The following is a 144,179-nucleotide window of genomic DNA, read 5'->3' as shown; positions in this document are numbered from 1 at the left end:
AGCAATTTATTGAATGATAATATTTGTATATTACCATCTTTATTAGTATTTTTAAAATTGCATTATTATTTCAGATGTTGAAAATGAACAATTTCTAAAATCATAAATTGTGCAACTACTAAACATAATGTTTCCACTGCATTTTAACATAATGTTTCTTTCTTTTTTCACTAGGACAGAAGTGCTCAGTATGTTTGGAATAAAGAGCAGTTTAATGCAGTGAATGTGAACACTACAGACTGTCTGATGGGTAATGTTATTATAGTTTCATCCCCACACCATCATGTTTTGGATTGTATGTATTTATGTAGCTGTTTGTGCTGGACATTTAGTCTGATTAAATAATGAAAAGAGGTGTAATTAGCTAGCACATACAGAGTTTTCTAAGAATTCATTGCATCATTAACACATCTAGAATGATTTTCAAGTTTTATGGTGAAATATTCTAGACTTTTATACAGATGAGGTGTGTCTGATATTCTGTCTTTGCTATAGCCTGGCCAGCTAATTACGAAATTCTCTGAAATGGTTGTGTCTCACAGGGCTGTTTGAACCGAAGGACATGAGGTTTGAGGTGTTCAGGAACCGGACACGTGATCCCTCCATTGTGGACATGACGGAGAAAGCCATTCAGATCCTCAAGAAAAATCCAAATGGATTTTTCCTCTTTGTGGAAGATGAGTAGTTTTATATAAAATTATTCAAAATTATTACTGTCTCCAAAATACATTGTATTTAAATGCATTGTGTAAGCAAACCAATTACTAAATATTTTGTTATTTTTGAGAGTAATTATTTTGTTGATGGCAAAACTGTCACATAAATTTAAATGTGTAAGTTTTTATGTAAGTTTAAATATACTGATTATGACTTGTTTCATTTATCTGTAAGAGGCAGGATCGATCACGGCCACCATGCTGGTATCGCTAAACTGGCGCTTACCGAGACAGTGATGTTCGACCGAGCAGTACGTCGAGCATCTCAGCTCACTGAAGAGTCAGAAACCCTCACCATTGTCACAGCAGATCACTCACACGTCTTCACATTTGGTGGGAACACACTTCGGGGAAACCCTATTTTTGGTGCGTAGTTCATTCAATGCTGATGTTCATATTTGTAAGAAAAGGAAAGTTGTTGTGATCATGTGAGTTTTTGTGATTTTTTTTTGTAAGGTCTGGCACCGAAGAACGCAGATGACAGACTTCCATTTACTAGTATCCTGTATGCTAATGGCCCCGGATACGTGCATGTAAATGGGACAAGAGCGAACGTGTCGACAGTGGATTACTGTAAGTTTCTGTGTGAAATGCATTTCTAACATTAACACTGTTAACTGTTAACACTTAACACTGATAGAAAAAAATACAAATAAAAACTAACAATATGGGACTTTATACAAAGCCACATTGGAATAATAACCTTGCTAAGTTAGCTACATAGCATCCACTGGAAAAAGAAGCTGTTATAAAATGTATATAAAACCTAGCATGAGGATCAAAACATTAGCTTAAGAGCCTGAACTCTATTTGGATGGGATTCATTTCACAGGGATATAACTGAATTTTAATTTAATTATTATCCCCAATTTTATCTAATTTTATCCAGTCCAAATCTGCCATGACGACTCTATTATGTATTTTATGGAACAAAGTCTAAATTTCAAGAGTACATACAATTAATCAATATTAATCAATATGAGCCTAGATAATCAGTCTTAGAATCATTAGTCACTCAGAAAATGTGAGGAGTATTTCAACAGAATTTAGTTTTATGAAGATTACAGTTTATGGAAGGTTGATATACACTGTATGTTGGTGATCTGGTGCTAAAGATGAGTCAAGTCTAGTCAAATAAAGAAGAATTTTTTGTTTCTTGTTTTTTGCCTATGGAACTGTCACTTAGATTGTTCACATATATATTTGTATTAAAATACTTTGCATTGTGTACGTATAAATCAATTTAAAAACAATTGCTACAGGTTAGCTACAGATTAACTTTTTCCAATATACTGAAAGCCATAATGTGATAGCAGGTTTATAGGTTTATTGCAAGTGACAAGGTACGAGATGATGGCGATAAAATCTCGGTTCATTTCTCGGTTTAACACTACATGATATCAGTTATCATAGGATCGGCCTTGGATGGAATGTAGTCTGCTTTGGGGGAGTTGTCACATAATCACATTTCAAGATTTTGGTCCAAAATTTCTGACAACTTGTTTGGTTCAAAATGGCATCATTTAAATAAAGCAATCTGAGGCCAATTCTTTTTGCAACAGTTCTTATTATGACAATTCATGCAATAACATTAGTGTCTCTCCGTATTATGTGTATTTAACTTTCCTTAAAGGTTTAATTAAAGAGTCCCTTTTTATCATGATATCTTATCACTTCTCATTAATGTATGTGTGTTATTGTAACGGGCAGCAGAGAACCCAGCTGTCATTGACTCATTGACCCAAACAGCTCAGAGTTGATAAGATTTACTGGAAGCCCTTTGTCACATCATTGTACTGTGTGACTGTACATTGTACACTCAAGTCTGCATCAAGATCTGCATCAAGCTGCATCAAGCTGCATCAATACAATACACACCATTAAGATATGCAATAAAAACAAAAGAATCAGTTCCAAAATCATACAAAAAAGAAAATTATGGCTAGTAGAGACTATTCAAAGCTAAATGAGACTCTTTTTTTTATAAATTACATTTTTACATAAAAATAAAAATTACTTCACCTAAATTTGTGATCCCCAGCTTTAGGTTCCCATCAACCTTGTGTAGGATAAATGGTACAGAAAATGAATGGATGTAGGGAAATGAGAAGGAATGTGTTAGAAACACCCAGTGTAGGTTCTTCTTTTAAATAAAGTGTTAACAGCTGTGTAACTAAGCAGATGGTAGATTAGAGCAGTTTGGAAAATGAATCCCATTCATATAGTACCTAAATTAAAGCTTTTATAACAAGGTTTCTAAATCACAATATTGTCATAACAAAATTATTGTTATTTCATTATCAAGTTCTGATTGTCTTGCATAGGTGTGAGATTTATGTTAAGAGACCAGTTAGTAGTGTGTGTAACATCAATTTTGTTTTTTTCTCTGTAGTTGATGAGAAATACATGCAGCAGGCTGCTGTGCCATTAGATGCCGAGACTCATGGAGGCGAAGATGTGGCAATTTACGCTAAAGGCCCAATGGCTCATCTCCTCCATGGAGTCAAAGAGCAACATTACATCGCACATGTGATGGCATATGCCGCTTGCCTCCATCCGTACAAAGAATGCCCCCCCTGAATCTAACTCAACCCCTCATCTCTCTCTTTCTCTGTCCCTCAGTTTTTCATGTGCAGTGATATGGTTCAGTTCTAGATGACGGTGTTAATCTACGCCTGTCCTCCAAGGAAGGCTATAATGCACCCTCTTCCACTTCCACTCGCTAAAGTCATTTTAGAGGTTTTACCTGCAATGAGAAGATGAGGTTGAAACTTGATTATGTGATATTCCTTCAGATCAACATGAAATACACCATAAAATACTGGTTTCAATTATACCATATGCTACCTAACAATATTAGCTGCCTAAATACAACACTGACCAAATGTTAGCCAGCTAACTAGATAGCTTAGATAATAATCCTTGCTATCTATGATGTTAAGTAAACTATCAAAATGTGTAATTAAAACCAGAAGCTAGCATGGATTTGCAAGCATGTTAGCTACACACAATCAGAGTTCTGAGCATTTGTTGAGGGCTTTATTTGAAACTCAGGGATGGATTGTAACAAATTCCCTTTTTTACATAAATATTGTTTTTGCAGTTTTACAATCATTTCAACCGCACATACATAAAGAAAATGCCTTTAAAAAGATTACTGTGTCTCTGTAATAATTGTTACTTGTTTTGTTTGTTTGAATCAATCAAATTTTCTATGGAGAACTTTTATATGCATTTTCTAAAGTAGGAGTTTTCTGTAGAATTTATATTTACAGTACTGTATAATGTACACTGAAGCAAAATTTTTAAATAAAATTTTTATCTATTTTGAATATTTCTTGGAATTTCTAGTGTGTGTGTGTGTGTGTGTGTGTGTGTGTGTGTGTGTGTGTGTGTGTGTGTGTGTGTGTGTGTGACAGTTTATCAATTGTAGCAGGACTGAGATCAGTGATTCACCCACAGCTTTGTTTAACCACTGTATACCGGGACAAGATGTGCTGTTTTGAAAATGCTCTGATTCAGTCATCTAGCCATCTTAGTTGCTCAGATCCTTACACAAGTTTTCCTGCTTCAAACACATCATCTTCAATAACTGACTAATCACATGTGTAAGTTGTTGCTTCCAAGAACCACTTTATTCCACTGGATCCAGGGTCTATCCTGGGGACATTTGTTGTATTAACTCACATTTGTTGTTTAAACTCATATGAACACAGATGGAACATGCAGAGCTCAACATAAACAGTAAACAGTAAATTCTGCTTTGATGAATTGGAATTGATGCACTGAACTAAACCATAAATTAAACCATGCAGGAATTAATTCTGCTGATGCACAGCGTACAGTTAATAGCTGGAAGAAATATGACGGGAATGTAATTTGAAGAGAAAAATAGAAATCTATGAAGCAAAGTATATAAAGTAACAAAGTTCAGTTACACATGTACTTTAATACTCCTGAGCAAAGTGCAGTAATGCTATGAATATGTAAGTGCAGGTTAATATTATTATAATGGCCATGGCCACTACACACTATCGCTATCACACACTATCAGTAGCTTTCATGTTAAATATTTTGCATCATTATAAAAATCTTATTGATCTTCCTAATACATAAACAACTCATGTGGAATGTGTGTGTGTCTGTGAGTGTGCTATAAAACTGCAATGCACACAATTGTGCATTTATATTAGCAAAGCCTTGTGCACAAACTCTGTTGTTATTCTGAAACTCTGCTCAGTTAATCTTGAATTTCTCATATTTAAATGTACACCCTTTTATATGCCAAGGGAGTTTACCTCCACTGTTGTTACCAGTATATGTCCCCCCAAATGCTAATGCCAAGAACAAACTTTATGCAGCCATTAGCAAACAACTGACTGCTCAGCTGGAGGCTGCCTATATACAGTAGTAGCAGCTGATTTTAATCACTCAAACTTAAAGACAGTGCTCCCTAGATTTCCTGCAATACAAGAGGAAACAAGGAGCTGTTCTATACTGCAGTCATTGAATCTGTCCTGTGCACATCCATCACCATCTGGTTTGGAGCAGCACCAAAACAGGACAGAAACAGACTGCACAGCACAGTAAAAACAGCAGAAAAAATAATTGGTGCCCCCCTGCCAACTTCACAGGACTTGTACCATACAAGAACCAGAAACCGGGCCGGAAAAATCACTACTGACCCTTCACACGCTGGACACAACCTCTTTCAGCTCCTTCCTTCTGGCAGGAGCTACAGAGCTTTGATTACCAAAATTGACAGGCACAGGAAGGGTTTCTTTCCCCAGGCCCCTTATCATGCTGATTAACAACTCACCATAATTATATTCCATGCTTCATATCTGCAAGTACACATCATCCGTACAGGTTACACACTACTGCTGCTGCATATTGCACAAAAGCATAATATTGCACAATATTTTTATTTGCACTACCATGCACTTCTCACACTTTATGTACATAACTGATCAGTCATATATTCTGTATTCATATTTAATACTCATACTGTCTATATTGTATCACATCGTCTGCATTGTCTTGTAAAGTCTGTATTATCTTGTCTTGTTTAGTATAGTGTTATTTATGTCTGTACTTTTGAGAGTCACAAACAGCTGGAACCAAATTCCTTGTGTGTGTCAACACACTTGGCCATTAAACCTGATTCTGATTTTGATTCTGAACAACACTTTGGACCATGTTTACACAAACATTACTGGAGCTTACACCACAAAACCCTCCCCCACCTGGGACAGTCAGACCACCTTTCTTTGTTTCTCACACCTAAGTACTCACCACTCATCCAACGTTTGAAGCCAAAAATGACGACTATCAAAGTGTGGCCAGCGAGGGTACAATCTGTACTTCAGATACAAAAAGACAGTACACAAAAGACAGTAAACAAAAAACAGTGAAAAACAGCGCAGACCAACCAGTGTCAATACTGTTTGTAAATACTGTAAGTTCAGACAATATTGCGTGCAGTAATACTAGAATGAACACAGTTTCTTAGCAGCAGGTCCCTGAGATAGTGTATAAGATTGTGCAAAAACAGCAACAACTGAAATATGTGCAAACAGAATGAGCAAAATGACTGAAAAGTTAGACAGTGTGTGCAAAGAGCAAAAAAGTAAAAGAGGATGCAGTCTCCTCAACGCTGCACTCTTTGCTCACACATCTGGACAATAACCACACAAAAATGCATGAATGCTGTTTGTGTACTTTAGCTCAGCATTTAATACTGTAATCCCTTCCAAGTTAATAACCAAACTTGGGGATCTAGGCATTAACACCTCCCTATGTCACTGGATTATGGACTTTCTGACCAACAGACCCCAGCATGTCAGCTCAGGCCACATCCGACAAAACAAAGGAGCTCATCATGGAGTTCAGGAGGGACAGAAGAGGCACGCACACCACATCCACATCAACAATCAGCCTGTTGAACATGTCTCCAGCTTCAAGTACCTGGGGATCCACATATCAGAGGACCTGTCATGGTCCACCAACACCACCAGCCTGGTCAAGAAAGCTCACCAGCACCTGTTCTTCCTGATGACACTGAAGAAACATCACCTGTCTTCAGCCATCCTGGTGAACTTTTATCACTGTGTGATTGAGAGCTTCCTGACAAAGGATGTAACAGTCTGTTATGGAAACTCCACAGCCGAAGACCGCAAGGCATCGGGTGGTGAAAACTACCCAGCGCATCACAGGAACTCTACTTCCAGCTATTGAGGAAAGACTTCTCTCACGCAACTCATAGACTGTTTGTCCCCCTTCCCTTAAATCCTTTTAATCCTCTTAAGACTCTAAAGCAGGAAGTGGAAGAGTACATGATAGAGCATGATCTGAATCATTTTTATAATTAAAAGTTAAAAACATATAGAGACAAGTTACCTGTTGGGAAAAAATATGTCTTTCTTATTGTTTGTGGACAACATTGTTTAGTTTTCCTTCTTTTTTTAAACGAAGGTTAATGATAAATTCAGTATCTTCCCGCATTGGGTATCATGGATGACCTTTGGTCTACAATGAGGCTATAAACAGACAGACCTATGTATGTGTGTGTGTGTGTGTGTGTATGTGTGTATGTTCCTTCATCCTCTAATTAACACCATGGATCTACAACACACCCTTACATCTGGAATATTAATTTCATGTTTGATTAGTGCCTGTTTTTCTGCTGTCCCAGGTCAGTTTCCTTTTTCACTTTTTAAATATTAGATTCTTTTTTTGACTTACATATTTATTACAAATGTAATACGTGGCATTATTTTTCTATTCCTACTTATTATTTACTTAGCATCAGATAATTGTGTGTAGATTTAACCACAGAAAGTGAGACACCACATGAATGAATTCATAAAGTTGTCCATTTTAACTCAGTTAATAAATAGAATTAACAAAATTGTATTTTAGGATTTTAGAATGAACAAAATATACAATTTAAATTGTAATATAAATGGAACTTAAATGTATTTAGGAATAAATATATGATGGATCCCTTTTAAAATGAATGTAACATTGTAAAAGCAATAGTTTTATTCTAAGCTACCATTTTCCATTTTAAATATTATCTTTAATAACATCAAATGGTCAAATATATTTATCATAAAATATGTGTGTGTGCATGTGTGTGTGTGTGTTTGTGTGATTTGGTTTATAGTGGAAGAAGAAGATCCGAGGTTTTGGAACATTAAGGGGAAGGAAGCTCTCATCTCAGCTTTGTCTCTAAAAGCAAATGTTTTTCGAGCCAAAAATCTCATCCTTTTTCTCGGAGATGGTGAGGCACATGATTTTTTTATGAGAAATAAATAAAAATTAAACAAAACTGTATTCAGTACATTGTGTTCTTTATAGAAAGAAACAAACAAACAAACAAACAAACAAAAACAAACAAACAAAGAAAAAGGTAGACAGACAAACGGTCTGACAGACAGATGGACAGACTGATAAATACGTAAATGCATGAATAAATAAATGCGTAAATAAATGTGCATTTAACATAGTTAATGTTATTTCATTATGACAAATTTACAAATTTAGTCAATCATCCTGTCCTGAGCACATCAGAAGAATTGTTTCACTGAGATTTTGGTAATCTCATCATATCTCACACACTCTTTATCTCTGTTACAGACACACACTCTGTCTCTGTTCTGTTCTGTTTTCAGCTCTACACTAGATAAGATAAGGAAATGGAGTGTGTGTGTGTGTGTGTGTGTGTGTGTGTGTGTGTGTGTGTTACACACAAACACTAATCTTTACTTCCTGTTTTAGTGTTACAGTATCTCTGTAAGAATTCTCAGTTCTGTTCAGGGCAGTGATGATGTTATTGATATGAAAACATCTCAGTTTATAAATAATACACTGCTTTAACACTTATCATAAAATAAATGAGTATGTATATGTTTAAGTATGTAGACAGTGGTAGAACAGATTATATTGTAAATAAGATACATTTTAATTTCATTTAAATATTGCAATTTTAATTCTTAAATATATAACAGTTTAAAGGTGTTTCAGAACTTAGGTGTGTGTGTGTGTGTGTGTGTGTGTGTGTGTGTGTGTGTGTGTAGGTATGGGAGTTCCGACAGTGACAGCTGCTCGGATTCTGAAAGGGCAGCTTGCTGGTAAAAATGGAGAGGAGACCATGTTAACCATGGACATGTTCCCTTACCTGGCTTTATCCAAGGTTCACACCTCACACCAATTTAATTCAATTCAATCAGTATAGTTCATTTCACTAAATCAGTTCAGGTCAGTAAATCAGTTCAGGTCAGTGAATCATTTCATTTCAGAAATTCAGTTCCATTAAGTGAATCAGTTTATTTTAGTTCAGTAGATCAATTAAGCTCAGTTCAGTAATTTTATTTCAATTTTCTCAGTTAGATTTCAGTTTCGGAGATTTCTTATTCGTGTTACTGCAATTAATGTTGTTTCTGTGTATAATTTTGTCTATACACTAACACCCTGTTCATCAGATTAAGTGAATTGATTTGAATCATTGATTTTATTTCAATTTAAATTCATTCAGATCAATTTCATAATTCAGTTTATTTCAGTTTACATGTTCAGCTCTGTGGTTATTTGATTTTGGATACTTGTGTCTGCAGACCTATAATGTGGATCAGCAGATGCCAGACAGTGCTGGTACGGCCACAGCGTATCTGTGTGGTGTTAAAGCCAATTACGGAACACTAGGTCTCAGTGCTGCGGCTCGGAGGGGTCAGTGTAACACCACCTTGGGCAACGAGGTCAAATCAGTCCTCCACCGTGCCAAAGCAGCAGGTATTGTGCATAGGCTTACACTCTGATAATAATCTGCTACACACTTGGGGTTATCGCTGTAACATAAAGTTTTTCTGCCATCTTGTGGTGATGTCAAGTCCATGTTCCTATAAGTTACCACATGATCCATGAACGAAAATACAGCTGCATCTCAAAGGCTTATTTTATAGAAATATTTTTGCCAAAATCCATGTAACTGCTGTTGACTGAAATTACAAAAAAAAAATACAACACCTTTTTTTAATCTTCTTTATGTAATTGATTATAAAATCTTATTATTGTTTTTTTTTTCTTTATTTGCGGCTCCACCATTATACTTTTTTGAATTATTAACAAAATGTTTAAATACACTGAACATTTAAGTCTATTAAACTGTTAAAGCATGTTTAAAAAGAGAAGAAGAAGAAGAAGAAGAAGAAGAAGAAGAAGAAGAAGAGGAAGACGTGTTTCTATACACCAAAAATGTAAAGATATTGCTGAAAATCATGTATTATTTTAGTATAATTTTAGTGCATTTTTAGTTTCATTTTTATTCTTTAGTTTTTTATTATTATTTTTTTTTTTTACTATAGCTTATTTTTTAGTATTTATACTAGTCATACATTTTATTTTGTTGAAACTATATTTTGTCTCGGGGGTTTCCTCCGGATACTCCGGTTTCCTCCCCTGGTCCAAAGACATGCATGGTAGGTTGATTGGCATCTCTGGAAAATTGTCCGTAGTGTGTGATTGCATGAGTGAATGAGAGTGTGTGTGTGCCCTGTGATGGGTTGGCACTCCATCCAGGGTGTATCCTGCCTTGATGCCCGATGACGCCTGAGATAAGCACAGGCTCCCCGTGACCCGAGAATATATTTTGTCTTTATTTTTCTCCAGGGAAGTCTGTGGGTGTTGTGACAACCACACGAGTTCAACATGCATCCCCAGCAGCAAATTATGCCCATGTAGCTGATAGAGACTGGTACGGTGATGCTGAGCTGCCTGCTAGCGCAGTGAGTCAAGGCTGCAAAGACATTGCCTACCAGCTCGTCCACAACACTGACATCAATGTAAGAATTATACACTTGCATATTACAAACCGAATATTCTTTTACATGTGTAACTCTATAAACTCTGTTAAATGTATGAGACATGTTGTGATAAATGTTTCAAAAATCTAAATATTTGCTAGGAACCCAAACATTATGGTCATGATTAAGACATGTTTAATTGTGCTGACATAACAGAAAAGTTTTTATTTGTTCTTTAGGTGATTTTAGGTGGAGGGAGACTGTACATGCTCCCTGTAGAGACTCAAGATCCTGAATATCCTAAAACCACAGGTAGCAGAAAGGACAACACAAACCTGATCAATGAGTGGCTCAAAAACAAAAAGGTAACTTCTTCTGTCCTTGGTCAAATTATGCATTCGAAATTTTTTCTGAATCATTCCACAGTCGCTCTTATTTACCAAAAGCCAAGCTGTCACTGTTGGACCCTTGAGCCCCCTGGGGCACTGTATCATGGCAGATCCTGTGCTCTGACCTCAACATGGCAGATCCTGTGCTCTGACCTTAAAGTTGGGATATGCAAAGAAACAATTTCACTGTGCTGTAATGTACATGTGACAAATAAAAAACGTCTTCTATTAAAAAAAAAAATCACACAATTTCATACATCAGATTCAGATGTCAGACATGTTCATAGACAATATTCAGATGACTGAGACAGTTTTATGAATCATATGTAGATGAATTGCATGCAAATGTGTCAGAGTTTCATGATTCAGAGTCAGAAAAATATCAGATAGATTCAGTAACTTTTGACTTTTTCATTAATCATTTTAAAATGAATCATAGGCAGATAAAGACACAGTTAGATCTAAGTTTCGTGACTTTCATTCATCGTATGCAGATGAAACTTAAGTTATGTGAATCAAATGCAGAAGAATCAGACAATTTAGTGAATTCTACAGTTTAATGAATCAGATGCAGAGGAATCAGATGCAGGTGAATCAAAGTTTTATTAATCAGATAAAGATGAACCTTTTATGAATATGAGCAAATTTGTGAAAATTTGAGTTTACCTAATAAACTAAAAAAATATTCATCTTAATAATAATGGAGATGAAGCAAAGATTAAAATAAATGTACCGGTTGGCATAAAAAAGCTTAATATGCAGAATGCATAGGGGAATCTAATCTGTGCTGTCTGTGTGCTTATACATTTACATGTACAAGTTTCTGTACATATCCTTTAACTGTTTTACTTTTTTCCTGCAGAATGCCCATTATGTGTGGAATAAAAGTCAGCTCAATGCTGTGGATGAGAGAAACACTGATTATTTAATGGGTAATATAAAGGTTTTTTTTAGCACAAGAAAGTTTCCACAGCTCATGTTCTAACCTTGCTTTACTACCAAAACAAAACTGAAATTAGTGAATCATTTCAAGACCAAGATTTGCTCTTCTCTCCTTTAGAGAGTCAGTATCTAAATCAATGATTTATTATTTCATGAGCGAGATTTGCTTCTCCCTTCTTCAGTGGGTCTTGATACTCTTAATTGAGATTCAGCACCTCCCTCGTTCAGCAGGTTAGTCATGACTGCGATTCTCTCTGTGTGTTCAGGTCTTTTTGAGCCAAAGGACACCAGGTATGAGCTGGAAAGGAATCCAGAAACAGATCCGTCACTCACAGAGATGATGGAAAAAGCCATCAAGATCCTCAGCAAGAACCCCAATGGATTTTACCTCTTTGTGGAAGATATGTGTCCATGCTGTGTGTGATGATGTTTACATGGGCAGCTCAGGGGAGAATATTATCATAATCTAATTGTGCCTGACTAACACTGATAAAAACAGACTGGGTGTGTCTTTGAGTGGTAGAAATTGGGTTTGTCTTTAATGGGATAAATGGGGTGTGATTTTGTGAGACGAATAAGCATGTCTGAGTGAAACAGGTTTAGGGTGTCTTTTGGTGGCACAGACTGGGTGACTTTAAGTGGGCCATTGCATGAGTCTGTGCACCAGATAAATGGACATGTCTTTAAGTAATTATTGTGTGCGTTTCTGCTCTGTAAGTGGTAGAATAGATCATGGCCACCATGCAAGTCAAGCTAAACTTGCACTTTATGAAGCAGTGGAGTTCGACCGTGCCATCGCCCGAGCAGCCGAGCTGACCAGCGAATTAGACACTATGACTGTGGCCACCGCTGATCATTCACATGTGTTCTCTTTTGGTGGAAACTCTGCCAGGGGCAGTCCAGTAATGGGTACAGTATCAAATTATCTGACATCATAAACACATTCACTCATCACAGGACATGTTTGTGAGCAGAAGTTAATGTATTTCCCTTTCACATGACCATATACTCCATGAATAATCTCAAAATAGATGTACTTTTAGTGTCTGTTCATTAACTCTATAAAATTTGCTGTTTATTCAAATTAGTATGATCCCATTTTATGCAAATTAGTACAAACCCAATAATATGCAAATTATGAAATCAGTTCCAGCTATCTCCCATCTGCAGGTCTTCTCTGTTTAATTCTTATAGTGGTTTTATCTCCTACTGAGATTTACTACATTATTTAAATTCTTTCACACAACAATAGATTGTATATCCTTTGGTTATTACGATTTCTTATTTTTTTGACTTAGCTGGATAGGCTAAGTCCACAAAAGAAAAACTAGAAGCTTGTGAAAAAATGTGATTATATATTTTTTAATTATTTTATAAGATTTCACCTTTATTCTCAAACTCAAGTCTATTAAAGTATGTAGATGTGTCTGATCAATCAATACATTAGAATGGATAATGTGTTTGTGTGTCTTTCAGGACTTTCTACCAAAATTGGCAAAGATATGAAACCCTTCACCACCGCTCTGTATGGGAATGGACCAGGACACATTGCTGGAGGAGCACGACCAGACCTTAACTATACAATTACAAGTAAGATTAGTGAACTTGAGTAACTTTAGTAATTGTCAGGTCTAACTTTTGCTGTCTATCTATCTATCTATCTATCTATCTATCTATCTATCTATCTATCTATCTATCTATCTATCTATCTAGCTAGCTAGCTAGCTAGCTAGCTCTGTATTAACCTAGATAGCTATCTAGGTTAATACATAGTTATGACCACTGTAATCTCCCTAAATATGCCTTTGTATACACGGATAAATGGATATTTACAGTCTCTCCACCCCACCCTCTCTCTCAGACAATACAGACTACATCCAGCAGTCTGCTGTTCCGCTGTCATCTGAAACTCATGGTTCTGAAGATGTGGCTATTTTTGCGAAAGGCCCGATGTCTCATCTTTTCCACGGTGTTCAGGAACAGAGTTATATCGCCCATGCTATGGCCTTCGCTGCCTGCATTGAGCCCTACACTGAATGTTACTTACAGCCTGCTCCCAAACCAGACCCAGATCATGCTGTATCCATCTGGCTCAGCGTCTACATCATGTTGCTTAGCCTCCTCATTTCTTTCATCCATTTCCTATGAAGGAACTGATTTTGTACTGAACACTTAATCCCTCTACAGATTGTGTAACATAGTATTATTTTTCCCATGTAAACCCAATGTAAACCCATTGTCCTGGGCATATTATATAAATATAATAATAAAATAAATGTATATGAAAATTGCTATAAATCACACACCCTTAATAGATTAAATCTACCAGAAATGATAGCTGTAAAACTCTATTAAAGAAACTCTATTAAAGACTTTATAGTAAGATAGTTTGGCACAGACATTTTCTGCTATGCCCATGAGAAAAAAAAGTGTAAAAGATTATACTTTAGATTAATATTGAAATATTTTTCATGTACAAAATGCACCATGTTTTCAGAGGTTTTATTCCACAAGAAAAGGTGTTTAAATTATGTCAAAAAGATGTTTACGAAACATTAGCATCATCTACAACAAAATATAAGTTCTGCTCAAACACTGAAGTTCATATCCTTACTAGAACATTAGCCTTTGTATAAAGCACTAAACAGAAGAACAGCAAGTAATGAATAATTGATGTTAGAGTTGTCTTGTGGTGTGTTATGGGTGAGTGGTGACGTCATGTTAATGGTTTGTGAATGAAAGGTGAGTGTGTAACAAAATAGTTTAGGATGAACTCTAAAACAGAGCTGAAGTGTCTGGGGATTAAATGTTTATTTCTTTTATCAAAGCGTTGGCACCAAATATTAATTTAGGAAATATCAAGGCAACATGTCATAACTTTTGTTAGATATCATAGCAATATGACAAACCCAGGGCTGTCAAGTGTCATGCATTGAGTGTGACAGTCACTCATTTCGGTATTTTGTCACGCTCTCCTGCCACAGATTGTATTTGTCATGCAGAAAAACATACTATTTATCATATATTTAATATGCCGCAGCGCCCAAAATGTATCAGTCCCCACCACTGTCTCTATGGAACCGGGCAGGAATCAAGCGCATCTCTGGACGGGACATTGTCCTCAATCATAACCTAAAAATGTCTGGGCTTGTGCCGAACTGTTTTAAATGGGAGCAACATTACAAATGATAAAGCAGTCCAAAAAGGCTACAAAAACTTACAATAAACAACATTCATAATCTCTCTCTCTCTCTCTCTCTCTCTCTCTCTCACACACACACACACACACGCACACACACATTAATAAATGGAAATTGAATAAATACTTTGTATTTGGTTAAACTGTGCTCAGTGATTCAAGGAAAACACCCCCAGTGTTTCTTTCCTTTTTTTTTTTTTTTTTTTTATTAGGGTTGGGGCAAACACTCTTGCCTGTCTTCAAAACTTAAGAGCCCTGCAAACCTCAACCCACACACACGTGTGTACACCAGTTAGTCATTTCTGAACCTCAACTTTTTTGTTTATTTTTCTGAATTGTTTCTGTAGACACAAGAACGATCTGAAAAGATGCATTACATCAACGATAGTTGAAATCTAACAAAAATAACATCTATAGTGTCAACCGTCTCTACAAATTAGCACCATGCTAAATTATTGTCAAAGCTACTTCCGGCAACACAGTTCCGGTTCCGAACTTCCGGCCGCCGTAAGGCTGCACTTGAAAACCCTGCGAACGGAGTGTGTGACGGAGAAGTCTGGTAACTGCGTCAAGTCTGACGGTCCGGTTTAAGATTAAATCAAAGACGCTATCTTTTTTTCTTTTGGGTTTCCAGGTTTCTTAAACAAAGCTAAGTGACAGCCGACAACATCAGGCAGGGCGTTTAAAGGGCTTTCTGAGCGGCATTAAAGGGGTGTGAGAGGGAATGGCAGCTCCGCGGCCCATTAAAGGCATTTTAAAAAATAAAAGCACCACCAAACCGTGTCCTGAAGTTCTGTTTGAGAGCTCAGAGCCGACGGGATCCGACTTTACCGAGGACGATCAACAGTAAGTAAACCATAACCTGTCAAAAAACCGAGGCCAAATCACAAATGTACCGCTTTTTTTTAGCATAGATCACTATGTTGCTCGCATTCCTTACGCTTGGTGTAGTCCGCCTATGTAGGGAGTGAACAGTGATTTGGGATGGAACCATAGTAAAGTGCCGCCTAGCAACGGCTAACTGATGTGGCTCTGTCTTAGCTGACTCGTGTTTGTGTTGATTTGTTTGGTTTTAGATTATTTTCTACAGATTCTGGGTGATGTAAAGAAGCTAAATGGCTAATTTTGAGTGTTTGGAAGCAGCTCGGAAACCACAAATTAGCAAGCAAGCGCGCGCGCGCGTGTGTGTGTGTGTGGCTAGTTAGTTAGCTAGCCTAGCTAAAGTGATTTGAATTGTATCGAATTACTTTATTGACTAAATCATTTTTAATGTAGGAGTTGAAATGACAATTGTCACTGGCAATGTAAAGCAAATAAACCATAAAAACGTTTAAATATGCAACCATTTGAACAGGCCAATAGTATTTTCAGAAGAAGCTGAGAAGAAGAAACCAGGACTGGGCGGTGTGATCATACGATACTTATACCGACATCAATTGACTTAAACAGTTTCAGATTGTGTTGGATTTTTGTGGATTTATGTTGCTGTCTATTATAAGTTGTGAGAAAAGGAAGTTCAGGGTTCATTGGATAATTGAATGTTCTTTGCATTCAAGCATAGGGTTCTAGGTCATTTGGGAACCCTTTTCTGATTATGATCAGAGTTTACACTGAGTTCATTTTTTTTAAATGTCAGATGCTGTCTCTGATGTGACCGAGAGAATCAATCAATGTTTCACTGACAGGCAGATGAGAAAATCTTGGTTGTGATCTAAAGATTCACAGTTTTCAATATTCCTTGAATGACGGAGAACTTAATTTTTGACCAAAATTTTTGTCACTGATTCAGCCGGTGATTCTTAATTATGTACAAAATATTAATTGATGTACTTAATGTGGTTTTACTGATTCACATATTAATTGACTGAACAAGTTTTAATTGTGACTGAATGATTCACTAAATAAGAGAACAGCTGTTACAAATGATTAACTTTATTCAAATACTGATTGTGATCGAAAGATTCGGTTTTTCATTAGCAATTAGTGATTGCAAATTTTTTTACATACATAAATAAATACAAGTGAATCTGTGTTTATTGCCTATGATATTTTATGTGGGTTATTGTGATAGCAATATAGATACTTCCTCCTCTTTCATCTTTCTCTTTCTGATGGTACATCGTTCCTACATCAGTCTCTTCTATGCGAAGAAAACTAGGGCATACTGCCTGTCAATGTGTTTCAGTCTCAGGAGATGGAGCAGACTTCTGTATCCATACCAGAATAGTTTGAACATAAAACGAGAGAAAAAAAAAATCTTCAGGTCCTTTTTGTTGAGCCAAGCAGCAGATCTTCCAAGGACAAGGATGTGGTTGATTTATGTTGGTTATTTTTAATCCTTTGGAGAAATAAAAAAAAAGCGGGTATTAAACCTTCCTACTCAATGCATCTCATCCTAACACCACTGCTGGTTTTGATCTTTTATAATGAGTCTAGTCCCAAACCGCTGACTACTGTGTATCATAATAGTACAGCAGTGTATATTTCCCTTGGTACACCATTTGTTCAGTTTGTAACACAGACATAGGGAGAGACTGGAACACATCCTTTTTCTTTGTCATTTCTCTCTGTTCATACTTATGATAGTTCAGCATTGAAATTGTGGAGACTTTTCAAGTGACTTGAGTCTTGTGACTCTGTTTAGTTAAACGATTTGTTCAATGATTGCGATTGTGCAGCCTGATCATGGACAAACATGAGCTGTGTAATATAGCTAAAATGTCAAAGCTTATAATATGCCTCTATATATGTTATTAGAAATTATTTTTATAAAAATATTAAAAAGCCCAGCATTTTAAAACAATTGAAAATATGGAAAACTCCAGCTCAGACCAAATACACTTAAAACAGGACTTATTAATCTTGCTTACTGATTTGATGAACCAGACAGGTGTGAATCTTGCTTGTGACTGAGGAAATGAGTGTTTGAATCTCTGATTCTTTCAAATATGTCAAATCCATGCCATGACTGAAAGATTCACTGGTTCAATCACTGATTCACTGAATGACAGAGGAGCAAATAATTGTGTCCAAAAGGTTTTCTGATTCAACTGATGAATCAGTGAAAGACTGGTTAAAAATGATCTGAATCATTTAGGAAACAAAACTTGTCAACTGTGCTAAAATTGTCCTGAGTTTCTCGTGAACTGGTGTTTTGTGATTAAATAAGCATCCTACTGTAAATAGAACATAATGGGCTATTATTGTCTTCCAAGCTTAATTGTGACTTGAACAGCGTTTCAAGTCACAATGAGTTTTAAAGTGGGACAGAGTGCTTGTCTCTCAGGGGGAATGTTCTGTTTGCATCAGTGTTAATGGTTTTGCCTTATTCGGACACATTATTCTACATGTTTCAGGAAGAAGTCACAGAAATGGGACGAGATGAACATCCTGGCCACGTATCACCCAGCTGATAAAGATTACGGTCTGATGAAAATCGATGAACCAAGTACACCATATAACCGGTGAGCATCAAGCAGCTGATGTACACTTTCTATACACACAGACACACAGGGTGGGATTAATTTAAGACCGTCCAAAAATGGGGAATATGAATTTTTGTGAATTTGTATGTTGATTTGCTCAAGGACAGGAAAGCAGGTTGAAGATTTGTATAGAGGGAAAGTAAACAGGACATTCATAACAGCTAACAGGAAGTAACCTGGAAGAGTGGCCTTACCTTGTCTGAGCAGTCTATAAAAAATATGTTCTGCATATGTTTTTGTAGACTATTAGAAATTATTGTAAACATATATACAGGAATATTTATTAAATGCAATATAGAAATACCATAATGCCCTCATATCACAAGTACCCTAATATTGCTAACTGCTGATAGATCAGTTCACATTAGCCAACATGGATCTCTAGGTAGATTAAAATACAGGTTTTATAACTACAAGATTTCATGTTCCATGTCAACATTTTCTGATAATTTGCATATCTTCTGTGGATTGTTTAATGATGTCACAGTGTTCAGGCAAGAAAGTCTTTGTTTAAAAATAAAAATGTTGTAACACATTTAAAAGGGGTTTAATCTTATATGAATGTGATATTATTCATTCCCTAATATATACATCTAATTAAATGGGTTCTAAAAGGCTGAGAATGGTATGGGGTGATGATGGTAATGATTATTATTAAATGACTGTACTCTTTCTTTCAGGATGGTAGGTGAAGATGATGATGATGAAGTGCACAGCGATTCAGAAAGTAACGCAGCCCTCACTGTGGACGACCTTGCCAAGAAGTAAGCGTGTACAATTTGAACTCTTGTCCTCTACATCACATCTGATCTCTTACAAAACTTGCCTCTCAATCAGAATGTACTTTCACATTTTCTCTCCAATCAATACTCTGCCACTCAATACTCAAGCAAGGTGACATTAGGTGTTTATGCCTTCTGTTCTCTTTAATATTGAAAATGAAAGCTGATGAATAGAAGATGTGGATATTTTGCCTGGTGGAAAAATGATTGCAAGCTACTTGCAGAGAAAGACTTTGGCGTGTGGCTTGTGCTCTTTACTTCTCTGCAGGATTCAGGTAGTGGTGTTTTATTTATGAACAGATCTCTGTATTTAAATGAATCGTTCTCTTTCATTGACATGTACTGACATATTTTTTTTGTTTATTTAAATATGACCTATGTAAAACAGACAGATTTGTCTTTCTATTTTAAAGACTGTATAAGAGCACAGGTTGTGAAGGAGCAGGTCATTGGTTGGAAGTATTGAATGACTGTTCAAAATGCTCTAATGCAGCACTTATTCCTGAGCAAACTAGGTAAATGAACGAGGATCTGCTGACTCACCTGATAGACTCATCAGTTCAGTTCACCACTTTTTCAACAACCTTTGAATGTGCAAAAATGACATAAGATTACATGAAAAATACTCAAAATAGAGTTTTTCTGCAAAATAAAATAACCAGACCTTCACTTTGTGGATTTAACATGGTAATAAATTATATTACTAGCACTTGTCTTGAAATCGTGGCATTTAAGAATAAATGTATTAAATGAATGATACAAAGGCTTTCTCGTAGTGATACTCACTATCGCCACCTACTGATAAAATGATATAACTTTCAGAAAAGATCACAGAACAAATCTGAACTCCGATCTTTTTTTGGTAAGTCAACTCAAAAGATCCGATTCAATTGGGTGAATCGAAACGACCACCACTAGAGTCAAGTACAACTCAATCGATGAGAGGTCAAGGCTGTTTCCCAGGCCAAATTCAACATTTTAAATAGGATACATAATTTAGTATAAACACTATAGGTGTACTGGTATACTATTTGGTACAGTATGCAGTTACAGCTTTAAATGATGGCTGCAATTCTGTGTTAAGCTCAATCTGGAATTTCGGTGCAAGTCTTTGGCTGTGCTGCTTTTGGGCTTGATGATATAAGAGCTATCTGAGATGGTGGGTGGGTGTGTGTGCGTTGGCCAGTTTGAGCTTCACATTGCTTCTGAGTGGTATTATAAATTGTGGCTGCAAAGACAAATTGTTTGGCTGTGAGGTGTCATAGTCTTTAGAAATGCTTGAGTAGTTTTATAAATGTTTTATAAACTGCAGAGGTTTATGGCTGGAGTTCTGTGTGCAACAAGATGGAGATATTTACTAGTGTGTATTCAGTTGTGTTTATGTACAGGTGTGTATCTTCTCTTTTTGTGTATATATACATTAATGAGTAATCTTCTGTTCCTGTATGCAGACTGGCAGCAGCTGAAGGTTCAGGCCCTCGCTGTATGAAGGAGGAAGAGGAGGAGAGCAGTGAGGAGGAAGAGCAGCTCAGTCCAGAGGAACAGGGTGGGTCACCAGGACTTCTTTCTATAGGACTTGTTTTACATAAATTACAGTTCTTAACCTAAAGACAGTTCTACACTGGTCCTAGAGGCTTTATCTGAGGTTCAGAGGGCTTCAGAGCTGACACATAACAGCCAGAGAGGGCAAAGAGGCACTTGGAGAGCTGGGAAAGAAGAGAACAGTCAGAGTAGTGTTAAAACAGTCAGAGACAGCGAGACCAACGGATAGACAGACAGGTGAAGAGAGCATCAGAATGATAAGGAGCCAGAGAGATGGACATAAATATACTGTCAGCAGAACACCAACTAGCAAGTAATGAAAATATACATCTTACAGTTCAACAATTTCTCCAACCATTGACAAAGTATGAAAAGTTTAAAACTTGTTTTGTTTTTATCACTTCTGGTCTCTGTCTCTCTTTTTGTTGTTGATTTTATTTTTATATTTTATAATTTTTTTGCACATTTTCTGATTTATTTCTTTGTTTGAATAAATTTGCTTAACAAAAAGAGCATATTTAGATGATTTGCTTACAGGAACAGGCCGTTTCACATCCCTCCCCTAACAGTTCACTTAATGGCCAGACTCAGATGAACCGTAAGGCCTGTGAATCTGCCAGTCCTTGAAGTGTGAACCCTGCTAATAAACAACAAAGGCAGGACTGCTGCCTGTATTTAATGTGGATGTCAATAACTTTGAGGTTATTTATGTATACACATCAATGCAGGGATGAGTGTGAAAGTGAAATGAGGCTCCTCTGATTGATCTGTTGCAGTCAATAAGGAAACTCTAGCACTCCGGTCACCTAGATCTGTTTTTCCATTTCTATCTGCCCTCTTTTCTGCAGCCAAAAAGAAGCAGTTTGAGCGGATGAGGAAGATGCATTATAATGAAGGACTTAACATTAAACTAGCCAGACAGCTGATCGCCAGAGAGCTTGAGGAGGAGGAGGTTGAAGAGGAGGATGAGGAGATGAAGGATGACACAGAGACAGAGGACATTAATGTAGACCCTCCTCAAGATGGTAAAAAGTTTATAATTATTAATGATGTAATTTGTAATTAGCTATAATAATAAGTAGTACTGACTATTTGGCAAAATCTCAGGCAATCCACATCCATTACATGTCTCTTTTGAGGATTTTAACCTATTTAAACAGACACTGTCTGTCACTAACAAGAACAATATTGACAAATTTGCCACATCTATTACAATTCAGCATCACAATAAATGTTACAGTAAAACATTGTGCACCATTGAATCACATCATGTGACCTCGATTGTTTATATAAGCAGATTCACTGGAGTCATAAGCAAGGCTGTAGTGCATTGGGAAGAGTCTTGGAGGCTGTGATTGTGGACGCTCTGCTCCCTGATGATCCTTTTGTATTCGACACGCTCTGCAATGAAAAACCACACCGACCCGCCGGCTGCTCCGCCTGTTGCCAAGAGTGTGTCGTGTTACTTTTGTCTTGCAAGAAACAAAGGCCTAAAGACTGTTATTAGAGAGGCAAACTCATCAGCGATAACCAAGCCACTGCTTATTTTATTTTATTTTATTTAACTTCAGCTACAAAACTGCACTGTTAGTACAAGCTAATAAAGCCCCACATATACCTGCTACTATTTTTGCCTACAGATGGCACAATCAGTATTTCTCCATGTTTAGATGGCATTTGTACACATCACTCAGCTTTGTCTTAATTTTTCAATCGTACATAATTGGGTGTGAATTTGGATTGGCGTGGACTGTCTGCTGAAGTCTCTCCAATCAGATGTCACTACAATATTCAGCAGTTAGACACCTTAAAAAGAGTTTAAAAAAACAGCACTTAAATGTATTAAAAGTACATTTATATTTACTTGCCTGCTAACAACAGAAACCCACAGCATGCTACATAGAGGTGATTGGGCCAATGTGGGTGTTTAGTTGGCATTTATGCACTATTTTAAAGTTGTAATCCTATGTGGCATCGCTGTCATCACTAATATGTAACATTTTATGGGGTCATTTTTGTGCCAAATCTATTAAAGCAACAATCCTAAATGTCCCTCTGTTTACCTCTAATATTTAGCGTATGATTATTTTTATTTCATTTTTTTATCTCTGCAAGCTTTAACAAAGAATGAGATGTGTTTCTTTTTATTCCAAAAGTTTACCTTTCTCTGTTTCTCTCTCTTTAATCAGATCATTTTTGGTTTGCATAAATTTGCTTACAGAAAAATAATAACAATAGATAACAATAGTCCATGCATTTCTTTTTCCAACTTTTTCCAACATTATTGTTTCTGTGGCAAAATCTTGCAGAGATGTGTATGGCAGATTCTCCATACGAACAGATTTTGAAGTGCAAAGTTCTATATAAGGTGACATTTCTTTAACATTTATGGAAGGAGACTCCGGTGTCCCTGTTTATGCAACAGCCAGAGGTAAATCAGTAACTACATTTTCAGGACAGAGGAATTTACTCATTGCGGTTCTCAGTAATATGACAATCTGTCTTTTTTTTTTTTGTCTCAAATACAAGAGATAAGACATGTACATCATGTTTAAAAAAAATAAATAAATGTTGTAATTGTTGGTAAATTGCTGTTGTGTTAATGCTTGTGGGTCTTTTCTTTTTTTTTCCTGGGTTGTATATTGGTTTCAATGCTAAATATATTTGGCACTAAAATGACTCCATAATGGACCTTTACCTGTTTATCTAAAAAAGACAAATAATTTGGGAGGGGTTAATATACTGTAGGTTGTTAATGAGACATGTACATGAAATCTTTTCTTTTGTCAGGTTTGGTGTCTGGTTTATGTCTGTTCTTTAAGTGCACTGGAAATTATACAGCTGATTTGTAATGTAAAGTTCTAGCTAGCACTTTGGATTGATGCAGCCTGCACACCTGAGGGGATTTTGTGCACACTTCAGTTTTGACTACATCATAGCTTTAACCATTGTAATGTATTTGATGTCTACTGTACACTTAACTAATGGATTTTGCTCTGTGTGACTTAAGAGCTGGTTGCATACAGCTGTGCCTGATGTTATGGATGAAATATTTCAGAACATTATCAAGTAAAACTGCTTGAACTACTGAAGTTGAAACCGAGTTAAGGGATTAAAATTCCAGAGTCTTGGTTGTGTCACAAATGGTAGTTGACTGTCTTTGGGAATTTTAAATGAATGTGTGATTTGGGATGCTGTATTTAAATGAATGTGTGATCTAACCTGGCTGGTAGTGTGTGTGTGTGTGTGTGCGTTAATTAACATTTAAAATTTAAGACATAATTAACATTTAGGAAAAAGTTGATTTATCTTTCATGTTTTTTTTTTTTGTTTTCTTCATATTTCACACATGGACTGTTATTATTTCTTTACAATAACATCGGTTCTTCTTTGCAAAACCACTGCACCAGGTTTATGCAACATTTTCTCTTGTTTTTTAGTCTTAATTTTGTGTGTAATGATATTCATTTCTGATCATAATCATCTAATTATTCTCTCCCTGTTTCTGATATTATATTGATACAAAGGGCAACAGCCTGCTTGCAAAACTAGTATTCACTAAAATATGGTGGAATAAAACACATCCACTCCAGTTACCCTGTGCTGATACTCTCATGCCCCCTGGTGGAGTAGTGATGGAGTCAATGATCTAGTGAATGTGGGAGACTTTAAAGAAATGAGTATGTCAGTGAGGGAGAGGATAAGTGAATGACTGAGGGAATCAGGAAGCATGAGGAAGTTAATGAAGGAGTGAATCAGTTCAGGAGTGAGTGCATAAAGCAGGGAAAGAATGAGTGTTCGTGATGGAGGGACGGAGGACGTTTGCAAAGGAAGCAAGTGATTGAGGGAGTTTAGAATGAGGGGGTGAATGATGGAGGGAGATGAATAAATTAATTTCTGCCTACTCCTTTATTTCTGTCTAAAATAAGGACATGTAGGAGAACATGTTCCTCACACTGACTACTGAATGAGACACACTTTATAGTAAAAGCACGTAAAATTCTCCCATCCTTCATTTTTCATCTTTCCTCCTCCTTCCAGGCAAAGATCACTTTTTAAACCCACCCCATATCATCTCACCTTTTCCTTTACTCCAGATTTAAAGTCTTCTTTAATGTCTGAAATGTCTGCCTTTATTTTTGGTAATATAGGCTTAAATTGTTGATACGTAATTGAAGTCAGTCTCAACCAGAATCTTTATAGTGGAACTTCTTGATAGATACACAACCTGTACATTTACTGCTGCATATTTACATTGGCCAGTGTCTTGGGAAATTATGAAGTTAGATATTGCTCTGCCCTTAAAAGTAAAGTGTACTGTGAACTTAAATATGTAACTTCTATATACGCTCAGCTTTTAGGTTAATTATGTCAATTTGGGTGTTTCTATACAGAAGACATTTTGGCTGACTTTCATTACTTGTTAGCATCATAAGCCTTGCTGCACAATTACCAGAATCAAACAAGTCTCTGAAAGACTGTAGACAGTTCTTCAATTGACTGAACTGCTTCTAAAGTATTGGCTCCCAGTTTATAAACACAGCATGTCATTTTCTGCCTCTCAGTAACTTAACACTATAAACATTCATTGCTGCAGTGTGTGTGTGTGTGTATGAGAGAGAGAGAGAGAGAGAGAGAGAGAGCAAGAAAGCCAGAATTATCTTTAGTGTTGACAGTATTGTTGTGAGACACATAACCAACATTAGATGCTAAAAAGCACATTTATATACTCAAGATCACATATAAGTGCTGGACACTTGAACTGATTTGGTTCAAACTGAATTTCTGATCTTTATGGTGTTCAGTTTAGCTTTTACTTTTTTTTTCTGTCCTGAATCTGTCTGTGGGAAGAAAAAAATCTAAACAAGGTATTTCACCTGATTTCTAAGAGTATGAATGTATATGTGTGAGGAATAAAATTGGATGTAAACTCCTGTGTAAATCTGGAAATGCTCATTTTCATCCACTATATTTTTAAGCTCTTTCCATTGGTTGCCTTTTATCTTTTTTCTTTATTTTTTTCCACCATTTAATAGTTTCCTCCTGAGAATGAAAACCAGATTTGCATCTTTATGAAGCAGTTTTTTGAAGTGTGACTGCATGTCCCTCACCATAACAAGGAGTAGATTATTTGTCATTAATAAAATATGTTGATATGATGTTTTGATTTTGCAGTGCTTATGTACAGAACTGAAAATTGACTCAAACATGAACTGTGATGTTTTTATATCAGTGCATTAATGTATTTTGAGCACTTATGTTTTTAAACGAAAATAAAAGAAGGAAAAAAGAGAACAGATAACTAATAAAAAATACTGCAACGATTAAATAATACAACAATAGTAGTCATTAATAATAATAGCCTGATAATTACACCAATAAATAATAATAAAATACTAATTGATAAATAATACATAACATTACAACAGTACTGTTTTAAAAACTGTATAATCTAGTCTAATGCCGTTCAATTCTGTTTGCATTGCACTTTTTACAATGGACAACGTAGCAAAGCAATTTTATATAAATATAAAAATTCTGAATATAAATATAATATTATAAATGTATATTTATTTCTTAATGAGAACACCAGAGGCAATGGTGATAAGATTTTATGATCAGAATTTACTAATGAAAAGAATTCCTGTTGTCATTTTGAAGAGGATTTTTTCCTGATTTTGATATCAGATATTTCATTGGTGTCATTAGTTCATAGCAGAGGTGGGAGTAAGTCACACGTGCAAGTCACAAGTAAGTCTGAAGTCATAAATGTCAAGTTGAGTCTTTTTTTAATATTTGTCAAGCAAGTCTCAAGTCTCAAATTTGCGATTTAAGTCTGATTCGAGTCAAGTCATATGATTCGAGTCCCCATCTCTGGTTCATAGAAGTGCATAATTCCTCTATGGTGATGTATTCACTTCTTGTTAAACAGTGGATAAATTATATAACAAAAGGCTGTGGAGAATTCCTCCGATAAACCATCTGATCCGGCAGATTTACCATTTTTCATTGAGAAGAAGGCAAAATCTAAAGATAGCAGAATTACATAACGTCCAACGGTCCTCTTTGACTTCTGGTAATCTTGAATAATTGGCAGAAATGATAACAATTACTCTGATTTGAAATTTGAGCTAAACAATAAGCAATAAAATGAGTTCACAAATAGAGCAATTTTGTTAGGCTCCATACAGACATTATTATTAATATGAGTATGTTATGGATATCCAAGAAATACTGTTCTTGTTTGTTTTATTTTTTTTCTTTACCTTCTGCAAGCCATTTCTTATGAGGTCTTAAAAAAGCTCCTTTTTGTTTTTAGCAGATTCACATCGACGCAAATCGAGTGTGGAATTTAAGGAATGTTATTTTCCTTAGTAATGGAAATGTGAAATCTTCCCATTTGTTTCTTCAGTAATCGTTTCAGGTCTTTAATTCTTTTAAATTTAAACTGGATGTTTTTAAAGTTTTCAAAGTTGTTTTTAAATTTTCCACAGTGACCATCGATATGAGCAACAGTAAAAGTAAATACTTCTAAGGGTTGCTTTAACGTCTCAACTATGAACCATTTATCTTTTTGAAAACTGTTATTAAATAGTTTTAAAATATCAGGTATCCTTGCATACCATTACAGTTAAGTGAGTTTTGTAGTTTCAGAAGTATTAAATTGTGGTATGAAAGAGAATTTAGATTTTTTTTCACTAGATTTTTTTTCATATGTCGAATGCGCCAAGATACAAAGTGACATCAGACTTAAGAAGTCCATTTACGAGGTATATTAACAGAATTACTTGCCATTTCTATTAAGCATATGGTTACATATTTAGGAGTTATTATACATAACTATTCAGGCATACTCAATTTCAGGTATATAATTTAAAAAAATTAACATTTGGCTTCAAAGAGATTTATCCATGAATGTTAGGGTCTTACTGTCTAAAGCAGAAGGGAATATAAGATCCGCTTAGTCAAAGTCAAGTCAAGCCAAGAAGCTTTTATTGTCATTTCAACCATATAGCTGACACAATACATAGTGAAATAAGACAAAGTTTCTCCATGACCATGTTGCTACATAGAACAAAGACAGAGCTACATAGAACAACACTGAGCTAAGGACTTAAGTAAGTTAGTCCTAGCCACATCTGTGCAAACTGGTGCAAACAAACGATACAAAACACTACAAGACAATTACACAAGACAATAAACAAAAGTAGCACTGACCAAAGTACATAATGTATATTCTACAGTACATGTGCATAAATACAGGAATGAACACTTAATATAATAGCAGCCATTATACGAGGTATTGTAATGAATAGTGCAAAACAGCAATTGACTAAAATGTGCAAGACAGCATGTAAACACTTTGATATGGGTGTTGCTATAGACATGGATGTGTATTAGATGAGTGTGTATTTCCTGAAGTCAGCAATCATCTCTAGTTTTATCAACATTCAGAGACAGGTTGACTCTACACCAGGCAGTTAGCAGTTGCACCTCCTCTCTGTATGCTGACTCGTGGTTCTTGCTGATGACACGCACCAAGGTTGTGTCATCTATGGAGCGGTTTGGACGATACGGGTGGTAACTGGGTCTTTATGTGCCTAAAGACAAGTCTCTCGAAGCACTTCATTACAATGGGCATGAATGCAATGGGACGATAGTCATTGAGACTCAACACTGTAGACTTCTTTGGCACAAGGACAATGGTGGTTGTCTTGAGGCACGTAGGAACAACAGCACTGCTCAAGACATCCGCTAGCTGTTCTGCACGTTCCCTGAGCACCCTGCCAAGAATGTTGTCTGGTCCAGCAGCCTTCCATGGGTTCCCTGCTCTGAGTCTCTAGACTTCAGCAGCGCATGCGTCATAGCAGACATCCATGGCTTCTGGTTGGAGTGTGTGGTGATGGTCTTGTAGACGGTTATGTCATCAATGCACTTGCTGACGTAGCTGGTCACTGATGCCATGTACTACTCCAGGTTGATGGAGTTGCCGTTATTTGTAAGCCTCCCTGTAGAACTCAAAACAGTCCTGGAGAGAAGAGGTGGCTCCTGCTTCATAACCGGTTTACTAAATTAGCATAACAGAGATCAGTGGTCTGAGTAGTTCAGGTGGGGGCAGGGCTCTGCACGATAGGCACCGGGAATGTTTGTGTAAACAAGAACCAACGTTCTTTCTCCTCAAAGCCCACATACTGATGGGATTTAGGCAGCACTGATTTGAGATTGGCATGATTGAAATCTAAGCCGATATGGTAAATATGCCATACAATGTGTACAAAGTATTGGACAAAATGTTACTGTATTTTTTATGGAGGCACAATTGTAAGACACTTTTTTTAAAAGGAAATTTTAGGTAAACCAAATTTTTTGAAACTTTAAACAATACCATCAAGATTTATTGCTTAATGAAATTCAAAAAAGAAAAGAAAAGCATGTTGTATACATTTCCAAAACATGTGTCCAATGTGATAGGTGGCATAGATCATTTGTTGAGATGTGATTTTGATTGAATTAGCTCAATTTCACAAATAAGCTTTATTGGCCTGGGTGCTGATATATTATTACATGCTGTACATACTTTTACATATATACCTACATATTACATAGTGTACATGTGTTTACATACATATCTATATACAGTATATTACATGCTGTACATGTGTTTACATACATATCTATATACAGTATATTACATGCTGTACATATGTTTACATATATACCTATATATATATTACATGCTGTACATATGCTACTTATTTATCTGCACTTGTCTATTTACACAATTGCTACTATTTGCACTTCTTGAAGATGCCAAACTGCATTTCGTTGCTGTGTATCTGTATTATGCAATGATAATAACGTTGTATATAGTAGTATATATACACTGTTATATATACATATATATACTGTTGTACATTTGCTGATTTAGATAAATGAATGAATGAATAATAAATAAATAAATAAATAAATAAATACTATTATAAAGTTGAATTGAGCGCGCAGACCCGGATGAGAAACAGTATCTGATTGGTCTAGACAACGCCGGCGGTGTTTAAAGGGATTTATAGTTCAATTGGAATTGATTTTTAAACTTTTGAACAATTAATGTAGATTGCACCAAAACATCGTAACACGTATCGTAAATTTCAACAAAACCTCACATTTTCTTTCGTTTAACATTTTACGCCGTTGTTATTTCATGTCCTGATTAGTGAAAATAGCTGTTTAAAAAAACTACATTACCCACAATCCATCTCTGTCAGCTCTCGCTAGTTTGTCAAGCAGTTAACAGGGAATGGGAGGAGATGTGTTGAGACGCTTCATCGTGCTGCAGCGTTTCTTTTGCCGTCTAACCGAGTGCACACCAGGCAGCTGAACTGAACCACGTGCGAGTGACCTGCAGAAAAAAAGAGATCAGTTTTAACTCATTATTATAGTGTTTCTGTGGAACACCTACCAGCCATGGTGAAACTCGCGAAGGTAAAAATCTCTCTTCTTTTTATTTTGTCTTTTGACGAAAATTCAAAATGAAGTCTTCGCGTTGACGCTCGCTTTTTATGTCGAAGTTTAATATCTTCTTATTATCGATAGCTAGAGCAATTCCACATGCGTGTGTGTTTTTTTTAATTCAACGTTTTCACGATTTTAATTCCACTTTCGTTTATTCGGTGTGTTTTAAAACGTGTTAAAATCGTAATACGCCACCATATTGCACTGAAAAATGGTGGATTCGGATTTGAACGGCCTTAGCCATGTTAGAAACCAGCGAGGCCGAGTATTAAATGGCTGCCTTTTGGATATATAGTGCTCCTTCGTAGTGTACATAGGAGGTTAGTTCATACATGACGAAGGGCACTAGAGTAGGGAGCTACCCGCCATTTGTAATTCTGCCCAAATCTGATTCTAAACTTAAAATGGCCGATATTGGGCCTCGATGCTTTTTGTGCAGGTTAAATCAAAACTTTTTTCCACCATTTCATCTAGAAGAAAATAATACATTTAATGTTAATTATTAAAAAGACAGTTATTTGCCGTTATGCAACAGTTTAGTTTTATAATGTGACGTAGCGGCAACGCGCCGCGTTAACGGTTCCCTGGGTCACGGCTAACGCTCGTTAGCCAGTGTGCTACCTAGACTTTGTTTGATCTGTCATTAAATTAAATATGTTTAATTATCGCTGCTTATAGGTCGTGTATTAATATTTTTTTAATTTCATAACCTTTTACTGAAGTGTAACTTAAACAAATCTTTCACGACTCGTTCGGCGCGTGCCGATATTTAAATGAGCGTAAAGCCGTGATGACGTAAATACAAGTGCGCGTGTTTAATATGGCGCTACGTTAGAGGTTATAAAAATGTAATAAATAAAATAGAACTTTATCCTGTATGTAGTGCATTAAATATTATACATTTGTATTTGTTCTGTTGCAGTGGTGGGCTGTTCGATTAGCATGCTAGGCTTTACCATGCGTCCCATGAGCCCACGTGGGGTTGTCCCTCAGCACACGTGGCCTTTTGTGCACGTTTATTTTAACGAGTTTTAAGATTTTAACGCTATGACGTGCTTTTATTTTAGAAGTTTGTTTCCATCCGCTGTCTTTTTATTTTTTGTCTTTTTATAAAGATATTACACCAAGCGGTATTTATATGAAGTTAAAAGGCAACAGTAAAGTACACGTGCTTTTAAGTGCATTGTTTAGTTTTAGTACGAGACCAATAATTTAATTGTTCACACAATTTTTATAAGGATTTAGTTGTACATGTGCTTTTTTTTAAAATAATTTTTATAAATACATTTTAATCTTTTGCCCATAAATAAAATCACTAATTCTATTTAGTAACGAGGAGCTTCTGAAAAGTGGCTTAATTTGAGTGTTGTAAAATTAGTAATGAGAAGCCATAGCTGCCACAGTTTCATGGACACGTGGGGGGAGCATAATAAAACACTTTATTTTGCTTAATACTTCAGGGGGCAAAGAAACAAGTGAAGGAAGCCCCACCAAAGAAAAAGGCTCCTCCACCTCCAAAGCAGGTTGAAGAGTCCAGTGAGGAGGAAAGTGATGATGAAGAAGAGGTAAGTGTGGCAAAATTGTTGATTTTTATGGTGATGTCACTTAGCACACGTCTACATTAATATCATGGTTCACTTATTGTTGTTTTGTTTTTTTTAATTGTATGTATATTTAGGCTCCACCACCTAAAGCTGCAGTCAAGAAGAATGCCACTCCAGCAAAGGCAGTAAAAAATGGAAAAGCCCCTGCCAAGAAAGAAAGTGATGAGGAATCTGGTGGGTTCTGCATTAGTTGTTTATTCTGAATACATAAAGGTGTGTTTCAGGGTCTGGAATTATTACGTATTCTCCAAACTAAAATGTTGGTGATGATTGTTTCATTCTGCTGGATGTGAGGTTACGCACTTTAAAAAAAAAAAAAGCTGTATACTAATAATGTATATTGCATTCAAGCCTGACTCTGACCATTGATATTCTTTTGCTTTTCCTTTCTTTTTCCCTTGCTAACAGAGGAAGAGGCTAAAGTTCCAGTCACCAAAGCAGCTCCTGCCAAGAAAGCTGCTGCGGAATCAGATGAGGATGAGGATGATGATGATGAAGAAGAATCTGGTACGTGTCCTGACTTTATGTAGAGTTTAGCTTGAACTGATTGATCCTGGACTGGCTATATGTGTGCTGTTGTCATTAAAATCCATTTTAAACATGTTACTTCTCTCTGTCTACCCCCGTCCCCCCCCCCCTTTATTATTTTTATTTATTTTTATTTATTTTTTACCTCCTTTTCCCCCCTACAGAGGAGGAGCCACCCAAGAAGGCTACCCCAGCTAAATCAGCCAAGGCTACCCCTTTGAAGGCTAAAGCAACTCCTGCAAAGAAGGCGGAGTCTGATGATGACGACGAGGATGACGATGATGGTACTGTATACAATAAGATCACAAATTTTTATATTTCAATCGATGGTATTGGTATAGATTATTGTGGTTAGAGCCTGGTTTATACTGAATGTTTAATTTGTGACAGATGAGGAATCAGAAGAGGAGGCTCCTCCGCCTAAAAAAGCAGCTCTAGCTAAACCTGCCGCTAAAGCAGCTCTAGCTAAACCTGCTGCTAAAGCAGCTCCAGCTAAACCTGCAGCTAAAGAGGAGTCTGAGGAGGATGAGGATGATGATGGTATGTAACTTATTTATTTTGTAGATTGATTTAAGAAATGCTCACTCACTTCTCAATATTACTAGTTGATAAATTTATTTAACAGAATTATCATTTCTATAGCAGTGCACAGATGATGAGTATTTAGGGACTTAATACTGACTGTATGTGATGTGGAGTTTGCTCTGATGTGCCCAGTTTCTCCTGTTTCAGCTTCAGTGTTTGTGGTGGATCTTTGCCGTAACTGGTTTGTTGTCTAATACAGATTCAGAAGAGGAGGAAGAGGAAATGGACACAACGCCTGCACCAGCTAAAAAAGCACCAGTGAAGAAGGCCAAAGAGGAATCTGAAGAGGAAGATGACGACGAGGAAGACGATGACGAAGACGAGGAGGATGATGATGAGGAAGAAGGTATTTTTTTCCTCCTTCTTCTCTGAAGTACATCTTTTGTTTGTGTTTGAAAGGGTTTTTTTTTTTTTTGGATAGGAATTTTAGAATTTTGTACTTAATTTTCCTGTTTTCCCTCTCAATGCCAGTGCACAGATGATGACTTTCAAGGGACTTAATACTGACACTTGATGATTTTATTTTGATCTGATGTGCTCTGTTGCTACTGTTGGTGCATTTATTTATTTTTTTTTTCCCCCCTTTCAACTTACCCCAGAAGTAAATGTTTGTGTTTTCACTTTTTTTGTAAATGCAGCTGCTCCTGTAACTCCAGGAAAGAGAAAGGCTGATGTAAAGAAGGATAAAGAAACCCCACCAGCTAAAAAAACAAAAGCTGATGGTGAAGGTAATATTTTTTTTTTTGGAGTTTTGAATAAATTATGTCCCAATAAATAAACCTGTTATTTGCTAATCATTCATTAATCATTCACCTGAGAAAATGAATTGAATAAACTTTAAGAAGTGATGTGTAGTTACTTTCAAAAGCACAATGAGCAAACTTTGTCCTGAACATGTCTGAAATTTACAGCTTTAAATTTGACTTGTTGTATGGATGCTGGTGATTTCTTCCATCAGTGTTAAATATCTGCTTACTGCAAAATTAAACATCTGTTTGCAATGAGTGTCTGCTATATACGTCTATGTGAATGAGCTGTTACTGTGGAAATAACAGTTAAAATAAATTTTATGTACAAGTACATTTTATATAAACTTATTGCAGCCTCATGACTGTCAGAGCTGCTGTTATAGAAAATAGACAACAATCCAGAATTCAAAAATGTTGTGAAGGAAAATTCACTATTCTTTTGATTAATTTGTATTACTATCTCTAATCTCTGTATTACTAATAATGTTACTCGCTTGTTTTAATGAACTGTCGGTCTGATTTAGTTGTCAGATGTTAACTTTATCTATTTATTTTTAATATATAAAGCTTTCAGCTTGTTTATGGGCAACCTGAACGCAGATAAGAGCTTTGAAGAAATTAAAGAGGGCATCAGCAGATTCTTCAAGAAAGAGGGCCTTGATATTCAGGATGTTCGTCTTGGAGGGTCGAAGTAAGTTGTTTTCTCATATATATTTGTGCTTACATTAAGACAATTTATTTTCATTGTGAGTTGGTAATCTGTAGCTGGAGCAACTAAACCTTTACACAAAAGCTACAAAATCATTTGGAAGGGTGACCTCATGAATTGTTCCTAGTACATTCTTTTTGTCACGATTCTGTGATCTTTTGAAGCAGATAATTTGGTGCAATAAATTTGCATTGAATCTTCTTTCTTAAATATTTAAGAATTTTTATTTTTAACCTTTTCTGATTTCAAGTATTGTGATTTGTGCTCAGACTTTGCATTGATGTGGTTGAATCGATGCCCATAATAACCATGCCCATCAAGCATTATTCTTTTCCTTTTTTTTTTTTTTTTTTTTTGGCCTTTTATTGTTTGTGGGTTTATTTTCTGTTGCTAACCATTTAGCTTGCTATTGCAGGAAGTTTGGTTATGTTGACTTTGGCACAGAAGAAGAGCTTCAGCAAGCCCTTGGCCTCAGCGGGAAGAAGTTTATGGGTCAGGCGATCAAACTGGACCGAGCAAGAAGCAAAGAGGACTCTCAGGAAAGCAAAAAGGGTAATGTTACTTATTTATAGTAACATTAGATATGAAATGTGACACCTTGGCATATCATTTCTACAATAGTAAGAAATATATTGACATCCATTACATAATGTTAGTCAGCATGTGCCTATTTAGCACAGAGGAAACCAGATGTGATGAAGCTTTTTTTGAATCCTGAATGCACTTGTCTGTGTGGGGTTTAAAGATAGTCAAGTACTGATCTGGTGGCGTATTTTTAAATCTGCTTTACTGTAAACAGCACTTGTCTGATTTTGATACATTTGTGTGCAGAGAGAGATGCCCGGACGCTGTTTGTCAAAAATCTGCCATACTCAATAACCTCAGATGAGCTTAAGGAGATTTTCGATCAAGCACTGGATGTCAGAGTACCTGTTGGTCCCAACGGCAGCAGCAGAGGGTAAAAACCACTAAATCTACTTGGCTAACTATAATAAACTACTACTGAATGAATTTGGTTTAATTAGCATTCAGAAATAATTGACACAATTCGTTATCCTTGACAGAATTGCGTATATTGAGTTCAAGACAGAAGCAATTGCTGAGAAAATGATGGAGGAGACACAGGGTTCAGACGTTCAGGGCCGATCCATCATGGTGGACTTTACAGGTGCCAAAAGCCGACAGGGTGGCAAAGGACCAGGTGAGTTTAACTATGTACAAACAAGAGTCCCATAAGTACTTTGACGGTTGTTAGTTAGTTAGATGCTATAATTTACTGCCATGTCAGCTACTGAGGCTATCTTTTTGACGATTGTAAAACAGTATGATGGAAAGATGAGGCCCTGTATTCATAAAGATTGAGAACATCTCTAAGAGCTCCTGATCTAGCTTAAACGTTTCTGACTAAGGGGGTTTTTACACCTGGTCACTTCATGCGTTTTCTGTGATCTGATAGCTATCTGATCGTAAAAAGACCAGGTGTAAATGCCCTCCCAACGGTTTCGAGATGGATATAAATCCGATCGCTCAAACCACTTCAGGAGGTGGTCTGGGACGCATTTCAGATGAAACCGGACAGGTGTAAATGACTGTGGTTGTTCAAGCCACATACGTCAGCGCTATACTCCTCCCAAACGGAAGTATGTCACTCGCAGGTGACTCGCGAGTCGTGCATCGCGCCAGAAAGAAACCTGTTTTCCCACCAGCGCTGGCTCCGATCTTTCACCCAGGCGTCTCGTTTGGTCTTAAAATGCACTGCTGCCGCCAGTGAAAATGCAGCAAACAGTAAATGCTGTTTTTTGTAGCAACCGCATGTGTTCCATTTCAGTTAATGAGGAAAATATATTTGCATTTTGGGCGGGAGTAGAAAGATCGGATTGATATCTGATTCGCCAAGACGCATTTATGTGGCCTAATGTAAATGGAACAGTTTTAACAAATCAGATAGCTATCGGATCAGAGAAAACACATGAAGTGACCAGGTGTAAAAAGGCCCTAAGAATCTTGGGTTAAGAGTGATTCAGGACCAATCTCAGCAAGTCTGAGCAAGGAAAATCCAACAACTTGGAGACAGTGTAGGCTTATAATAGGCAATGATAATTGCTCCGCCTCCCCTCTAAGATCTCTGTGGCTATATTGTGTAGGTATTAACTTCGTGACCAATCATATTAGAGATGTTAACATATTTTGTTACAAATGTCAAGTGGATGTAAATGTAAACATTTCTGACACGGCGCAGAAATGTAATGGCACCAAATCATGAAACTTTCTGCTGCTATGCCGCCTTAACTAGGTCGTCCAAAAAAAGAGAAATTCTGCTGCACAAAAGGCTGTCAAGTGCATCTCGCAGAATAGCCAAAATGAGAGAAAGACGTGGTCCGTCACTGTCTGGAGGTTAACTAGCCAGTTGATAAAACGCGTGTCTGCAAAATTTTGAATGTTTTGCACTTTCCTATTTATTATTTAAATTTTATATTTAGTGTTTATATATATTTATATATATATATAAAAATGGACTAGTGGTTTACTGATTTCCATAACACTTGCATTTTCTCCCTCTTTAGCTTCTGCACCTGCAAACAAAGTTCTGGTTGTAAATAATCTAGCATTCAGTGCCACAGAGGAGTCTCTTCAGAGCGTGTTTGAGAAAGCTGTCGCTATCAGAATACCACAGAATAACGGCCGGCCAAAAGGGTAAGTGCTCATGCGTTGATCTGAGATTTTTAAATTGGATCTTGTATAAATGATCCTGGGAGTTTCCTGTGGAATAAAAGGAATTGAATTAGACTGTTATACTTGCATAACACTTAACTGAATTGTTTAATGCCACACATGATGAACATTTTGTCTATCTGAATCTCTATGTTGCTCTAAGATAGTCAAGTCCTGATGTGGCTTTATTCAGTCTGACTCAGTGAGAACACTTTACACTTTTAGTAAATCAGCGTATTTCCTTCTAACAAACTAATCATATGTGCATTACTTTCAGATATGCTTTTGTCGAGTTTGAAAACACAGATGACGCAAAGGAGGCCATGGATTCATGCAATAACACAGATATTGAAGGCAGGAGCATCAGACTGGAGTTCAGTCAGAGCAGAGGAGAGAGTGGAGGCCGAGGAGGATCAGGTTAGTGTGACTAACCCCTGGTCTGTCAGGCTGAAGCCACCTATTTAGTACTGGCAGTGTAGAACAAACTTATTAGCTAGAACAGTCCTGTTTATTTGCCAAGTCACATGATTTAGTTGTACAGATAAATGGATTTATAGCTTTGAGCTGTAACATTTTAGCTGTGAGTAGTTTTCTCCTTATGTGACTTTTCTTCTTTATTTTTGTTTAGTAAAAGTAACGTGCTAAAGTATTATTATGCTGTAATGCCACTTTGGTACCTGAAATGGAGCTGACATTTAAATTTCTCTTTTTTTATAGGACCCACAAAAACACTGTTTGTTAAAGGCCTATCAGATGACACGACAGATCAAACCCTGAGGGATGCTTTTGAGGGTGCTGTTGCTGCCAGAATTGCTACAGATAAAGATACAGGATCATGTAAAGGGTAAAAAGGAAATTATTATTGCTGCTAAGTACTAACATTGACACCAGATCATATTACTGAGATGTTTCTTGGCAACCAAATAGAAATATCTTTTTTAAAGGTAGACTTTTTCCCCCTTCACTCCACAAAATAAGTTTCTGAACATTTAGAATTTTTTCCTACTTCTAAATTAGTTCAGAATTAACACTCCTTGTTTATGTTAAAAAAAAATCACCTTAAAATATATTTATCTTCTTCTCATGAGCTCCTCTCTGTCTAATGGTGACAAAGCATGGATTCGCACGAGAAGTAGATTCACATCCACATCAATACGAGTCTCTCCTCTATGATGGGAGTTGCTTATGTCTGATGTGAGACACCTGACCATCACACTTACTGTTTAATAGCATGTGTATTTCAACCCAACTAAAACTCGGGCATTGTAACGTGCCCTTTATTTATACTTGAGCACTGTTGAATTCTTGGTTTGTATCAGTCAGTCTTGTAATATAATCAGTATATTATTAATGTCCTCTAGTTTATTAGCTCATTCACAAGGACTTGCTTTATAAACCAAAGTTTGTTTTTATTTATTTTAATGAATCAGTTTTGACAGTTAAACTATGGGTTCTTAACACCGCAAACTTCTTGCACATTGCAGTTGACATTATGATACTGACCTGTAACGTGGGCTGTGTGTTTTGCAGGTATGGTTTTGTTGACTTTGACAGTGAGGAAGACTGCAAAGCAGCGAAGGAAGCGATGGACGATGCAGAGATAGACGGAAACAGAGTGACTCTGGACTACGCCAAACCAAAAGGAGAAGGAGGAAGAGGTGGTGGACGTGGAGGGTTTGGAGGTGGCCGAGGAGGATTTGGAGGACGAGGAGGGTTTGGGGGAAGAGGAGGTGGAAGGGGTGGATTTAGAGGTGGGAGAGGAGGCGGTGGACACCGTGGTGGTGGTAGAGGAGGATTCAGAGGTAATTAATGCATCCCATTACACGCAGTTTCTTGCATGCATTTATCGTGGTTTTAGTTCTTGTAGTAAACTTAAACCTTTAGATCAGTTTAAATAATAATCTCGAATATTCCACAGGTGGCCGAGGTGGTGGAGGTGGAGTAAAACCTCAAGGAAAGAGGATCAAATTTGATGATTAAAAAGTACCCTCCCTTTTTTTTTTTTTTTTTTTTTTATATATATTTCCAAATACACATGGACTGTGTTTCTTGAGTGGTCTGTTGGGCATTCCAACATCCATATTTTTCTGTCTGAAAGCTTCTTGCATCCTCATATGTTCCTCTTCATCTCTGTACATCTTCATGTTTTCCCCAATTTTGTGGGAGAAAAGTTGAAATGTGAATGAATGAATGTTCTTTATTTTCCCCTTCATTTTTACTGTTTTTGTTAAAATATCCCTAAATAAGTTTTGTGTTTTTCTTTAGGTGCGTGTTTTACCATAAACTGTACAAAGCATATTATAAAAGATGAACGATTAAACATGCCCAATAATGTTTTTGGGCTTTTTGAAATCTGGTTAAATTGTGTACTGTCATAAATCCGTGTGAGTTGTTGCTTTAATCAGAAAAGCCTTGATGGTTTGTAGAGAGCAGTCAGTGTCTGGATTATATCTAACTACATAAACTTTTTACTTGTTTGTGTTGGAAGTGATAAATTTTAAATAAACTTAATGATTTGTAACAGTTGTGCATCCTGTTATTTTTAAAATGAATGAATAAGTGAGCGTTGTAAATACCTCACAGGGGGCTGCCTATGTGGGGGTGGGGAGGCAAGATCAGCTATATTAACAATGAATAAACGACATTTAACATAAGATAATAGTAATTGTTCTTAGCCCCTTTGAGTGACTTCGTATAGCAGCTGTTTCAAACTTTTCAAACAGCATATGAAAGGTTCACATATTAGTATGTTAGTCAAGTGTTCACAAACCTTTTCATATATTGTACAAAGACAACATTACACGAGAAACACATTGGATGTGAATAGAAGTGTATACTGTATATACCTTTTATATAAGTAAGCTTTCTGATTACAGAGTAACTCTTATGTTCTTTCTATTACAACATGTACGGCAGTAAAAGACCTTGGTGTGATTATTGATACCAGTCTCTCATTTGAAGCTCACGTAAATAATATCACAAGGGTAGCCTTCTTTCATCTCAGAAACAGCTAGGATAAGAAATTTGTCATTACATAACACAGAAACACTAGTTCATGCATTTGTTACCTCTAGGTTGGATTATTGTGATGCTTTACTGTCTGGATGTTCCAGTATGAGCATAACCAAGCTCCAGTTAGTCCGCAGCCGCTAGAGTCCTAACTAGAACCAGAAGATATGAACATATCACTCCTATCTTATCCTCATTGCATTGGCTCCCAGTCAAATTTCACATTGATTATAAAATACTGTTACTAATCTTTAAAGCACTTAATGGACTCGTGCCACAGTACCTGAGTGAAATTTTGTTTTTTTATGATCTGTCTACTTTGATCAAAAGGTGCAGGCTATTTGTAGTACCTTAAGTACAAAATGCTACAGCAGGGGGCAGAGCTTTTTCTAACAGAGCCCCACAGTTATGGAACAGACTTCCAGTTCAGACTTCCAGTGTTCAGGACTCAGACACAGTCTTAGTGTTTAAGTCCAGGCTAAAAACACATTTGTTTAGTCTAGATTTCTATGAATAGCTTTTCTTAGGTAAAGGAGCATATCTGGAGGGTTCATGGGCATAGAGTGTTTGGTGAACTGGGATGTCTGGATGCTGTCGGCTTATCACCCTCACAAGTCGCTCAGGTTTGCAGACTGTGGAGTGGTGGCATGCTTTACATCCCAGGAAGCCCTCATGTCTGTGTCACCTTCCGGGCTCTAGCCTTTTAGTTATGCTGTCATAGCTAGTCTTGCCGGAGTCCCTGTCTGCACTTTGCACATTATTTACATTGTCCATCACCTGATTACATGTTCTACCCCTGGTTGGAATCTCGTCTCATGGGATTGTTGTTGATGAAATCGCCCGGAGACTGTCATGATTTCTTTGAACCATTGTTGTGTCAGTCAGCTGTATGGTTTTGTCTTTATCAGCAATCATTTGAAGACTTTGACAGGAAGAAATTAGTGTTAGGTCTGTGCTGAACTCAGAGTTTGTGATGACCCACTAGTTCCACAGGAGCTCTCAGTTGCACTATAATAAACTGTTGTAGAAAAGACATTATTTATGTTTACATTATTTACTGTCCAGTGACACCTAAATGAGGGTGAGTTCCCTTCTGAGTCTGGTTCCTCTCAAGATTTCTTCCTCATATCATCTCAGGGAGTTTTTCTTTGCCCCCGTCACCTCTGGTCTCACCACATCAGGCAACAGGTCTAAACCATTTTGTTGCATTTACATTTCCAGCATTTAGCAGACCTCCGTAAGCGGGATTTACATTTTTATCTAATGTTTTATACAACTGAGCATTAAGGGCCTATTAAGGGCAGCCTGGTGGATGTAGGATTCAAACTCACAACCTTCTGAATGTTAGTCCAACACCTTAACTAGGCTACCACATCCCCGGTTTACACTGAGTGTTAATGATAATATTGCAGTGTGAGTCTTAATGTTGCATTGTAATATTGGATAGTATTGTACAGTAAACTGGGCTAACCCCAAATGCTGGAAAAGTGAATGTTTGGCTACAGTAAGTCAGATGATTGATTATTGATTGAAAAATACTTCAGTAGCTGTACTTAAATACTATTTTGGGAGGATTTTATTGTGTCTTTAAAATGTTGCATTAACTTTAGAAGCCTAGAAACCTTTATTATCGCCACATATACATTACAGCACAGTGGAATTCTTTTCTTCACATACCCCAACTGAGGAGGTTGGGGTCAGAGTGCAGGTGCAGCTATGATACAGCGCCCCTGGAGCAGGGAGGGTTGAGGGCCTTGCTCAAGGGCCCAGCAGTGGCAGCTTGGCTGTGCTGGGCCTTGAGTCCCGATACTCCGATCAACAACCCAGAGCCTTAACCAGCTAAGCCACCACTGCCCCAAAAATTTTAATAAAGTAGCTTGATAAAACACTTAAGAGTCAAGCTTGTTTTGCAACCGGTTGATTTGACTTTTTTACGTTTATTTTACATCTTGATACATAAGATGCACAAGTGAAAAAATTGTAGTACAGAAATAGCATTAGGACAAGCTTTAAAACAGTTTAGATCATGGACAAGATTATAATTTAGCTTATTCTGCCACTGAATCAGTCCTTTGCTCGTATTTTTTTATGATGTAGGAGTGTTTATGTTTATGTTTTTACATTATGTGTATATACGTTCACCATTTAATAAGTACACATGTACACCAGTCATGTGGTAACAGCACAATGCATATGATCAACAACACAGGTACAGGTCGAGAGCTTCAGTTCACATCATACACCTGACTGAGGTACTGATCATACACCTGTGGCATGGAGGTTGGTGCCAGATGGGCTGGATTAAGTATTTCATAAACTGCTGGTTTCCTGGGATTTACACACACAACAGTCTCCAGAGTTTGTGTGAATGTTAATTGTACAAATGAATCTCCTGCTGATCCACTAGAGGGCAATGATGAAAGAAAGAAAGAAAAGAAAAAAAGCAAAATTGCAGGATTGCAATTCTTTTAAACCCTATAAAAATACAATTACCCCAGTGATGCCCACAACCTGCTGATTTAAACCCACCAAGCACCATGCAAGGGTAACTGGAGGAGAAAGCAGAACAAATGAATGAACACACAAGCAGATAAAAGAAAAGACGACAAGGTAAAACCTAGGGAAAAATGTAGAGGTTAAAAAAGGGGAGGAAATATGTGCTATATGTTCTGATGAGTAACTCAGGGTTGTATGCTGAGCCAGCCTCAGGTTTATGTATCTGATAATGCAACAGCATGCATATGAATTCAGCTGACAGGATTTAAATCATAAAAACATAATTTGTGAAACATTAAAGGAAACCCGGCAAATAATATAAATTCTTGTGCTCTACACAAGACTGGGATAAGGAAGGACACAGATTTTATTTGTGGTCACATGACCACATGTATGAATAAAATCTCTCTGCTCCATTGCTGATCCAATTTACTCCTTTTCTCTCATCGCTGCAGTCATAGTTTCCTCAGTTTCATTCTGCTGTGTGTGTGTGTGTGTGTGCGCGTGCGTGTGTGGTCAGATTCCCACTGTGAGGCCGAGAGTCACCGCTGGAGTCTTTTCCCCACCATAAAAGAAAAATGTGCATGAGAGCAATGAGAGCAAAGAGGCTGTCAAGCTCCATTAAACACTTTCACTGACAAAACATCATCTACTGAGAGCTACAGGGTTCCTCCATCATCTTAAAATCATCTAAAATACACAAGCTGATTATTTTTCTAACAGCACACATCTGATTGTTTTATTCCTCTTACACCACAGTACATTGACCTACAATTTATCCATTTATAGTTACATTTTACGTTGTGGAGAACTCACTGCATGTTATCACTTACATTATACCAGAAATCATCAGTCAACAATCACAATCATGATTTTTTTTCTTCTTCTAGAAAAAAAAAAAATAATAAAATAAAATAAAAAAATAATAATAATAATAATAATAATAATAAAAGACAATTATATTCATGCGCTTATGCTAATAATTTATCATAGTAAATTAATCAACACATTCTGACCAATAATCTAGAATTCTGGGGGTGTAACAGCAGATCACGTGGTCCGCATATTAGATTTGGCACAGGTTTTATGCAGGATGCCCCACCCGCAACTCTCCCATTTTAACCCTGGACATGGCAATGATAGCGGGATCTTGATAACGATAAGTTAAGCCATATTAAACCTTCATGAGATGAGACTCTGGGAAGAGGAACTAAGACAGATTTATCAACAGTATTAATCATTAATCATTATTAATAATGGACAACTCGTCACTTAGCCCCTCTCTGTGGGCCACCCGCTCACCTCACCATTCATCTTTTCCTTTCGTTGTTCTGTGTCCTTAACCATGGCGACTGTTTATTTCTCTAGCCATTTCCCAGAATGCCTTGGCCTCCATGTCGTGTGTCTCCAGACACTTTTAACTCACCCTTGGAACCTCGGAAACCAAAAATCTGCGGCTGGAAAATGTAAAATGTACCATATTCAAGATGATGAGTCTGGATTCCAGCTGTGAGTAGAAACGTAAAGTCAAGGCCAAACGTGTTAAACTCCCTCCCCAACACAAACACACATAAACACACACACACACACACACACACACAAAAAAAAATAAATTATAGATTGTATGTCTGTAATATTTTAACCATTGCCATTATTTATAAAGCAATATTTAGTGTAGTGGATGTTGCATACACTGGAGACCCAACATCGTTAGCTTATCTAATGTTGGATATTTTGGTATTTTTTTGTCACACAGATGTAGCTCATTGGTTCATCAGATGGTTAACAGTACTAATTCTGTAAAGGTTGGAACCTTATAAGTTTTAAAAAGCCTTTGTAGTAAGAGTTACATATAAAGTTTATATAATAAAGTTTACTAATGCATGAATTATGGTGCACGTTTTTGTTTTTTAAACCAGGGTCAATTCAAACATTTCATAGTGGCACTGAAAGGCAATGGTTTGCTTCATACCTGAAAGGTCTATCATATAAAGTGATGTGGAGGGAATCTATCTCTGCTCTCCACTGGGGTCCCACAAGCACTTAGTCCTCTGCTGTTCTCCCTCTATACTCAATCTGCTGGTGAGGGCATATCATCACAATAGTTTTCATACCACTGCTATGCATTCAACTCATCCTCTCATTTTCTCCCCAAAAAAACTCTGGTAGACTTAAAGATGGCAGTTCGTCAGCTGAAAATGAATCCCAACAAAACTGAACTGCTATTCATCCCAAGTGATTCTTTTCCTCTTGCTTTGCTAATCTGACATGCTCATGTCGGTTTCTTCCTTACAACATCATAAGGATTTGTCCACTGTCCACACAGGCCACTCAGGTGCTTGTCTGAATCCTGAATGCAGCTGCATGCTTTGTTTTTCAACCTTTATAAATTCTCCCACACCAACCCACTGACTTCCTGTAGCTGAATGCATCAGACCCTTGACTCCAAAGCTAAACATTCACCAGCTCACACTTACCTTAATGCACTGAGTAGAATAAACTTCCCTTTTGTCACTGGCTGAAGTATTTAAATTAGAATTTTAATTTATCAAAAAAATGTCTGTGTGCTTTTCCTACTATGTAATAAATCAAGTGAACAACTAAGTAGGAAACAAACAATATAAATGAATGAATTGAAAATAAAAACAAAAGTAGCAATTGAAAAATAAAATAAATATATAGGAAATGTACTAAAGTGCATATGCAAATTAGCAAGTACATTTCCTGTCAAAGAGACAGCAGGTATTACATTTATAATCACTAATTAAGTGCTAATTTTTGTCTGTTTTTATTGTTACCTTTCCTGTGCATCACAGCAGTAAAAAAATAGAAATTGAGTGAAAGTGTTCAGTTAATTTTGCTAATTAATTTATTATTAATTAATTCAATTTATCCATAGGGATTGTTTTGTTAATGTTGTATTTGTTAATTTATGGAATAATTTATATATAATTTATATTGTTTTTGTACAGTTTATCTTCAGAATGGGAGGAATATATTTCATAAATTAAATTTCTTCTTCTTCTTCTTCTTCTTGTTCTTCTTGTTCTTCTTGTTCTTCTTCTTCTTCTTCTTCTTCTTCTTCTTCTTCTTCTTCTTATTATTAATTTCACCACTTACCCACCCACAGTTCACTTTTGCATGTTTCACTCTGGTTGTATTTATTTTACTTTAAACTGTTCATCAGAAAGCTTTTATGCATTAAACTGTGCCTCAAACTCCCTCAAAGTCCAGTTTTCCACCAAAGAGAAATTAATAGTCACTAATCCGGCTGCTCCTAACGACCTGGAAAAGCCACCATGAGACATTAAAGTTACAAATTTCCTGTCAAATCGCGTGCCAGTCATTTTTAATCCAAATCTCTGTTGAAACAAATCTCAGACACCTGCAAAAACACCAAGCAATGCCTTTCAACACGCCTGCCTGAGCCTATGCATAAACTCTTACATAACTCACTCAGGCCTTGGACTCAAGTGCTTAATACAGTGATACCATCAAGAGCCACGTGGTTATCAAAATAATCAACTAAAACACAGCTTGGCTTTAAGAAGTGTGTTCACCCGGGTGGTCTGAAAAATTAATGAGCACAAATGTGAACCCTGGGGCAATAAAAATGAACCCAGAGGAGGAAGATGGAGAAACAGAAGAGGCAAAGTGAAGATCCGAGACTGAGAAGGTATGAAGCTGATTCTTATATGTGATTGTCTTTAGTGGATGTATCCAATTTGGATTTTCATGAAGCAGCACACACACAGTACGACTGATCTTGCCAATTTTGCCAATTTTGCAGAGAGATTAACTTCTAAAATCCAGATTAATTAATAAAATCCAATTTGCAAAGATATGGGTAGATAAATGAGTGTCAGGATTGAGGGTTGTTTTTAGCATATATTTAATAAATAAGGATGAGTGATGTTCATTCATTCATTGATTTTCTACTGCTTATCCGAACTTATCAGGATTGAGGGTTGTTTTTAGCATATATTTAATAAATAAGGATGAGCGATGTTCATTCATTTTCTACCGCTTATCCAAACTACCTCGGGTCAGAGGTGATGATCTCAGGCGTCATCGGGCATTAAGGAAGGATACACCCTGGACGGAGTGCCAACCCATCACAGGGCACACACACATTCACACACTATGGACAATTTTCCAGAGATGCCAGTCAACCTACCATGCATGTCTTTGGACCAGGGGAGGAAACCGGAGTACCCGGAGGAAACCCCCAAGGCACGGGGAGAACATGCAAACTCCACACACACAAGGCGGAGGCGGGAATCAAACCCCCAACCCTGGAGGTGTGAGGCGAACGTGCTAACCACTAAGCCACCGTGCCCCCTAGCGATGTTCATATTATATAAAATATCATTTGATTCTTGAAATAATTCTCTATGATAATATAGAATTTTTTTCTTAAAATACTTATAGTTATAATGAGAAGTGTGAAGACTTTTTTCTAATGAGGTAAATAAATAAATCTTTACTTAATCCATATTTTGTGTAACAGGGTTGTTCATTCATAAACTCAAAATAAAGGAAAAAGAATGAGAGAACTTTTTTTTTCCTCATGGGATTGTCCTCATTGTGATGTGATGCAACTTCTAGTCAAACATGTGACTTAGAATAACATGGAATATACCAACAATTTCACGGGGTGAAGGTGTTCAGGTAACAGGGTTTGAATGGTAAATAAAATGTATTTTCCTGACCTGTAATATACGACTCATAACAAAGGATGTCTGAAGAATGAAGTGTTAAATGGAATTCCACCAAATGCCACAGACACAATTTGTGATGTGCTTTAGTGATTATATTAGAAATGAATGCGAAGTTGTACTGAGTTATAATAAGTGCTGTAGATTTTTATGAATGCCTTATTAATTTATGTAACTGAGTGCAGGTTGTTGTAAAAAAAAACTGTTCAAAGTGTCTTTTATCCGCTATACTTTATGGACAGATGTGTAAATATATTATCAGACAGAACCATGATTATGGAATTGCCTCATCAGACACCAAACATAATTTTTCACATTTTGAGTGTGCAAGTGACTCAGCTCATGATATCATCTGGAAGATGCTCAGTCACTTGTCATCAGATCTGAGCTCAGAAACAATAACACACTTTCAATGATGTAATAAAACTCAATAAGACCAAAGATGGCAATGAACCTTTTGTCCATTTGGACCCCAGCGAGTGTTTTACTACACAAACAAACCCACACACAAATACCTGTGTGTCTCTCTCCCGTGGCGTTCCAGTCTGCTGCAGCTCTACTGACAAACCTGCGATGACAGAAGCCGAAGAAGGAAAACCTCAACATTAGAACTGGAGCTGTGCTGGTCAGAAAGCTGAGCAGGACATCAGCACGGTCTCTTTACAACATGCTGATTAAATCCTTTAAACTCTCAGCAAATCGCTTTACTCTATAAAAAAAAAAGTGATGTAGTACTAATTGTTATACAAATACTAACTTAACACTGATAAATTCTACATTGTGATTGTATAATTTTCCAGAACAGCAACTCTGACAGCAGTGCAGCTGCACATAACAGGTTTATAATGCTCTCATTCTAATATGTTGTTTCTATAGTAAAAGCTCATTCACATGGATCTAGAGTGAATGCGTGCGTATATATATATATATATATATATATATATATATATATATATATATATATATATATATATATATACATATATATACGTGTATATATATGTATATATATACACGTATATATATGTATATATATATATATATATATATATATATATATATATATATATATATATATATATATATATACACATACATACACACAGTATATTAAAAAAATACTTGACATGGTGAGGTTTTCAGTAAGGAAACCTTTACTCAACATTTATGAAAGTCATCTTCAGTATCAAACTTATCTGACTGCGCTTTAGAGAAAGAGAGTACAAAAATAGAATCTGGTAAAAAAATGATTTCACTGATGTTCAACATTATATGAAACTATAAACTGATAATTACTGTTATGAGTCATAAAACACTTAGAAACATGTTATAGTAGAATGAAAAATCTAGGAAATTATAGTTTTTAGTAACTTAGAGTCTGCTTCATCATACCACCTTTACCTGCATTAGGTTTACAGTGTTTATTACCGGTCATAGAAATTTACTACACATATTTATTTGGAAGACAAATGGAGGTGATATGCTGCATGAAAAATGTCTCAAACGAACAGATCTGAGCAATGGAGCTTTTGGAAGAATTTTGGAAATAATAACAAGTCAAGCAGTTTTATGATGTTCCGCTTTAATGGCTAGAAATGCTTTAAATGTCAGAATTGTTCATCAGAGTTCCAACACAAGGAAGTCGTAAAGATTCAAACAGGAAACAAGATCTTTTTCCACATTGGACGTGTCAATACATCCTACCCTGACTGTAAAGACAGCCGGGAAATCACTGCGCCTTCCAGTTATGGGAAACTGCAAGAAGTGTGTTAAAGTGAGTATGCAGTGTCTTACAGGAAAATATCAGTTTTACTCCATTCACAATACAATCTGGATCGTATGAAAACTATTTTAACTCCCCTTCCCCAACCAGCCCATATCTGATCTGAAGCACACCCTCCACATGTGGTTTGGTTTAGGTTCTAAGTGTTTAACAGATTTGAATGGTTTAGAAGGAAAGATAAAAATCCCTGTGATGATAAACACCTGCACTAATGTCACGCTTTTTAATATTGCACAACAGATTCTCATTTTCAAAGAGGTTTACTTTAGAAATAAATCTCAGCTTACACTGCGTTGGCACAGAGAGAGGTGTTTAGTCAGGGAAACAGCTAGAATATGACTGTTCTGCTTTAAAAAAAAAGTTAGAAATAAGGGTTTTTTTAAATGTGTTATTGACATTGCTGTAAAACATCTAAGAATTTTAACATTCCTCATTTAGTAACAGAAACAGATACTGAAATGTTGAATTTATTTAACAAGATAAAACATTAAATGAAAATTGTCCGTAGTGTGTGATTGCGTGAGTGAATGAGAGTGTGTGTGTGCCCTGCGATGGGTTGGCACTCCGTCCAGTGTGTATCCTGCCTTGATGCCCGATGACGCCTGAGATAGGCACAGGCTCCCCGTGACCCGAGGTAGTTCGGATAAGCGGTAGAAGATGAATGAATGAATGAATGAAAACATTAAATTAAATAAAGACAAATTAACAATTGTTTTGTAATAAATCCTGTTTTTTTTTTCTTCTGGGTCTGAAGTGCTTATTATTCACATGGGTCTTTTTCTTGGTTCCATCTTTTCCACTTGCTTTGTCTGTCTTTCTTTTGCCATCTTCCTTTTTCATTTACTTTCTTGCTCTAGGTTTTTCCTTTCCCACTCTTCTTCCAGTCTTTATTACCCCCTTACCTTTCTTTATCTACTTTCTTCTTCTTAATTTCTCTCTCTTTTTCTACTCTTTATATTACATAAATCGATTTTCTTCCATCTTGTAACATAGATAAAAATTGTCATTCCTCCATGTAGGACAACATTTAGCATAAAAAACTATTTTAAAACAATCAAACTTTAAACTTGCTAATCATAATTAATCCTCAGATACAAGCCACAAAATCTCTCATATCAAATTATAGTTCCAGGTTGTAAAATTAATCCACTAAGTAAAGACACTCTGCAGCCTGGTGATTAAACATAAAACACACAAAAACACAAGAGATCCACATCTCAAAGGTCTTTTTATTGTAATGAAAGAAAATAACAGAAAACTCTCTCGAGCCATGAGAAGTCAGAAACATATAAAATAACAGGGGATCATGTGGCGGACAGTACGTGAAGAGGTGCATCCTGGGATATGAACAGCCTGTAAAAAAAAAGAAAAAAAGTGTTAAAGCTTCTTTATAGGCATCGTAAAGGAACTGTTTAAAGTGGATTTTAAATGGTTCCTAGTGTAAACTCAGGATCTGCTTACCAACAAAGAGAACATTCACTCGTCTATGTACTCGAATGGCTCTGGGGGCTCAGGCTCCTGCTCCTCCTCTTCTATTTTAGGCCCGTGGGCAGAGACTGGCTCCACAAGCTCCTCCTCCTCCTCACTGGTGTCTTTCAGGATGATAATACCACCTGTGTGAAGCTGGAAAGTACACAATATAAATCAGACTTACAGAGACCAAGAGAGAGAGAGCGAGAGAGAGGTATCCTGCCTGATTGTATGATTTAATAGTCAGGTTGAAATCATGTCTCAGTTTCACTAAACAGTTCAATCTTGAACAATCCAGGTTGAAATCCATCTTTCAACCTGAAAAATCCTCAACAAGCCACAGCATGAACTTGACTGTTTAAAGTAGAGCAACGATAAAAGTGTCTAAAATTACGCTAGACTCAGAACTGTTTAAAATAAACATTCCAGACTTTTTTCTTCAGTTTTTTAGTACTATTTAAAATCTGGTTAAAATAGCAGAACTTTGTTCAACTGCAATCTTCAGTTAATTTCTCATTCTACCACTATTCGTTAACTACAAATTTTTGATGTAGCTAGAGTTTGTGTGTTTTTAGGTTTCAGAATGCAGAGCTGTAATTGTGTGTACCTTTAGCTCTTTTATTAAAAAGGAACACAGGCTGTGGTGTGCATTTGGGATGCAGAATTACATTAGTGCACTAGTACAATAGTGTCAGGCTGTCTTCAGTCAGTTTTTCCTTGAATATCACCACACGTCAACTTTTTAGAAAATCGCTCAGTGACACAAAGCACTGCTAACCAATCAGGAACAAGTGAGGAAAAACAAACATGATGAAAATCTTGTTAGTGAGTGAATATGGACATTTACAACAAACCCTAAGAACACTTTATTGCTTATAGAACAGATAAAAATAGTGCGTCTCGGTTTAAAGTCAGTACTTGAAACAACGTACCCCCAAAAAAGGAAAGTATCTGAGATCTAAACTTCACACAAAGCTTATTTTTTGCAGTCTATATTCCTGCTTTATTTCTACTTACAGCATTAAAAAAGCTTCTCTGGGGGTGTAAAAATAAATAGATGAACGCACAGCACTTCCCTGACTGTTCTGCTAAACATATCACATCCCACCTGCCATCAGGAGGAGCTCTGAGCACTGCTGACTTATGGACACTGCAGGAAGGTGATGTTTTTGTTCATCTAAACATTATTCACAAAAAGACAAGAAAAAAAAACTTTGCAATACAAAAATGGAGTGAGTCCAACAGGCTAACTGTCTGCTGTGTTTATTTGAAGACATTTAGTGCAGTGTCACTGTACTCTTCTGAAATTCTGGGCTGCGTCGATCTCAATATTTACGGCGGAAAACGATCAAATATTTACAGCAGGCACACGTCCAAGGCTTTATGGGCCGGTTGGCCAGTTATGTTAAGGGTCGGTTATGTTTTGGTGAAAATGGCCGTGTGCGTGTGTGTGTGTGTCTCTCACTGGTTTAAATGGCTGATAGCGACAGCTCTCAGGCATTGTTAGCACTCGGAGCTGTGCCGGCATCGCTCTCGCTGGATTCTCCAACATCTGGAAATTAGGCTCCTGTTCCTTCTTCTTCTCCTTTTCCTTCTCTTTCTCCTTCTCTTTCTCCTTCTCCTCGTCTTTCTTGTCTTTTTCAGCCTCCTGTGTCTCCTGCAGTGAACACACCAAACACACCGTGAACACATTAAACACACCATGAAAACCCTGCACATTAAAAAAAAAAAAAAAAAAATCTATACCATTCACTTTGAACTCATTTAGTACTTTGAGAAAAAAATTGAGAAAAGTTTTAAAGCAACATACATTGTTTTCTGGATATAATATAATGCTTCTCTAAACATACTTTCTCAGGTAAGCAATTAGAGACTAAACAAGCTGAATAAACCCACCACTTCCATCTTCTCCTCCTCCTTTTCCTTCTTTTCTTTCTCTTTCTTCTTGGCTTTAGCAGTGATAGACAGAACAGCAGTGGAAACCTGGAAAAAAAATAAATGTTTAAGGACTTTAACTTGGTTCAGAAAAATAATGCAGATAAATGCTGCCATAAAACACATCATGCCTTTATAGCAAAATAATAAAGTGGAGTTACTGCTATCAGCCCAAAGTGGACTATTGTCCTATAACAGCACAAATCAAAGGGTTTTATTCCACTTATACAACAGCAAAACTTTCCGGTTCATAGTTTCCGATGCTAAACAATCTGCTTACAGAAAACCTCAACATACAAACAAATTCTAAATGTGCCCATGTGAATGTTTCTATACTAACAGCTCAAAGTATTAAGTGTATAGGAAAAATGCACATGTAATAATAAATCTGTGCAGCTACACTTCTGCCAGTGGTGCTGTTAAAGAAAACTGACCAATCAGAACCCAGAATTCAACAGCAATGTGAACACTGCAAACATGAAATGCTTCCTTGGACCGATATCAGAGTTCATATGTTAGCAAGTTTCTGATCTGGAGGATTCTCTCACCTTCTCCTTCTCTTTCTCCTTTGGAACTTCCAGAGCTGGAGGATAAGCGAAAGTCGAGGGTTTACAGTTGGACCGGTACTGCACTTTTGGCATCTGAGGGGAGGGGAAAGAAAAAAACAAACATTTACAGCATTTAGCAGACACTCTTATCCAGAGCAATGTACAGAAGTGCCATCATTGAATATCAACTCTGGTTCACTAAGTTACAGATTTAAGATACCAGTGAGCATGCTAGCCAAGTAGAAATTACTAAGAAAAAACATGCAGTAACACCCCACTGTTTGACAGGTTCTTGAACAGTTTAAACAAAATCAACAAACTCAAATTTCCTGGCAGAAAACCAACTCCGTGCATGAAAGACGGGAACTGAATCTGCATTGTTCAGTTATACATAATGGCAACTTAAACTGAAATAAACACTGACATTGAATTCATGAAAATTCTTTATACTATCTGAGATATAAATTAAATTGTGGTGTAATACACAGAAACTGAATAATAATTTAAAAACAAATGTATAATTCTCTAAATACAGTGGATATAAGAAAAATTGATTTATTCATTTTATTTACATCACAAAAAAATTAATTAATAGGTTTGGATTTATTAAGGCCCCTCCTCGAACCGCCACCTTATTGTGGTGGAGGGGTTTGTGTGCCTGAATGATCCTAGGAGCTATGTTGTCTGGGGCTTTCTGCCCCTGGTAGGGTCTCCCAAGGCAAACAGGTCCTGGGTGACAGGCCAGACCAAGAGCGGTTCAAATACCCCTTATGAGTGAGTTAATAACAAGGTCCGTGGCGTCGCCCGGTATGGCGCAACCGGGGCCCCGCTCTGGAGCCAGGCCCGGGGTTGGGGCTCGCATGCGAGCGCCTGGTGGCCGGGTCTTACCCCACGGGGCCCGGTCGGGCTCAGCCCGAAGGAGCGACGTGGGGCCGATCTCCTGTGGGCCCACCACCTGCAGGAGGGACCGTAAGGGGCTGGTGCAATGTGGATTGGGTGGCAGTCGAAGGCGGGGTCCTCGGCGACCCAATCCCCGGACACGGAATCTGGCTCTAGGGACATGGAATGTCACCTCGCTGGGGGGAAAGGAGCCTGAGCTGGTGCGGGAGGTTGAGAGATACCGACTAGAGATAGTTGGGCTTGCCTCCATCGCACAGCTTGGGCTCTGGAACCCAACTCCTTGAGAGAGGCCGGACTCTCTACAACTCTGGAGTTGCCCGCAGTGAGAGGCGGCGGGCTGGTGTGGGCTTGCTCATAGCCCCCCAGCTCAGCAACCATGTGTTGGAGTTCACCCCGGTGAACGAGAGGGTCGTTTCCCTGCGCCTGCGGGTCGGGGATAGGTCTCTCACTGTTATTTGTGCTTACGGGCCAAATGGCAGTGTAGAGTACCCGACCTTTTTGGCGTCTCTGGAAGGGGTGCTGGAAAGTGCTCCAACCGGGGACTCCATCGTTCTACTGGGGGACTTCAACGCTCATGTGGGCAGCAACAGTGACACCTGGAGGGGCGTGATTGGGAGGAACGGCCCCCCCGACCTGAACCCGAGTGGTGTTCTGTTATTGGACTTCTGTGCTAGTCACAGTTTGTCCATAACGAACACCATGTTCGAGCATAAGGGTGTCCATCAGTACACATGGTACCAGGACACCCTAGGTCGGAGGTCGATGATCGACTTTGTGGTTGTTTCATCTGACCTCCGGCCGTATGTCTTGGACACTCGGGTGAAGAGAGGGGCGGAGCTGTCAACTGATCACCACCTGGTGGTGAGTTGGATCCGATGGCGGGGGAGGAAGTTGGACAGACTTGGCAGACCCAAACGTACTGTGAGGGTCTGCTGGGAACGTGTGACAGAGTCTCCAGTCAGAGAGAACTTCAACTCCCACCTCCGGCGGAGCTTCAACCAGATCCCGAGGGAGGTTGGAGACATTGAGTCCGAGTGGACCATGTTCTCCACCTCCATTGTCGACGCAGCCGCTCGGAGCTGTGGTCGTCAGGTCTCCGGGGCCTGTCATGGCGGCAATCCCCGAACCCGGTGGTGGACCCCGGAAGTAAGGGATGCCATCAAGCTGAAGGAGTCCTATCGAGCCTGTTTGGCTCAGGGGACCCCGGAGGCAGCTGATAGGTACCGGAGGGCCAAGCGAGCGGGTGGTTGTGGAGGCAAAAACCCGGGTCTGGGAGGAGTTCGGTGAGGCCATGGAGAAGGACTATCGGTTGGCCTCGAAGAAATTCTGGCAAACCGTCCGGCGCCTCAGGAGGGGGAAGCAGTGCCCTGCTCACGCTGTTTACAGTGGGAGTGGGAATCTGCTGACTTCGACTGGGGACATCCTCGGACGGTGGAAGGAGTACTTCGAGGTTCTCCTCAACCCCACCGACATGTCTTCCATTGAGGAAGCAGAGGCCGAGGGCTCAGTTGTGGACTCGTCGATCCCCCAAGCTGAGGTCACTGAGGTAGTTGAGAAGCTCCTCGGTGGCAAGGCACCGGGGGTGGATGAGATCCGCCCTGAGTACCTCAAGTCTCTGGATGTTGTGGGGCTGTCTTGGTTGACACGCCTTTGCAACGTCGCATGGAGGCTGGGGACAGTGCCTCTGGACTGGCAGACTGGGGTGGTGGTCCCACTGTTTAAGAAGGGGGACCGGAGGGCATGTTCCAACTACAGTGGGATCACACTCCTCAGCCTCCCCGGAAAAGTTTATGCCAGGGTACTGGAGAGGAGAATTCGGCCGATAGTCGAACCTCGGATTCAGGAGGAACAATGCGGGTTTCGTCCCGGTCGTGGAACACTGGACCATCTCTATACCCTCGCCAGGTTGCTGGAGGGTTCATGGGAGTTTGCCCAACCTGTCCACATGTGCTTTGTGGATCTGGAGAAGGCATTCGACTGTGTCCCTCGTGGTGACCTGTGGGGGGTGCTCTGGGAGTATGGGGTCCGGGGCCCTCTGCTAAGGGCTGTCCGGTCCCTATATGACCGGAGCAGGAGTTTGGTTCGCATTGCCGGCAGTAAGTCAGACTTGTTCCCGGTGCATGTTGGACTCCGGCAGGGCTGCCCTTTGTCACCGGTCCTGTTCATTATCTATACGGACAGGATTTCTAGGTGCAGTCGGGGGCCGGAGGGAGTCCGGTTTGGGGACCACAGGATTTCGGCTATGCTTTTTGCAGATGATGTTGTCCTGTTGGCTTCCTCAAATCAGGACCTTCAGCGTGCACTGGGACGGTTTGCAGCCGAGTGTGAAGCGGCGGGGATGAGAATCAGCACCTCCAAGTCCGAGGCCATGGTTCTCAACCGGAAAAGGGTGGCTTGCCCCCTTCAGGTTGGTGGAGAGCTCCTGCCTCAAGTGGAGGAGTTTAAGTATCTTGGGGTCTTGTTCACGAGTGAGGGAAGGATGGAGCGGGAGATCGACAGGCGGATCGGTGCATCTTCTGCAGTGATACGGTCGATATACCGGTCTGTTGCGGTGAAGAAAGAGCTGAGCCGCAAGGCGAAGCTCTCTATTTACCAGTCGATCTACGTTCCTACCCTCACCTATGGTCATGAGCTTTGGGTCATGACCGAAAGGACAAGATCCCGGATACAGGCGGCCGAAATGAGTTTCCTCCGCAGGGTGGCTGGGCGCTCCCTTAGAGACAGGGTGAGGAGCTCGGTCACCCGGGAGGAGCTCAGAGTAGAGCCGCTGCTCCTCCACATCGAGAGGAGTCAGCTAAGGTGGCTCGGGCATCTGTTCCGGATGCCTCCTGGACGCCTCCCTGGGGAGGTGTTCCGGGCATGCCCAACCGGGAGGAGGCCCCGGGGAAGACCTAGGACACGCTGGAGGGACTATGTCTCTCGGCTGGCCTGGGAACGCCTCGGTATTCCCCCGGAAGAGCTGGAGGAAGTGTCTGGGGAGAGGGACGTCTGGGCGTCCCTGCTTAGACTGCTGCCCCCGCGACCCGGCCCCGGATAAGCGGTAGAAAATGGATGGATGGATTTATTAAGGATATTTATTCGATTAAAATTATTGAAATGAGTTAAAACACTTGTTTGACAACTAATAAAATTCTGTCTACAAAAGATTTGAGTTGAATTTCTCAGACAGTTTCTGCTTTTTTAAAATTATTATTCATGGCCTTACAAATTACGTTTCATTGTTTCAGTACATTACAGACAAATTACATGGAAATATATTTGGGGAAAAAATATCTGGCTATGCAGCCATGACATTGAAACAACATTTCTATCTGTGTTTGCTTTATGGGGTGCAAACGTAGGAGCCAAATGGATAGGTGGGTTTCTGCTCACATTATTATTTACAGCCTAATGGGAGGACTGGTAGAGCTCAAAGTAAATTAGCTGAGGAGAAGGTGGGGTTTGATCTAAAAATGGCTTTGCAGCTTATCATAGACAAAAGGAAACAAGAAAAGAGTCATATTAGAACGTTAGTTTCGGGACATTAATTTGAAATCAAAGTGGACAAGACAATAGTGTGTGTGAGACACTGTATTTTAAATCATTCACATGCTTCCTGTTTGGAAGCCTTCGGGATCTTACAACTAGGTGTGTGCTGAAACAGATAACTGCCTGATCTTATCACTTCTTACAGTACAATCAATCTGGATGTGCATGGATGGAATTTTGACAGCTCGCGGGTTCTTAGGAAAGAGAGATTTAGTTCTGACACCAATTCTAGCAACCTGGGAACCAAACATTATTAAGCATTTTTTGATATTTCTATATTTAAGAAACTGAACTGTGCTTATTTACAGGGTTTTATGGAAACCAGCAGGAACCACAGTTGGCACTCAGCTATAGGTAGGTTGAGATTTATGACAAGAAATGTTCACATGCTCACCTTTTTCTGGAAAGATAAAATGTTGTATATAACATTTAATAATTTAATGTAAACCGGCAGCAGCTTGCTACCACTTTGTTGACCATTTTCAGCTAAAATCTTCTGTGGCTGCTATAATAAATACATTATATCTAATGGGACCCAAGTGGAACATGGCCTGACAGATTTTATTTCACATTAATAAACTCCAAACATTCAGCAGTAACAGTGTTGGCAAAGTCAGTGCATCTTTAAAAGTGTGCAAATCAAGCCTAGTGTAGATTTTAATCAAAACCTAATCAACTGTTGATCATTTTAAATTAATCTACTTTTTTTCTGGTGGGGACTAAACAGACTGCTCTGTTGGTGTATTTTGAGTGATCCTATCTCATAGCAGAGAATGATGTTGTTGAGGTGGTCCCTATGTAAATTCAGCAATTCCATATCCAACATAAGTACATGATATATTTTACTTTAAGGACCTTTTAGGATGGTTTCTTAGTCCATTTAACAAACCCAGTTGAAATTAGTCATTTTGATTAATCCGGTGTTCAGAACTTTGTTAATTTTGTTAAACTAATGAAAATGAGAAACGATGAGTAGCAGATGATGTGGAGATGTTGAAGGAGGCATTGCTGAAAAAATCTCTAAAAATCTGCTCATTGGCCAGAAAAGAAAGAAGTTTGGAAAGTGTGTCTTGAAAATCACAAAAATCACCTGAGCACAGAGAAAGTGGAAGACAAAGCTGGTGTTTTAATAAAACTCCTGAAACATGGGGAAAGAGAACTCGACATTGTTACCTTCAGGTCCTTATTGAGGCCAATGATGGCAGTAGGTGTGAAGGACAGAGACAGGAAATGAGACAGTGGAAACCAGAACCAGAACTGAGTGAACACCAGCAGACCCACGATGGAGGGCATGTGCGTGTGTCCAGTCCTCGACTGCAAGGAGATGGTCACGTTCCGGCCACCTATAGACACAGAGAGAGGAAACAGTTTAAAGAGACATTTCAGCAAACTGATCTTCACAAAACCCCAAGAGATTTAAAAAGGGATCAGAGTATTGCTTATCCTTAAAATGCTCTTTTGTTAGTTCAGAAGGTTTTCTCCTCAAAAGTGTTTCAAGCAGAATGTTTTATTTGGATGTTAAAAACAACCAAACAAAAACTAAAAACCCTTGTATATCCAAAGAACCCTTGTGCAACTTTTTTGATATGTTACAAATGCCTAATTATTGTTTCAGTAGTTCTGTACAAGATGTTAAAGGGTTCTTCAATACGGTTACAATTTTTAAATCACTATAAATTAAAAAAAATTAATGCACACAGTAAAGTGGGGAAAATATATTTTTAAAAATGGTTCTTCAAGCAAGGTTTTTTCCAGTGATGAATAGATCTATAATTTTGTACAACATTTTCTGAAATGTAATCCTTTTACTGTAGGGTTCTACATAAAACCTATAAAAGGGTTCAACCAGACGGACAAGAACAGGAACAAAATGCACACAAAATACATTTAAATGTGCAAAAATGTCTTTATATAAAAACCTACAACAAAGTAGAACCCCAGAGAAGGCTAGATCAGTGGTCCCCAACCTTTTTGTCGCCACAGACCGGTCAATGTTTTTTGTTTGTGATAATTTTACCGCGGCCTGCTGGGGGTGGGGGGTGGCAGCTATATATAAATTAATAATTTTAATTTAATTGTATTTAAACATGCCTTTTTAACTCACTACAACGCTAAATCAATGAGAACCCTGAGCTTGTTTCTTTGCAACGAGACGGTTCCATCTGGGGTAATAGGAGACAATGACGTGTGTTGCTTATGTCCAGTTTATTCCGTTGTTTTGTTTTGGTTGCCGTCACTGCAGAAAACCCCGCTTCACACAGATAGCATGTCGGAAATGGCAATAGGGATTTAAGTGCTGTGGTGGCAATCTCAGGGTATTCCGCCATGACTTTAATCCAGAACACCGGCAGAGTTTCTAACTTTCTAACGACGTCTGTTTCGTACTCATTTTTTGCTAATTTGTGGGTTAAATTTGAGGAAACACAATATACACATACACCAAGCACTGTTAAACATGAGAAAGTACCGGTGAACAGAGAGAAGAGCGATACACACCTTCTCTCCACCAAAGCTACAACGCCACTGCCGCTTGCAGCTGCTCAGCTCCAGACGTCACCTAAAACCGGCCCGATATCACGATATTTTGCGCATGCGCTGTATTGGTGCGGCTTTAGGTGACGTCTCTCAGCTCCCGGTTAACCTCTCGTCCATGGAAAGTTGCACAAACCCGAGAGAAATACACCACGGTAAATAAAATGGAAATAATTTAATGTTCCTTGGGCAGCCCGGTACAATTTGGTCCACGGACCGGTACCGGTCCACGGCCCGGGGGTTGGAGACCACTGGGCTAGATGATTAGCAATAATTTTGAGTTTTGATTGCACACATCCAGCTAATGCACACAATAAGAAAAATTGGTTCTTTAAGGGCTCACAACTTTCAAGAATGGGTTTTCTAATCTAAACAAGGGTTAGTTAGAGGATGAAAACATGGCTGTGATTATTAGCTTCAGACTTTTGGACTATTTGTCACCAGCATTAATCTAATTATTTTTTCATAATGGATGTTCCTCACATGGATGGATAAAACAGGAGGACATTTCAGTAGAACAATACAATGATGATCTCAGGGGCAATGAAATTTCTGTCGCTTCCTGTCTAGCTCCTGATACCGAATTTCTCTGTTAATGAGGGATGTTGTACAGATCGAGGTTAGCGCTATGGAGAGCAGTGATAGAATAATACTTCTCCCTCTGGAGGGAAATGGATATAGAAAAGGGAGTAAGGGAAGGAAAAAGGTGTGGATCGGTTCATTATACTGTGAACAAAAGAGAAAAATCACACAAAGTGCAACCTTTACGAAAACGTTCAATTTGTCTCAAATCAAAGTGACCAGACAATAGTGCGAGCTTGACAGGGAGTTTTAAATCATTTAAATGCATCCTGTTTTTGGGATCTTGTAAGCCAAGAGTGTGCTGATAAGAGTTTTAGCCTAGCCTTTAATTAAAACAATCTAATAAGCATATGTAACCAGGGTTTGTGTTTCTAAACCAAATGCCACTGTAACCATTTGGATCACAGGAGACTGGACATCACCACAACCAGTCAGCAGTGTTCTTTTAGAAAAATCACCACTAAAAACAACCAGAGCACAGTTTTTAAAAGCAGAATCTCACCTTAACCAATCACAGCACATTTTTAACAAAAAAGGTCCTTAACCAATCACCTTAACTAAGTAGTGAAAAAATATAAAAAATCATAATAAATAAATAAAAGAAATCACTGTAGCAAATCAGCAGTTTTCTGAACATCACAAGAACAGTGGAAACAGTTATCACTTGGGCATGAACTGTGTAGTATGTCTTTAAGATTTAAAAAAAATAAAAATAAAAAGGAGATATCTTCATTCAGCTCTTTGGTGTTTTGTAAGGATTGAGCATTGGAGTCACATGCACATATCTGAACCTGAACATAAAGTTGAACAATATTTTTTCCTTCAAATCCAAAAAAAGCCGGCAACTTAGGCTTGCTTCTTCCAAATCACAATGGGAAATTTATAAAATATTAAACATTTTTTTTTGCATATCAGATTTTGCAGCACATTTATTTCTCACGAAATTCCAGCTCTCCAGATGTGAAAATTCCAAGTCTATTTACTGAAACGATTGCTTCTCCGGTCCAATATTATTTCAAATAAGTAGTGACAGATTTTGAGAAGTGCCAGATCTTCTGAGAAGGTTCTGTTACCCCGAGTCCAGAACCAGAGCCAGGATATTTGACAGAGCTGAACGCACAGCAGCACAGAGGCTTGTCAGAGGTTTGGCAAACAAAAAATTCCTCATTAATGAGAGCAGAACGCTGCTGCAGGAGTGCTGATCGTTAAACGACATGTGACATTAAACATGACTGCAGAGAAGCAACCCAAACACACACACTGTGAAACACTCAAGTATTCATGAGTGTGAAGGTCAACACACCCCGGATTTACGGGATGCGATCTCGTTAATCCGCTAAATGACTGCATTAGAAGAAACCTGTTTATGTATTATATTATAATAGAGATCCAACATTCAGAGTTAAAACGTCAGATTGCTACTGAGAATGCAGGGCGGTGAGATTCATGTTAGGAATCTGTACGACAATTCTCTGATTAATTATTTCACTCATCATTTCAGTCAATACACTTTTCTGAGATATAGTATTTTCTCTAGTTTTAATAATTACAAACTGACTTTTAAAGTTTTTTTTTTTTAATTTTTTTTATTAGAGTGCCATCATTACAAAAGGCACTTTGTGTGAGGTACTTACCCGCGTCCAGAATGCCCTGTGCTAGAATGGCCCCAAATTTCGCCATGACGTCGTCATGCTTGTCATTTATCACTTTGGCGTACAGCTGCCTGAACTGATTAACCTACGAACAGAAAAGAAATAATCAACGAAGTAATTGACCCACAAAATGTAAACTCGTCTCTCCTAAATGTAAGAAAACTTGCAGCTTTCACTCTGACTTACACGAAGCATTGACACCTTCCATAAATCTAAAATAAAATTTCCCATACAGACAATTTCAGCATAATCAATGATTTCTTTAATCTGTTTATGTGGATTATCCACCTGTGCTTGAGCTGGTACTATAGAAACAATAACACATTAATATTAACTTGTGATTTGTAGCTATACTAATGTCCATGTCCTTATAAAAAGTTACACAAGGCTTTCTGACCAATCAGAAAAAAGATTGCATCAATGCTGTGGTATAATCACTAAAATGAATTTCAGTGGTAGTAAAATACATACTGCCATGTGAGCCACACCCTCTTCTTGGTGATATAAAACTGTTACTGAACTCTGTCGGAAACTTGGCTCATGATGAGCAAAATGCTTATTTAGCATAGCCACATTATCCGCTGTAAATGCGATGCACACTTTTTTAACACTCCATAAAAGCTGTAAATAAAATTTTTTACGTCGCTGTAAGAATTTTAATAAAGCCGTAACACTTGTAAGCATGTTAATTATGCTGGAAAATGGCTGGAAAATTAGTCCACTTGCAAACCTTGTAGAATAAAACCTCTTCTGTAAAGAGTTTAAAGCACAGAACCAACCAGCACTGAGACGAATCACACCCTCATGAAAATTAGTTCAAAGTGTGAAAAATGGGGAAAAAAGTGAAGATGCAAGTCAATGTACTTGTCTTTTACAAGTTAAAGTAACTAGAGTTCCCATAATGTGTCATGAATAATGTCACTGCGTCGTTTTCCCGCCCTGTTTTATATTATGTTGTATTTTGTATGTTTACCTTGGGGCAGGTGACTTCACTCTGCTGGATCATGATGAGGGCCGAGGCGATGAGAGCCCCTTGTCTCACATAGTTGACCGGGTCGTTGGTCATGGGCTCCAGCAGGTTTATTGCTTCCTGTACACACATACATGACATGAAAGAAAAGAAGATACATTTTACTCACCAGAAATACATTTTTAATGCCAGATTCGCATAATTAATAGATTTGAAATAAAGTTGTGACACAATGATTTTATTTTTATTATTATTAATTTTGTGGCTACTCATGGAGGGCAGCATGGTGTTGTATGTGTACATTTTTTTTCCTCCTCCTCAATTTAATTTTGGCCGATTTCCACCCACCAGTCAGCTCTGCCAATCACCCAACAGCTGGAGAGGTTGAAGGCTAGTATGTGCTTCCTCCAAGACACGTAAAGCCATTCAAACGCTTCTTTTCATACTTCCGTTCATACTGCTGCTCAGGACAGCATAAACTTGGAGCAAAGTACTATGTGCCCTCTTTGCATACATGAACTCAAAGGTGTGTACAATTGACTACTGTCAGTCTAATTGATAGTAGAGCGAGAGTATAACCTTCCCACCCAGAAAATTATCCATGATTATTTGTCATTTATAATGACAGATTTTGAATAGCAATACATTCTTACATATAATTTATGGCTAAAGCTACTAAATGTTCACAACCACAGAAAGAAAGGAAAGTATCTCAGAGCCACAAAATGATTGACGGTGAACAAAAGAACTCACCTTGTATCCGGTGCCAGCGCAACAGATCCCCAGAGCCATTGCTGCTCCACAGCGGACATGTGGGTTGTAACTCTCAGACAAGAGGGACACCACGCTGGGACACTGCTCTGGAGTCCTACACACATGTACGCACTCATATAACCGTCCATTTTTGAAACAAGTGCAGCATTTAAACACGCAGCTAGCAATGAGCAATGACTCTGTGGAAAACTTTTGAGACTGACCGTTTTTAAAATGATCTAGTTATAACTTTTAATCATGGTGATAGCTAGCTATATAACACTAGCTATGCATAGTTTTCATCTCATGTTTAAAAAGCAAATGATCCTTTGTTATTTGGTTACTATTATGAATACCCAAAACAAAAGCTAATCATGTCCCAAATCATTTCCCCTTCAGTGAATCTGCTTTAGCTAAAAACAGATTCCATGGCCCTCCGGTATCACCATAGCAACAAGTCAAAACTAATAAACGTTATGGTGAATCCCAAAAAACCGTTAAGAACATTTCGCTTTATCAGAGACGCACACTGCCAAACGTACAAAGAATAGATTGACCGAGTCTGTGGTTTTAAAAATCGCAAATTGATAAAATGATCTAATATTAACTGAGCTCAACTAAACCTTGATCAGTGTCCAGTGTGGAGTAAATCCCACAGTTCCGCTTCCTCATCACATTTTCCTGGCTCACGCCAAAACGACCATTTGAAGCAAGAAAAGAGCCTCTTCACGGGTTCTTTTTGTAACTTAACTCAAATACCTTTTACCAACTCTCCTAAGTCAAGACAGATGTTTCAAGAAAGTTTCTTTAAACAGTTTACACAAGGTGATTACAGTTCCACCGGCCCTCCCTGTGCTGCGATGAGGATTAACAGAACGGAGCACGATCTATTAAGAGCTCACACTTTACCAAAGGACCGAGGTGCCAGGAACTTAATAACACATGTCTCACTGAAGACTAAAAGAAAAAATACATCATGCTTGGTTGGCTCTAATACTCCAACGCTGTGGTACAGTTTATTAATCTGCTGGCCTGGATTGAGAGGGCGTGCCATCTGAGCAACTTCATCATCAATTATATCCATGAAAGTCACCAAAACTGAGCGAATATTCTCTGGAAATGTCTCCTTCCACTGAAATTAAATTCTCACCTCTGTCACATAGTAGCCATAAGCATTACCACCGTTCTCCTCTGTGAACATGACCGCATTGTGTTTGCTTTTCTTCTCTCCATTTGTTGCTAAAACTCAAACCCAGAAGCTTTTCCACACTAAATTCACATATCCTTCTTCTGAATCTCATCCACACTACACTGCAAAATATGTCACGTTAATACGTCTCCACGAAGAGAACGAAAGGGTTCGGTGAAAGACGAGGGACATTCTTGTGTGTTTAAACAACAGCAGCAGCTCCCATTTTTGACAATAAAATTGATGAACTGATTTGACAGAGCAGAGAAACCACAACACGTTTGCTGCCAGCTCTGAGCTATAAACACACACAGACACACACACACCCCACGTTCAACTAAGCATGGATATCTCTTAAAGTCTGCTTGTGCTAATTAAAACTCATGATGCAATTTACATTCAAACCAAAGCTTGTTGTGATGGATGAAATTTGGCTTGGACACTTGAATAAAGTCACCAAGAAGAGACACTAAACTTTTTTTTTTTTGCATGCCACATGCAAATTAAAGCAAATATCAATTCCATAAATCAGTTTTAAGATTAAGACACATAAATAGAGTGCAGTTCACTTCACTTAAGCTTTCAGATGTAACAGGAGTGAATATTTAAAACTCCAAAATCTGTCTTCACGTGTGGAGAAGGCGACTGTATTACTGCTGTATCCAAAACACGAGTAAATCAACATGCCAAGCTGGAAGCACAGTCGCACGTTTCATTCTGTACGTCGCCCGAATTCTGAACCTGGATTAACTCTTAACAGATGTTCAAGCTGGGAAAATTACTTTCAAATGTAAAAACTGGGTCATTAAATAAAAGGTGGTCTTACAGGTTTAGTGCCATGAAGAAATCACTGTTAATAACAAAAATCTATTTACACCAAAGTGGGGTTGAATTCTGGATTCTGATTGGTCAGAAAGTGTTGAATATTTTTTTTTATCACAGCTCTGTGTAGTGCAGCTGCAAATCGCATGTTTACATGAAGGTGATTATTTTAATGTTATCATTACTATAGTAACAGCTCATTCACAGGGACCAAATAAACAGATTAATAACCACTGACCTGTTGACCTTATCTGTAAGATGTTTATTTAACATTTATAAAAAGAGACTCCAGCATCAGGGTTTTGTGTCTGAGATGAAACTAATTACATTTGTGGCCTCTCAGGAACATCACAAAATGCTGAGAAACAACAAAGCATAAACTCACCGTCTTGGAAGAAAAAAAAAGGAAACGAGTGCAGTGAGTGTTTATAGCTGCTATAAACGCAAAATCATTTATTAGACTAGCAAGGGGATTTATCCAGAAGTCTGATACTTATAAACTTCTTTTGTTATGTCATCATCTGTTGATTAAATGTTAGGCCTACTCCAGAATCTGAACAAAGACATTCACATCAAAATACAAATACAACTCTGATCAGATCGAGTTTTACTGTTAAACACAGACTTCTTGTCTTATGAACAGAAACAGTCTGAAATCACTTGGAAGCCTGAAGTTTAAGCCATTAATATAAACTATAACCAACTGGACAATTACGGAAATTTACCTTTATGGTATTTTTTTACATTCAGTGTGTTGAAGTTTGGTACTGTTTGCTCTCACAGTGCATTTTAAGGAAGAAGTGAAAGGTTCCTTTCATTTCCTTAAGAAGGACATTTACACAGTGAGATTAACTTGTCCAAAGAGCAAAAAAAAGGATGAAACTCAAGTATAAACTCTTGTGGGGCATCATCACCACTTCCAGGTCTTCTGATTCATTTGAACTCGATCTCTGAACAGCTGAGTCATGTTACTCTACAAACAGGATCAGCCGCCAGAGCACCTATATCTGGAACGTTTCAGAAAGTGCTCGTAAGGCTGTTTTTGTCTGCTTTGACTTTCTTTTTTTGCTCTCCTCTTCTAAAAATTCATAACAGCCAGAGGCTGACACACTCCAGGAGTGAGCAGAGCAGTGTTAACCAGACACGGTGGCAAAATGAACAAACAAAAGGAAGTCCTCGACTAAGGAGTTATGCCTCCACTTGTAACAAATGGATAATAACATGCAACAAGAGAGAGAGAGAGAGAGAGAGAGCTAGAGTGGTACTTTCTTCATGACATCCTGTGTAACTCAGGAGCACAAATAAGAAAAAAAAAAAATAAAACAGATGCGAGCTGAACCAAATATGATTGAGAGAAAACATTATGAAGTAGCAGGTACTGGGGTTTCTGTTGGCAAGGTGTGCAACAGATGTGAAAACAAGAACACTGTGTAGGCTTTTGCATGTGTGAGTCTTAGATATATGAAAAACTGATTATTAGTGAAGCTCATGTCCGGCAATTTGATAGTAATAATAATAATAATAATAATAATAATAAAAAAAAATAAAAAATCTTCACAGAGGGAAAAAAAGGCGCAAGGCAAATGAAACTCATTCGAGTAACAAATAAATAAAAAATAATAAATAAATAAAAACACACATTAACATAAATTTTTGATATGCATTCACTTACATGAAGAAGTAACAAATGTAAGGTGATGGTGAGGATACCATGTACTGACTAACTTTTTATTTATTTATTTATTTATTAGAAAAGAACAACTGATATAATGTATAAGAAATGCCCAACGGTTTAAACCCCTGTATTTCTCCCCCTGGTGTGGAGTGCACAAAATAGTATAAACAGTTGATCTGCCGTGTTCAAGGAAATTACCTCCCAGAACCACTGGCAAAAATCCAGCACAGACACACACTCGCGTGCTTTCTAAGGCAGTCAGAACGACAGAGCAAGCGGACGAGTGCAGAACCAGAGAGCGAGGAGAAGAAGAAATGAGGAGATTAGTGCTGCAGGAGGTGATGCGAAACTCAGAAAAAAAATGGACAACTCTCTTCTGCATCTTGTGCTGAAAGATTTAAATCTCTGGGTCACGTCCTAGGAAAAAAGTTCTCTGGTGGCTCGTTTTGTGTGAGCACTTATAAAAACGTGTAAAGGGAAACTAAAGAAGCAAAGGATCACAGCTTGGGAGGATCTAGATGAGTGAAGACAACACGGGCAAGAAGAAAAAAGGCATGTGGCATAAGACTAAAGAGCAAGAAGTGCTGAGGGATTCGAGGTGAAGGTAAGAAAGGTTTAAAAAAATGTTTAACGTTGTTATGGTTAAATTAAAACAATGTGGAAAGAATTACACACAAGTGAGTTTGAGGTTTGAGTCTGAAACCAATTAAAGAAATGAACCGTGCAACCAGTAAAACACTGGAAATAAGCAAATAGTTAAGAAATAAAAAAAAGAAAATAAAAAAATGTGAGAAAAAATATTAATAAAACTAACCTTTTAAATTAGCAGTCAGATTAACACCCCTGATAGTTTGGATATATTTAAAAAAAAACAAAAAAACAAAAAAACAAAAAAAAACAGTGCATTATGGTAATGGAACATATATGTTATATTAAATTAACTCTTTAAACCAGTGTGCACACGAATAATAATGGTATCATTAACACTCACCAGCAAAACAATAAATCAAAAGTGAGGGGAGGAGAAGAAACATGCCATCTGTCCTAATTTATCAAATTTCATTAAAACACGAAATGGCCAAGTTCATGAGCGAACAGTGATTACTGCAGATCTTCACTTCCTTGCTTAATTACTTCTCAACGGTCTAGAACTAACGACAGTACAAGGAAATCGGACATGCTTTATAATAATAAACGTCGAGTCGAAACCAAGATAAGGATGTCTGAGGGACAAGCACTACTGCTCTGTGGAGAAAAATGACAATAAAACTGGAAAATAACAGCAGACGACATGCGTTTGAACTGTGACTAAAACATGGTATAGTGAAAGAAAAAGAATGAAGACGATGAAAGGACTATTATTGCTTGTATATATGAAGCACGGTGTGGCAATACATCAGTGTTCACTACACTGTGGAAAAAACCCTAAAATATCTATCATTTAGAGCTGAGGGACATGAAAGGCAATATCGCTCATTATACATGATAATGCCAAAATACACACAATAAACCAAACAGTAGCATCTGGATTATTTTGGAATCTGCAAACATGTTTGTATAATTTCTTTAAGTTTATTTCATTTCTCCAGATTGTATTCAACCATTTGTGTTCAAATGTATCATTTTTTTCCTTGTTAAATTTTCCCACTTTTGATTTAAGTAATTGCCATAAATCTAGATTTGTGAAAATTTTCCACTGTACCACAGACACACAGATTTACATCATAACTAGTAGAGTGATTGTGACATTTGACCATCACCAGCTAGTCAGAAACATGACCTGGCATAAGCAGGAAGTACATTATCCATGACCGCTATGCACGGAACTGGTTAACTTTGTTACTGTGACGCATCTAATACTGTAGATCCAGCATGTTAAATGAAAATGCTCGTGTGTGCTGCAAGTTACTTGAAAACTGACAAACTTCGTATTGTTTAAAGGTTTCTACGCTGTAGTGTTAGACTACTGAAATCTGCGTGACTCCTCTCAACATGTTAGTTAACTTTAAGGACAGAAGCTTATAAAACTGTATGATGTTGGCTTTTCAGTTTAAATATAAGGTTGCCAAAGCAGTAAAAAGTTAGATTTTAAGACAAAAATGTGTACGTTTGGACAGATGAAAGCTTTCGTGCATAAATAACAAAGATATAAAAGTTTTCAGGAAAAAATGATCTGTGCTACACTATTAAGTAAATAATTCTATCATGTAAAGTTTTATTTTTAAATTAATTAAATAAATATACTGCTTAATAAAATGTATGTACAAATGTGTTCATATTGCATCCAAATAAGAATACGGTCCAAATTATTTAACAAACAACTGCATTTCCCACATTTTTTTACTCTGCTGACGTTTTCTCTCCACTGAAACTGTGCCATGTTACATATTTGGCACTGGAAGCTAGTTGCCGTGTATCGTTTGCTGTTCATTCCTCCATCCCCTCTCATGCACTCACTGTCTGTGTCCGTAGTGGGACAATGCTGGCCGAGCCCCAGGAAAAAGACACAGCACATTGTTCTTGGTCCAAGCGAGCGAAAGCAGCATGTCTTCTCCCGATGGAGAGAAGCTGCACTGGGCCTCGCTGCTCTTCCTCATGGCCATCCTGCCCACCATTGGCGGAAACATCCTGGTCATCCTGGCCGTGTCGTTGGAGCGCAAACTCCAAAATGCCACTAACTACTTCCTCATGTCTCTAGCTGTAGCTGACCTGCTGGTGGGACTGCTGGTGATGCCCATTGCTCTTGTTACCGTCCTTTACAGTAAGTCAACTCTGTACTTCACTTCAGCTCACTTTACAGCTCCATTTACACATACTTGGTTTTAGATCCTAATAACTACAAAAGCTTTTATTTTGGTTTATGAAATTGTGACAGTGCATTAAATAATGACATGCAGTTATGCTTCAAATAAGTGAAATGAGTAAAAACTGCCTGCATTGTGGTTATAGCACAATTATCAACGATGGCAGTGTGATGAAGTGCCATTACCGTTACCACCCCAAATCAGTTCCTATACAGCACATCCTGGAGTGTTTCATTCCTTTTATTCCACAGTGACTATTTTTTACATTTTAAAAACAAAGACATTTACAGTTAATGTTGTGGAACATCGGTCAACGCCTTTATTCTGAAGATCTCAGAAATCGGCTGTAAGACCGTTACAAAGTGCTGACACTGGAGACTCCATCAATAAAATGTTAATAAAAATAAATACCTCCTCACACAAACCTTTACCATACAAACCATTTTAAAAATCTGTGTTTATGTGGAGAGTACAAGTCCCTCTGAACGAGCTGTTAGAGCCATAGAAACAATACCATTAACGTGGCTGTAAATTTAACGTGCCTGTTGTAAACTTAATTTGTAGCTACGCAACTGTCAGAGCTGCTCGTCTAGAAATTTAAATCAACAATCAAACTGTTAAAAGTATTTCAGCAAACATACAGCAGTAGAAATAAAAATATGAACCTTGATGTATGAAATTGTAACAATCAAGTATCAAAAAAAAAATCCTAGCCTCAATTCCAACAAAAAATTAAAAAAAAAAAAAAAGAAAACCCCCCCAAAAAACAACAACAACAACAACATTTTAAGAATCTCTCTAAACATGGCAGTTGAAAAGAAGCTATAAATTGCTATAAAAAGGTCAGGATTTTAAAGCCACTATAATAACCTAAATTACTGACTGTGTGGAATCTCTCAATACATAGATAGCCAACATTTAGTACCAACTTAATTCTCTAGCTATATAGTTCCTTTAAAAGTAGACGAGTGGACAAGCTTTGGCATGTCTTTAGTTCTGTAAAATTCTCTTCCATGAGTCACACAAGCTATGTCTAAAGACCTTGAACGTTACACCAGTTGGAGAAAATCAAACTGGATTGAACAAAACAGGATTCATTGATGGAAAAAAACAAAAATAGTTTCCTAAAATTTCAGGAACGCAAACAAACGCAGTCACACTCTTCACTGAAAATCGATCACAGAAGGTACTGCTAGCATCTGAAGTCCACAGAATTACAGATAACGACTCAAAGCAAAAACATAACCCCCAAAAAGGCACCGGTACGCAAACACAGCTGTTGATTCGGCTAATCTAGGCTAAATATGTAATCCTTGCCAGTTTAGCATTCCGCTCCGGTGCAGGAATTCTTCTCATCAGATTAGATGAGATTTGATGACAACATGTGAGCCAAGTCACTGGTGAATGAGCCAATCTTATTGGGTTTTGAAAATCAAGTCTTTTATCTGTATAGGAACCATATGCGAAGATGAATCCATGGGCTCATGGATTAAAGGATTAAGTGAAGAGAAATCTTGCCAGTCAGTCAGTCCACAAAAAAATGGGAGGTACATAAGCGCCAGTAATATAAATGTATGACACCATTACAGAAAGTTTCAAGAAATACAACTATACATTGTGGTGCAACAGCAGCTTAAAGGTTCAGTGAATGAAAAGAGCAAACAAAGAAAACTGATAAAAGTGGACATAAAGAGGAATCAATCATGTATGCATGATTAAGTCACGTGTCATTTGTTTAAAACAATGCAATGTAATGAGGCAAAATGTCATGAAAAGTAAGAGAGACAACATAGTAACAGAGACAAGTTTGAATAAAATTAATTTTAAAATGATCAAGTTAGTTTAGGCGGTCATACTGGCACAGGGCACATTTTTGCACTTAGTGAAATAACATCATTTTTTTGACAGAAAAACATGTTGGATTCTGAAGTTTCAAATCTCCTTGCTGAATTGCTTGGGTAAAACAAACTGGAGATAAGCAGACACACACAGAAGAGCTGGAGGTTTTTCCATAATAAAACACAGTTTTATATGCAGACAAAATTATAAATAACCAAAACCCTTACAAAATAAGCAAGAGCCCTCCCCAATAATTATTCATCTTAAACAGGTTACTATACTGTAACTTTCCTGGTCAGTGGGGTATTATACTCAAGGATTTCTTTACCTATCTGTGCATTTTACCTGGCAATGAGCAGGTACCTTTAAAGTATTACTCAGAGTTAATTGCGATCCAGGTCTATACATTAAATATTATTATTATTAATAAACTACACTGGACATTAGGTACTTGAGAAGGTACCACCCCAGAAACGTTTTTTTTTTCTTTGCTTAAATGTTAATTGTTAGAAATGGAATCAAATGTACAGACTTATTTCACAGACTATTAAAGAAAAATGACATTATTGAAATAATATTATGGCTATATAATGAAGTACAAGAGCCTTTTCACTTCTAGGTACACTATTAGTGTTTTAACTGAGGTTTAAATTGACTGTATTTAAAACCAGAAATGCTTCAGCAGTTTGTCGCAAGCTAGAGCCATAGAGTTATTTAAGCTTTTTCCTAAAACGCCAGAGTGACCGATAAAGAGGTGCTGAGAGAGAGAGAAATGGCCACATCTTTTTCACAAAGGAGTTCACTCGTCTGTTTTAAAGGATTTTCGATGGAAACAAACTCTAAATGTACCAGAAGGCAGGAATTCTCAAGGGTAATTAAATCATATTAGCAAGACAGAACAAACGATAATGAATGGCTCTGGAGTGCAATGACTGCTCATTTATTATGTGTTACTGGACACACAGGACGGTCTACAGAGCCTTGCTTAGTGTTTATGTCTGCCTGGACGTTTGAGGTCATTATTCAGCAGCTCCATGTTGTAGCTTTTATTTTCTGAGGTGCTGTAAAAACTTCCAGCATGAAAACGTTCATGGTTATATTGCAAAGAAATGGAGGAAAAATGAAAGTAATTTCTAAAAAAGACAGTATAACAGCACCATTGTTGTCACTCCAGTTTGAACAGTTATTCACTAAATTAATAATAATAACAACAGCATTAATGTGAGCATTTAATATTGAATGACATCAATAGGACATCCTTTCATTTGATAATTCTGGTATATTTGTAAAGAAAGATTTGGGGTATATTTGTAAAGAACGAAAGTTTTCTGGCCTGTTTTCTTAAAGTGGACATTTTAAAAGTGCATATTTGAGATATTTAACACATAGCTTATACATTAACGTCTATCTCAAAGTATTTCCATAAGAAAGATCGACAGCATAAAAATTTCACTAATTAACTAGTAACTTCTTTTGAAAAGGAAATTATATTTGCAAATTGACAATGAATGGCTTCAAACAAAGGTTTAAAGTCAAAACCACCACCCGTTAAAACCGAATCCCTTTTTAAGCAAACAGCTAAATAAAAAATTGCCTGTGTGTAGAGCAGAAACAGAGCTCTGTGTCCCGACTCCACATCTGTTAAACAGGTGAAAACAGGACTGTGTGTCGACACCTTGAAATATTAAATGGTTCCATGTCAGGGTAAATATGGGAGAGCGAATTCAGACAGGGTTCAGATTGCTGTAAAAGGACACGAACAGAGCTAAAATCATAAGAATATACTGGGCAGAATGATCTTATATAATAACCTGTTTTATTCATCAGGGATGAGGGGAAATATTGAGGGGAGATTTGAGCCTCAGTCTTCTGGCAGAGATTATACTTTTACATTCTGATTAGGAAACAAAGCTTATAGAGCAGAGCAAACTACTTGCCTTTGCTTTTCTCAGATCTTTTCCAAAATCTGATCTAGCATTTTTTGATGATCATGGGAATCAATTCAGTGGAAATATCTTTAGTAGAAACTATGACTAATTTATTGCCTTAGGTTTACTACTGTGTGAATTTGTGTCTTAATTGAGAGAAATTTACATTTGGGCATTTATCTTTAATAACCCTACAATTTGTAGCTGCACTACTTCTGAAGTTGATCTTATGGAAAACTGCCCAGCATTGAGGTGCAACACCTTTAAACACACACACACTCATTTTCATTCGCTTATCCGAACCTTTAAACACATTTTACACAATTCTCTCATCTGACCAGTGATCAATACTTTGTGTTTCAGATTCAGCATGGCCACTTCCTGAGTTCCTGTGTCCCATCTGGCTATTCCTAGACGTCTTATTCTCCACAGCGTCCATCATGCACCTTTGTGCCATCTCCCTTGACCGTTACATCGCCATCAAAAAGCCCATTCAGCACAGCCAGTACAACTCCCGAGCCAAAGCCATAGCCAAAATTGCACTCGTCTGGTTGATATCAATAGGTAAAGCTTGCAAATATGTTTTTGTGATTTAATGCATGAAAAGGAATAACGTACAAGAGCTTTTCTTACATAATCTTTGGAGTTTCCTTAATTAGTGATGAAATGTTTACACAAAGCAACAAATGCTTAGATTCTTTTGCTTTTATCTGATAATGAGATGACAGTTTTGGCAGGATGGCTGTTTGCACCACTTTTATGTAACTGGCAGCTAGTAGCAATATACAAGCTGCTGTTTATTTAGTTGCTGCAAGGAATAAAACACTTGCCAATGCAGCCTCAACACATTTCTATACACAATAGATTTCATAAGGTCCAAGCCAAGAGTGCTGGAGAAGTGTTAAAAGAATAGCACTACCTCCTGATTAAGACTAAGTAAACTATTATCTTTTGCTTCCAGTTGCATCACTTTGGTTTATAAGATGTAATAATAACTGAAGTCATGAACTGTATGGATCCTTGAGCATTTAGATTTAAATAAATCAACAATTCTTGATCGTGGATCCCAGACTTCTGGAACTGCCTTCAGATAAGCAAAACAATTACCTGTTAATGATAGGGCTTTGTTATGTAACTGTTTTGCCCTGGAACAAGACGAGACGACAAGTCCTGCTCGTTAGCAGAAGTTCCAGGTGATTATTTTGACTGTGTTGTCTGGAACACTGTGGCGTTTGGCGCTACAGAGATGTGTTTTAGATCCATGAAAGGCAGATCTTGTGCAGTGTCACTTCAATAATGACCATGCACATCATATCCTTGCTTATGCTGAAGGCTTACAACTTTGACAAAGCAGTGTTACTGAGAAAAACCAGACAACGCAAGCTAAAGTTATGGAAGCCAACATCAGTGGAATGGTATGTTATTTAAAGATCTACAGCCAATAGTATAGCAACATTTCTTTAAAAGAGATTGATGGTTGGTTTATTATGTAAGCCAGTCTTAGTGTCTCAATTATCTGAATGATTTTAATGATCTTTCTTTCCAAAAGGAATCGCCATACCCATACCCATCAAAGGACTGAAAAGCCCAAACCATTCAATGAACATAACTTTCAACAGCAACCACACCTGCCTGTTGACACTAGAGGGCTTTGCAGAGTTTAAATTATTTGGCTCTCTGGCCGCCTTCTTCATCCCCCTCATGATCATGATGATTATATACCTGCTAACGATCCAAGTGCTGCGCAAGAAAGTGTATCTCCTTAGATCGAGGGCGTCTCAGCAAGTCAACAGACCCACGGTGTGCACGGTCTTCCAAAGAGAGCAGACGGTTCCATCGTCACCAGAGAAAATCAGTACGCTGGATTCTATTAAAAAGGACCATATGCTAGAGCGAACACTCCCCATCACAGGGAACGAGTTTCCGATTCGGAGACTGTCCACCATTGGAAAGAGATCTATACAAAATCTGAGTAATGAACAGCGAGCCTCAAAAGTCCTTGGGATTGTTTTCATTTTGTTTGTGGTCATGTGGTGTCCATTTTTCATCACCAATGTGACATCGGTTCTGTGCAAGAGTTGTAATGTCAAACTGGTTGAGAGACTTTTAGACATCTTTGTGTGGGTTGGTTATGTTTCTTCAGGCGTCAACCCTTTGGTCTACACACTTTTTAACAAGACTTTCCGGGGAGCCTTTACGCGTTACATCACATGCAACTTTGGCACCGAGAGAGCATCCAGAATGCAGCACAGGAACCTGACCAAAATCACTTTCCAGTCTTCTGTTGCAGAAAATTCAAAAATGTATTTGAAGCATGGGATGATGAATGGCATTGGTCCTGTAGGGTACCAGAGTCCTTTGCGAAGAAGACCCACAAACATTCAACCCTCTAGTAGTGTCATGCTGGACACTCTTCTTCTCACAGAAAACGAGGACCACAAAACTGATGGAGTCAGCTGTTTATAGCAAGCTTTGATTTCATAACTTCAAAAAAAAAAAAAAAAACCAACAACAACAAAAAACAACAACACAAACACCCCCAACAAAAGCTTATGACTTAAACTGCTCATTCTTGCTCCTAGATCTGTCAAAAAATTGACTGGCATTCATATTTCACCCTTTTACAAATAGAAATGTCTGAAATTTTCAGCATTTTTATACGATGGTATTCGATACTGGAATAATATGGATAAAGGCAGGATTGTAAAAAACAAGGAATGTAAAAAATGCCAGCTATGTGCAGCATGCAAAAAAACAACTGTATGAATGTCATGGATTTATGGAAACATACAAAGGTTTTTCCAACTATCTTGCTGATGTTAAAGCTCTCATTTATGATTGATACTGGAATAAGAGAATTCTCTCCATTTACAAGATGCTTAGAATCATCTTTGGGATATTGTATGGCCTTTTCAATAGCTTAAACAATTATTGAAAATATTAGATCTTCTGATCAAATTTTAAGCTTTAAAAAGATGCCGTTCACAAAGAACAGGCAAAGATGAGATCTTGGGCGGCTTTGGACCGTAACACTTATCACTGGGTAGTACCTGCTAACTAACTAGCCTAGCTTAATGTCTAGTGTAGAATTATTATAAGTAATGCAGATGAAGTAAAGATTTGTATAATTCTGGTGAAGAGGCTGTTTGCCTTCACTGTAGTTTTGGAGGCTGGAAAGTAATTTGAGCTGCTCATGTGACTTGACTGCATGTAGCTACAGTTAAAAGAGAGAATTTCAATTAAATCCCAATGAAAATTGCATACATATAATTATACTGGAAATGAAATCATTTCAATTTAACATCTTCATACATAAACATTCCCACAATAACAAGAATGAACAGTTCATTCTTTCGCCATGATTACTTTCCTCATTTGTCACGCGACTTGTGACCTGATTGGTCTGAGTGAAAGCAGCCTTTCTATACATCAGCCAAACATTATATTGAATTTTAAATGAATCTATTTTTAAATACATTCTGGAGGTTATAATTTCTAATCCCGGGAGTCTCAAAGAGTCTATTTTTGGGCCTTGATCAAACTTACTATCACCTGACAAGAGAATGTAATAATAATCTAATAAACTCAGTTGGTCACACAACTATAAGCAGCCTATCAACCTTCTGATGGACATGCTACAAAATATTTTTATATAAAATGACTAAATGAACAAAATAGAATAAAAAGTGTATTGATCATTTTCGCCTTCTCATAACTCATGTTATAAATGTGCAAACTTGATCTTAAATGACAAGACATTTTCATACCAAATTCAGCAATATGAGAATGTACATAAGTCAGATTCTGCAAAATGTTCAAACATTCTCTGAGCTAATCTCAACTTTATATATAATTTGCTGTATATTATTTCCTGGTGTACCAAAATGCTGAAGAATGGCACTTTTTTGGATGCATAGCATGTCGTCATGCAGGAATTCTGAGCATTCACATCACAAAGGTGAGCTTAAATACAGTGCTCAATTCCTATGAAAATATGTTTTTTTGTTGAACATGTTACATTATTTAACTTGCAGTTTTAAGATGTGATAGATCTCACATCGGATTTGGAATGAACCACAGTTTAGTGGAAACGAGCCCCAGACCACTGTTTTTGAGAGGACAAGGGACTATAGAGCAATCCCAGCCTTGTGCAGGTCTACAATTTTATCCCTAGTATCCTTAGACAGATCTTTGTTCTTGCCCATAGTGGAGGTTGGAGTCTGAGTGTGTGGACAGGTAACAAGATCATTCATTCATTCATTCATCTTCTACCGCTTATCCGAACTACCTCGGGTCACGGGGAGCCTGTGAACTCAGGCGTCATCGGGCATCAAGGCAGGATACACCCTGGACGGAGTGCCAACCCATTGCAGGGCACACACATTCACTCACTCACGCAATCACACACTAGGGACAATTTTTCCAGAGATGCCAATCAACCTACCATGCATGTCTTTGGACCGGGGGAGGAAATCGGAGTACCCGGAGGAAACCCCCGAGGCACGGGGAGAACATGCAAACTCCACACACACAAGGCGGAGGCGGGAATCGAACCCCGACCCTGGAGGTGTGAGTCGAAAGTGCTAACCACTAAGTTAACCAACAAGCTCAAACAGGTGCGATTAATACATCTAATGAGTGGAGGATATGAGAGCTTCTTAAAGACAAACTCACAGGTCTGTGAGAGACAGAATTATTGCTGGTTTGTAGGTGATCAAATACTTATTTCATGCAATAAAATGGAAATTAATTATTTAAAAATCATACAATGTGATTTTCTGGATTTTTTTAAAAAAAAAATTCTGTCACAGTTGAGGTGTACCTACGATGAAAAATACAGATCTCTCCATTCTTTGCAAGTGGGAAAACTTGGAAAATACTTTTTTCAAATACTTATTTGCCCCATTGTATGTGTCTGGACACAAGACATCACATTTATTTTATTTTTTATTATTTAACTTCTCTGGCTAATTAATGAAATGACACCAACATATCACATCTAGATGTTGTTTATTCAGTTTCACTGGCCATTATACATCCAGTCCTGTCACTTAGCCCCAAAACATGAGCAATAAAAGCACATGACTGAGCTGAATTGCTGCTGTGCTGGAGGTTCTCTAAACACAGCAAGGATTTACATAGACTTTAGATCACAGCCAAACAATCATGAGCGTATCATATGGCCTTTTTAGGGCCTAAAATAGTTGCCCATTTCCTCTGCCTGGCCAAGAACAAATATCTGAAGTGGAAAGTCACTAAGAAGGATAAAACAATGACTAGAAGTAATACTGCACGGTGTGTAAAAGTAAAAAGTCGATTTCAAATCAAAACACATGTCTCTTTAACAGGCAGGCTGGCACAGAGATCAGTGACAGAAAAATAATCAAATGATCTCATGATGACAGCAATCCCTTCTACAGACAAGCTGAACAGACTAGAAAGCTGGCTGAATTAGGAAAGCACAGCGTTAAATAAAATGTGATGGAGCATGACATTAAAAAATAAATCTGAACCTTAACAAAAACCTAACACAAATAAACCGCCCAAAAATGTAGAACACTAATGCAGGAGGTCCCAGGAACCAGTGTATTTTGTTGCCAAAATGTTATACTGTATTAGTACAACTGTGCAAAAACTAGAACTTTTACAAAATCTACCCAAAGCTTTCATCAGACATCCTAATGCTCCCAAAAGAAAAAAAACTAATTTTTTTAAAAAAGATATGCAATTAATATGTGATAAGCAGGTAAAAGTTCACAGTCACCTTTTCAGTCCTGTTAATCACTTAACCATTGATGATGAGTTACCTGTTAGACACTATTGTAATTTCACTAAATCAGGCCAGAGAAGATAAATAATAAAAAATAACATAAATGCAAAATCAGTTAGGACTCCAAAAAAGCTAAATACATTAGCTATCTCAAGAAACTGTGAGAAGCATTGTTCTTACAGGAAGCTGAAAGGACAAATAAATCATGGTTGTTAATGCTCAGGTGGAGGAGATTAGTGTCAGAGTTGCTTTTGGATCCCATATGTGAACAATGAAAACCAACTACCAGTAAAATCCATTAGCAAAGGAGAAGAAGAACGTGAGGAATCTGGTGGTTGTATATATACATGTACAAGAAGATTAATCAGATTTGGCTGTAGGATGTTACAAGATTTGTCAGTGAGGAAGCCAAAAAGAATAAAGCGTTTATAAACGTGTATAAATGAAGTATTTGATTGCGATTTTCAGCTGTAATGCAGAGGTCAGCTATACAAGGTTACAGGCTCTTGTGCACCTTCAAAGATGGGACACAGGAACTCACTGTTCTGAAAACACGGTTGCTAAATAAATAGCCAGTAGAAAGGTTTTAACCATCCAAACTATTGAGAAACAAACAGAAACAACGTACAGTTGGCATATTCACATTTCTACTAGACGTACTGATTTATCGGGTATACAGAATTAAACACACATGACAAAAGCTCTTGGGAAATAAAGTTAGTCATTTTCAAAAGGCAGCATGAAGACAACTTATTAATTTGAATAAACTTAAACCAAAAAAAACCAACCAACCCACAACATACGCATGCTACTGTTCCCACCTCAATGCTGATCATATTTAAAATGACGCACTATTTATTAATTTAGTTACTTTTACTGTTAGAAAGTCTCCCTCTTATTTAGAAAATGTATAGTTGCAGATTTAGCACTGCCTGTGGTATTAAACAATAGAACAGTGTCCTTACAGAAAACTTCCTCATATCAAGGATTTTTTTTTTGTCTAATCTGTTTATGTGGAGTGTCTGCCATACAAGTCCCTTTGAATGAACCTTAAAAAAACAAAAACACACAAATACCACAGGTATGATGGCACTCAGGAGACTGACCCACCAGACAGCAAGCATACAGTACTCTATCTAGTGGAAAAACCTGCAACTACTTTAAGCTAACACGCCACATTCAACTTCCAGGTATCACTGGGTCCACCAAAGAACATGTGATCTGCAGGTGCACTAGAGATGTCAGATGTTACAGCAAATCCACACCATCTGACAAACTAAATTCCAACAGCACGATGGTGTAAAGGTGTATAAAATTCCCATTTCTTATAGGATAATAAATAAAACTCAAATTTCTTTCAATCTCAGAGAATTCAGCTAACAGTAAATAAAACAAACAGACATAAAGAATAACTTCAGCTCCTACCTGAACATGATGAACCCAATGGACTCCACGGCAGCTCTGCGGACGTCATCGTTCACGTCACTGACCTGTTTAAAAAAAATAATAAAGTCAATTTGTTCAGCATGGAAAATTTTAATTTTTTTGGAGGAGGTCTCTAGTAATTCTGATCAATTCACACAGAATAATCTCTGTATAAATGAAGTCGGAAATGGTTGTGTGTTCATGATGTATGCATGCTCCTCACACTGAATACTCAAAGTGTTCTACACACACCTTGTTTTAATAAACACATTATATTGATCCTTATATTGGAAGAAATGCATGTGTGTGAGTGTGTGCAGGAGTGTAACTCAATGTCTCTGGCAGAAACAAAATGTTAAAACAACTTAAACTAAGGCAACATAATTTAGTAACACCGTGAGCACAGATTACACAGTTGTTTCACATTTCAGTTCGTCGAAAAAGCCAGAGTGCAAATCAGAGCAGAAAATATGAATGAACTGAGCAACTTTTCAGCAAAACAATATAAATAATGGCGCCACCTGCAGGGCAATAGACTGCACCTATAGTACTGAACCTGGGCTAATTATTGTGAAAGGATTATGACCATCATTACTTTAAAAAATTGTGACTGTATTCCTCACATAATCCTTAAAGTCATTTTTATACAATTAACTAAAAGTAACATTAAGAGTTAAAAAAAAAAAATTTAACTTTTTTTTTTTTTTTTTAGAAATTCTGGAAATTGTTCCATGTGGTAAAAAAGACTTCTGAATTTATTTTATAATTGCACCTCGTATATATTGTCATCAGCTTTACATTAATCTTTTGAATATATTCCTAATACAACTGTTTTAATCTATAATGAACTCCAATGGTTTGAATGAATCATCTCTAATTGAGATGAAAAAATAAATTGGTAGTAATCAGGAAAAAACAACCCTAATATCAGAGAGGTGCAAAAAGTTTTGCATACAGAATAACTCATCGCTTATAAACAAATAAGTTAAACTGATCTTTTCACTACAAGAAATACACAAATAATCCATAACTATTTTTATCTTTATAAATCTCATACATCACTAAGTAGACAGGAATTCCTGGCGAGTGTGGGTGAGAGAGAGAGAGACATACCGCTACATGCAGCAGGCGTCGGATGGCCTTGTTGTTTCCTGAGCCGCAGTAAGCCATGCCGACTGTGTACATTCCGGAGCGACGCAGAATTGGGTCCTAGGCAGGCAGTGAGACAAAACAGATTCAGCTTTGTGCCAAGCATAAGTCAAGGCCTATTTTTATGATGCCCTCATCCATCTATTTGAATATGAGAGTAGAAAGGTTTAAATAATATCATGGTGGATTCTCACTTAAGGATATATTCTCATTCAAATTTGATCATTGGGACAAAAAATAAAGCATCAATCATTTTAAAGCTTAGGATTTGTGCTAACTTTGTCCCTGCAGAGGCTCTCTATGAGTGTATCTGCCTCCTCCATTCTGCCGTACATGACCATGGCGATGCCCACTGCCAGTCCGCGTAGAATCTTCTCATGCTGCGTTTCCTGAGCGTAACCCACCATGTCCTCAATAGCCTGAGCTGACTTAGAGCCCAGCATGACCAGACCTAAAGCCAGACCTGCAGCCTCTCCTACACAAAACACACAGAATGAAAGGCAGAAAACTAATAAAACAAGGGACAAAACCAGAAATTAACAGAAAATAAAGAAATCAATTATTCACAAATGAAAAAAGAAAAGAGGAAAAATAAAATAAATAGAAAAAAAAAAAATAAACAGAAAAGGGAAACAATACAGAGAAAAATGCCCCAGAAACAAAATACATGAGGGAATACAAAAACAAATAAATTAGAAAAAGAACAGAAAAAAGGGGGGGGAAAAAAAAAAATCGCAAAAAACAAACAGAAATCAAACAGATATTAATTTACCGGTGACTGCATCATCCTGGTAGAGGTTTGATTTTAGTAGTTCATAAACATCCTGTCGGGCTGTACCAAGAGCCGCTAAGCCAAGACCCAGAGCGCCACCATGACGCACAATCTGTAAAAATTAAAACAAACAAAACAAAAAGCATCAACTAATGTTCTGCAATTCCAATAACTTAAAATGTGCAAGTCTGCAATTGTTATTTTTAGGAACTAACATCATTGCTAGCATTTTTTAGCTGACTGAGGAGATAATCGATGATGTCTCCTCCGTGGTTGGCGTGTATCAGTCCGAGGGCATAAAGGCCTCCACCTTCCTGGTAAGCGGAGCCTGGTGAAGTGTCTTTGGGCAGGTAGGTGGCCATCAGCTGCAGAGCTTCCTTTTCATGGCCCTGAAAGAAAAATATTTTATGATCAGAATTTTATCATAATGTTAATAAAAAAAAATGTAAAAAAGGGGAGAAAAAACTTTTTACCTTGTGAATGACACCAAGACTCGCTGTAGCCGTGAACTTTGCCCAGTTTGTAGCTCTTGCAAGCCACTCTAGATTTTCTCTATGAAAACATATTAATGGTGTAACATAGCCATTAATTTTTAATTTAAATAATTAAATTATTATATAGCAGTAGATCTGAAACATGATCTAGCCATGCACATTGCTGCAGTCTTGGTGCTTAGTCCCAATCACTGCTAGATATGACCATTATTAAAACAGCAGACTGAACTTTACCTGTATTATAAACTACAGCCTTCATATTTTTCTACACTTAAATGGGTCAAACACAAATTTAGTGTGCTGAAGATACAGTGAGGAAACGGACAAAGCCACACTGAACTTTGAGCACAAAGACTTGTCTATACTATAAAGTTTTTTTTTCTTTTCTATAGAAGGCTGGAGTGATGTTCTATAGTAGGAGGTATTCAACTAAAATTTAAAGAGGTCCAGTAAGAGAAAATTTCTTGAAGCAAAGGTCCGGAAGATCATAATGTCTAACTAGTTAGTGTGATTATATTTAAGTAGCCTAGTAGATGTATCAACATCTGCAAGCAATCAATACTTGACTGTCAAATCAAGTAGCCCTATACATCCTGACCAAACATGGTCAGGATGTATAGGGCTACTTTCCTCAGACCTGGGAAAGCTGTCTCAGGGACACTGTCTTCAGATTTGAGTGGATACGTTTGTTCAAAAAAAATTTGTCGTCGTCTCATAATATGAGACATTCTGGTGAAGTGTGAACAGAAATCAGTCTCCGTTACACTCGTCTGTTTCTCTCCCTTTCTCCGTCTCACACGTCTGTTTCTCTCCCTTAGTAACTTTACTCTAATTCCCTCTCATCTGCCTTGCACTGTTGAGTCGCAGTGTTTACTTCAGGAACGCACAGACTTGATTGGTCTGTGCGTTTCCACTACCTTTACCGTAAAGACTGCAAAAGTTGCGCCGGTTAAAATAGAAGCGCTTCGTCAAGTTTTAAATCATAACCTTTTGTTTTGGCAGTAGGTCCGGGTCCATATTGGGCAGCTTCTGGGTCCGGACCCGGACCGCGGTCCGCCTGTTAGTGACCTATGTTCTATAGGTTTACTTTATGACTAAGTAATGCAGAGTTTTGCGAATACAGTATAAATCAGGTTGCTTTTTTCTTCCAAAAAACTGCACGACAAACTAAACCACTACTGACCCTTCGCACCCTGAACACAACCTCTTTCAGCTCCTCCCTTCTGGCAGGCACTACAGAACTTTGCTTACCAAAAATTGCCAGACACAGGAACAGTTTCTTTCCCCTGGCAATCACCCTGATCAACAACTCACCATAATTATATTCACTGCTTCTTATCATAAGTACCGCATTATCAGAACTGTCAGTCATCATCATATTCTATATTCATATTTTATTCATTCTATATTCATATTTTATACTCATTCTGTCCATATTGTATCTCATCGTCTGCATTGTTTTCTTTTATAGTTTGTATAGTATAGTGTTATTTATGTCTGTACTTTTGAGAGTCACAAACTGCTGGAACCAAATTCCCTGTGTGTGTCAACGCACTTGGCTAATAAATCTGATTCTGATCAGCTACATGTTCTAAAAGAAATCATACAAAAGGCTGAACGATATTTTGAAGACAGAAGATTTTTTCACTGACCAATTCTGATATCTTTGTACTATGGAACAGACATGTGAAATAACTTGCAATCATTTTTTAAATCACCCTTTTTATCGTCTTTATATCGTTAAACCCTTTGCATAAAAGAAACAGAAACATCAAGGCCTTGTTATAACAAAATCACACACACTCATGTCACACACTCATGCCCACTTTTCTTTATAGGAAGCTATGAATTTAATAATCTCAGGACTGACAGTTGTACATTATGATAGTTATACTGACAAACATTAAGTTCTAATAGAAAACAATGTGTAATAAATAAGTCATGAACAATGTTACTTATACATATACGTTACTATTTATGCACAACGTTACAGGTAGAATCTAGTTAATAGCCCCAATAACTAGAAAAAAATGAATCAAACATTTTTACCTGAGAAACTGGTCACTTGTAGTTCCTGTATGCATGAAGGAGTTTGCTATAACTGTTGCTGTGTGGCATACTGAATTCCGTACCGCATCCTAAAATTAGATAAAAAGTACCCATTTAAAATGACAGTCCATTCAAGACATTGAAACGCATCACATATTACAATTTAACAGATCACTTTTCATGGTTTCATTCAAAATCAAAAATACTGTCCATTAGATCTATTTCAAATTACATTATAGGAATAAAGATTGAAAAAAATTCTTCGTGTAAAAACTTCTACCTTTGTGTTTTTGAGGATCATTAAGTCTGTGTTGTTGTTTCGAATTAAGAACTGCAGATGAAGCTCGATTGCCATTTCACCGCTGAGGATCTTGATCATTTTTGAGTTCTGGTCTTTTAGTTCATCCTTCTGTTAAAAGAAGACAAAACAAGCAATAATTGTGGGTACATGTGCAAATTAACTTTACTGCTGCTGTAGCTGCTCTGGGAAATAAAATAAAATAAATTCAAGGATGCTGCATATAATTTAACACTTATAGGATTTGGCTTTCCTGAAAAAACAAAAACAAACAAAAAAAAAACCAACAAACATTATTCTTGAGTATTCTGGTCCAAAACATTATTTGCTCTATCCAAGTCTGTTTCTATAAAGTGCATCACATGTCAGGTTTTTCATCAGATGTCTTGAAACAATAACAGCTTTAATATAATATATATTAGGTATTTTAAAAAGACATTTTATCTAAATGGTATCAGAATTTATTTTTGCTGAACTTATTTTAATACATTTAATATTAGAAAATTTACTTCTTGGCATTATTAAAATGAAGAATATCATACAGAATTTTCCTCAGTCAAGCACAATAATCCATAATAAATAACCCATGAATAATAAAGATTATAAAGGATAATAAAGGTAATCATAAGTACCACATCTGCAGCTTTTCCTGCAGGAGAACTGCCAGCTTTATCATCAGTCTCCATAGAATCACTAAAAACAAAGTCACAAAAATAGTTTATGCACAAGTTCAACAAAAATTCAAGTTTCAAACACACACAACATTTTCATGGTGGACACACTCAAAGTAAATCACTTTAAACAGTTGTAAAAATACCTGTCTAGAAAACAAGTAGTCAAAAAAAAATAAAATAACAACAGAAACAATACACTGAAATATCAAAATGGTCCCACTCGTACATTGAGGGAAAAAAGTGACCTGAACCTGTTTTAAAACCCACCTGTCTTTTTCCTGTGTTGGCACAGTGCCAGTATTTGTGGAGCCAGGAACAGAGGGGATCGGAGTGCCAACAGTACGAAGGTTCTGGATAACAGAGGACAGGAACTGCTGGCTCGCACTTTCATACAAGTCAAAGCAGATCTGATATGCCATCAAAAGGTTGTCCTCCTTCACCAGCTTTTCCAGGATATCACTCACGGCTTGAGGGTCATCCAGGAATATGAGGCACTGCAGTGGAAATGAGCATTAACGTTACACACCATATGATAATATGCATCAACATGCTGTTTATATTCCTGCCCCTGGACTGCGTCTCACCTGGCACACATTGATAAAATCAGGTTTCTCCAGGTTCATGTAAAGCTTAACGAGCACTCGGAGAACCTCGTTACGGAACTTCTTATTTTGCATCAGAGACATGCAGATCTTCAGGCTGTAGGCCAGTAGACCACTGACATCATTCTGCAGATAGAAACAAAACAAGAGCTGACATTCTCCATAAACCATTAAGCAACAATACTGATAAATTCAGAATTCTGACTGGTCAGAAGGTTATTCATTTTCTATATCTGACAGTACTCTGACAGCAAAGTTAGAATGAGTACATTTAAACTTCAGAATCAGAAATGAGAATGAGTTTAAATGTACTCATTCTAATGCTATCGCTTTCATAATAACAGCTTATACACTTGTGCTGATACAAACAATTAAAAAAAATAAAAAACCTGTCTGAGGCAAAGCTTAAACACAAAGTTTTCCACATCTTTAGTAGAGAGGAGTTTACATTTTGGGGTTTCTTGGTAACATGACAAACTTTTTTTTCTTTGGAGGTAAAGGAATTACTTTTAAAAGCTGCCATATCCTACTTGACAACATGGCTGTAAGTAAAGAAAATGACTTTAAATAATAAACTGATCAAATAAACGAGGAATCGCTCTTTGCCAAATAAAATATAAACTTGTGACAGCTTAACCCCACCACCCGCTCATTGATTCTTTTATTACAACAGCGCCACACAGGGTTTACTACTTAGATACACAACTTCAAATCAGTGAATAGATTGTCCTCTATAAGGCAGGCACATTAATTCTCTATTTAAAATCATAGAAAACATTGCATCAGCCAAGAACACTTATTCAACTAAAGGCACACAAATATTAAAAACCATTAACATTGTTTCATTTATAAATAGCTCTAACTGTACCGATTCAAGGATGGTTTTCTCAAACACGTCCAGGCGTCTGGTCTCCAGTGCAATACCAATGGCCTGCTTGTACTTGTGATCATCCAGGCACCGCTGGAACATTTTATTAACAATGCCCTCCAGGCGAGGATCTATGGTCTTTTTCTCTTCATCCTCTGGCAGCTCTGCATTCTCCACACGCAGCTTTGTGTAGTGATCAATACATTTTGCTGTCAAGAAACAAAAAGCAAACTTTTATAAATCAAGAATTTTTTTTTAATAAATGGACACATAAGAGAAGATTAAATCTATTTAGTGCAGGAAGTCACGGGGGGAAAAAAAAGAGTCACTTTTTAGTGATTTCAGTTGGAAATTAAAGCAAAATGGGACAAACATGCAGTTTTAAATGGCTCCTAAATTTTAAGAGAAAGTAAAAGATGCTGAGTGTAAAGAAAGTTGGAAAAATTAAGAAAAAAATAAAATAAATAAATAAATAAATCCTAAAGAAAAATTAAAATAAAATTTCTTTAGAAAATTGATACAGTTGCATGGTGTATGATCGGATGGGAGCCTCAGTGATGACCTTTTCAAAATACACATTAAAACGCATTCAGTCTCTTTTTTTTGTATATCAGTGGCTGAATAATGTATATAAAAAGATCAGTAAAAATAACCAAAAGTAACATACTGTATATTTTACTGTAATGTGTTGTATACACACAAGGCAGTATAAAAACACATTTTTGCAAAACAAATTCTAAAGAAATTGTCTTAAAATTCATCATCCCTACACATCCCATCCCTTGTTGTATTCTCAACAACCAATTAACATGATGTTTTTTAAACTAGTTTATTGCTGTATACCATGAAAAATATTTTACCGATAATGGTTTCCACATATTCAGAGTCATCGGTGACGTTGAAGAGATCTCCAGCACCCAGAGCGTAGTTCAGCGACTCCTCAAATGCACCAAGATGATAAAACACTTTAGATGCCACCAAAGCAGCAAACGCCCTGCTGCGGAACGTCTCATCTTCATACAGGACCTCGCTGAGATAGAAATAGCATGTTTTTCCTCACTAAAACAACCTTGTCTTTAATCTGTCCACTCGCACCCAGATGTTCAGCCTTGCAGGTATACAGTTAGATGCTAAAATGCAGCTTTCCTTTCATCCAAAGTGTGTGTTGAAAGTTTGGAAATTATTATCAGAATTGGCATTTGATTGGTGGAACGTTTCTTAATCGGTGCTCCCTTTTCAGTGATGCACAGCGGAAATGGGTGTTGATAGTTTGTTTATGTAAACAAGTGTGGAGTGTGGACTTGGGAAAATGACCAATGTCTAATTTAAATCAATCCTACTTACATTTTATCCACAGACTCTGAGATTTCAGCCCAGAAGTCATTGACGATGGAGTTAAGCTTCTGGAGTGCAAACTCCTTCAAGACAAACAATATAAAAATAGATAGATTAGACATGGAACTTTCCAACATCACACTTAATGTGATGTTAGCTTTTACCTAATTGAACAGATGTGTAATTAAAATAGGGAAAGCATGTTTTGTAATAAATTCACATTAACAATTAAGCAATCATCTTCCACACCACATCTTTTGTAAGCGCTACAGTGAATGATTTACAAATAAAGCTGTATAAACGTAACATACAGTAACATACAGTAAATATGTACAGTAAAGTGTTACCTTCAGTTGCGGCTCATCCTCATCCAAGAGAGATATGATTCCAGCTGCAACCACAAAAAAAAAAAAAAAAAAAAAAGGAGAGAATTTACAAAATATGGACAAACTTCAATGAGATATGGATTTTTCTCCATACAAAAGGTATGTACAAAAAAGTACAAAATCCAGTGGCTACAAATAAATGCAAAACCGACGCCGCAGCGAAAGGATTGTTTACGTCGTAAAAGAAGATAATCCTATGATTCTTGCAGTGTCAGAGTCGTAGAAAATGAGGTGGATAATGTACCTGAGAACTACTTAATTAATTAATTGAATTTCAATTTATTTGTATAGCACTTAACAATTCCCATTGTCTCAAAGCAGCTTTAAAGAAGTATGGAAACAGAAGAGAGTTAAAAAAGAAATAAATATATAATAATGATAAGAAGAGGAAAAAATAAGGATAAAAATAAATGAATGTATACAACCAATGTCCCTATCCTCAAGGAAAAACTCCCTGAGATAATGAGGAAGAAACCTTGAGAGGAACCAGACTCAGAAGGGAACCTCATCCTCATTTAGGTGACACTACAGTAAATAATGTAAATGTAAATAATGTAAGCAAAAGTTTATAACAGTGCAACTGAGAGCTCCTGAGGAACTAATGGGTCAGTCATCACAGACCAGACAGCTGACACAACATTGGTTCAAAAGAAGACATGACAGTCGTTGGGCTCAATTTGTTATAAAAAAGTATAATTAATCTTTAAACGTTAGCAACATCCTGAGACAGCATAAACTGTACAGCACTGTTCTTAATGATTTATTTATTATTAACTTTGCTTCATATCTGTTTACCAAAAATAAAATGTTAGTAAAAGCTACAATCGTACATTAATCAGCTACCTTCGTTTAGTACCATATATATATATATATATATATATATATATATATATATATATATATATATATATATATATACATACACTGTATTTAGTAATGCTGTATATACACGTGTGTGTGTATGTATATATATCATATATACACTAACTCTGACGTTATGAGTGTTTTTTATTTAGCGTTAATCCTAAACATTACTCGCTAGTTACATAGCTAACCTGCTGTTTGCTTTTACAGGCTCTAAAACGCAATGAAATAACAGTTTAGCAAATGAATACGTGCCATTTCATACGTTTTTTATCAGCAAATTAAAATAAAATTCAGAACTATAAACGAACCGTTAGCGCTAAACCGTTCTAGATTAGCTAGCTAGCTTGGCTAATGTGACTCAGCTAAATCACTCGGCTTTCTTTCTTTCTTACCGGCAGATGTGATCATGTTTTAACCTGGAACTCTCAGATCTATGTCCGAAGAGTCACAATCACTGTCACGAGTGACAAAAAAAAGCCGCACGAATGAAAATGAAATAAACGTTTTTATGGCAAAACGATCAGATGTTGAACAACAGCGATTTACTTCAGCGCCTGTTCGTTCATCTGCACTTTCTGCCTCAGAGCGAGCGGCCGCGTCCCAAATACCGTTCAAATCAACAATAAGTGCACTTAAATAGGACACAGGAGCCACCTTTCTTACTATATGAAGTGCACTTACAATACAACTACGTAACGAATTGGGATTCAGCCGATAAGCCATCCGTCGTCTAGGACCACTAAGGTTAAAAAAAAAACTGGAAAGCCTTTATTTTACCGGATACTTATCTAATTATATACTTATGTTTAAAATTCCGTTTCAAGGATGAGCAAAGAGTCATGGTTAATATTTTCTAAATAAATCACAAACTTGATATTACTGTTTTTCTTTTTAAAGAATGTAGCTAGTTATTAAATCGATTTCTATATTGGCAATATAGTGGACAACTAAAACAGCACAGGCGTTAAAAGTCACTTTCGCCCCCTAGCGGTTTATTGTAGGTGACAGGTCTAACGAGCAACAGTACAATAGCACATTTCAATGACGACACTCTCTCTCTCTCACTCACTCACTCATTTTCTACCGCTTATCCGAACTACCTCGGGTCACGGGGAGCCTGTGCCTATCTCAGGATTCATCGGGCATCAAGGCAGGATACACCCTGGATGGAGTGCCAACCCATCGCAGGGCACACACACACTCATTCTCAATGACGACAAACAATATACATTTTATATTAATATAACAATATAAATTTTTATATTAAAAAAATTAGAAATTAAATTTTTTATATGTGTGTGTGTGTGTATATATATATATATATATATATATATATATATATATATATATATATATATATATATATATATGCACTCTTACCAAGAATTCTTGAATCATACCAAGAATGATTTGAAATAACATTTCATGTATAATTTCAATAATATAATAATTCAATAACATTTCAATAATACAAAAAATCATATACATAATATTTTATATAATAAATTTGCTTTGTACATTTTTTATACATATTAACAATAAACAGTGTTTGTTATAACTTGTACTGAAAGCGATCTCATATCCTGGGTATTTATTAATAATGATGTTAATTTTAATATTTATTATTTAATGTTCCATATTTTTGACTGTGTGAGTTCAGAAGCCATGTTCTTTTGAAGTGGAAAAAATGTGGTGCTTATGAATGGGGGAAATTTGTTCTAAGTAGGCCTATGTATGTATATTTTTTATATTGTATAATTTATGTATTTTTTTTATATTGTTACTAGTAAATATCAAAAGCTAATGTGGTTTTACAATTACAATAAAAGCTGAAACATTTCAAAACATAGGCATGGAAAAGATGGATTATTAAACGAGATTTAAGATGTAAGACTGAGGCACTTAAACCGTTTTGTACTACATTGTGCACCCGTCAGATGTTTAATCCCTCTTAGGAGCTACTTGCATTCCAGCACTATTATGAAAAATATTGGTGCCTCCTGTGGGGGATAATGAAGGCTAGAAGGGGTTTAAAGTGACCCGATTTAGACAGAGATGTGGAAAAACTAGAAACAGGCACTTCTTTCAACCTGTATTGTCACATTACTGATAAAGCGAGTGGCACTTTAGATTAACCTAATTTAGTATCATACAGTATGTTGGCTCACCAAATCAGTTCTACGTTCCATCACTTTATATTTTTCTCTCTGAAGGTGTCTGCATGCAACCAGTAGCAGTAGTAGTATTACACAATAAACAATCAGAAATAAACATAGAAACTGCACCAACTGTTAATGTTGGTGACAGGAAGTGGTTTTAAAGCTAACTGAAGTTAGTATCAATTTTATTTTCTCACAGTAATGCCAGCTTTATATTGCAGCATCACCACTAAGCAAAGCAACATTCACACATGACATCTATTTACACAATGGGACCACTATAGGTTCAGTACTGAGCAGATATTATTTGTATGTCATTTTTCCTCAGGGACACAGGAGTGCTTAAAACCAAGCAAGATTCTAATATTTTCTAAATTCGTTATTCAAAGCCCCACCTTTTATGTTCTCATATACTTTAGCTTCTTATTTCAGGTTGTACTTCCAGAATTTTTATTTCAGCAGAGTTCCATTGTTAGTCCTATTTTCCTCCTTCTGCTGTAATTTCACTCTCCAGGTGTCCAGACGATGACTGTCTCAGTTCCTTCCAATGTTTTTGAATCTCATGTTCTTTTTTTGTTCTTTGTTTCTTTAGCTTCTCAAGTCACATGTTAGTCCAGACCCAGATTTCTGAAAAGCTGCCTCAGACAATTTTAGTTAACAATTACAAAAGAGCGAACAAAATATATAAAAATACACATATTAAACAATGACAACAAAACCAATAACAATAGTAACAATAGTAAAAAACAATACCTCAGATATGTAATAAAAGCAGACAGTAATTAATTTTATTTTTAACTGTATAATTTAACCATGTTTGTGTGATGTTAATTCTAACATAGAGAGCAAAAAAACAAAAACAAAACATTTATTAAATGTTCAACAGATGACAAAACACTTAGAATCCAAAACTAACTGTTCCAATACTGTGGAAACTAAAACTGAAATATTAACAAATAAAAACATTTGAAATTATACATTCATTCCAATTAAAGACTGATTGTTAAAACTGCTAAATAAATAATACCACAGTTAAAATAATAATAATAATAAAAAATTCAATATGTTACCAGATAAATAAACCCTGAATTTATTAATCTATGCATTAGAATCCTAGACTATTTTTAGATTATATTACCTCACTAAAGTATAACATAATTCAGACTGTAAAAATGTAGCTCTGATTAACTCCCTTTAAAACATTAAAAAAGAGGCACTGCTTGGTGAATGATATCCTTTTTGTGGTCACCAAAGACAAAAAAACATGTTTGCAAAATCTTCGAAAGTCTAGGAATTTTATTTAGCAACTGTCAGTAAACTTCATATACCAATGCTCCTTCAACACTCCTGTCAGTTGATAAATCAAATGCAGCAGAGGAATTTCACAGGTCATTCACAGGTCTGTTCATTTCACAGATCATGTGGGAATTTTCAGTCTGTTAGTAAATGTGAAGTCAGGACTGTGAGACCGAGTTCATCTGTAAAGGAATTCCTTCCTCTGTGTTTTCTGGATCACCTGTAGGGAATAATGAGTGAATGTTAGAGGGTCAGAGCTCATGGAAAGTCAGATGAACATGATTCACTCTGGCTCACCAATATGTGCCTGAGCATGTGTCGTCACTTCGGCTTGTTCTCTACGTCCTCTCCTTATCCAACGCTGTAAGATCGTCCAGAAAATATTTTGCTTACGCCTCAAGATGTTATCTACAAAATGGACAAAACAAAGAGTGAACTGTGTGCTATGTAAAAGTGTTCTTTTGCTTTAAACAAACCAAAAAACTAATTTCCCTGCAAGCTGGGGACCAAATCTTGTGACTAAAAAAAATACAAACACAGAGGCCATACCTCCTTTTCTATTACTACTACTGCTACTACTACTATTATAGTTATTATTATTATTATTATTATTATTATCATCATCTTATCATCATCATTATTATTCTGCTATGCTTGTTCAACTTACCCCTGAAGTGGGAAGTCAGAACATGGAAATATATTATTTTTAATTGTGTTCTTTCAAGCTATAAAGATGGACGGAAATGTTTGCCTCCATGGTGAGAGCTTTCTTTGCCGTTTGCTAATTGTAGCTTGGAAATTCTTTGGTTTTAGCTGAATACAGTATTACTGGAACAGACACACTAAAACCACACCTCCTTCACTCGGACTGACAAACTGAGAGCATACCTCCTTCACTGGGATAAACACATTGAGACCACACCTCTTCCACTGGGACGGTCACACCGAGACCACACCTACTTAACTGGGACTGACAAACTGAGAGCGCACCTCCTTCACTGGGTCTGACACCATGAGAGTAGTCAAGTCAAGAAGCTTTTATTGACATTTCAACCAAATATATCTGATGCAGGAAACAGTGAAATGAGAAAGTTTCTCTGGGACCATGGTGCTACATAGAACAAAGACAGAGCTACATAAAACAACACAGAGCTGAGGTAAGTCCTATTAAGTAGTCCTAGACACATAAAGTGCATAGCTTTTACACCTATGACTACAGCTCTTTCACTGAGATTGATACACTGAGATCTCACATCCTTCACTGTGACTGACATTCTGAGTCCACACCCTCTTCATTGGGATTAACACACTGAGAACACCTCTTCATTGAGACTGACAATGTGGTCAAAGCACTGAGGTCATGAATCCTTCACTGGAACTAAGTCTAGACATGCTGCACATGGACTTACACACAGGCCACTCCTACCAGATGCTGAGGATATACCCCCTTCACTACACCCAAGAGACACAAAGGTCACTCCTTTTTTTTACTAAAACAGAGATACAGTAGCCATGTCTCTTTTACTGTGATGAATAAAAAATATTTCCCTTTGGGACATTTCCCTTTGGGACAATAACAGTCACTAAGGCCACAACTTCACTAAAACATGGATGCAGAGGCCATGCCTCCTTCATTATGCCCGAGATACAGATCTTATGCCTCCTTTAAATTGTTATGCATGCATATTTGTAGAAACATATCAACACTACATGATAACAAGCTACTTAACCTGGGCTCTGAGACACATTCACAGCTTTGCAGACATTCCTCTTGATGTTCTCTAGGCCATCTGCTGCATTAGGAATAAAATGTCCAGTCCATATAGCACCATGTGGATGCTTTATAAACACAGATCTCAATGTCTCCTCCAAAAAAGTCACAGACTTGCGAGTCTCAGAGCTTTCAACATCAGCATGAATGAGGCCCAGTAACGCCTGACGACCTCCATGGTTTTTCTTCACTCTAACTTTTACATCTTTCAGGATCTCCTCCATACACACATGGTTAGCCTGGGGACACCAATATATGTAAAAATTAGATAAAAAATAAACATCAAAACATAATACACAAGAATGTGTTCAAAATACTCAGTAGGTTAAATGAGATTTAGTTCATTTTAATTTTAAATGGATGCTGTTTAGAAAATCAATTTATAATTTAATTTAAATTTTACACTTCAGGGTGAGAAATATCAATGACAAGAACCATAAAGTAATATATAAACCAGCTAATGGGTGAACCTCTTGCTTCCTACTTGTTTCTAGGTGGTTTTAAATTCATGGTATGACCTGAATGGTTGTTTATAGGCTCCAGATGATTGACGAAAACCATCCAGATATCAAATAAACGTAAGAGTTAAAAAAAATAGCAATGTTTATCAGACCTTTCTTTTAACATATCATTGCCCATTAAATGTACACAATTTAAGTGCATTTATGACACAAACATATGGATGTATTTTTTGTACTATTTTCAAAGCTCATTTATAAGCAAACAAAAAGCAAACAAACAAATAAATATTTTGTTCTTTTTGCTGTCACCTCCCAAGAGAGTTTTAGACTGACGGTAATTTTAGTCTGAGACCTAGTATACAGTCATAGTCGACAACCAAGAAGGAAAAATTGTTAAAAACTCCTTCTGCTTATGATTTACTTTATGCTATACTCAAAACTGAAGTGAGATAGCAATCTTGGTTATTGCAATTTAGATTTGGCAGGGTAATAACTTGTAATACAAGAGAAATGCAACTGCAAATGGAGTTTGCTTTTGCACTCTGAAATTTGGCAAACCGTATTGGCAAAACGTACACATTCGTGTAAATGCAAATGGTAATGTGACTTGCATTGTCATAGAAATTTTTAAATTATACTTTTTTAATAGTTTTTGTGTGTTTATGTGTGGGTTAACAACTCAATTCCAAAAATCTTGTCTAATATTATTCACAGCAACAGTACTAATTCATTCATTCATTCATCTTCTACCGCTTATCCAAACTACCTCGGGTCACGGGGAGCCTGTGCCTATCTCAGGCGTCATTGGGCATCAAGGCAGGATACACCCTGGACGGAGTGCCAACCCATCGCAGGGCACACACACACACACATTCACACACTAGGGACAATTTTCCAGAGATGCCAATCAACCTACCATGCATGTCTTTGGACCGGGGGAGGAAACCCCCGAGGCACGGGGAGAACATGCAAACTCCACACACACAAGGTGGAGGCAGGAATCAAACCCCGACCCTGGAGGTGTGAGGCGAACGTGCTAACCACTAAGCCACCGTGCCCCCAGCAACAGTACTAATGTGAAAGTTAATTTGGAAATGTCATCATTTTGTGTAATGACACTGTACTATGAAATACAGTACATCATGGTTGGCTTGTGTCTGACCTTGATAAAATATGTAATATTATATATTATAATATGTACTTCTATATGGAGAACGATTTCTGTTGGATGCACTTGGTCATAATCAACTACGAATGTTAGTTAGATACAAGGCGTTATGTAAAGGTGTACAATATGTATGTAATTGTTCATAAAGTGATGCTTTCTCCAAAGATACGTTTCTTTGTATCTGTGCAAGTTGTCTCCAGAAGCATCCGTCTGTAAAGGTGTACATTTTCATGTGAGAAGAGTTTAAACTTTGTTTCTTTGTTGGTAGCGTAACAGGATTCTGTCTTATTCACTTCAACAGAGAGCAGTTAGGTTTTTGCCTTATAAAATTCAAGAGAGGGGGAGAAAAGAGCTTCGTGAAGGAAGAGCTTTTTATAGCTGCAATAACATCAGTGAGAAAGGAGGTGACGTGTAAAGCGATGGCAAAACGATGTGGTGTAAAATGAAAAAAACTCTGATGTACTGTTAAAAGTCATCTGTATTCGGACGGGACTAGTTTTACAGGGGGTCGTTAGAGAAATTTCAGTTTCACAGACGTACTTTGTGATTCTACCATGTCTGTCTTTTTCTCACACGACCTGTGTAAAAATTCCAGAGCAAATTACCTACCGTTTTTCAGCAAAATCGGCGCTCCTCTGAGAAATCTAATCCCGTCCGAATGCGAATGTCTGTGATTGCCGAAAATGTTTTTTTCCAAAACGCGTTTTCTTGTCTGTTTTGGTCAACGTGAACTACCGTAATCAACCCTAGCGCACCAGTATTCAAGTTTATTGATCGGTCATATTACCATACGCAATCCACGCATCCTGGACATGTAGTCTTGTGCAACGCCCATGTGTAAAAGTCCCGTCCGAATCCATACATGAAATGACAGACGTCGACTGAAAAGAATTCTAACTCAAACGTCGTTTGGAAAACTAGTCCCGTCCGAATATGAAAAGTAACTCCAAACCCACTGTTTTTTTTTTTTTTTTTTTTTAATGGTGTGTTCACTTTTACATCGTTTCTGCCTCAGATAATCCTATATCATCTATAAAACCAGTAGGGTTCAGGTTTATATCTCTAATCATGTACATAGTAGCTAAAACAAAAATAAAACAGCACTTAGAAACCTTTTTAAAATAAAACCTGGATACGAGTTTATCTCTCTGCGTTATAAACAGATTCGTTGACAGATTTACCTGCAGATATGACAGTTTAAACAACAACTTAGAGCCCTCGGTTATTATTACTTCACCTTCTTTTGAACGTAACCGTGTCTGAAAATGAAGATGACGACGGCGCAGTGAATCGCGCGTCCTGCAGCTGCGGTGATTGTGCGCTTGCGTCGGACGCGTTTCTCGTCCACGTCGGCGTTATTATCGTCTTTTCCTTCAGCCACATCAGAAACAGGACAGTTTCTCACAGAGGCAGATTTTATGTTCCCGTTCCCGAGGTTTGCGTTTTTGTCCTTCTTGATGTGAACCTCGGTGTGAAACAAGTCCATGATAAACTCCTGGAAAAGGCTGCAGTTGTTTTCTCCATCCGCGTCTCCTACTATATAAATATTCCCTTTTCCACCGATCCGCTTCAACATCCGATCAAATTCCTCCTGCTCTTCGTCCTCCTTGGTTATGGAGTCGGTGAAATGACAGTGCGAGGCCATATTTCGTCTTTATTTACGCTTTTATATCTCGCTTGAAGGCTAGATGACTTTGAGGTGACCCGGCGTTTTGACAATGTGAGAAGAAGAACTGCAGGCGAGCTTTTAAATTTCCTGTCGAGACGCGCTGTGGAAGTCCAACCGGAAACAGGAATCACATAAACCACGCCGACTCGAGCTAGAGCGAATGTAGCAAGACACACAACGGAAGTAGTTTTTTTTTTTTAATTGTTTCAATAACAAATGATAACAGATAACAAAATGCAATGCCATCATATTCAAATCTTAAAATAGTAACATAACATAAAAGGAAAGAAAAAGGAACATACAATGAAGGGGTGTCGAGCAATACAATTAATTTAAAAAACAGGAATTGAACAGCTTTGGAAAAGCCCATGGTTTTGAGGGCTTGTAAGTCCTTTTTAAAGTTTCAAAATAATTTTCATTTCCAATTTAAAACGGATAATGTTTGGTTTCTTTTCAGACCACTTTACATGTATGGATATGAAACTTTCAAAATAAAAAAAAAAGATTTCAAATAATATATAAAAATATGACATTTGGCCATTTTACTTTCCTCATAAAAAACTTTCCTCATCTTTTTTCCTATATTAATTTTTGTCCCACATAATGAATCAAAAACACTCTGGAAGTAGCTTTAGCAACCAAAAAGTAGTTCACTCTTGTCATCACTTACATTTCAGTAGCTGTAAACTATCTTTCCTTCACCAGACTTTTTTCTTTCTATTCAGTTTCACATCATTTAGCAGACGCCCTTATCCAGAGCAACTTACATGATCTCATTTTTGTACAACTGAGGGTTAAGCCCAACATATTCACACGTCAACAACAAAACCTTTCATTATTGTTCTCTGAGAAAAACTGAGAATTTTGTAGAATGACAAAATGCACATTTTGTTTTTTCAATCAAATTAGTTTAAAAATAAGATTTTTTTATATTGAGGCTAAAATCCATGGCACTTGTTAATCTTTGAAAATTACTATAACTTTATCAGCAGCCAGCAAACTTTGAACCCAAAAACTTAAACAGTATTTCTGTTCAATCAGCGTTTATGACGGTTTTCTGTCCATCAAACCTTTTATGTTTTTATTCTTGCAATGTATGAGGCTGTGTCACTGAATCTGGCTAAAGTGATTAGTATACCTGTGCATCATCGGTATGTGTGTATCATCAGTGAAAGTGAATGTTTATCAATTACAAGTACAAAGGGTGCGCTACAAATACAGAACAATATATGGCTTAAAACAGAGCCCTGAAAGACACCCGATAAATATAATTTAGATATGCATGTTGTTGTGCACATTATATGTTTTTCATACTTAAAATTAAATAAAATTTTTTCATACTAAAAATTGTCCAGGATGGCTTAGGAATTTTTAAAAATTGTCATACACTTGTATTTTATACATACTTATAACTATTTCAACTTCTATAACTTTATGGTAGCTCCATTAAAGATTGTTATAAATGCAAGCTATGCCAGAATTTATAAATTGTTATAAATGCAAGCTATGACAGATTGCAAGCCACGAGAGAATTTATTCATGCAGGATTATGTGTAAACCAGTGCTCATTACTGTGTCCTGATTTAGTGACTCCAAAAACTCCAAAATTGCGTTTCTGGCATGGTGAATCCTCACCTTGAAGCCTGTGATAAGGCAGTTAATATTTAAAAAAGTGCACACTATTCACTTGGATTTCTCACTCATTTTCTCTGCTGTTAATTGGTATTTAAGGTAGTGTTCTGCCCTTAGCTTCAACAAGCAATGTGTATTATTGCATCATTATGTATTAGTGCAAATGGCAGCATATAAATTTTAGTTTATGCCTTAATTATACTTTAGTTTATACTTTTAGTTTAAACAATACTAGTTTAAACAATTATTTCTTTGTGTCCTTTCCTTTCTAATATATATATATATATATATATATATATATATATATATATATATATATATATATATACAATTTTAATTTTATATATATATATATATATATATATATATATATATATATATATATATATATATATATATATATAAAATTAAAATTATTTGCACTTAATTGTGCTAAGCAAATACATATTATAAATAGGTACATTGGATAGATAAATTATCTTGAATTCATATTTAAATAATTTTATGTAGAATAATTTCAAACTAATTGTATATATCTAGGTTACTATTAAATGTTTCAGTGTTTAAGTGGGTAAGTGCTAGAGAGAGTGCAGCAAGACTCATGGCTAATGATAAACTGAATGCAGTTTAAACAAAGTGACCTTGCTGACCATTAAACAAATACACACAGTGAAAAACTCCAGAAAATATCCAGTCATTATTTTTACTAGCATTTTTTGGCGCATTGCAACATCAAATTTACGCATACAGAATAGAAGTTTTGATTGTTTTTTAACTGACTCTCAGCAGAAAAAAAAATCAAACAAAAAGTATTTAGAAGCTATTTAAAAATAAACAATGAGGCATAATTAATAGAAAGAGAAAATAGTAAAAAAGACCCCAGAGTAAAAACATGGTTCATTTTTTGCAGCTGTTACAGATCGTTAAGATGTCTTGGTGTGTTTCTGTGACATATTGATTTGGTCAAACTCGATGACAAATTTGATGGAGAATATTTCTATACAGCAATTTTTAAGTCATTCAACAGATTTTTAGTTGGATTTAAGTCTGTGCTTTGACTTTACCATTTTAATTCCCAAACTGTTATTTCCCCAAGACATTATTTTGTGGCTTTGGCCTGTGTAATGACTAATTTCATCAACATTTACTGTATAAACAGTTGTTCCTTCACCAACCTCTATTTTTGTCTTGAAGTTAATAAGAAAAAATGAAATTTTATAAACTCTGTAAACTTATCTTTATAAGAAACCGACCAAAAATTCTGTCCTGAAGATAAAAACAGACAAACAAATAAAACTAGAATGTACGTTTTCTGAAGAAAATGTGAATGGTGCTTGCACGTGGCAATGTGTGTGTGAGAAAGTGACAGTTGAGATTCAAATTTCTGAACATGAAAATGTGAATGGTGTATAGAAATTTATAGCTAATTTTTGATTTTCATGTGACATCACGTGACGTCATGTGACGTGACCAGAATACACGTGAGGCAGTTCCCCTCATTGTGCTGAGTGTTTTGATATGTCACATGTCCATGTTCTGCTAATTATTGATTTTCACGTGACATCACGTGATGTGACCAGAATACACGTGAGGCAGTTCCCCTCATTGGGCTGAGTGTTTTGATATATGACAGGTCCATGTTGTGCTAACTTTTTGATTTCGCTTATTTTGGGGGCGGGGCTAAACGTGACGTCATGTCGCGTCGAGTGCTGTCACCAGCATACCCGGTGGGGTGCCAATACTTTTGGACAAAAGTGCCTACTGAGGGTTTGGACTTTTCATGTCAATACTGCAGCTTAAAGGAATTTTAGGAATTTCCCATTCAAGTCTATGGGAGTTTTTTGGCCGCTTTTTCGTCCGCTGTGCAAACATCGTTGGTTGGATCGCTTATAAAAGTCATAGCACACCTCTCCTCAATGAGCCGGTCAATTTGACACCTCATTCATGGGTCTAGGACAAAAGCTGCGGGACAAGTTACGTGCCGAAATTTTGTCCGAAAGAATAATAATAAGTATGCAAGATAACAAGAATGTTGCTCTGCCAGAGGCAAGCACCATTAATAAAACAAAAATCAGACTTACATCTGTTATGGACGTCTTCAAAAGTCACATTTTTATTAGTTTTTAACTCAGAGATTGAGTTTTCATGATTAAAATTTTCAGATAAAAAAAAATTCTAAAAGAAAAAATACTGACAAAGAGTCGTTTAGTCTCAGGAACCACAAACCATTGGCTAAACCTCTGAATATGGTACACAAAATTGGATAAGCTTCAATAGTTTGGAAGTCATTATCTGATTGGTAAGATTTCCGGAAGAGGTGCGTGTTGCATTTTGAAACAAATCAAAGCTGTCAACACGCTCTATTCCCTTATGGAAGAAGAAAGCCGTTGTGTTTTCAAATGCGTCTTATGAGGCGCTTATGAGGCGCTTACGCGGCGCAGATTGGTTAAACAATGGATTTTCCAAACTATGTGAAGTTCATGGCATAGACTCAATAATTTGCACAGTTCTTAAGTGAACGAACTATGGATGCCTGCTGGTTTATTTTGTAGGGACATAAAAATTTCACGCCCCTTAACCTTAACGTGACACGTGAGAGAACAAAAGCCTGGCAAAAACCTTTCATCAAAGTTGTCCTAAAATCAAAATGTGATTCTTTCACAATTCATGTAAGTCTGTTAATAGTCAATGTTGTCATTAATAAAATGTTATCCTTCATGGCTTTTGATAGTCTCCAGACATGATTGCTTGTTTAGAGGGATTTCAGGATTATGACCTCAACAGGGATGTTGGGATGCTGCAAGGAGGTTTGATTTAGCGAGAAGTTGCAGTCATAGTAGGAACATCTCAAAGTGTCATTTCCAGAGCCTGGAACAGGTTCAGAAGGTCTGGTAGTGTGAGTAGAAGACATATTGAAGGCAGACAACAGGTCTCAAAACCAAATCAAGACCAATACTCTACATTCCCACAGAAATCATTTCATGCCTGCAGTCAAGCTGCACAATTACTTTCAGAAGGCAACAGGTGTGCAAATGTCCAGTTTTAAACAATTTTAAAGTTTAAAATTTTACTCGTTTCTATACTTATTAAAGGCTGCTTTGAGACAATGTGAATTGTTAAAAGCAATATACATATACATTGAATTGAATTGAACAGTAGAAAGGCTATGTAATTAAATCAAAGCTTTAAACTACAAAATGTTTGTAGCTATTGTCGTAATGTTTGTCATTTTTATGAAAGTGAATTTGTTTAGAGAAATGTGCTAAGTGAGAGTAATTATATAATATTTTTTGTAACTATAGTATAATAAACATAATTTAATTAAATAATAATAATAATAATAATAATAATTCTTATTTTTGTTGTTATTAATACTTTAGGCTCATTCATTTAGATGAGTATTGATTAATGAGTGGTTCCCATGTGGTTAGGGTGTCACTTTTTCAATCTTCTTCACTGTCAATGTAATGGTGCCATTAACCATAGCCTGGATGCGTCGATAAAACTGTAATGAAAAGAAAGGTAAATGAGGTGATGTTTTACCTTGTACACAGTGACTTAATACTTAGATATGAAAAAATGTACACATATTAAATAAAAGTACATAAATAGATGGTTTAAAACCATGTGCTGTTCATTAATCAGTTAAAATAGGAATCATTTGTAAACTTGTGCAGTATAAAAGGAGACACTCCACACAATCTAAGGCTGATGATAAACACATAACTGTTATTTAAAAAAGAACGACGTATAGTATCATGAGTTTTTCTGTAAAGAGTAATTTATTCCATTGTTTTTGTGTTATTTGCTTCTTATTACCTTTCACATTTTAAAAGGAATAAACTTGTTACACATTAAATATAATTATAAATTGTTTAAAAAGTATGATATAAAAATCATTTGTTAATTTGCTGCAGTGTAAGAGAATGAAAACACTTTAAAATATGCTGTGATGGGAAGATAACCAGCTTCAGAGAGGTTATGGCTTATTTTCGTAGAAAAGCCAGTCTCCATAATGTTCCATTCTTTAACTTTTGCCTTTTTTGTATATTCTATATTTATCAAATATCGCAATACATAGTCTTACCTCTTCTATATATATGATGATATTTTCATTGCTTAGTTCAGTAACAGATTGCAACCTGACCACTGTTTGAGCAGACTCTGTAATGTATAAAGAGATAAAAAAAAATAAAAGATAATTTTAAGAAAAATTACAAATTAGTTAATTAATTAATTACTCAGTTAATTAATTAAAAACACAAATCCATAAAAAAATAATATTTAGAGAAATTTAGAATATGAAAACAATACTTTGAGAGGTGGTTGTTGATGTAGGAGATTGGGTTGTGATTGTTGACGTTGGAAAGTTGGTTGTAATCTCTGTTGCTGGAGATGTGGTTGTGTTGTCTGTTGTTGATAAGGTGGCTGTTATTGCTGTAGAGGGGGCTGTAATGTCTATTGTTGTTGGAGATGTCGTTGTGATGTCTGTTGAAGTAATGGTTGTTATTTCTGTTGTTGCTGGAGAGGGGGTTGTGATGTCTGGTGTTGTTGAAGGAATGGTTGTTATTTCTATTGTTGTTGGAGAGGGGGTTGTGATGTCTGTTGTTGGAGATGTGGTTGTTGTGGCTGGGATTGTTGAAGGGTTGGTTGTTTCTGCTGTTGTTGCTGCAGATGTGGTTGTTATGGCCATTGTTGTTGAAGAAGGGGTTGTTATGCCTGTTGTGGCTGAAGAGGTGGATGTTATGTCTGGTGTTGTTGAATGGATGGTTGTTTCTGCTGTTGTTGCTGCAGATGTGGTTGTGTCTTCTGTTGTTGTTGGAGATGTGGTTGTTGTGTGTGGGACTGTTGAAGGGATTGTTGTTTCTGCTGTTGTTGCTGCAGATGTGGTTGTTATGGCCATTGTTGTTGAAGAAGGGGTTGTTATGCCTGTTGTGGCTGAAGAGGTGGATGTTATGTCTGGTGTTGTTGAATGGATGGTTGTTTCTGCTGTTGTTGCTGCAGATGTGGTTGTGTCTTCTGTTGTTGTTGGAGATGTGGTTGTTGTGTGTGGGACTGTTGAAGGGATTGTTGTTTCTGCTGTTGTTGCTGCAGATGTGGTTGTTATGGCCATTGTTGTTGAAGAAGGGGTTGTTATGCCTGTTGTGGCTGAAGATGTGGTTGTTATGTTTGGTGTTGTTGAAGGGATGGTAGTTTCTTCTGTTGTTATTGGAGAGATGGTTGTTCCATCTGCTGGTGCTGGATATGTGTTTGTTATATCTGTTGTTGCTGCAGATGTGGTTGTTATGCCAGTTGTTGTTGTAGAGATGGTTGTTCTGTCTGTTGTTGCTAGAGATGTAGTTGTGTTGTCTGTTGTTGTTGAAGTAGTTGTTGTTTCTGTTGTTTCTGGAGACGTGGTTACAATCTCTGTTGTGGGAGAGGAAGTTGTTAAGTCTATTGTTGTTGGAGAGGGTATTGTTATGCCTGTTGTGACTAAAGAGGTGGTTGGTACATCAGTTGTTGTTGAAAATATGGTTGTTCCTTCTGTTGTTGTTGGAGATGTGGTTGTTATGGCTAGTGTTGTTGAAGGAATGGTTGTAATTTCTGTTGTTGCTGTAGAGGGGGTTGTAATGTCTATTGTTGTTGGAGATGTGGTTGTTGTGGCTGGGATTGTTGAAGGGTTGGTTGTTTCTGCTGTTGTTGCTGCAGATGTGGTTGTCATGCCAGTTGTTGTTGTAGAGATGGTTGTTCTGTCTGTTGTTGCTAGAGATGTGGTTGTGTTGTCTGTTGTTGTTGAAGTAGTTGTTATTTCTGTTGTTTCTGGAGATGTGGTTACAATCTCTGTTGTTGGAGAGGAAGTTGTTAAGTCTATTGTTGTTGAAGAGGGTGTTGTTATGCCTGTTGTGACTAAAGAGGTGGTTGGTACATCAGTTGTTGTTGAAAATATGGTTGTTCCTTCTGTTGTTGCAGAAGTTGTTGTTATTTCTGTTGTTGGAGAGGGGGTTGTGATGTCTGTTGTTGGAGATGTGGTTGTTGTGGCTGGGATTGTTGAAGGGTTGGTTGTTTCTGCTGTTGTTGCTGCAGATGTGGTTGTTATTCCAGTTGTTGTTGTAGAGATGGTTGTTCTGTCTGTTGTTGCTAGAGATGTAGTTGTGTTGTCTGTTGTTGTTGAAGTAGTTGTTGTTTCTGTTGTTTCTGGAGACGTGGTTACAATCTCTGTTGTGGGAGAGGAAGTTGTTAAGTCTATTGTTGTTGGAGAGGGTATTGTTATGCCTGTTGTGACTAAAGAGGTGGTTGGTACATCAGTTGTTGTTGAAAATATGGTTGTTCCTTCTGTTGTTGTTGGAGATGTGGTAGTTATGGCTAGTGTTGTTGAAGGAATGGTTGTAATTTCTGTTGTTGCTGTAGAGGGGGTTGTAATGTCTATTGTTGTTGGAGATGTGGTTGTTGTGGCTGGGATTGTTGAAGGGTTGGTTGTTTCTGCTGTTGTTGCTGCAGATGTGGTTGTCATGCCAGTTGTTGTTGTAGAGATGGTTGTTCTGTCTGTTGTTGCTAGAGATGTGGTTGTGTTGTCTGTTGTTGTTGAAGTAGTTGTTATTTCTGTTGTTTCTGGAGATGTGGTTACAATCTCTGTTGTTGGAGAGGAAGTTGTTAAGTCTATTGTTGTTGAAGAGGGTGTTGTTATGCCTGTTGTGACTAAAGAGGTGGTTGGTACATCAGTTGTTGTTGAAAATATGGTTGTTCCTTCTGTTGTTGCAGAAGTGGTTGTTATTTCTGTTGTTGTTGGAGAGGGGGTTGTGATGTCTGTTGTTGGAGATGTGGTTGTTGTGGCTGGGATTGTTGAAGGGTTGGTTGTTTCTGCTGTTGTTGCTGCAGATGTGGTTGTTATGCCAGTTGTTGTTGTAGAGATGGTTGTTCTGTCTGTTGTTGCTAGAGATGTGGTTGTGTTGTCTGTTGTTGTTGAAGTAGTTGTTATTTCTGTTGTTTCTGGAGATGTGGTTACAATCTCTGTTGTTGGAGAGGAAGTTGTTAAGTCTATTGTTGTTGAAGAGGGTGTTGTTATGCCTGTTGTGACTAAAGAGGTGGTTGGTACATCAGTTGTTGTTGAAAATATGGTTGTTCCTTCTGTTGTTGCAGAAGTGGTTGTTATTTCTGTTGTTGTTGGAGAGGGGGTTGTGATGTCTGTTGAAGTAATGGTTGTTATTTCTGTTGTTGCTGGGGAGGGGGTTGTGATGTCTGGTGTTGTTGAAGGAATGGTTGTTATTTCTATTGTTGTTGGAGAGGGGGTTGTGATGTCTGTTGTTGGAAATGTGGTTGTTGTGGCTGGGATTGTTGAAGGGTTGGTTGTTTCTGCTGTTGCTGCTGCAGATGTGGTTGTTATGGCCATTGTTGTTGAAGAAGCGGTTGTTATGCCTGTTGTGGCTGAAGAGGTGGTTGTTATGTCTGGTGTTGTTGAATGGATGGTTGTTTCTGCTGTTGTTGCTGCAGATGTGGTTGTGTCTTCTGTTGTTGTTGGAGATGTGGTTGTTGTGTGTGGGATTGTTGAAGGGATTATTGTTTCTGCTGTTGTTGCTGCAGATGTGGTTGTTATGGCCATTGTTGTTGAAGAAGGAGTTGTTATGCCTGTTGTGGCTGAAGAGGTGGTTGTTATGTCTGGTGTTGTTGAAGGGATGGTAGTTTCTTCTGTTGTTGCTGGAGATGTGGTTGTGGTGACTGTTGTTGGAGATGTGGTTGTTGTGGCTGGGATTGTTGAAGAGTTGGTTGTTTCTACAGATGTGGTTGTGTCTTCTGTTGTTGTTGATGTTGTTGTTGCATGTGGGATTGTTGAAGGGATTGTTGTTTCTGCTGTTGTTGCTGCAGATGTGGTTGTTATGGCCATTGTTGTTGAAGAAGGGGTTGTTATGCCTATTGTGGCTGAAGAGGTGGTTGTTATGTCTGGTGTTGTTGAAGGGATGGTAGTTTCTTCTGTTGTTGTTGGAGATGTGGTTGTTGTGGCTGGGATTGTTGAAGAGTTGGTTGTTTCTACAGATGTGGTTGTGTCTTCTGTTGTTGTTGATGTGGTTGTTGCATGTGGGATTGTTGAAGGGATTGTTGTTTCTGCTGTTGTTGCTGCAGATGTGGTTGTTATGGCCATTGTTGTTGAAGAAGGGGTTGTTATGCCTATTGTGGCTGAAGAGGTGGTTGTTATGTCTGGTGTTGTTGAAGGGTTGGTTGTTTCTGCTGATGTGGCTGCAGATGTGGTTGTGCCTTCTGTTGTTGTTGGAGATGTAGTTGTTGTGCGTAGGATTGTTGAAGGGATTGTTGTTTCTGCTGTTGTTGCTGCAGATGTGGTTGTGGTGTCTGTTGTTGGAGATGTGGTTGTTAGGTCTGTTGTTGTTAAAGGAATGGTTGTTTCTTCTGTTGTTGCTGGAGATGTGGTTGTTAGGTCTGGTGTTGTTGAAGGGATGGTTGTTTCTTCTGTTGTTGCTGGAGATGTGGTTGTTATGGCTGTTGTTGGAGAGGTGGTTGTATATACTGTTGTTGTTGGAGATGTGGTTGTTATGTCTGTTGCTGGTGAGGTGGTTGCATCTTCTGTTGTTGTTGGAGATGTGGTTGTTATGTCTGTTGTTAGAGCAATGGTTGTTATATCTATTGTTGCCGCAGATGTAGTTGGGTTGTCTGTTCTTGTTTCAGAAGTGGTTATTCCTTCTGTTGTTACTGGAGATGTGGTTGTGATGTCTGTTGTTGGAGAGATGGCTGTTATTTCTGCTAGAGATGTGGGTGTGATCTCAACTGTACCCTCATTTAATCCTAAAACAGGATACAAAATTATGCAAAGCATAAATGCAAAGCACTCTTCTGTCTTATAATCTTCTTATTATAGATTTTTTTTACGATTACACTTTTTGAATTGCTTTTTCCTGTGAATGAACTGTTACTATAAATGCAGTACCATACTAAAATAACCACTTCGATATAAACCTGTGATTTTCAGATTCGCTACTGTCAATTTTAATTAAGCTTTAATCAATATTAATGTTAATATTCTGACTAGTCAGAATCCACAAACATCACATTCATATACCGACATCCCAACCTGCAAAAAGTATTTTCAGTTAGGTATTCCGAAGCCGCAACCAAATAAAAGAAAGGCGGACACGTTAGTTAATAAAAATCCAGCTGTTTATGGTTTGTTCATGTTAGTTCACAGTGCTTTAATTAATGTTAACTTGATTTGAATAATGTATTAGTAAATGTTCAAATTAACATTAACAAAGATAAATAAATGCTTTATAAGTGCAGTTCATTATTAGTTCATGTTAACTAATGTAAGTTTGATGTTTTCATGTAGCCTTGGCAACTAGCCGGCCTGAAAAATATGCACGAGCAGAAACGTGTTGAACTCACGTCAACATGTGTTTTACAATCATTTAACCCGCCATGCGCAATGCTGAAGTCACTGTTACAAACTGTACAGTGTGCAAGATTGTCATTATGTTTAACACTTATAAGACAGGTGTACATTTTCGTGTAGTCTTGTCATGCGGATACGGAGGCGGAAGCCGAAGTGGCAGTGAATAAAGTTTTATTGAAAACCAAACAAGGCGGAGACAACACAAATACTTGCTGCAAAAAGGAATAATCTGGTGGTGCGCTCCGAGAGCGCGGCCCACAATGTCTGGAACTGACGAGAGGCAGTCCGTGAGATAAAGTCCACTAGCACGTGAGGAGAAGCGCGGTGCCGGGCTGGAACAGGGTGAACGTAATCCGCTCGGCATAACTCCAGAAGCGATACCGGGAAGAGAGGGAAAGTCCGAGTTGCACGCCTGAAGGGACGCGTAGCCGAGGCGAAAACGAGGAGTCCGAGACGAACGGTTAGTAGTGGGGAAAAGCACACACAAAACACATCCGAAACAAACTGGCACACATAGACAGGAGCTCACGGATGCGTACAATAAAGGACGGGGAGTGTGTGTGGAGTGAGTGTTCATATAGGTGGCGCAATTAGTGTCCCTCGTGGACAGCCACACCAGATCCCCTGACTCGAAACGCGGCGCCTTCAGTCACCGAGCGTCAGCATGTCGGCGGGTATCGTGGACGGCCCTGTGGAGCTGGGTGTGCGCCGACTCCCAGATCCTGTGGCTCTCCCTGAACCAGTAGTCCACAGAGGGTACGTTGCAAGGCCGGTCAGTCCACGGGAATAGAGGGGGCTGGAGTCCCAACACACACTGGAAGTGGGTGAGGCCCGTAGAGTCTTGGCGGAGCGAGATTTGGGCGTACTCGGCCCATGGCAGGAAACGGCACCAGTCCACCTGGCTCCGGCCACAGTAGGTCCGGAGGTACCGGCTTAGCTCCTGGATCTTACGCTCTGCCTGGCCATTGGACTGTGGGTGATAGCCTGACGAGAGGTTCACTGAAACCCCCAGGAGCTGGAAGAAGGCCCGCCCAGAACCTGGAGAACCGATCTACTGCCACCAGGATGCAGGTGTTCCCTTCTAACCTGGGCAGGTTGGTAACGAAGTCGACCCCCAAGTAAGACCAGGGATGTTGGGGCACCGGAAGCGGCCTCAGCTTGCCCACCGGCAAGTGGCGGGGGACCTTTGACACGGCGCAGGCGGGGCAGCCTCGGACGTAGCGGGTCACCTCCTGGACCATCCCGGGCCACCAGTAACGGGTCTGCATGAGCTGGACTGTCCGTTTCTCCCCTGGGTGGCCTGAGTCTGGTCCTTCGTGAATCGACTGGATGAGCCCATGCCGACAGGGGGTGGGAACGTAAACACATCCCTCAGGGCAGCCCTCTGGAGCGAGCTCCTGGCTCCTGGCTGCCCGGATCCCCTGGTCGAGGTCCCAGAGGATAGGACCCAGAATGAGTGCAGGAGGAAGGATTGGTTCTGGGTCACTGGGCTCCTCGGGCCCGAACATCCGGGAGAGGGCGTCGGCTCTGCCGTTTTGTGCTCCAGCCAAGTATGTGATGTGGAAGATGAACCGGGTGAAAAAGATGGCCCAGCGAGCCTGTCTGGGGTTGAGCCTCTGGGCCTCCCGCAGGTACTGCAGGTTTTTGTGGTCGGTGACCACCGTAAACGGGTGCTCGGCCCCCTCCAGCCAGTGTCTCCACTCCTCTAGGGCTAGTTTGATGGCCAGGAGCTCCCGGTTGCCGATGTCGTAGTTTCGTTCAGCGGCAGAGAGCTTGTGGGAGTAGAAGGCACAGGGATGGAGCCGCAGAGGGGTTCCTGACCACTGAGAGAGAGTGGCCTCCGGCCTCCGAGGATCAGGATGGCGCAGCACGGGAGCCTGACAGAAGCGCTGGCGGAGCTTGGAAAAGGCCTCCTGGGCCTCTGGGGTCCATCTCAGGGTGTTTACCTTTCCCCGGAGAAGAGACATGAGGGGGGCGGTGACTTGTCTGTACCCTTGGATGAACTGGCGGTAGAAGTTGGCGAAGCCCAGGAATCGTTGGAGCTCCTTGATGTACTCAGGAACCGGCCAGTCCCTTACGGCTTTTACCTTCCCCTCATCCATTTGTATGCCCTCCGCACTGATGATGTACCCCAGGAAGTGGATCTTAGAGTGGTGGAATTCGCATTTGGAGCAGTTGCGGTATAGCCGATGGGAGCGCAGTACCTCCAGGACGACACGCACGTGCCACCGGTGCTCCTCCAGGTTCCTTGAGTAGATTAGGATGTCGTCAATGTACACCATGACGTACCTCTGGAGATATGGCCGAAACACTTCGTTCATGAAGCTCTGGAAGACCGCTGGAGAGATGGAGAGGCCGTACAGCAAAAAGGATGGGGAGTGTGTGTGGAGTGAGTGTTCATATAGGCGGTGCAATTAGTGTGTAGATGAGAGTCAGGTGTGTGTGGTTAGTATGATGGCGAGGAGCTCCTTGTGGGCGGGGCACGCACGGGAGACGTAGCAGGGTGCTCCCTGACAAGTCTGGCATAAAATGTATCTTATACTTTGTTTTTTTGGGGCACTCTCCCTCTGCCATGGGCCATGATGGTATAAAATGTGTCTTATACTGTGGTTTTTTGGGGCACTCTCCCTCTGCCATGGGCCATGATGGTATAAAATGTGTCTTATACTGTGGTTTTTTTGGGGCTCTCTCCCTCTGCTATGGGCCATGATGGCATAAAATATGTCTTATACTTTGGTTTTTTGGGGCTCTCTCCCTCTGCCATGGGCCATGATGGTGTAAAATGTGTCTTATACTGTGGTTTTTTGGGGCTCTGCCCCCTCTGCCATGGTCCATGATGGTGTAAAATGTGTCTTATACTTTGGTCTTTTGGAGCACTCTCCCTCTGCCATGGGCCATGATGGTGTAAATGTGTCTTATACTTTGGTTTTTTGGGGCACTCTCCCTCTGCCATGGGCCATGATGGTGTAAAATGTGTCTTATACTTTGGTTTTTTGGGGCTGTCTCCCTCTGCCATGGGCCATGATGGTGTAAAATGTGTCTTATACTTTGGTTTTTTGGGGCTCTCTCCCTCTGCCATGGGCCATGATGGTGTAAAATGTGTCTTATACTTTGGTTTTTTGGGGCTCTCTCCCTCTGTCATGGGCCATGATGGTGTAAAATGTTTCTTATACTGTGGTTTTTTGGGGCACTCTCCCTTTGCCATGGGCCATGATGACGCACCTGTTTCTAGATACACTGATTAATTCGGTTCAGGAGAAGAGATAAAAGCCCTGCCCACACTGACAATTGATTGGTTGACTTACCAAAACAGGCCAAGTGCAGTTCATTATTAGTACATGTTAACTAATGTAAGTTTGAGGTTTTCATGTAGCCTTAGCAACTAGCCAGCCTAAAAAAAATATGCACATGAGCAGAAAAGTGTTGAACTCACGTCAACATGTGTTTTACAATCATTTAACCCGCCATGGGCAATGCTGAAGTCACTCTTACAAACTGTACAGTGTGCAAGATTGTCATTATGTTTAACACTTGTAAGACAGGTGTACACTTTTGTGTAGTCTGGCGTAAAATGTATCTTATACTTTGGTTTTTTGGGGCACTCACCCTCCCTCTTTACATGATGGTGTAAAATGTGTCATACTGTGGTTTTTCGGGCCATGATGACGCTCCTGTTTCTAGATACACTGTTTAATTCGGTTCGGGAGAAGAGATAAAAGCCCGCTTACACTGACAATTGATTGGTTGACTTACCGAAACAGGCCAATCAGGATGCTCTCTGTCATGCGCTTAATGCGCACACACACACACTAGCACGCACGCAAGGTCTCTCGCTCCCCCTCACTCTCTGGCATGCGGGCGCTACAAGGTTGGAGCGCAGTCTCTATCGCGCATGCGCGCTCTTGCTCGCTCGCTCTAGATTCCGGGAGATTCTAACTAATTTGCGGGCATCAGGGAGCCGCTACCAATATGCGGGAGACTCCCGGAACTTCCGGGACACTTGGGATGTCTGCATATATGTATTTAAAGTGGTGATATTGATTTAACTTACTAATTATAGCAACTTTATAACATTATAAATACTGTGACAGAAATATTTTGTTTATCTGCTTCCTAGTTGGGGGGCACGGTGGCTTAGTGGTTAGCACGTTTGCTTCACACCTCCAGGGTTGGGGGTTCGATTCCCGCCTCCGCCTTGTGTGTGTGGAGTTTGCATGTTCTCCCCGTGCCTCGTGGGTTTCCTCCGGGTACTCCGGTTTCCTCCCCCGGTCCAAAGACATGCATGGTAGGTTGATTGGCATCTCTGGAAAATTGTCTGTAGTGTGTGATTGCGTGAGTGAATGAGAGTGTGTGTGTGTCCTGTGATGGGTTGGCACTCCGTCCAGGGTGTATCCTGCCTTGATGCCCGATGACGCCTGAGATAGGCACAGGCTCCCCGTGACCCGAGGTAGTTCGGATAAGCGGTAGAAAATGAGTGAGTGAGTGAGTGAGTGAGTGCTTCCTAGTTTGTGTTTTTCTTAGAATTACTGAAGCAGTTCTTTTTTTATACAAGTGCCTCCTAAAGGCCACAATAGAAAGAAAGCAATGCTGATCAAACAGGAAACAAAAAGAGTTTTTACAATAGAAGCATTTACACAATAAAAATTAATCTAGTATATCAACATTCTAAGCATAGTTTCACTTTGTGAGTATAATAAGCAAATAGCATGCCCTTTTATTTGCTTTTATTGTTTAAATTCTCTGTCACTATGTGGCATGGGAAAGTTTTAGGTTTAGTTATTAAGTAAATAAAAACCAAATACATGGTGTATTTATGGGAACTTGGTCTAAACCTAAAATATATTATAACAGGTCCAATTCTTACTCATGACCAATTAACACACATAGGTTACTGTTTATGATATGTTTTGTAGTATAATAATATTCATAATTGTTCAACAGATTCATCATAATGTTTTTTATATTTATCTATAACAGATGTCAGAATAATATATTATGATGTTGGCTTTGTAGAAGCCAGCATTGTTTTCATTGTCTTCAGACAACTTTTGTCTGAAGTTTGTTGCTATTACTTTTCTAAGCGATCCGAGTACCGGTACGTCCGGTACCGGGTCTCAAAATGGCATTTTTTCCCATAGACTCCCATTATAAACTTTGGAGGTTTATAACTCGCCAAGCTTTTGAACTATCTACACCAAACTCGCCCAGCTCCTTTAGGGTGATACTCTGAACAAAGTTCTAAATTGGTGTACCGACTGGCTTTTCGGTTGTGCCGCAGCCCCGCCCACAAAATATGCAAAACCAAAAAACGTTTTACAACATGGACATGTGACATATCAAAACCCTCAGAACAATGAGGGGAACTTGGATGATGTCACATGCTTGTCTCCGCTTACCTCCAAATGTTTTGCAACCTAGCTTTTTGTCCACTTGCCTCCAAAAGCAACACTAACCCTAATGTCCACTTTCCTCCAAAAAGCACCATCCGTTGCGAATACTTGCACCGTCAAAGCCAACATCAAAGTTTGTCGCAACGAACTTTACAAATCTAGTTCTATATATAGCATATATATAGAATTATATAATAATATATATAGTTTGTTTAGATTTTAATGTTAAATAAATAAAAAAAATGGTAAAAAATGACAAACAGACTGGCTTTTTCTCAATTTCTCATTGTTATCAATGTTAACATACACATAAAGCTATAACAGAGATTATTTTTGGTGACTTGGTCATCCTGTTCTACAATAGCATTAGACAAATTTGTCTAAATAGAATTCAGAAGCAAGGCACATAAACTAAATACTTTTGAGTTTATATATTTCTTTTAATATGAACTTGGGTATTGTCATTGTGTTTAGTTGTGTCTACAATTTTTATTTTAATCATGTCAGCAGTTTATTATGAACAGATTTTACCTTTAATAAAAAGCATGTAAATTAATACATGTCTGTAAAGATATGTTTACGGAAACGGATATATACCGAAATGGTGTGCTTTTTTTAAAGGCATAATGACACTCCGGGAAAGTGCTCTCAGAGATACTAAAAATATACTAATATATTGTACTGATGATATATAACATCTTACCTGTTGTTTGACCTTTAATCATTATAACACATCCTGCAAAAAGCATGAGTAGCATCTTGGTATACAGTAATGAGAAAGCAGCTCTCAGTATGCAATCCTTAAACAGCTTAAACTGTGATGATTATCTTATGCTCCTCTAAAGCTGAATAAACTCTGAGGCACTAAGTGTCAATTGAGGAAACTCAATTGTGAAACTCTAACCTCAAACTCCACCCTCATCTCCTCAAGGGAAATACCAAGATTTGTTTTATCTAACATAGTAAATTAAATATGTATTTTTTTTTTGACTATTAGTCAAAAGATTTTAAAATATAACAGTTCATTTATAATTGAGATATTTATGGGAGTCATGCAGTGACTTTTTTTGTGTAATTGATTGAAAATCCAAACAATGGTCTGATGATGAAAACATGACATCTATTAATTTTTACATTTTAAGGTTTTATCTTTCGGCATTTAAGCTTTAACTGTGAAATAAAAAAAACAATAAAAATCATAGATACAAGTGGTTTATGTTTACGCTTAAAAATTTAGTTTTTTAATAAAACATTTATTGTTAATAAACATGGCCAAGATTTGCCTGATTTCACAAAGCATATCAAATGCTTCATGGCCAATAACTTGCATTATACCTATTCACTACTTCTTGGTGTGTAATCTCAACAAGTAAAATGTTAGCTCATTTAACAGCTGCTATACACTTTTATTGTAGTGTGAGTTTTTGAGGTGAACACAACAACAGTTTGGGTGTCGTCAAGTGTCAGCTGCAGAGATACCGAAGTCTGGTTGAACCGGCAGGTGATGCGTGATGATTCATGCCTGTGATTTTTATCGGCGGTCTCACTTACTGTATTTGTTTCTTTGTGTATTTAGTAACTATCTTAACCAGGAAGCGAGAGAGAGAGTCATAATGTGGGTGTAGTCCCTAAATAAAATTTATTTTATTCAAATTGATATGTTTGCAGATTTTATTGTTTGGATGAACGTGCAAAGCGTTGTTCACATAACTTTTTATATTTACGAACAAAAAATCTTTGGTTAGGTTGGATAAGTATATTAAACGTAGTCGAACTGAATTTCTGAAAATCTTTGCTTAACCAAAACAACAAAACCAGTAATTTATCCCAGTGACTCATTCTGTAAATAACAACATTACACCATTAGATGGCACCAATGAGTGTCTTTAGAAATTATGAGAAAGTCATTGTGCGTCCCAAAGCACCTTTAGTACCTGAAGTACCTGAAAATACAATGTGTAGAAAGCTGGAAAAATATATGCTTAATGATTGCAGTTTGCTTAGACGTTAGGAGGGACTATTAGTTGTTGACACTGAATAAGAAATAAAAAATAATTATGGCCGACAGTTCAGGTGGGCTAGAGAACTTACAAATGTATATTAAATGATTCCACATTGTGTGAATTATTTTACAATATTTCACCATATTTTGCTAAAACTAGTGGAAAAAAGCTATAATGCATTTTGTCATTTGCCATTGGTTTTACTTCCATTTATTAAGATAAACGTTAGTATCCCAACTGAGACTAACCCTTCTAAAATTCATACACTAGAGATTTTGGTAGTATTCTGACTTAGTAAAATTATATAATTTTAAATAAAATATCTTGGAATGTATATGTGATTGATCTGTAGGTGATTCTGAATTCAGATGTTGCATGATATGTAGATTCTTTTGGTGAATTAAAGAGTGATACTGTAACCAGTGGTGTTGGAGAGTCAGGTGTTAATGAGTGTTCGGTTGTGATTCTGGGGTATATTTCTGAAGAAAAACAAGCTAGTGATGCTGTAATGGTAAGAGTTGATAAAGTCCATGGAAATTTAGAAGTTGATTAAATCTCTGGAAATTCAGATGTGGATTACCGATCTCTAGGTGATTGCAGTGAAGTAGATGCAAAACAAGGAAATAAACATATCAGTCATTCATTTGCAACATCAAATTTAAGCTTACAGAACAGCATTTTTGCTTCTTTTTAAAATGACTCTCTACAGAAATTAAAATCAATAAATCAATTTGTTTTATGTTTTATTGTTTTATTTAAAATATTTTATTTAAAAGTAAATGAATGCTAAATAAATGTTTTATTTAAAAGTAAAACATTGATAAGTTAATAAGTATTCACCTCTCTTGCATCTCTATGGGATTTAGTTTTTTTTTAACTGTTTTCTTGCCAATTAGTCAATTTTAGATAAATAGAGAATATTTCTCTATTTATTAGAGAATAAATAGAGAAAATAAATTTACTTGACAGCAATTTTCAGGCCATGCAATAGATTTTCATTTGGATTTATCTCTGTGATCTCTTTGTGATTTCTTCAATGCCCTGTGCGTTTGATCATTTTCCTGTTGTGATGCAAAGTTTGATCATAGACATAGACTTCTGGTTGACTGGAACAGGTTCTCCAAACATGGTTTTATGTCACAGAAGCTGCTTCCTTCTGGCCACTCTCCTACAGACTCTGGATCTGTAAAAATCTGATGATGTCGAGATCAGCACGGGTTATCCTATTTCACACAGTGAGCTCTGTAACTCCTTAAATGTTGTAGATGGTCTCATAGACACTTCTCTTACAATTGCTCTTGCCTGTGCACTTAATTCGGAAAGCTGTGAATGTGATCTTGGAAGTGTCTGGATTGTGCTGTAATTTCTGCTTAGCTTTAATAGATTTCACAGTTCTCCTCAGAAGGTTTAAATATAATTAATATATTTAATATATTTTGCTTTTTTTTCTCCTAAAAATCCTCCTTAGGGGCAGATCCCTTTACTCATGGAAGAAGGACTGATCTGGGGTCTCATTTATAAAACTGTGCGTAGGATCCCTACTAAAAGTTTACGTACGCCCAAAAGCCAAAAATGGCGTACGCCAAAAAAAATTAAGATTTATAAAACCGTGCGTACACACTCCTCTAAGCAATGTTCCCTTTATAAATCACAGATCACCCACAGATGTGCGTACGTGAACCAGCCTCAAATCCTGCCCTGTACACGCCCATTTTTAACCATAAATAGTCAATGCAAATCACTGTGCGGGCACGAGAGTGGACCTCGTTATAATGAGTTTCCTCTGCGCTCTGCGGGTTTAAAAATGGGGTGAAGAGCCAGCGTCTCAGGGGTAGCCACTGTCGCCTGCAGGTTATAATTATATTAAAAGCAACATTGTTATAATTATATTAAAAACAAAATTGTTACAGTTTCTACTTTTTAATATTGTTAAACTCACCAAGAAGCCAGCCATCACGTACTGCGCCTGCATTTAGTCTGTTCCCTACAGTTATGTGTCAAGATAAAGGAATCGTGTTGAACCAGGCCAGCGTGCCACAATGTTTGTGAGGGTCATGTTGGAGTCACATATGATTTGAACATTAATAGAATGCACATGCTTTCTATTAACATAAGCAAATTCATTTTCAGATGGTGCCCTTATAGCAACATGAGCGCAGTCAATTGCGCCGATTACATTTGGGAAACCAGACATTGCTGCAAATTGCATTTTAATTTCGGCCTGTTCTCGCACAGTGTAGGGGAACCTGATGTATCGACTACCCATATTAAGTATACCATTCAAAACGACAGATATTATGGCACTCAGGGACGGCTGTGATATACCAGACCTATAGGGTGAGATGATAGATTCCAATAGAATTATTTCATATACAAAAAGGTCTTAGACACAAAGTTGAGGATTAGTTATAGTTTTTTTATATAAATAATATACCTGTCTGCCAATTCCCGCTGGAAACAGCCGGTTGCCAAGAACCCCAGAGTGGTGAGGACTTGTACTTGGACTGGGATGGCATGGTTTCGGCGTGTTGCCCTCTCTAATACTGGACCCAATTCAACACATAGATCTAAGAGCACAGCTCTAGGGAATCTAAATCGGCTTATTAGCCAGTCATCATCACGGTCCCTGAAAAATCGTTCTCTCCTTATTCTGCCATTGGCGTAATCCTCCAGTGCCAGCAGTGCCATCATGAAGCATTACATACCCGGGTCACCGGAGGATTTATATGTTTCTAGCAATTAGACTGATCGTTAACACCTTGACAAAATCACAGAATTAATTTGTGGGCGAAAATTTAAGACGGAAATGTTATAGTGAACACATGCTTCTTCATGACGGTTTTGTAATGAACACCGTAATCATTAGGACCAATGATTTTGTGGTAGCTCAGTGCTTAAGGTGTTGGGCTACTGATCGGAAGGTCATGGGTTTGAACCCCAGGTCCACCAAGCTGCCACTGCTGGGCCCCTGAGCAAGGCCCTTAACCCTCAGTTGCTCAGATGTAAGTCACTCTGGATAAGGGTGTCTGCTAAATGCTGTAAATGTAAATGTAATGATGAGTAGTGATTGTGCTTCATGACTGTATTTGCAGACTTTGACATTTTATGATATATGTACATTAAGGAAAATATTTCGTTTTTACACTGTGTTCTGCAGTTCTCTAATAAAAAGGTGTTTCATGCTATTCTGTATCACATGTAGTCGCGCCATCTCCTCCTGCGCTCCCGTTGTGACAATGTGACTGTAAGGCAGCGCTGATTATTATTATTATTATTTTTTAATACCTTTTGAATTAAGTTTGGATTTTAGTAGATGTATATAGCCTAAAACAATCGGCACAAATAACACTGTTGGATTTAATCTTCATGATAATGTGGATATAACGTATGAAATGGAGTGAAAATTAAATGTCATTAATCCTTATAATCGTTCTTCCCACATTTATTTTCTACAATCTAACTTCAGTTCACGACCTCACCATCTGTGTCACCAATTCCCTTTGTCTCCAGAATGTGCGTATGCACAGCTCAAAGTTTGCTTAAAGGTGCGCACATTTTCCCGTCAAGTTTGTTTTTTATAGATCACAACCTTTGCGCGGAAACTGGCGTACGTACGTTTCCAGCCCCGTTTTGTGCGTACGCACGCTTTATAAATGAGACCCCTGATCTGGCATTTTAAATACCATCTGAAATTTTAAGTTTTGTGATGGATTTATGAAATGGCGAATGTGAAATATCTTACTCAATTCAAATGGTAGTCTGTCTCAGTAACTCCAGTTACAGTTTCATAAAATATATGGATAAATCTGTACAAAAAATAAATATAGAAATCAAATATCTGAGTCTTAAGCCACACCTTAAGTTTGAGTCTGCTGCTTGTGTGGAGTGACACCACACTTACATGCAAAGAAAGAAGAGATTCGGCTACCAGATTTTCACTACAAATGTTTTTAGCTCTTTGACATCCTTATGTTCATGTTTACAGATGTGTACCTCACTGATGTTGATTATTTTCAGCATATATCTTAGCATACAGACATACGAAGTGTCCTGGAAGTTACGGGAGTTTCGCATATTGCTAACTTAGCGGCTCCCTGATGCCCGAAAATTTGTTAAAATCTCCCAGAATCTAGAGCGAGCGAGCAAGAGCGCGACAGAGACTGTGCTCCAACCTTGTAGCGCGCGCACGGAAGAGGGAGGGGGAGCGAGAGACCTTGCGTGTGTGTGCGTGTGTGCGTCCTGATTAGCCTGTTTCGATTAGCATCCTGATTAGCCTGTTTCGATTAGCATCCTGATTAGCCTGTTTCGGTAAGTCAACCAATCAATTGTCAAGTGTGGGCGGTCTTTTATCTCTATTTTTTTCTTTTATCTTTTATTTTTAAAAACCACAGTATAAGACACATTTTACGCCAGACTACACGAAAGTGTCCCCCTGTCTTATAAGCGTTAAACATAATGACAATGTTGCACGCTGTAAAGTTTGTAACAGTGACTTCAGCATTGCCCATGGTGGGGTAAATGATTGTAAAACACACGTTGACGTGACTTCAACAAGTTTCATTTCATCTTCAGCTTATATAAATAGTAAAAATGATCTACATATTTTAATACAATTAACAAATAATTGGGTAACACTTTATAAGACAATAAGGCAGGGCTCTCAAGTTTTGAAGACAGGCAAGCGTGACATCTCCACCCCCCCCATATACATAAAAAAATAATGGGGGAGTTGTTGTGTTTGGTAAGGATTACTGACTGCAATGTAACCAAATACAAAGTATTTGTTTAATTTCCATTTATTTATTAATTTGTGTGTGTGTATGTGTGTGTGAGAGAGAGAGAGAGAGAGAGAGAGAGATTATGACTGGTGTTGTTTATTGAAAGTGTTTGTTGCCTTTTTGGACTCTTTTATCATTTGTAATGTCGCTCCCATATAAAACAGTTCGGCTCAAGCCCAGACATTTTTAGGTTCATGATTGAGGACAATGTCCTGTCCAGAGACAAGCGGTTTCGTGTTGAGGTTTTGTTCAAACCGACCATCGAATATACCCTCTCTAATGAATATGTTTTTTTATTGGTTGTTGCGTTAAATCTTTCCCAGATAGTGCTATTTTCTGATTAGCTAATGTGTAGCCTCTTTTTTTGATTGGCTGATAAGTGTCAGGTTCGACTAAGAGCTCCAGGGAAGACGCGTTTGATTCCTGCCCGGTTCCATAGAGACATCGGTGCGGACAGATACATTTTGGGCGCTGAGGCATATTAAATATATGATAAATAGTCAAAAAGTTTCTCTGCGTGAGAAAAACAATGTGTGGCGGGAGAGCGTGAGAAAAGTCAGAAATGCGTGACTGTCACTCTCAATGCGTGATACGTGACAGCCCTGATAAGGTAAAGTGGGGAAAGGCTTTTCAAGCCCAGCAATTTTTAGGGTCATGATTGAGGACAATGTCCCGTCCAGAGACAAGCTGTTTCGTGCTGAGGTTTTGTTCAAACCGACCATCGAATATACCCTCTCTAATGAATATGTTTGTTTATTTCATTGGATGTTGCGGTAAATCTTACCCAGATACAATAGTGCTATTTTCTGATTGGCTATTGTGTAGCCTCCTTTTTTTGATTAGCTGATAAGGGTCAGGCTCGACTAAGAACTCCAGCGGAGACACGCTTGATTCCTGCCCAGTTCCATAAAGACAGCGGTGCGGACATTTTGGGCGCTGCGGCATATTAAATATATGATAAATAGTCAAAACTTTTTTCTGCGTGAGAAATACAATGTGTGGCGAGAGAGCAGGACAAAAGACCCAAATGCGTGACTGTCACTCTCAATGCGTGATACTTGACAGCCCTGAATTTGTTTACTACATTAGTTAACATGAACTAATAATGAACTGCACTTATAAAGCATTTATTTATCTTTGTTAATGTTAAATAGAACATTTACTAATACATTATTCAAATTAATTTATATCTTTGTAATGGTACAATATATTACTAATGATAAGTCAAGTATATTGACACATTCCTTAATTCCATCCCCAGAGAAGCTTTCTAAAACCCATAAATTAAACATTTTTTATAAAGTTTTAAAAATCACATAAAACATACAAACTAACTAACTAATTAATTAATTTAACTAACTAACCAACCCCACATTCTGCTGCACAGAAAATGACAGTTCTCCGATTTATTTTTCATTTAACACAGACTAAAAGATGATTACCAGGAGAATTGGAGTACACACATGATCATGTGCAACGTTTGATTAAGGTGTTAAATAACTGAAATCAAAAATTATGTAGATATCCACTAACTGCATTATTTTAGGTTTTGTGTAATTGGATGTAATTGTGCATCCAAAAACATGCAGGGCTCAAATGTATTGGCTAAGGGTTTTAAAATCCCGGGCCAAGGAATCACTATCCCCGACACTATCCCCCTTTTTTTAATAAAAATGTAAATAAAGTCACTCTAGAAGGGTGTCTGCTAAATGCTAACTATAATGTTAACTGTACCATTATTGGGAATCACTGTTCGATCTAATGACTGTTGTACCACTTGGTCACTTAGTGTGGATGGGCTGTAATTGTATTGGCCAAATAATGTATGTTGTTATGTGCCAGCAGGGATAATAAAATCTATTCTTCAGATTTCAGGCTCATTCATTTAGATGAGTTTTGAACAAATTGGGTTTCCACGTGGTTAAGGTGTTACTTTTTCGATCTTCTTCACTGTCATCCTAATAGTGCCATTAACCATAGCCTGAATGTGTTGGTAAAACTGCAATAGAAAGAGAGGTAAGTGAAGTGACCTTTTACAGTGCCTTAATACTTATACATACATACAGTACATTACATACACAAAGAATAGTGTAAGTGTAGGTAAAAACAGGAACTAACTTGCAGAAGCTCCATAACATTAAATACAAATGGTTAAAGAACCTGTTCTGTTCATTGAGGAGTTAAACTGGCACAGTAAACGAGGAGTAGGGCAGAAACTTGAATTAATCTTGATTTGTGTATTATATTAATCTTTATATTATTCTTTATAATAACCTTTTGTTCTATGTTTATGTTCTGTAAAGCTGCTTTGAGACAATGTCAATTGTAAAAAGTACTATACAAATAAATTTAAATTAAATTGAACACTACACACAATCTAATGATAATAATAAACACCATGTTATTTAACAAATAAATGTATGATAGTGTGATGTTTTCTGTAAAGAGACATTTATGCCAGTGTCAGTATTTTGTACCACAGAGAGATGCATTTTGGTCTTATTATCATCTTATTAACTTCTCATATAAGTAAAAATAGGAACTAACTTCACAAAGTTAAATATAATTATAAATAGCTAAAAATATGATACTAAATACTAATCATATAGTTTGCTGTGGTATAAGAGGAAGAAAACACTCAGCACATTCTGTAATAGGAAGTTAATCAACTTCAGAGTGGCTACACGATACCACCCTGTGGTTTATTTTCTTATAAAAGCAGGCCCCCAGAATGTTTAATTATCTATATTACAATATAGCATAAAGCATAGTCTTACCTCTTGTACATAAATGATGATATTTTCATTGCTTAGTTCAGTGAAAGATTGTATCCTAACCACTGCTTGAGCAGACTCTGTAATATATAGAGAAATAAATACAAGAGTTCTGTTCAACAACAATTAAAGATAAATGACAACAAATGAATGAACAAAACACAAATCCATCTATAAATTTCTATGATATTAATATCTTAGAATTTAGAATAGGATGTTAAGGATTAGAGTATGATAAACAATACTTGTTGTTGGAAGAAAGGTGGATGTTATATCTGTTGTTGTAATGGCTGTTGATGTTGGAGATAATGTTTCATTTGTAGTTGTTTGTGTAGTGTCTGTAGGCATGGATGTTTCATTTGTAGTTGATGTTTGTGTAGTAGCTGTAGATGTGGATGTCTCTGTAGTTGATGAAGACTGAGATGGTGTTTCATTTGTAGTTGATGTTTGTGTAGTAGCTGTAGATGTGGATGTCCCTGTAGTCGATGAAGGCGGAGATGATGTTTCATTTGTAGTTGATGTTTGTGTAGTAGCTGTAGATGTGGATGTCTCTGTAGTTGATGAAGACTGAGATGGTGTTTCATTTGTAGTTGATGTTTGTGTAGTAGCTGTAGATGTGGATGTCTCTGTAGTCGATGAAGGCGGAGATGATGTTTCATTTGTAGTTGATTGTGGAGTAGCTCTAGATGTGGATGTCTCTGTAGTCGATGAAGGCGGAGATGATGTTTCATTTGTAGTTGATGTTTGTGTAGTAGCTGTAGATGTGGATGTCTCTGTAGTCGATGAAGGCGGAGATGATGTTTCATTTGTAGTTGATGTTTGTGTAGTAGCTGTAGATGTGGATGCCTCTGTAGTCGATGAAGGCGGAGATGATGTTTCATTTGTAGTTGATGTTTGTGTAGTAGCTGTAGATGTGGATGCCTCTGTAGTCGATGAAGGCGGAGATGATGTTTCACTTGTAGTTGATGTTTGTGTAGTAGCTGTAGATGTGGATGTCACTGTAGTCGATGAAGGCGGAGATGATGTTTCATTTGTAGTTGATGTTTGTGTAGTAGCTGTAGATGTGGATGTCCCTGTAGTCGATGAAGGCGGAGATGATGTTTCATTTGTAGTTGATGTTTGTGTAGTAGCTGTAGATGTGGATGTCACTGTAGTCGATGAAGGCGGAGATGATGTTTCATTTGTAGTTGATGTTTGTGTAGTAGCTGTAGATGTGGATGTCCCTGTAGTCGATGAAGGCGATGATGTTTCATTTGTAGTTGATGTTTGTGTAGTAGCTGTAGATGTGGATGTCCCTGTAGTCGATGAAGGTGATGATGTTTCATTTGTAGTTGATGTTTGTGTAGTAGCTGTAGATGTGGATGTCCCTGTAGTCGATGAAGGTGATGATGTTTCATTTGTAGTTGATGTTTGTGTAGTAGCTGTAGATGTGGATGCCTCTGTAGTCGATGAAGGCGGAGATGATGTTTCATTTGTAGTTGATGTTTGTGTAGTAGCTGTAGATGTGGATGCCTCTGTAGTCGATGAAGGCGGAGATGATGTTTCACTTGTAGTTGATGTTTGTGTAGTAGCTGTAGATGTGGATGTCACTGTAGTCGATGAAGGCGGAGATGATGTTTCATTTGTAGTTGATGTTTGTGTAGTAGCTGTAGATGTGGATGTCCCTGTAGTCGATGAAGGCGGAGATGATGTTTCATTTGTAGTTGATGTTTGTGTAGTAGCTGTAGATGTGGATGTCACTGTAGTCGATGAAGGCGGAGATGATGTTTCATTTGTAGTTGATGTTTGTGTAGTAGCTGTAGATGTGGATGTCCCTGTAGTCGATGAAGGCGATGATGTTTCATTTGTAGTTGATGTTTGTGTAGTAGCTGTAGATGTGGATGTCCCTGTAGTCGATGAAGGCGATGATGTTTCATTTGTAGTTGATGTTTGTGTAGTAGCTGTAGATGTGGATGTCCCTGTAGTCGATGAAGGTGATGATGTTTCATTTGTAGTTGATGTTTGTGTAGTAGCTGTAGATGTGGATGTCCCTGTAGTCGATGAAGGTGATGATGTTTCATTTGTAGTTGATGTTTGTGTAGTAGCTGTAGATGTGGATGCCTCTGTAGTCGATGAAGGCGGAGATGATGTTTCATTTGTAGTTGATGTTTGTGTAGTAGCTGTAGATGTGGATGCCTCTGTAGTCGATGAAGGCGGAGATGATGTTTCACTTGTAGTTGATGTTTGTGTAGTAGCTGTAGATGTGGATGTCACTGTAGTCGATGAAGGCGGAGATGATGTTTCATTTGTAGTTGATGTTTGTGTAGTAGCTGTAGATGTGGATGTCCCTGTAGTCGATGAAGGCGGAGATGATGTTTCATTTGTAGTTGATGTTTGTGTAGTAGCTGTAGATGTGGATGTCACTGTAGTCGATGAAGGCGGAGATGATGTTTCATTTGTAGTTGATGTTTGTGTAGTAGCTGTAGATGTGGATGTCACTGTAGTCGATGAAGGCGGAGATGATGTTTCATTTGTAGTTGATGTTTGTGTAGTAGCTGTAGATGTGGATGTCCCTGTAGTCGATGAAGGCGATGATGTTTCATTTGTAGTTGATGTTTGTGTAGTAGCTGTAGATGTGGATGTCCCTGTAGTCGATGAAGGTGATGATGTTTCATTTGTAGTTGATGTTTGTGTAGTAGCTGTAGATGTGGATGTCCCTGTAGTCGATGAAGGTGATGATGTTTCATTTGTAGTTGATGTTTGTGTAGTAGCTGTAGATGTGGATGTCTCTGTAGTCGATGAAGGTGATGATGTTTCATTTGTAGTTGATGTTTGTGTAGTAGCTGTAGATGTGGATGTCTCTGTAGTCGATGAAGGCGGAGATGATGTTTCATTTGTAGTTGATGTTTGTGTAGTAGCTGTAGATGTGGATGTCTCTGTAGTCGATGAAGGCGGAGATGATGTTTCATTTGTAGTTGATGTTTGTGTAGTAGCTGTAGATGTGGATGTCTCTGTAGTCGATGAAGGCGGAGATGATGTTTCATTTGTAGTTGATGTTTGTGTAGTAGCTGTAGATGTGGATGTCCCTGTAGTCGATGAAGGCGGAGATGATGTTTCATTTGTAGTTGTTGTTTGTGTAGTAGCTGTAGATGTGGATGTCTCTGTAGTCGATGAAGGCGGAGATGATGTTTCATTTGTAGTTGATGTTTGTGTAGTAGCTGTAGATGTGGATGTCTCTGTAGTCGATGAAGGCGGAGATGATGTTTCATTTGTAGTTGATGTTTGTGTAGTAGCTGTAGATGTGGATGTCTCTGTAGTCGATGAAGGCGGAGATGATGTTTCATTTGTAGTTGTTGTTTGTGTAGTAGCTGTAGATGTGGATGTCCCTGTAGTCGATGAAGGCGGAGATGATGTTTCATTTGTAGTTGATGTTTGTGTAGTAGCTGTAGATGTGGATGTCCCTGTAGTCGATGAAGGCGGAGATGATGTTTCATTTGTAGTTGATGTTTGTGTAGTAGCTGTAGATGTGGATGTCTCTGTAGTCGATGAAGGCGATGATGTTTCATTTGTAGTTGTTGTTTGTGTAGTAGCTGTAGATGTGGATGTCCCTGTAGTCGATGAAGGTGATGATGTTTCATTTGTAGTTGATGTTTGTGTAGTAGCTGTAGATGTGGATGTCCCTGTAGTCGATGAAGGTGATGATGTTTCATTTGTAGTTGATGTTTGTGTAGTAGCTGTAGATGTGGATGTCCCTGTAGTCGATGAAGGCGGAGATGATGTTTCATTTGTAGTTGATGTTTGTGTAGTAGCTGTAGATGTGGATGCCTCTGTAGTCGATGAAGGTGGAGATGATGTTTCATTTGTAGTTGATGTTTGTGTAGTAGCTGTAGATGTGGATGCCTCTGTAGTCGATGAAGGCGGAGATGATGTTTCATTTGTAGTTGATGTTTGTGTAGTAGCTGTAGATGTGGATGCCTCTGTAGTCGATGAAGGTGGAGATGATGTTTCATTTGTAGTTGATGTTTGTGTAGTAGCTGTAGATGTGGATGTCCCTGTAGTCGATGAAGGCGGAGATGATGTTTCATTTGTAGTTGATGTTTGTGTAGTAGCTGTAGATGTGGATGCCTCTGTAGTCGATGAAGGCGGAGATGATGTTTCATTTGTAGTTGATGTTTGTGTAGTAGCTGTAGATGTGGATGTCTCTGTAGTCGATGAAGGCGGAGATGATGTTTCATTTGTAGTTGATGTTTGTGTAGTAGCTGTAGATGTGGATGTCTCTGTAGTCGATGAAGGCGGAGATGATGTTTCATTTGTAGTTGATGTTTGTGTAGTAGCTGTAGATGTGGATGCCTCTGTAGTCGATGAAGGCGGAGATGATGTTTCATTTGTAGTTGATGTTTGTGTAGTAGCTGTAGATGTGGATGTCCCTGTAGTCGATGAAGGCGGAGATGATGTTTCATTTGTAGTTGATGTTTGTGTAGTAGCTGTAGATGTGGATGTCTCTGTAGTCGATGAAGGCGATGATGTTTCATTTGTAGTTGTTGTTTGTGTAGTAGCTGTATATGTGGATGTCCCTGTAGTCGATGAAGGCGGAGATGATGTTTCATTTGTAGTTGATGTTTGTGTAGTAGCTGTAGATGTGGATGTCTCTGTAGTCGATGAAGGTGATGATGTTTCATTTGTAGTTGTTGCTTGTGTAGTAGCTGTAGGTGTGGATGCCTCTGTAGTCGATGAAGGTGGAGATGATGTTTCATTTGTAGTTGATGTTTGTGTAGTAGCTGTAGATGTGGATGCCTCTGTAGTCGATGAAGGCGGAGATGATGTTTCATTTGTAGTTGATGTTTGTGTAGTAGCTGTAGATGTGGATGCCTCTGTAGTCGATGAAGGTGGAGATGATGTTTCATTTGTAGTTGATGTTTGTGTAGTAGCTGTAGATGTGGATGTCTCTGTAGTCGATGAAGGCGATGATGTTTCATTTGTAGTTGTTGTTTGTGTAGTAGCTGTAGATGTGGATGTCCCTGTAGTCGGTGAAGGTGATGATGTTTCATTTGTAGTTGATGTTTGTGTAGTAGCTGTAGATGTGGATGTCCCTGTAGTCGATGAAGGTGATGATGTTTCATTTGTAGTTGATGTTTGTGTAGTAGCTGTAGATGTGGATGCCTCTGTAGTCGATGAAGGCGGAGATGATGTTTCATTTGTAGTTGATGTTTGTGTAGTAGCTGTAGATGTGGATGTCTCTGTAGTCGATGAAGGTGATGATGTTTCATTTGTAGTTGTTGCTTGTGTAGTAGCTGTAGGTGTGGATGTCTCTGGAGAGGGTGAAGGCAGAGATGTTTCATTTGTAGTTGATGTTTGTGTAGTAGCTATAAGTGTGTATGTTGTATCTGTAATCAATGAAGATGGAGATGATGTTCCATTTGCAGTGGATGTTGAGTCTGAAGACAATGAAGTCTCGTAATATTCTAAAACAGAGGAATTATATTTCTCAGTGGTATTTTGTTCCATGTTAGAAAATATATGTAAACATGATAATAATAAAATAACAGTTGATGACTCAAACACAGTTGCTCTTTTAAGAGGGTGTCTTTACTGTATTTTATGTGGGTATCTGTGTGTGTGTTTGTGTGAGCCACCTTAATCTCAATGCAATACAAACCTGGGTCATAGCAGCACAAAGTAATTAAAACTAATGTTATAACAGTACAAAATAATTACTTTTTTTAGTAATTTAAACTGGGGGGCACGGTGGCTTAGTGGTTAGCACGTTCGCCTCACACCTCCAGGGTTGGGGGTTCGATTCCCGCCTCCGCCTTGTGTGTGTGGAGTTTGCATGTTCTCCCCGTGCCTCGGGGGTTTCCTCCAGGTACTCCGGTTTCCTCCCCCAGTCCAAAGACATGCATGGTAGGTTGATTGGCATCTCTGGAAAATTGTCCGTAGTGTGTGATTGCGTGAGTGAATGAGAGTGTGTGTGTGCCCTGCGATGGGTTGGCACTCCGTCCAGGGTGTATCCTGCCTTGATGCCCGATGACGCCTGAGATAGGCACAGGCTCCCCGTGACCCGAGGTAGTTCGGATAAGCGGTAGAAGATGAATGAATGAATGTAATTTAAACTTTTAAAGCAGCAAAAGAATTGTAAACTATTGGTATAACTGCTCGAAATAATTCAACAATATGGTTATAAACATTTTGACTAATGTGGAAGAATTAAATAAAATACAAAAACAGTGTTGAGTAAATAAAAATACAATTTATTAACAAAAGAAACAGACAGGGATCATAAATTCACAGGCACAAGAACTGGGAAAAAATGATACAAAAACTGACAGACGAGGACTCTACACTACACTTGGGAAATAAATAGACATAATGATTAGTCCATTACGAACAGGTGAGTATTGACAAGAAATGTGACAAAACACACTGCTGGAACATCCCCTAATGTTCTGGCAGAGAATGTCCAAGCAAAAGTCCTGACAGATAGTGAATTATTAAAAAAGGACACATTCTGTGTTTATAAACTTCTGATGATACAAACAATTGATGTTTATTATCTTTTTAATACAGATAAGGTAAAATGTACTACATAACTATGTTTGTGTTTAGAATTGTGGTAAATAATTAATAGAATGTAAAGTTAATAGAATGTAAACATTGTCAAGGAATCAAGATAATGTCCCATTAATTATGACACATGGTGGCTCATAAAGGGAACGCGTGACAGAAAATAACACGTGACAGTTTTCATCAGGAATGGGAAGTATTTATGCTGCCTGTATTTAAGCTTGTGTCATTTATTTATGGTGTGTGATGTTTAATAATGCGTTCATTTGCTTGGTTATATGACCAGATTTTCATGTTTTGTTTCCAAATGTCTATAAGAAATTTGCTTCAAATTTCCCAAACACTTGGGACATGCAATTTTAAAGGTTTGTTCTCATCACTGTCCATGTACATCTATGTATAAAAGTCATGCAGATACTGGGAAAGAGCTTCAATTAAAGGTCGGGTCTCCGATTTTTGAAAGTGTCGACATTTGAAATCACCAAAACAAAACACACCCCTAACCCAAACGCATCCCACCCCGCATTGATAGCTCCGCCCACACATATGTAACCCAGGCAAATAATGGAAAGAAATGTGTCGTTATCATGGCTGAAGGGAAGAACAATACGATTGCAGATAAACAAACAAGCAAAAATGACACACAAGCATAATCATGCAAAGGACGGCATATATTAGTTCTGTGTAACAAAGCAAAACCAACGTTACTCACCTATCGAGAAGGAAAAAAGCAACCTCGGGGTCTTAAGTAAAGTTGGCCGCATATTCTCAGTTTCCGGAGTCAATAACTCCTGAGCTAAACGCTGTTACTAGCAAAACGCGGTTGTAGCTGCCTCTCTACATTACTACGATAGAAAAGAGGTGTTATTTATGTAGTAACAGCATTTAGCTCAGGAGATATTGACTCGGGAATCTCGAATCTGTGAATATGCGGCCAACTTCCCGCTCCTTCAGTTCTCTCCAGCGCTGGAAAGCTGATCCTATATTAACACGGGTCCTACTTCTGGCCTTATCGTAAGCCTTTCTTCGCTTTTATCCTCCATGTAAATGCTAAAACCGATATCTGCTAATGTCACACACACACTGAACACTCTCTCATATTGACAAGCCCCGCCCCTTACTGCTCATTGGCTACACATTTGTTTTTATTTTTGTTTATTATTCGGCCCGACTCAGTTTTCTGAAACATTTATCAAAAAAACGGAGACCCTGCCTTTAATGTTTTATTTTTTATGATGCCACACTCCACAGTACTGGTTAATGTAGAAAGTGCTAATATAAAGGTTTCTTAAAATGACTAACCTTATAGTAAGAATATCAGCAGTGAATTTTTGTAGCATAAACACACAATCCATTTGCTTTTAACTTGAGAAGTGATATACAGTTGTATACAAAAGTTTAGGAACCCCTGACAATTTCCATGATTTTTATTTTGTCAGGATGGGCCAGAAAAGAGGACTCAAATGCAGGACACCGATGCAAATAATAAAAAAGTCTTAAATGAGCTCAACACAAATATCAAGCAAGGCAGGCAAACACTCAGAGTGATAAACAGTCCAATAATCCAGTACACAGGCAGGCAGGGTAATACAGGGCAGGCAAAAACACAGAAACTAGAAACAAACCGCCTCAAACCAGGCAGGGCAGAACAGGAACAAGGCTGGATGAATCACAGGGCACAAGGGCAAACTGAGAAAACCATCTGGCAAGGAACCATGTGAAAGCAACGTCCTTATATAGTGCCTGACACCTAAAGTGGCTGCCGCCCTGGAAGTGCAAATCCAAGATGGCCGCCGACCTGGAAGTAGTGTAGAAAACCAGGAAGTGCTGACACATTTATAAATATTTGGGTGTTTGGATCAGCAATTTCATTTTTATCGACCAAGTAATATTTCAGTAGTGAAATGAGGTTTATTGGATTAACAGAAAATGTGCAATATGAATCAAAATGAAATTAGACAGGAGCATAAATTTGGGCACCCTTGCCATTTTGTTGATTTAAATACCTGTAACTACTTAGCACTGATTAATTGGAACACAATTGGTTTTGTGAGCTCATTAAGCCTTGAACTTTATAGACAGGTGCATCCAATACAATGAGAAAAGGTATTTAAAGTGGCCAATTGCAAGTTGTTGTTCTCTTTGATCCTCCTCTAAAGAGTGGCAACATGGAAGCCTCTCACCAACTCTCAAATGACCTGAAAACAAAGATTGTTCAACATCATGGTTTAGCGATATAAGCTGTCAGTGTCCACTGTGAGGAACATAGTGAGGAAATGGAAGACCACAGGCACAGGTCTTGTTAAGGCCAGAAGTGGCAGACCACGTAAAATATTGGAGAGGCAAAGGCAAAGGATGGTGAGAACGGTCAAAAACAGCCCACAGGCCACCTCCAAAGACCTACAACATCAACTTGCTGCAGATGGTGTCACTGTGCATTGTTCAACAATTCAGTGCACTTTGCACAAGGTGAAGCTGTACGAGAGAGTGATGCAAAAGAAGCCTTTTCTGCACACACGCCACAAATGGAGTCGCTTGAGGTATGTAAATGCACATTTGGACAAACCAACTTCATTTTAGAATAAGGTTCTGTGGAGTGATGAAACAAAGATTGAGTTATTTGGTCATAACAAGGGGCATTATGCATGGCAGCAAAATAACACAACATTCCAAGAAAAACACTTGCCACCCACAGTAAAATGTGGTGGAGGTTCCATCATGCTGTGGGGCTGTGTGGCCAGTGCCGGTACTGGGAATCTAGTTAAAGTTGAGGGTTCTAATCAATATCAGCAGATTCTTCAGAATAATGTTGAGGAATCAGTCACAAAGTTGAAGTTATGCTGAATATCATTAAACATCTGTAGGGTGATTTTGAAGAGGGCTGCCCATGCTTGGCAACCATCAAATCTAACTGAACTGGAGATGTTTTGTAAGGAGGAATGGTCCAAAATACATTCATCCAGAATACAGACATTCATTACAGGCTATAGCAAGCATATAGACTTGTAAGAAATAAAAAAAATGTGGTAGTGAAAATAAGACTATGATGGTGAAGATCTTAATGAAGAACAAGAAGTTTATTCCAGCATAGCAGTGACAAAATACATGAAGTACTTTGGGTTCATTGGAGTCAGTAAGAACCCAGAGCAAATCCTGCTCAAGCATTTTATACTGTTTTCCCTTTTATTAATTTAAATGAGGTTCTGCTTTGAATGTGTATTGAGTGTAAGAACTGAGTGTCTCCCAAATGGCTGGGCTACACCTTGTTGTCTAGCTGATTGTCTTTAAATGGTAATTGCGGTCACGTACACCTTTGCTTGGTATTGTTACCATTGTTATCAACCAAATGGTCACTTTAAATGGTAATTGCGGTCATGTAGACCTTGGCTTGGTATTATTATCAACCAAGTGGTCACTTTAAATGGGAATCGCAGTCACGTAGTTCCTTTGTTTGTGGTGATCCTTGATGTCTTGCTACTGCTCCCATACTAATAATTGAATCAAGTTTATACGTTTAAAGTCCTAATCATATTACTTTATGATACTTAAACCTTTATAGGAATGAGCTCTTTTAGATGTGTACCTTGGAGTGCAATTGGAATTTGGGTGCAATTTCTGTAATTTCTTACAGACTCTATTATAGATAAGTGTTATTTCTGCAATAGAGGGGTCTACTAAATATTGATGTGATTATGTTGGGGTGCCCAAATTTATGCACTGTCTAATTTCATTTTGATGCATATTGTGCATTTTCTGTTAATCCAATAAACCTCATTTCACTACTGAAATATTGTCATTCCGTTATTTGATAGATCAAAAATGAAATTGCTAATCCAAACACCCAAATATTTATAAATGAAAATCATGGAACTTGTCGGGGGTTCCAAAATGTTTGCATATGACTGTAAGTATTATTATTATTATTATTATTATTATTATTATTATTATTACTACATGTATAACCCTTGGTGTCATGTTTTAGGGGAAAAATAATTAATGACAGAATGGTGTAATGAAGCAGAGTTACTGTTTTCACTTTCAAATTAGACGATTTCTCTAACATCACATCCCAAAATGTCTTTTTGAGTTATTTTTTAAGAAGAGCATGTCATGAATTCCATTGTTTTGTTTTAGTTACATTTAAAGTTAAATATCTGTGAACCAAGAGAGCTTGTGTTTTCATATGTGTGTGTGTTGTCTTTTATATCATAGTGGCTATAAACAGTCATTTCTTTGCCTAGGGATGTGCACTCTTCTGTTTGGAAGAAATTGGACATTGGTAAAGTTAAAGAGAAATCCCTGACATTTAAGAGGTTATGACACTGGAAACACCTTCCAGAAATGATCATCTCACGTTCTTGAATTGTTTTTGTGAAGTATCTCCTGTAGAAGTTCCTGTGAATGAGCTGTTACTATAGAAATAATAAAATTTTTATCATCTGAATTAAACATCTGAACAATTTTCAGATGGACTACTGTCAAAATGTTCATAAAATCATTAATTTATTAATTCATTCATCAACACTTTCTTACCAACCTGTATCCAGGAACATTATAGTAGTATAGACATTTAAAGTGCTGCTATTTACAGTATTTAAAGTATTATTCATGGGACCTTCTACATTTTGCTGCTTCCTGGTTAGTTCTTCCGAGAATCTCTGAACCGGTTCTGTATATTATATGCATGATGAAAACAATGCAGCTCAAACAGGAAGATAAGTGATTTTATGGATACATATGGCTGATGGCCAATGAAATGCTAAAGGTTTAAGTGGAATATGTCATAGTGATTATTTCACGGTAACAAAGTGACAGTACAGTCTGCCTTAATAATGAACTGTATTTTTGGATATCTAGTACATAAAAAAGCACTTCATTTAAGAAAAAAACTCCTGTTTTACAGTATCGTTTTCAGCTGTAAAATACGTATATTATGTCAGCAGTTTTTTAAATGGACAGTCTAAAGCTTTATATCCTGTAGGAAAGTTTTTTTTGCTTCATTATAAGTATAATGACAGGAAAGTGCTCTTTTATAGATGATAAAAATATACCAATATACTGTATTGATGATATATAACTTCTTACCTGTAGTTTGACCTTTAATCATTATAACACATCCTACAAGAAGCATGAGTAGCATCTTGGCATACAGCGACGTTAAAGCAGCTCTCGGCATGGTAATCCTTAAACAGCATAAAATCTGAGGCAAGCTTATCATATGCTGCTATAAAGCTGAATAAACTCTGAGGCACTAAATGGCGGTTCACAGTTGCTGTAAAGCTCTTTCCTCAAACTCCACCCTTATCTCCTCAGGGGAAATACCAGCATGTTTGATCTAATTTACATAAAACAGTTAGACAGTGTGACTTGCTGTATTTCTATAAGGAAGTAATAAAGTAACTTAAGTATGTGTTCATTTGGACTATTAGTCAATAATAGAGAATTATTGAAACAAGAACAAGGCGAGGTCATAAGCAACAAAAAAAAGTAAACAAAAAAATTAAAAATCCGCTCCCAATGTCATCGGGTAAGCTTGGAGTATCCCGCTGGGTTTGTAAGTGGTAGAGTCCTTCTTTCAGGAAATGCAGGGATAAAAGCAAACCAAAATGCAGGGATACCAAAATAAAAAGAGATTTATTAACAAAACACAAAAATAAATACAGTGAACAGAAACTGACAAAAGAATGAGTAAATAAATACACATAATAATTAACCTAATAACAAACAGGTGAGTAAGACAAGACGCGTGACCGAAAACACTGCCGGAAAGCCCCAATGTTCCGGCAGAGAATGTCCAAGCAGAAGTCTTGACGGATACATTTTCTGGAGTTGGGATGCAAATTTTGATCACAGACATAGATTTCTGGTTGACTGGAACAGGAATAAGATTTTATGTCAGAATTTTGCTTTCTTCAGGCCACTCTAAAAAAACAGACTGGATCTGTGAAAAGCTGACGATATTGTCAAAGTCAGCACGGGTTATACTATTTCACACATTAAACCAAGGCAGGCCGAACCTTTGTGTGTGACATGGAAACCTTCAGAAATGCCTGCCGTATTTATACAAAAGACACACATTCACAATATATGGATACACAAGTCTGTTTTTATTTTAAAGTGTTTCAAACTTTACAGCGTTTGCAGACCCAGTGTCCATCGTCCCTGCATTTGGCACAGGTGAATTTCTGACGTTGCACAGGTAAACCTGCTGCGATTCCTCTTGCAGCTCTCTTGCACCTAGCACTGCGTTGTCTGTACAGTCCCTGGCACAGCAGCTTCAGCAGCCTGCCTCTGTGCCAATATTACCTTGTGCTGCATGAATCGGCAACGAAGTTCCTTAGCTAGAAGACTCAGAAACAGTCTTCTTTTGCCTGTCCACCCTGTACACGCCTTGTACAAAATGTAGACATTCACTGCCTAGGCATTGTAGGCATTGCACAACAAAAGCAGAACAATGGAGCTGAAGGGTTGCTAGTCGGTGTGAGGTCCAGGGAATTTATGCAAATTTGCCCAGGGTTAGTAAAACTAGTGGTAAGCTCTGTAACTCCTTAAGTGTTGTAAATGGTCTCCTAGACACTTCTTTTACAATTGCTCTTGCCTGTACACTCAATTTGGAAAGCTGGCCTAATCTCGATAGGGCCTGGATTGCACTGTATTTTTCAACTCTGTTATAACACTCATGAATCACGATCAATGGGAGCCCAACAGAGAGAGTGGCCAGTTTCAGGTATTTAGGTGTTCACATCAAGCAGGACCTGTCACATCAACATTGTAGTGGGGAAGGCCACTGTATATATATGTGTGTGTGTGTGTGTGTGTACAGTATATGTATGTATGTGTGTATGTGTGTGTGTGCGCATATATATATATAGTGTTGGCACCCTGAAATTTTTTCCAGCAAATGCAGTATTTCTCACAGAAAAGTTTTGCTATACACATGTTTATTTCCTTTGTGTGTATTGAAACAACACAAAGAGGAAAAAGCAAATTTGACATAATTTCACACAACTCCAAAAATGGGCCAAACAAAAGTTTGTGGATAAATAAGTTTGTTTTCCTTTAAACTCACCTGGGGCAAGTAACAGGTGTGGAAAATATAAAAATCACACCTGAAAGCAGATAAAAAATGAGACGTTGACTCAGTCTTTGCATTGTGTGTCTGTGTGTGCCACACTAAGCATGGAGAACAGAAAGAGGAGAAGAGAACTGTCTGAGGACTTGAGAACCAAAATTGTGGAAAATATCAACAATCTCAAGGTTACAAGTCCAACTCCAGAGATCTAGATGTTCCTTTGTCCACAGTGCGCAACATGATCAAGAAGTTTGCAACCCATGGTACTGTAGCTAATCTCCCTGGACGTGGAAAGAAGAAAAAAATTGATGAAATGTTGCAACACTGGATAGTCCGAATGGTGGATAAGCAGCCCCAAACAAGTTCCAAAGAAGTTCAAGCTGTCCTGCAGGCTCAGGGTGCATCAGTGTCAGTGTGAACCATCCGTTGACATTTCAATGAAATTAAACACTATGGCTGACACAGAGACGTAAAAAGCAAAACTTCAGTTTGCCAAAATGTGAGTAAGCCAAAATCCTTCTGGGAAAACATCTTGTGGACAGATGAGACCAAGATAGAGCTTTTTGGTAAAGCACATCATTCTGCTGTTTACTGAAATGGAATGAAAAGAACACAGTACCTACAGTATGCTGGAGGTTCAAAGATGTTTTGGGGTTGTTTTGGTGCCTCTGGCACTGCATGCCTGGACTGTGTGCAAGGCATCATGAAATCTGAGGATTACCAAAGGATTTTGGGTCTGAATGTAGGGCCCAGTGTCAAAAAGCTGGGTTTGCATCCAAGGTCATGGGTCTTCCAGCAGGACAATGCTTCAAAAAGTACCCATAAATGTATTGAAACAAAGCACTGGAGAGTTCTGTAGTGGCCAGCAATGAGTCCAGATCTAAATCCCAATGAACACCTGTGGAGATATCTTAATATTGCTGTTGGGAAAGGGTGCCCTTCCAATATGAGAGACCTGCAAAGTTTACAAAGGAAGAGTGGTCCAAAATTCATGGGTGAGAGGTGTAAGAAGCTTATTGATGGTTACAGGAAGCAATTGATTTCAGTAATTTGGTGTGTGCAACCAAATATTAAGTTAAGGGTGGCAATAATTTTGTCCACATTTTTGGAGTTTTGTGTGAAATTATTTCAAATTTGCTTTTACCTCTGTTTTTTTGGTTCTAATACACAAAAAAGGAAATAAACATGTGTAATTGCAAAACTTTTCTGTGAGAAATATTTCAGGGGTGCCAACACTTTTGGCCACGATTGTATATATTTCTTCTTATATTGTATTGCCTTATCCTTTATTATATTCCAAAGCATTTCACTACATGTTGTACTGTGAATGATTGTGTATATGACAAATAAAATTGGAATTTGATTAATAGATTTAACAGTGCTCTATGAAAGGCTTTAATTATAAATAATATATTTAATATATTTTACTTTTATTTTTCCTAACAATTTAGGGGCAGATCCCTTTACAGAAGGTCTGATCTGGCATCTGGTTATCATATGAAATTTTTGTGCTGTAGTTATGAAACTGCTAATATGAAATATCTTACTCAATTCAAATGGTAGCCCTGTAACAGTTTAATAAAGTAGCAGAAAATATTTTTACAATAAACAAATATACAAATCACTTAAAGCCACACCTTAAGTTTGAGTCTGCTGCTGGTGTGGAGTGACATCACACTACATGCATAGAAAGTAGTGGTTCGTCTAAAGATGTTCACTGACAGTTTTTAGATCTTTGACATCCTTATGTTCATGTTTACAGATGTGTACCTTACTGATGTTGATTATTTTCAACATGTATATTAACAGCACATATACACAGCAGTATTATGAACTTTTAATATTTTATTAATTACAGAATTATAGATCATAGTAACATTTAACACTGTGGAACATCAGTTAATTCCTGTTCTCATTTATAAGCACTTGTTCCTTTACCAGATTCTTTCCTGAATATAAAAGTAAAAAGTTATACAAAAGTTATCTTATAATAATAATAATAATAATAACTAGATTTGTAAAGTTCGTCGAGACAAACTTTGATGTTGGCTTTGACGGTGCAAGTATTCGCAAAGGCCGGTGCTTTTTGGAGGCGAGTGGACATAAGGGTTAGTGTTACTTTTGGAGGCAAGTGGACAGAAAGATTGTGAAAGCTACTGGACCGCTAGGGTGCCAATACTTTTGGAGGCGAGCGGACATGAGCATGTGACATGATCCGAATACCCATGAGGCAGTTCCCCTCATTGTGCTGAGTGTTTTGATATGTCACATGTCCATGTTGTACAAATTTTTTATTTTCACGTGATGACACGTGACGACACGTGACGTGACGTGACCATAACACACGTGAGGCACTTCCCTTCATTGGGCTGAGTGTTTTGATATGTCACATGTCCGTGTTGTGCAAATTTTTTATTTTCACGTGATGACACGTGACGTGACGTGACCATAACACACGTGAGGCACTTCCCTTCATTGGGCTGAGTGTTTTGATATATGACATGTCCATGTTGTGCTAATTTTTGATTTCGCTTATTTTGGGGGCGGGGCTACACGTGACGTCACGTGACGTGACCAAAATACACGTGGGGCACTTCCCCTCATTGTGCTGAGTGTTTTGATATGTCACATGTCCATGTTGTGCAAATTTTTTATTTTCACGTGATGACACGTGACGACACGTGACGTGACGTGACCATAACACACGTGAGGCACTTCCCCTCATTGGGCTGAGTGTTTTGATATGTCACATGTCCATGTTGTGCAAATTTTTGATTTCGCTTATTTTGGGGGCGGGGCTATACACGTGACGTCACGTGACGTGACCAAAATACACGTGGGGCAGTTCCCCTCATTGGGCTGAATGTTTTGATATATGACATGTCCATATTGTGCTCATTTTTGATTTCGCTTATTCTGGGGGCGGGGCTACACGTGACGTCACCAGTATACCCGGTGGGGTGCCAATACTTTTGGCAAAAAGTGGCTACTGAGGGTTTGGACATTTCATGTCAATACTGCAGTCATTATGGGATTCTACTTATTATTATACTGCATAGAACACAGGAGAGAAGCCGTGCCTGAGCTCTGCGCACACTGCGTGTGTGAAAGCTTAGAGGAATTTTAGGAATTCCCCATTCAAGTCTATGGGACGTTCCATCGTCGACTACGGGAAAACCGAAAGTTCCGTCGGAACGCCGAGTCCGGAACTTTGTCCGGAGTAACGTCCTAAAGAACCTGTCCGAGTTTGGTGTAAATCGCTCGAAAACTTGCCGAGTTATAAACCTCCAAAATTTATAATGGAAGTGGATACGAAAAAAGGCCACTTTGAGCTTCCGTACCGGGAATGCCGGAATTCCGATCGCTTAGAAAAGTAGGAGCAACAAACTTCAGACCAGGGTCTACGACATATCCGAATTTGGTGCATGTGGCTCGAAAGCCCTAGGACGAGTTACTCTTGATAAATTTGTGGCTAAGAATAATAATAATTAATAATAATAATAATAATAATAATAATAATAATAATAATAATAATAATAATAATAATAATAAGCTTATAAAGGAAATCAGAATGTTGGCTTCTACAAAGCCAACATAATAATAATAATAATAATAATAATAATAATTATTATTATTATTATTATTATTATTATTATTATTATTATTATATAATAATAATAATAGGTCTTAACTCAGGGCTCACTCATTTGGGTCTTTTGTCACGCTCTCCCGCCACACTGTATTTCTCACCCAGAAAAACTTACTATTTATCATATATTTAATATGCCGCAACACCCAAAATGTATCAGTCAGCACCGCTCTCTCTATGGAACCGGGCAGGAATGAAGCGCGTCTCCTCTGGAGTTCTTAGTCGAGCCTGCCACTTATCAGCCAATCAAAAAAAGAGGCTACACAATAGCCAATCAGAAAATAGCACTATTGTATCTGGGTAAGGTTTAATGCAACAACCAATGAAAAAAAAAGCATATCCTGGAATTGTTCAGCATCATCCTTGTTCACCCACAGAGAAAACCACTGGAGCTGCTATCATCACTTTGAGCACAGAGTAAGTCATGACTTCCTGTTTTAATGTTACAACAAATTCACAACTTGTTTGACACAATGACATTTTGACTGCTGTTATAGAATGTTTCCCAGATAATCAGCATCAGATTTTCATGAGTGCCTGTAACTTTTTAAAAAGCCAACAGTTTTACAGCCGGTTCACCGACAACACCTGCTCAGAACAAGTAGACTAGGCCGGTGGTTCTCAAACTGGGGGCCCTGAGATGGTGCCAGGGGTCCCAGGTTCACTGACAACACCTGCTCAGAACAAGTAGACTAGGCCAGTGGTTCTCAAACTGGGGGCCCTGAGATGGTGCCAGGGGTCCCAGGTTCACTGACAACACCTGCTCAGAACAAGCAGCCTTGGTTTTATGCTTCCATGTTCTAATGCTGATGCCAAGCGGGTATTTTCGATGGTCGGTTTGAACAAAACCTCAACACAAAACAGCTTGTCTCTGGATGACCCTAAAAATGGCTGGGCTTGAGCCAAACACTTACAATAAACAACACCAGTCATAATCTCTTTCTCTCTCTCTCTCTCTCTCTCTCTCTCTCTCTCTCACTCACACACACCCTTGGGATGTTGGGGGGAAAAAATACATTGGGTGTATTGTTGTGTTTGGTAAGGATCACTGAAGACAGAGCTGTCTTCACAACTTGAGAGCCCTGTTAACTGATGAGATCACTTTGAATTTCTGTTTATTTTTCTTTTAAAAACATTCTTTATAAACGTAATATTTTTTGCAGAATATTGCAGAATATTTTTGTAAGTTTGTGAGTTTTTTTTTTTAAATCTTTAGTTGAGTTTTGAAGTCGGTATCTAATGGGTTAGATTGTACAGGTTTTCCGGGAGAAGTGTCACGTTTCTTTACGGTCCGCCAGAAAACAAAGCTGTCGAGACGCTCAGTTTCCTAATGGAAGAAGAAAACCGTTCTGAATACAAATGTATAA

The 144,179-nt window shown here is 37.8% G+C and overlaps 9 protein-coding genes and 3 non-coding genes across 16 annotated transcripts in view; 8 read left to right on the top strand and 4 right to left on the bottom strand.

Annotated features, from left to right (window-relative positions):
• LOC132854916 (intestinal-type alkaline phosphatase 1-like) overlaps window positions 1-4,048 on the top strand; it is a 17,862-nt gene extending 13,814 nt beyond the window's left edge. For all 3 annotated transcript variants that reach the window (XM_060883590.1, XM_060883598.1, XM_060883585.1), the window contains 5 exons: window positions 175-250; window positions 543-677; window positions 891-1,082; window positions 1,173-1,289; window positions 3,109-4,048. In XM_060883590.1, the coding sequence (XP_060739573.1) occupies window positions 175-250; window positions 543-677; window positions 891-1,082; window positions 1,173-1,289; window positions 3,109-3,296 (708 nt within the window). In that variant the 3' untranslated portion in view covers window positions 3,297-4,048. The remainder of the gene's footprint in view (window positions 1-174; window positions 251-542; window positions 678-890; window positions 1,083-1,172; window positions 1,290-3,108) is intronic.
• A 3,228-nt stretch (window positions 4,049-7,276) lies between these two features.
• alpi.2 (alkaline phosphatase, intestinal, tandem duplicate 2) lies at window positions 7,277-15,093 on the top strand. Its single transcript, XM_060883575.1, has 11 exons — window positions 7,277-7,410; window positions 7,885-8,001; window positions 8,798-8,913; window positions 9,335-9,509; window positions 10,386-10,558; window positions 10,759-10,884; window positions 11,771-11,840; window positions 12,117-12,251; window positions 12,568-12,759; window positions 13,327-13,440; window positions 13,712-15,093. Exons 1-11 carry the CDS (start codon window positions 7,278-7,280, stop codon window positions 13,996-13,998), a joined length of 1,638 nt encoding a protein of 545 aa, XP_060739558.1. The 5' UTR covers window position 7,277; the 3' UTR covers window positions 13,999-15,093.
• A 436-nt stretch (window positions 15,094-15,529) lies between these two features.
• On the top strand, window positions 15,530-24,450 carry ppp1r2 (protein phosphatase 1, regulatory (inhibitor) subunit 2). Of its 2 annotated transcripts, none has more exons than XM_060883554.1 (6): window positions 15,530-15,895; window positions 18,406-18,513; window positions 19,215-19,298; window positions 20,768-20,862; window positions 21,707-21,883; window positions 22,153-24,450. In XM_060883554.1, exons 1-6 carry the CDS (start codon window positions 15,774-15,776, stop codon window positions 22,170-22,172), a joined length of 606 nt encoding a protein of 201 aa, XP_060739537.1. In that variant the 5' UTR covers window positions 15,530-15,773; the 3' UTR covers window positions 22,173-24,450. The 2 variants fall into 2 exon arrangements, with proteins under 2 accessions (XP_060739537.1, XP_060739546.1); XM_060883563.1 differs by having other exon boundaries at window positions 15,533-15,895; window positions 22,156-24,450.
• A 5,692-nt stretch (window positions 24,451-30,142) lies between these two features.
• ncl (nucleolin) lies at window positions 30,143-39,778 on the top strand. Of its 2 annotated transcripts, none has more exons than XM_060883543.1 (17): window positions 30,143-30,338; window positions 31,829-31,929; window positions 32,046-32,146; window positions 32,381-32,479; window positions 32,665-32,784; window positions 32,891-33,040; window positions 33,285-33,431; window positions 33,724-33,813; window positions 34,402-34,525; window positions 34,959-35,095; window positions 35,375-35,501; window positions 35,608-35,744; window positions 37,108-37,237; window positions 37,533-37,672; window positions 37,973-38,099; window positions 38,786-39,057; window positions 39,174-39,778. In XM_060883543.1, exons 1-17 carry the CDS (start codon window positions 30,321-30,323, stop codon window positions 39,233-39,235), a joined length of 2,082 nt encoding a protein of 693 aa, XP_060739526.1. In that variant the 5' UTR covers window positions 30,143-30,320; the 3' UTR covers window positions 39,236-39,778. The 2 variants fall into 2 exon arrangements, with proteins under 2 accessions (XP_060739526.1, XP_060739516.1); XM_060883533.1 differs by having other exon boundaries at window positions 31,829-31,933; window positions 32,047-32,146.
• On the top strand, window positions 33,146-33,213 carry LOC132857191 (small nucleolar RNA SNORD82). Its single transcript, XR_009649502.1, has one exon. It is a non-coding gene; the product is annotated as a small nucleolar RNA SNORD82 (small nucleolar RNA).
• On the top strand, window positions 33,557-33,623 carry LOC132857188 (small nucleolar RNA SNORD82). Its single transcript, XR_009649501.1, has one exon. It is a non-coding gene; the product is annotated as a small nucleolar RNA SNORD82 (small nucleolar RNA).
• On the top strand, window positions 38,331-38,460 carry LOC132857180 (small nucleolar RNA SNORA75). Its single transcript, XR_009649500.1, has one exon. It is a non-coding gene; the product is annotated as a small nucleolar RNA SNORA75 (small nucleolar RNA).
• A 10,692-nt stretch (window positions 39,779-50,470) lies between the features above and the next one.
• On the bottom strand, window positions 50,471-91,666 carry psmd1 (proteasome 26S subunit, non-ATPase 1). The gene is made up of 25 exons (XM_060883521.1): window positions 91,470-91,666; window positions 90,172-90,215; window positions 89,834-89,907; window positions 89,350-89,519; window positions 88,490-88,698; window positions 87,604-87,747; window positions 87,287-87,513; window positions 86,978-87,038; window positions 86,328-86,456; window positions 86,048-86,136; window positions 83,978-84,056; window positions 83,720-83,893; window positions 83,505-83,616; window positions 83,011-83,207; window positions 82,697-82,792; window positions 81,584-81,648; window positions 64,132-64,246; window positions 63,382-63,498; window positions 62,391-62,493; window positions 58,816-58,985; window positions 53,215-53,307; window positions 52,628-52,714; window positions 52,197-52,388; window positions 50,723-50,884; window positions 50,471-50,614 (listed from the first exon to the last, which is right to left on the bottom strand). Exons 1-24 carry the CDS (start codon window positions 91,483-91,485, stop codon window positions 50,738-50,740), a joined length of 2,910 nt encoding a protein of 969 aa, XP_060739504.1. The 5' UTR covers window positions 91,486-91,666; the 3' UTR covers window positions 50,471-50,614; window positions 50,723-50,737.
• On the top strand, window positions 68,040-78,086 carry htr2b (5-hydroxytryptamine (serotonin) receptor 2B, G protein-coupled). Its single transcript, XM_060883510.1, has 4 exons — window positions 68,040-68,421; window positions 70,290-70,578; window positions 74,752-74,952; window positions 75,938-78,086. Exons 2-4 carry the CDS (start codon window positions 70,362-70,364, stop codon window positions 76,852-76,854), a joined length of 1,335 nt encoding a protein of 444 aa, XP_060739493.1. The 5' UTR covers window positions 68,040-68,421; window positions 70,290-70,361; the 3' UTR covers window positions 76,855-78,086.
• A 2,848-nt stretch (window positions 91,667-94,514) lies between the features above and the next one.
• Window positions 94,515-99,749, bottom strand: LOC132854852 (uncharacterized). Its single transcript, XM_060883498.1, has 4 exons — window positions 99,170-99,749; window positions 96,263-96,542; window positions 94,830-94,940; window positions 94,515-94,752 (listed from the first exon to the last, which is right to left on the bottom strand). The coding sequence occupies exons 1-4, from the start codon at window positions 99,575-99,577 to the stop codon at window positions 94,691-94,693; spliced, it is 861 nt and encodes a 286-aa protein (XP_060739481.1). The 5' UTR covers window positions 99,578-99,749; the 3' UTR covers window positions 94,515-94,690.
• Window positions 99,750-104,607: 4,858 nt separating this feature from the next.
• On the bottom strand, window positions 104,608-109,032 carry LOC132854240 (mucin-2-like). The gene is made up of 3 exons (XM_060882561.1): window positions 105,548-109,032; window positions 105,321-105,397; window positions 104,608-104,738 (listed from the first exon to the last, which is right to left on the bottom strand). The coding sequence occupies exons 1-3, from the start codon at window positions 108,807-108,809 to the stop codon at window positions 104,661-104,663; spliced, it is 3,417 nt and encodes a 1,138-aa protein (XP_060738544.1). The 5' UTR covers window positions 108,810-109,032; the 3' UTR covers window positions 104,608-104,660.
• Window positions 109,033-127,870: 18,838 nt separating this feature from the next.
• Window positions 127,871-129,994, bottom strand: LOC132842273 (uncharacterized; the record flags this gene model as incomplete). Its single annotated transcript, XM_060864954.1, has 1 exon — window positions 127,871-129,994. A coding segment is annotated over one exon (2,124 nt), but the record flags the coding sequence as incomplete, so codon positions are not given.
• Window positions 129,995-144,179: the final 14,185 nt, after the last annotated feature.

Source organism: Tachysurus vachellii, chromosome 1 (genome assembly GCF_030014155.1).
Source record: "Tachysurus vachellii isolate PV-2020 chromosome 1, HZAU_Pvac_v1, whole genome shotgun sequence".
Classification (NCBI taxonomy): domain Eukaryota; kingdom Metazoa; phylum Chordata; class Actinopteri; order Siluriformes; family Bagridae; genus Tachysurus; species Tachysurus vachellii.
This window is presented reverse-complemented; position numbering and strand designations above follow the sequence as displayed.

Bases quoted from the DNA above. Each gene is read 5' to 3' on its own strand.
- ncl (XM_060883533.1), top strand. The intron at 31,934-32,046 runs GTAAGTGTGGCA...ATGTATATTTAG, and splicing joins AAAGTGATGATGAAGAAGAG to GCTCCACCACCTAAAGCTGC. The intron at 37,238-37,532 runs GTAAGTGCTCAT...CATTACTTTCAG, and splicing joins AATAACGGCCGGCCAAAAGG to ATATGCTTTTGTCGAGTTTG.
- LOC132854852 (XM_060883498.1), bottom strand. From the start codon at position 99,577: ATGGCCTCGCACTGTCATTTCACCGACTCCATAACCAAGGAGGACGAA. The intron at 94,941-96,262 runs GTTAAGTAGCTT...TCCATTTTGTAG, and splicing joins GAATGTGTCTCAGAGCCCAG to ATAACATCTTGAGGCGTAAG. The intron at 94,753-94,829 runs GTGAGCCAGAGT...TATTCCCTACAG, and splicing joins ACATGCTCAGGCACATATTG to GTGATCCAGAAAACACAGAG.
- alpi.2 (XM_060883575.1), top strand. From the start codon at position 7,278: ATGTGTGTGTGTGTGTGTGTGTATGTGTGTATGTTCCTTCATCCTCTA. The intron at 10,559-10,758 runs GTAAGAATTATA...TTTGTTCTTTAG, and splicing joins TCCACAACACTGACATCAAT to GTGATTTTAGGTGGAGGGAG. The intron at 12,252-12,567 runs ATATGTGTCCAT...TCTGCTCTGTAA, and splicing joins ATTTTACCTCTTTGTGGAAG to GTGGTAGAATAGATCATGGC.
- htr2b (XM_060883510.1), top strand. From the start codon at position 70,362: ATGTCTTCTCCCGATGGAGAGAAGCTGCACTGGGCCTCGCTGCTCTTC. The intron at 70,579-74,751 runs GTAAGTCAACTC...TTTGTGTTTCAG, and splicing joins TCTTGTTACCGTCCTTTACA to ATTCAGCATGGCCACTTCCT. The intron at 74,953-75,937 runs GTAAAGCTTGCA...TCTTTCCAAAAG, and splicing joins CGTCTGGTTGATATCAATAG to GAATCGCCATACCCATACCC.
- LOC132854240 (XM_060882561.1), bottom strand. From the start codon at position 108,809: ATGGCCATAACAACCACATCTGCAGCAACAACAGCAGAAACAATAATC. The intron at 105,398-105,547 runs GTATTGTTTTCA...TATACATTACAG, and splicing joins ATCAACAACCACCTCTCAAA to AGTCTGCTCAAACAGTGGTC. The intron at 104,739-105,320 runs GTAAGACTATGT...TTTTCATTACAG, and splicing joins TCATCATATATATAGAAGAG to TTTTATCGACGCATCCAGGC.
- psmd1 (XM_060883521.1), bottom strand. The intron at 86,137-86,327 runs GTAGAAGTTTTT...ATCTAATTTTAG, and splicing joins TGATCCTCAAAAACACAAAG to GATGCGGTACGGAATTCAGT. The intron at 64,247-81,583 runs GTAGGAGCTGAA...ACATGTGTGTAG, and splicing joins ATTGGGTTCATCATGTTCAG to GACTCCAGAGCAGTGTCCCA.
- ppp1r2 (XM_060883554.1), top strand. From the start codon at position 15,774: ATGGCAGCTCCGCGGCCCATTAAAGGCATTTTAAAAAATAAAAGCACC. The intron at 18,514-19,214 runs GTGAGCATCAAG...TCTTTCTTTCAG, and splicing joins CCAAGTACACCATATAACCG to GATGGTAGGTGAAGATGATG. The intron at 21,884-22,152 runs GTAAAAAGTTTA...TGTTTATATAAG, and splicing joins TGTAGACCCTCCTCAAGATG to CAGATTCACTGGAGTCATAA.